General features: G+C 45.5%; 2 protein-coding genes, 1 long non-coding RNA gene and 1 pseudogene across 6 annotated transcripts; 1 reads left to right on the top strand and 3 right to left on the bottom strand.

The window, feature by feature from the left end:
* Positions 1-5088: 5088 nt before the first annotated feature.
* On the top strand, positions 5089-7869 carry LOC122239368. 2 transcript variants are annotated; one of them, XR_006218367.1, is made up of 2 exons: positions 5089-5297; positions 6279-7869. It is a non-coding gene; the product is annotated as an uncharacterized LOC122239368 (long non-coding RNA). The 2 variants fall into 2 exon arrangements; XR_006218366.1 differs by having other exon boundaries at positions 5089-5453.
* AP3S2 (adaptor related protein complex 3 subunit sigma 2) lies at positions 7843-65975 on the bottom strand. Of its 3 annotated transcripts, XR_006218365.1 has the most exons (7): positions 65824-65967; positions 62542-62633; positions 62066-62177; positions 42551-42622; positions 13580-13687; positions 9533-11845; positions 7843-9234 (listed from the first exon to the last, which is right to left on the bottom strand). XR_006218365.1 is itself a non-coding variant. In XM_042988050.1 (6 exons), exons 1-6 carry the CDS (start codon positions 65890-65892, stop codon positions 11717-11719), a joined length of 582 nt encoding a protein of 193 aa, XP_042843984.1. In that variant the 5' UTR covers positions 65893-65975; the 3' UTR covers positions 7843-11716. The 3 variants fall into 3 exon arrangements, 2 of the variants coding, with proteins under 2 accessions (XP_042843984.1, XP_042843983.1); XM_042988050.1 differs by having other exon boundaries at positions 7843-11845; positions 65824-65975; XM_042988049.1 differs by lacking the exon at positions 42551-42622 and having other exon boundaries at positions 7843-11845.
* Positions 65976-69261: 3286 nt separating this feature from the next.
* On the bottom strand, positions 69262-81821 carry LOC107179253 (actin related protein 2/3 complex inhibitor). The gene is made up of 6 exons (XM_042988048.1): positions 81657-81821; positions 80324-80399; positions 76935-77067; positions 73729-73935; positions 73176-73339; positions 69262-72258 (listed from the first exon to the last, which is right to left on the bottom strand). The coding sequence occupies exons 1-6, from the start codon at positions 81746-81748 to the stop codon at positions 72250-72252; spliced, it is 681 nt and encodes a 226-aa protein (XP_042843982.1). The 5' UTR covers positions 81749-81821; the 3' UTR covers positions 69262-72249.
* A 38467-nt stretch (positions 81822-120288) lies between these two features.
* On the bottom strand, positions 120289-121533 carry LOC102962025 (annotated as a pseudogene).
* Positions 121534-121896: the final 363 nt, after the last annotated feature.

The following is a 121896-nucleotide window of genomic DNA, read 5'->3' as shown; positions in this document are numbered from 1 at the left end:
AGGCTCTAGGCAAGGATCCTCGGTGCTTCCGGCTTCTGGTGGCTCCGGGTGGACCTTGCCTGGTGGCTGTGTCCCTCTGACCTCCCCCTCTGTGGTCACAGGGATTTCTCCTCTGTGTGTGTCTTATGAGGACACTTGTCATTGGAATGGGGGCTTCCTTAAGTGATCCAAGATGACCTCATGTCCAGGATTTTCACTTAATTATATCAAACATCCTTTTCCCAAATAAGGTCACATTCACAGATTCTGGGGACTAAGACATAGACATCTTTTGGAGGGCCACCATTCAACCCACCCCTTAGCCTCTTCCAGGCCAGCCTTGGCCCAGTGCCATGTGGCTTCCCTAGAGCATAGCGACCCCTCCCTCCACACCCCACACCACAGCCTCCCTGCTTCCAGCATCTTCCCACGTGCCCTGGGGACCAGGGAGGCCTCCTCCTCTTGCTCTGGCAGCCTGAGACCTTTTCTAGAATTCTCTCTTTTGCAAACCCCAGATGTTGAACAGTTTAACCCCTTCTCAACCCAGGGACCTCTCCATTCACACCCTCCACTGACCTGCTGAGAGGCCCTCAGGCTGCACCATCCAGGCACTTGTCAGAGCCCCGGGCCGCCCAGCCTCACCCCGAGCGCTCCAGGGCTCCCAAGAATATCCTCAAGCTGCTTTGGGAAAGAGGACCCCCACCCTTGGCCTGGGTCTCCCTGGCACTCGGAGCTGATAAAATGTGGTCCCCAAGACTGTCTGTCCACAGGAGAGGTGAGGCCATGGGCCTGCTGGTCCCTGAAGCCCACTCGAGGCTTCCGGGGTGTCCGGGGTCTGCACCTCCCTGGGGGTTTCAGGAAAGAGACCAGACCCTGTGTCCGACACCGGGGACAGAGTATGGACAGTGATCATTAAGGGTCAGGCTTTGTATCCCGGTCGTGACAATTTATTAGCCGAGCGACTGGGCAGGTAGCTCCTCCGTGCCTCAGTTTCCTCATCTGCCAACAGTCATAGCACTTTGCCTCACAGGGTGTGGTGAGGGTTAAGTGGGAGAATACACAAAACACTCATCAGGCAGCAGGGCGCAGAGGCCCTAGCCATCTTATCATTGTTATGACAGGCAGCCCTGGGCCTCGGCCTCCGGCTTTCCTGCCCCACCCTTCACGTGCCGGTCAGGGGCCAGACAGTAGGGCTCGGTGACCTGTTGGTTAAATGTGTAACGACTGGCAGGTGGTGGGGGTGAGGGGTTAGCCCCGCTTTAGCGTCTTCCGATCTCTGGGGCATAAATAACCCCACCACTTCTGAGTTCCATCCCCCACGCGAGGCAGAGTTGGGCACAGACGCTGAGGGCACGGCCTTGCAGACTGCCCCACCGCAGGGACGCCGTCGGCGTGCTGGGCCTCACGTGACACCGCTCAGGCGTGGGGACGTAATGAAGAAGCCATGAGCTTTGCGTAGTGCCTTTGGTTTTCAATATACTTTATTTAGTTGTAAGCATACATAATTTAATTTTTTAAAAGATTTTATTTTTAAGTAATCTCTATGCCCAACGTGGGGCTCGAATTTATAACCCTGTGATCAAGGGTTGCATTCTCTACCAACTGAGCCAGTCGGGCACCCTTTTTTTTTTTTTTTTTAAGATTTTATATAATTTTATGTCTATCTATCTATCTATCTATCTATCGAGAGTGCACGTAAGCAGGGAAGGGCCAGAGAGAGAGAGAGAGGGAGAATCAGTGAGGACCCCGACGTAGGGCTCGATCCCACGAACCGCGAGATCACGACCGGAGCCGAAATCGGGAGTCAGACACTTCACCGACTGAGCCCCCCTTCACCGGCGCCCCCCCAAAGTTTCTTCTTAGAAGTGGCACGTCTCACTTACGGTCAGGCCACCAAAGCAGATCAGGTTGCCCAGCTTGATGGCGGAGTTACGCGGAGTGCCGTGTTCCCCCAGAGTGGAGAGAGGCGATAGGTCTTTCGAACGGTGATAATGTCCACCGCAGCTGCTTTCCCTGTTATTATCATTATCATTGTTTCTGCTCAACCCCTCCCGCGGGTTGGCGATGACGCGAAGGCTCCACAGACACACGGCCCGGCCTCCTGGCCCAGGCACCGTCGCCCCGGACTGGGCTCCCTCCTCTCCACCGACAGTCTTCCCATCCACCGGTGCCCGGTTCGCGGTTTGGGAAATGCAGAGATTAGGGAAGTCCACCAGGCCCCACATCTCTTATCCTTGGCCCCAGCCCACTCCGCACCCTTCCCGATTCCCACTGAGACCCAGAAACCCTCCTGCCACGGCCCCCGCTCTCCCAATGGCTCTCTGAGCACGCAGCTTCCCTTCCCTCCCGTGGCCCGGAACCTCCACAGGCTTTGCCCGCTGCGTCTTCTCTCTTCTTGCTCTGCTCCCCAAACCTAACTTACCCTCCACCCCGGTTCCTGCTCCTCCCGCGGGGCCCGACAAGAGAGGCCCGCACTGGCCGCACGGCCGCCCCGGGGCCCTGGTCACCACGCCCATCAGCGCTGCACGATGAGCCCCAAGACTTGTCAGCTCTAACCCCACGACGTCCCGCGCGTCGTCCGCATCTACCTCCACGGTCCCGCCCTGGCCCGGTCTGGGCCGCCACGGAAGGCCTCCTGGGATTCTTTCCCTCCCTCTTCACCCACTCTCTGTGCGAAAGCCAGACTGCAAAACTGGACCCGTAACCACCCTCCCCGTGCACAACACACACGCACAGCCGCTCGCCGGCTTCCTGCTTGTCTTCAGGACAGGCTCGCAAGGTCCCAGCGCTGGTCACCTCCCCGGCCTCGCTGTCTCCACACCTGCTCTGGCTGCTGGCCGACCCTTACGCTCCCTGGCCGCCTGGCCTCTGTGGGGAGCTGGCTAATTCCGAGATGAAGGAGCTGAGCCGTGTGGTCCCGGGGGTCTCTCCCACCTCCCGCAAACGAGCTCAGAGCCCCCTGGATGGTGGCGCCAGCTCTGTCTACTGAGGGCCGAGGACTCGTGGGTCTCTTCCCGGCTGGGAGGGTGGGGGAGGGGAGGGGTGGCGTGGGAGAGACCAGCCAGTGACAACACCGACCTCACATTTATTCAGCTCATACCGTGAGCCACTGGTCCCAAGTGCTTCCGATGCACTTTTTTTTTTCTTCCTTAAACCCATGTTATTTGCTGTCGAAGTGTAACAAAACCTGGAGGAACCCACGAAATCCTAAGTGAAGGGCCCGTGGAAGCTTCACAGAGTGAACACGTAAGGGGAAGCAGCGTCCGGATCAAGGGAGCGGACGTGCCCGACACCCCGGCAAACCCCCTCCTGCCCCGTCTGTCTCTGGCCTTCCGGGAGGACACCCGCTCTCCCGAACACTCACGTCGCCCGTGCCCGCAGGGCAGACACATGAAACCACACAACCTACGTTGTTCTCCTGGCTTCTCACGGCCGGGCGTTCTGTTGCTTGGGCTTATGCACGACGTCACGCGTAGGGGGAGTTGGCTCGCTCTCGGGCCGTGTGGCGTTCCAGGCTACTTATTCACTCCTGCCTTCCATTCAGATGGGCGTTTGGTTGTTCCTGCTTCTTGGCCATGACGCGCCAGGCCGCCAACATTCCTGTCCGTGTCTTCGGCTTGGACACGTGCACTCATTTGGCACCGCCGAGTCAAAGGATGAGCGTGCGTTCACTCCCGCGGGTTCCACAGACGGTTTCCCACCGGCTGCAGAGGAGAGTTCTGCACGAATTCTGCATCCGCACGACTGCCCTCTGCACGCAGTGTGGTGGACAGCTGTCTCTGGGACCAGTCCCCTCCGCGTCTGTCCAGGCCCTGGGCCTGGGCGTCACCAATCAGAGGTACCTGCCTAGGACTCTGTGTCTTCAAGGAAGGCCGGCAGGGTCTGTGGCCTCGGGGTCCAGTGTTGACGCTGGAGGTGACACGTTCCAGAGGATTTGTTTCTCCCTGTGTCCCGGCCAGCTTGGTTTGGGGCCTGCCAGAACTTCCCCGTGCTGGGTTGTTTCTATTGTTTGCAACCGAGAACCCCGGGCGATTCAAGGGAGCTATTTTATTCCCATTTCACAGATGAGGAAACAATCACAGGGAGGTCACGGGTGTTGCCCAAGGTCACACAGCTGACCTGGTGGAGCCGGGACTCACACCAAGTTTATACCCCATTTAGGGTTTTCTGTCTAAGCTGATGGGTACTCTCTCGTACACTATGCCTACAACTTGGGAGTAGGCGGCTAAATGACTCACTCAAGGTCACACAGAGTCAAGGAGTCAGGCCGCATGACTCCCACCCACAGAGCTTCCTGCCCTAAAGCTTGAGCGAGTGTGGAGCGTCAGCACACAGGGAGGGCGACGGGAACGTGCCTTCATGCATCCGACGATCATTTATTTCCTGACGGCTCACAGGGATCAGGCACTGTGCTAGGTACCAGCACAACAGCACCAAGAAGTAATGAAGACAGCAGAGGAGACATTACGCTGTCGTGTCAGGGGACAAGCCCATGGAGGATAAAGCCGGGCGAGGGATGGGGACAGGGAGTGATCGGGAAGGCAGGCGGGACAGGGAGGTCCACTGAAGGCATTTGAACAGAGGACCCCCCCTGGAGTGACGAAGGGCGGAAGACAGGCAGCGGGGAGGTGGGGGCAAAGGCCCCCCGTGTTCAGGGACCCACCAAGGCCCGTGTGGTTGGAGAGGGGGAAGCAGGGAGCTGGGCGGGGCAGCAGGAACCGAGGACAAAAGATGGATAGCAGCCAGCTAAGCAGGGCCCCGAGTTTTGTTCCGAGACTAGTGGGAAGCCTTTGGGAGGGTTTAAGGCCTGCAGGCCGGTGTTGTGGTCTGATTAATACTTCGGAAGGTTCAGTCTGCCTGTTGGGTGATAAAACAGGGCCATGAGGAGGCGGGGGGGGGGGGGGGGGCGACAGTTTAGGGGCTGTGGTGGCGTCCAGGCAGGGGATGAGGGACGTTGGGTGGAGATGTGAGTTACTGGACAGTTGGTTGATTGTCAGACAGGATCTGAGACCGGTGGGCACTGGGGTCCCAGGGAGAGGGCTTAACCTGGGGGCTCCGACGGGGTGGGAACATTGGGGCTGCACCACCCGAGGCTCCAACCAGGGACATGGGTGGGGACTGCAGATCCCGAACAAAGGGGCCACCTCTGAGGTCACAAGAGAGGCCAGGAGAGCGTGGCCTGGCCTTGGGCCCATGGCCTTTCTGGGGACACCAGCACCCGGAGCTGAGCAGGGCTGGGCTGATGGGGAGCCTGAAGGGCCTGATGGGGAACGCCCGCCCCGGGCTGTCAACCTGTGCCAGGCATGGCTCCACGCCAGGTAGCATCGCTGTGGCGTTTGCCCGTTTGGCACAGACAGTTTGAACCCAAGGGTTTCCTTCCAATCCTGTCACGTCACCGTGCCCTTTAAAGCAGCTGACGGGTTGGTTGACATTTCTGAGGGCCCAGGAGGGCCTGGCTGCCGGAGAAGAGGCAGGTAGAGGCTGGGAAGTTGGGAAGGATTTCAGCAGAGAACGCCCCGAGGTGCCCAGCCCGGCATCTGAGCGGGAGCACCTTCCTCAGGGTCCCGGCGGGGGGGGGGGGGGGGGGGGGCAGGTCTCCGCACACCTCCCGGCCACACAAAGAAAGTTCCAGGAAAGCTGGCTTAGCAGCTGGCAGTGCAAATCCTAGCCTGCCTGTTTGCCAAGCACTCCCCAGCAAGGAGCAATGACTTCCCAGCCTGTGCGTGTCGACATCTTTGGCCCACAGCTTCCTCGGGCCGGGCAGCCAGGGTGAGATCCCCTCGGCCCGCGGCCAGCTGGGGAGCCACCCGCAGGCTCGGGGAGGAGTCAAAAGGGCGCTGGGTGCCAATCGCTCAGGACCAAGGGGCTGGAGGAAAGCTCCCCACCCACGCTGCCCAGGGTAGCAGGAGCGGTCTCCGGCCATGGGAAGTGCCCTGGGTTCGTGGCTGCCCGTCAGCCTCCGGCTTTGCTGCCAGCTGGGGAGGGTCCAGAGACGGGGCGTGGGAAGGCCCCCTCCCACCGCACTGCCCCTGCTGGAGGAGGCAGGCGAAGGAGTGGCTGCCTCCCGGGTTCTCGCCTCTGTCGCCTCCGGAGTGGCCGGGTCCTTCCTGGGGGCAGAACCAACACGGACACCACCGGTAACACCCTCACTCCCAGTCTGGTACCTTCACTCTGGCCAATGCCTGAACCATGCCAGTTGGTCGAGATTTTGAGAACCACCTCAATCTGGGGGAACAATGAGAAATGGGCCTGGTCTTCCCCTATCCCTGAGAATCTACCTTCCTTCCTTCCCGTTTCAGCTGTGCCTTTAGGTCCTGAGTTCGCACAGGGCATTCATTCTCAGCAATCCGGAAGACGACCCTCAAGCTGCCCTCCTGAAGCCACACCCACTCCCAGGAGGCAGGGGAGGGCACCCCTGTTCCCGAGTGTTCTCAGGAGGCCCGCTGATGGCAGAGTTGAAGAACAATGGGAGATTTGCCCTTGAGAAGGCCCAACGATCCCCTTTCTCAGGGAAGTGCTCCAGGACCCTGACTCTCAGGCAGGCCTGCCTCACCCCTACACGGACTCCCTCCACTGCGCCCCCTGCGTGTCTTTAATTCCCTGCTGACGGGGAAGGGAGTTCTGGCCGCACCTCCCACCCTTCAGGTTCCAGGATCTTCGCTTTCCAGACACTCTGCCACTTCCCCCGCTTTATCCAGTTTTGGCGGCCTCGGGATGTGGGCCTGGGGCTCGCTGGTGGGGCCAGGCCAGCAGCCAGGGCCCTGCGAGGCCCACCTGGGCTCCCCTCCCAGCTTCCTGGATCTACCCTACTCCCTCCGTAAAAAGCCGCACGACGACGGTGGCCAGGTTCAGGGAGCCTCTGCGGTCTACACCAGTCCTCTCGTTAAACCTCACAAGTCCCCAAGGCGGGAAGGAGTTCCTGGTCCCTCTTTCGATGGCAGAGGACAGGGACCTTCCGAGGGCTCTGCACGTCTCACACTCTCACGTGACCACCTTGCAGTTCAAAAGCTCCACTTGGCTAGAACCGCCGAGTTCTCTGGTGGTGCTGCCTCACTGGAGGACAACTGTGAGCTCAGAGGCCACGTCTTCAGTTCCCAGCCCCTTGGCCTCTCCCTGACCTGAGGTTGCCCTGCCGTCTCCCCTCCCTTCCCTCGCCCGCAGGCTGTATCCTCACCCCTCCTGCCACTTCTGGGCTCCGGGGCTCACCCCACAGCTTCGAGCCGTCTCCTCTCCTGCCCACGCCCAGGCTCCCAGCTGGCTGGCGGACCTCAGCCCCCCGCCCCCGCTCCCCTCCGACTCTCCCCATCAGGCCCGTCTCATCCACACTCTGGGCCCCTCTTCCTCCCAAACCACTTCCTCCTCTTGAGGAACCCCCTCACTGGTCCTGCAGTCACTTGGGTTCCACGGTCATCAGCTTCGCCTCTCTCCTCTCCCTCGGCCTCCACAGGCCATCACCGGTCGCTCCCCTCCTGCTGCTCCCAATACCATTGCCCTGGTTCTCCTTCCCAGAGGGCAGAGCGCGGGCCCGGGAAAGCCTCCACCGGCCGCTCATTCAACACTTCTTTATTGAGAGCACGCACCAGGCGTTGTCCCCACTGCGTGGAGCGAGACAACGCCCGCCCGTGGGGACACTCGTCCTAGCGGGGACAGATAGTAACTTCGATCCAAACGTACATCAGGTCGGAGTGCCCTGAAAACAGGAAAAGCAGAGCTGGGATAGGTATGCCCAAGCAGGGGGGCTCCTTGATGCGGGGTGGTCTGGGAGGCCCTCCTCCGTCCAGAGGGTGGCATGGCTGCAGAGGGCCGAGGCCAGTCACCGAGGTCAAAAGGAACGTAACTCTCTGAGGAAGAGCACACCGTCAGTTTGGTAATAAAAACCCAGGGACTTTATTTCTTAATCCTTTCAACTGGAAACACTTGTTGCCACGGGGTCGGGGGGTAACTTGGTGGTCTGTGGGAACACGGTGGGAATCTGGCTGAACAGGCTTCTGTTATCTTAAATTTTGAACTACATGAATGTACTTCCTTTTTAAAACATTAACTCATTGAATAGGAAAGAACGTACCCAGTCTTTTGGAAAAGATTAATTATTCTCGTGGAACTATTTCCCTAGAGAGGGCCTGTCTGCATCTCTGGCAGCCGCTGCCAGGGCAGAGCAGACGGGAGCCCTGCCGCACTCCCGAGAGGGCAAAGCGACGTGAGCAGGGTCCTCAGCGCAGCGAGACAGGTGCCCCTAGGAGACCAGGTAGAGGACAGGGAAGGCTGAAGAGCAGGGTCCTCGCTGGGAGCCGACAACGCCCCGGTCTCTCATTCGTAAGTGGCTCTCCATCTTGGCTGTCACGTTCACCCCGATTTTTATCATCAGGCGCCACTGATGCATCCTATTTGGAAAGCCACGGACGGACGGCTACACGAAGGAAACGCCCTACTAAAGACCGGTCCACCAGACAGGATTTAGCCGGCGCGCTCCGTGGTCTTGGGTGGAGCTGGGGCCAGAGAGCGCTTCGCTAGTGTGGCTCCGTGGAGGTGGCGGCGAGGAAGGGCCGGCTTTGTAAGGGGCGGAGGCCTGAATAACAGGGGCTTGAGAAGCCTCAAGAGATCCCGAATTAATCCTCATGTGACAAGCACACGGCCGTGTAGGCCAAGAGGACAGATAATAAGGTGACCTGTGGATGAATGTCTGCGTCCTTCAGATTCCTACGTTGAAATCTAATCCCCAGTGGGATGGTATCTGGGGCGGGGGGGGGGGGGCGCCTTTGGGAGGTGATTAGATTTGGATGGGGTCGTGGGGTGGAGCCCCCATGATGGGACTGGCACCCTTATAAGGGGATGAAGAGCAAAGAGCCTTCTCTCTCCGCCATGTGAGGACAGAGCAAGAAGATGGCAGCCTGTGAAACAGGAAGCAGGTTCTCAGAGACATCAAATCTGCTGGCACCTCGATCTTGATCAGACTGCAGAACTGTGAGAAATGTTAAGCCACCAGCCAGTCTTTTTGTTACAGCAGCTTGCACAAGGGCTGTTTGGAGCATGGCCCAGCGGGGCACGACGGAGGCTGCCGGGGGTGGCAAATGGGTTCTTGTCCTTTAACTATTCCACAGAACAGCCACCAACTCCGGTCACTACAGATTCAGGCTTCCAGTCGCTCAATCTGGGCACTCCGGGGTCCTCGGCGGAGACAACGGCGGGAGCTGAGCCTCAGATCTCTCCGTCTTCGGTGCCTAGGACTGAGCCTGGCACGCACCAGGCGCTTACAAACTGCGCAACAGAATTTTTGGTTTTAATTACGGGCCGTGAGCCCTGGAAACCCAGTATTCTGTTCCACTTCAGGAAACCCTCAGCATCAATCATCCAGGACCAAGGACTCTCAAATTTAGGCCCAGTCCCTATTTTCCTAACTGAATCTCTCAGCTGCAGTATCTGTATCTTTCTTCAAAAACAGCATACGATTTCCTCTTATTAAAACAACAACAAAAAAAGTTTATGGCTTTGCTCGAAGCACGTAAGAGAGCTAGCTGGATTTGCAGACAACCTCGAGTGGCTAACGAACGATTACCGTGGCTTGTCCAAGGGATGGACTTTTGCAAATAAAAAACCAGGCTGAAGTTTCAGGCCATTTTTTTAGAGGCAGCTTCAGGGGTGAGGATGGGATGCTCACTGGTTGGAGTCTCCGGGACCAGTCAGTGGTCTGTGGGAAGAGAGCTGAAACCAGAAAACATCGGTTTCTGACAGGTAGACATTCGAAGGCCGTCCTGGGAAATCCGGGCCAGACAGGTGCCCTGCACTGATGCATTAAACCACAACACAAATACGTAAACTCCAGAGAAATGACCAGGTTCTAGCTTCATGACCCTCAGCACAACACTTAATACTCTGGGCTGCTCATCAGCTCTCCGAAAGCCTCCAGCTTTCACCCTCTGAGGACGTCGTCACTGGCCCCCTTAGCAAACCAGGTTTGGTTTCATCAGGGTTTGTGAGAGGCTACTAATCTCTCTGGGACTCAGTTTCCTTATCTAGAACAAAGAGGATAAAATTGGAAGAAGCCGTCTTGAGCAGTGAAAGAAAACGGACTTTGGACTTAGGCAGGTCAGTCTCAATTCTCAGCCCTGTGCGACGCAAAGCAGGTTACTCGACCTGTCTCTTACTGTCCCTGCGGAATGGGGACGATGATGCCTGCTGTAAGGCTGTAAGGCCTGTGGGAAGGTCCTGCTCACACCGCCTCACATCCGTGCTCCTCCTTTCTTATTCCACACTTAGCAAACGTGAGAGAGGGACACGGACGTGCTGAAGCGACTGTTACAGAAATCCCAAACCCTTCAAAAGAATGCTATCAGACCTTCCTCTCCCTCTTTGGACACAGGGCCTCCTTCTGATCGCCCGCCCGTCCCGGAGGCTACCGGGGAGGGTCTGCCCGAGTGAGCACAGGAGGCTGTGGGGAGCAGAGGGCACCAAGCACGGGAGCACCGCGGTCCTGGGGGCGGGGGGGGGGGCACCATCTCAGACGGGCTCTGCAGCGGCAGCAGGACATTGGAGCGGTCCGGGGGGCCCCCCCGCCGGCAGGCACGGGAAGCCCCCTGGCTGGGAGACGTCGCCGTGGTGACGCAGCGAGCTCCCTAACCCCGGGGCAGCGCGGCAAGAGGCACTACTAGGAGGAGCAGTTTTAGCTCCACGTTAACCACAGAAAGACACTCATCACACGTAAACATTTACAAGTTTCCGAAGCCAACCGTGGGAGGATGTCACCTGGGGGGAACAGGGAGGGGCTCCTCCCACAGTGGGGACAAGACACCGCAGAGCCACGGGTCTCAGTCAGCACACTTCCCGTGTCCCCAGTCTTCCCAGTGCCCGTTCTAGAACCAGTGATCCCAGCTCTCGTGCTCCACAGGCTGGTGCAGGCAGCAGTGGCTTTCCCGTATGGAGAAAACCCGTCACTTCTAACACAGCAACTGACCGTCTGCTCATCAGAAGAATGTATTTTAAACCTGGAAAGAGTCATAATTCTGAGACGTTTCACACGTTGTCAGCTTTACCTTCCACAGACACGGGCCTCTCCCCTTTGCTGAGGGACCCTCGGGCTGTGCCGGAGACATGGCCGTGGGGAAGGGGGCGTTCTCCCTATCAGCATGCACCAGGTTCGTGGTTTGGATGGCGCCCTGTGCAAGGACTGTGGCGGTGGGGGACGTGTTCTGGGGGCGGGGTAACCAGCAAGCTTGCCTACACAGTACAGCCAGAAGGCAACTCTGGGTTCTCATAAAACTCTGCCCTTCTCTGCCACTCACCGCATCCCCTAAGGGTCGGCCCTTCACTACCTATGGCATCTCACCAGCAAAAGTGAACGCTATAGGACCGCGGAAGCCTCGTGGTACTAAGGAGAAAGACTCTCGTCAGACAATATCCTGGTGGCGGGTTCTAGGAAGCAGGAGGGCCCCAGTACAGCGCCCAGTCCCTGGAAGCGGCTACATGCAGGAGGTAAAGGTACGAGTGGCTGGGGCACGCTGACCCCACGGAGGCCAGGGGCCCCCCTCACGTTTGCGGTGGCTACACGTATCAGAGGCCAGCAAGTCGGCACAGGTGAGAACCGAGCACATGCTTAGCGGTGAACCCAGGGCTCCCCCCACCCCCGACTCCACGGCAGCCAGGGTCAGGGCCCGGGGCTCGACCCTTCTAAGGCTCAGAGTGCGTTCTGTAGCAGGACTGGCTTGGCTGGTTTCAAGGGCTCCAGTTCGGTAGTCGTGGACCCTCAGACAAACTGGGACAGGTTGGGGACTTTGATGTTGAGATCACCAATGTTGATGTTCCGAGGAATCTCCGGCAGATTGATGTTTTTCACAGCGGACACGGCCCGGGCAGGGGCTGCTGACAGGCCACCCTGAGGAGACACGAGAGGGGGCATGAGACAAACGCTCGGTGTCATCTGCTTAACGCTTAAAAACACAAGTGACGGAGACCGGAAAGTGTCCACACCGAGCACACACAACACACGTTTTGATTTTTCCTCCTTATTCCTCAAAGGTATAGCCAACGCAGCAATCCTGAGGTGGGACAGGGGCTCTGGGGCAGGGGCTCCACAGCGTGCGCTCCCGAAGGGGTGGTGGCTCAGGCGGGGTGCTAGCCCCCGCACCTAACAGTGCCTGGCACGCAGCAGGCGCTCAGTCCACGCTTGCCGGAATAACCGGAGACGGTTTGACCACGTCATACTCTGTGTCAGGGGCACTTTTCAGACTACAAAACAAAGCCCTTCCCCGAAGAGCCTGAACACTCTTAGAAGCGGGTGCAGTCACAGGGAAACGTGTACGAGAAAAAGGAAAGTCCGTTTAGGGCAGCTGCCTGCCAACTATCAACGTGAGACGGGAAAGAGCTGGCTTTGGAAATGTCATGTGGCAGCAAGATGGGCGGAAGGACCCGTGGAAGGTGTGACACACCCGCAGCCACGGAAGGACTGTGACAAACACAGAGATGAGGGGCGCTCCCTGCTGGCTCGCCCCCAGTGGGCAGAGAAGGGGAGAAGCCGACGAGACTCCCAGAACCCCGTCCTCTTTACTGACTGTCGGGACACCGACTCCAGTCCCGCTCTCGCCCAGCACGTCTCCATTCTTCCTGTTTCCAAACCCCTTGCCTGTGACTCACTCACTATTCCTGGAAGCTCCCTGGCCTGTGTCACTAAAGGACCGTGGTGCCGCTCCAGTGGTAGTCTGGCGGAGCTTCGTCAGCAGGGCCACCAGTCCTCACATACAGGAATTCTTGGCTCTTTGCAAGGTCAAGTTCCATCACAAGAAGGAATGAAGCTCTCGAAGACGCTCAGATAATTAAAATTCTCTTCCTGCCGCGTATGAAGGTGTAGGCCTGTAGCCTCTACGCTGCTCTCCGGCTAGGCTGACGGAGGTGATAGAGAAACCTCAGGGGGGTAGGACAGAATCTACCGTGAGCGGTTTTTGTTTAAGTTTTAAGTAATCTCTACCCCCAGCGTGGGGCTCAAACTCACGACCCTGAGGCCGAGAGTCGCATGCTCCAACTGAGCCAGCCAGGTGCCCCTAGTGGGAGCGTTTGTATCAAGCCCAGCACTGTGTGGGGGTGGGCTGGGGTATGTTGTTTGTAAACCCAGCCCAAATTCTGTTCAAGCTGAGTACAGGGCTAACTGGAAATAAGGGAACTGGCAAGTCGGAGGTCTGAAAGACACCACGAGAAATGGCCGCTGGGAGAGCAGACTCCTGGAGCACTGGAAAACCACAATGGGACCAGAGACAGGGATTCTGGGTCCCTCCAAGGAATGTGTAGCTTTGAAAGGAGGAATTACAAACTACAAGCACCGGCCAGAGTCCCCCCAAGCCAGGAGGTGTCTGTCTTTGTGGGCCATGTGGCTTTTCCGTTCACACTTTTAGCCTATTCTTACACGTTTTAATTTTCAGGGCTGGCCTTCCAATCAGCGGGCCTTCCAATCAGTTTCGATGGACTCAAGGAAGAAAGAAGAGACGTATACACATTCCTAAAGTTCCCCAGCAACACAAACCAACACATGCATCCCTTTCTCCTTCTGCCCCGGTCTTCTCGAACCGGGTCTTCTCGAGCCGAACTGGCTGGGGCAGAAGTACAGCGGTGTACTCACCTCGGATTTCTCCAGCCTGTTTTGAGCTTCGATCTGAGCCACGATTTCATTCATGTTGGTTTCCAACACCATCCCACCCATCACCACCTCCTGAAGGATGTAGTGCACCTGAAGGGGAAGCGGGAACGAGAAGGGTTGGAGCACCCTGCGGTAGTCGGGGTCTGGCCCAAACAGAAACCCCGCAGGCTCTCCTGCACCAGCAGAGCGGCTGGACCCGACACCAGCTCCTGATTCCCAAGACACCTAAGCCCGAGTCCTCCACCCCTCACGTGAGACCACAGGGGTGGCCCCCGCGTCTCGGCACACCGTCACGCGAACCTCTTCTGTGAGCAGCTCATTCCGTAGCTCTTTCCTACCTGCTGGCCACACTCTGGGCGGGAAGGTGGTAGCTGAGAGCACAGGCTCTGAAGTCACACAGGTTAAGCGGGGTGACTTTGGGCGAACTATCCTTTCTGTTCCCCAGCCTCCTTCCAGAACTCTGGTGAGGACTGAGATAACCTCTACCAAACACCCAGCCTGCCCCACACCGGGTTCTAAATGAATCAGGATGGCGCTCATTGCTGCTCTCGGCAGCAGCACCGCTGACGGACGCACACTCGGTCACTGCAGGGGCAGAGGGACAATCCCTGCCCAAGCACATCCCACGTGAAATGCGACGTCTCCCGGGCTTCCTAAGATAGGCCCTCCAGCCCGTGTTACGCTGGTGGCAAAACAGGCCCGCGCCTTCATACCTGTCCTTATCCCTTTCTTACAGCTGGGATGAGAAACTGGGTTCTTTAGGCCCTGACCACCTTGTCGGCATTTTGGCTCCGGCCTCTCGCATAAATCTGCCTTTCCAGGCAGATCCAGGGGCTCTGCAGACCCACCACCGGCAGAATTGCTTCCTCCGGTGCCTTTCACCTGAAGTCCTTCTTCCCACTTCTCTGATGTCAGAGACCAGCTCGGTCCTCCCACCGTCTCAGTGAATCTCTCTGGTCTCTCTAGCTGCCCTCTTCCTTCCCGGGCTGTTGATCTGGTGCCTAATTAACAACAGAAGGTGGCACCTCGAAGGCCATGTTGACAGGATCTGATTTGAAAGAAGTGCCACCCCTTACACACCCCAGCAGACACCTCTGACCGACCCTCTGGGGGTTTCTATGGCAGCTCGCTCGCTACCGTGGGGTGCAGTGTTTGAGTCAGCACAGAGGCTCAGTCAGCGCAACGGTCAAGTACACGGAGATTCAGTTTTGCTGAGGAGGGCTGGCTGGATGGAACCCGAGCGCACACGTGAGCCTGGTGCCCAGAGGAGTATTCACACTGAACCTAGTGACGAGGTCGTCTGGGTCTAAAGTTTGAGCACTATTGCCACTTGGGGCCGGATAATTTTCTGTGTGTGTGTGTGGGGGGGGGGGGGGTGTCCTGTGCACGGGAGCCTGTTTAACAGTACCCCTGGGCTGTGCTCATTCGATCCCAGGAGCACCCCACCAGCTGTGACCACCAAAAATGTCTCCTGGTGAAACTGCCCCCAGTTGAGACCCACTGGTCTAGCGTCTAGACTGGAGCATGGAGGAGGTGAGGCCAATTTACTCTGTGGGCAATGAAGAGTCAAGATAAAAGACGTGTGTGTCTGTGTGCTTGTGCACATGCATGTCGGACGCGTGAAGTTCTCGGGCATATTAGTTCTTCATATTTTGCCCATGGAGGGAGAGAGCATAAGAACGTGTGTTTTACGTACAAATAAAGTATATTCACTTACACTGAGTTTTATTAACCACTTTCCTGTCTATACATACACACTCATGTGGCATTCTTAAATTTTATACCAGAGGAATCATTTCATTATTTAAATGCAAATGGGGATTTAATGGTAAAATTCTCATATTTAGATAATTTACAAAATGTTAAATGCTACTGGTCTTAAAATTATTCATTGTTATACTTCCCCATCAAGAAATTAGCTTCTGGGGGCTCCTGGGTGGCTCAGGCAGTTAAGCATCTGAGTCCTGATTTTGGCTCAGGTCATGTATTCACAGTTGTGAGACTGAGCCCCACATTGGACTCTGTGCTGAGCATGGAGCTTGGGATTCTCTCTCTCTCTCTCTCTCTCTCTCTCTCTCTCTCTCTCTCTCTCTCTCCACGCCCCCCCCCGTCCCTCCCCAGCTTCCCAGCTTGCACTCGAGCGCTCCCTCTCAAAAGGAAAAAAAAAAAGAAGAAGAAATCAACCTCTGAAAACATTCTCATGGCTCCTCAAAATATTTTAAGCAACAGAATAACCATATAATCAAACAATTCCGCACCTGCGTTTATACTTAAGAGATATAAACCAAGGATTCAAAAAGACATTTCTATACCTATCTTCATAGCAGCATTATTCACAGAATAACCAACAGGTAGAAGCAGCCCACGTGCCCATCGATGGATGGATGGATGGATAAATGTGATACAGACATACAAAGGAATATTATTCAGCCTTAAAAAGGCAGGACACTCAGACACATGCTGCGACACGGATAAACCTCGAAGCCATTACGCTAAGTGAAATGAGCCAGAAACAAAAGGACGAATACGGTACGATTTCTTTCTGTGAAGTACCCGTGGCCAAAATCAGAGGTAGAAGTGGAAAGCTGGTGGCTGGGGTTGAGGGAGGACGGGACGCCTGTTGTTTAATGCGAAACCAGTTTCAGTTTTGCGAGATGAAGAGAGTTCCCGAGAAGGGCTGCACGATCGTGTGGATGCGCTCAGCACGACTCAAGCGTACACTTAGAGATGAAGATGAAAGCTTTACGTTACGTAAAATTCACAACTGAAAAAACAAAATACAAGTGTCCACACCAGGACTCCTAGTGTTTTATTCTGTTGTTTAATGAGCTCCTTCATGGCAGGAAGTAGTATTTGTTGAGCGTCTCCACTATGATAAGCACTTTACATGGTTCTTACTTTAAGTTTATGTATCGGTGTGTAACATCGTAATATCTGGGGCGCCTGGGTGGCTCAGTCATGATCTCATGGTTCGTGAGTTTGAGCCCCATGTTGGGCTTTGTGCTGACAGGTCAGAGCCTGGGGCCTGCTTCCGATTCTGTGTGTGTGTCTCTCTCTCTGCCCCTCCCCTGCTCGCACTCTGTCTCTTTCTTTCTCTCTCTAAAATGAACAAACGTTAAAAAAAAAATGTAGTAATATCCATCTGAGGTAGGTAATATAATCTTCATTTTAATCTCCATCTGAGGTAGGTAATATAATCTTCATTTTATATATGAGGGAACTGACACATGGAAAAGGCAATGAACTATTCCAATGTCACATGTCTGAGTAGCAGAGCAGAGCACCGAGTCCGGGCCCGTCTGACTCCAGAGTTCATGTTCGGCACCCTTTCCGCCACGGTTCCTCTGAGTCCCAAGCTGTGTCTTCTACCTGCTCATCCCTCACTCCTGGTCCATATGGAATCATTTTCAGACTTGCCTTTGGTGCGTCAAAGATCTTGCATGAATTCTTCTGTGCTTCGTCCTCAAGGCCTAGTGAGCCGCAGGCATGCTGACTGAATGAAAAGGCTTTTCCTAAGCCTGAGCAGCATATTCCTGGGGCTTTAGGTGCTTAGAAGATGGATGGCAGTGTGGTGATGGAGGCCTGATGGAGAAGGTAGTAAAAGGCCACTAGCAGCTGGATAGCATATGTTAAGACTTCTGATGCGAATATGGTATCACGAAGTCATAATTCTGAGATGCTATTCAAGATGTGTTCCAAGTGCAAAAAAGGAGAAATAAATAAAAACGCAAACTCCATTTTTAACAAAACTGGAAGACAACCCAAATCCCAGACCCTAAAACAGCTAGAAAAGCTGTCAAAAGCAAGGAGTTCGAGCAAGGCTCCTTTCCTTAGAGAAAGAAAAGAAAGGATACTACAGAGAGGGAACAAGGGAGCTGGAGAGAAAGATCTGCCAAAATATACTGCCTGTGGGTAAAGGACACTCGCTCTGGGACCAAACAGATTCCTTGCTGGGGAGGCAGCTGTGGACCTGGAGCGGGAAGCAGAGGAGAAACCACCACAAACGAGCCGTATTCGCCTCACAAGTTCAGCTTCATGGTGGCGTCCGCGTCGTGGAAAAGTCTGCAGAAGCCTCGCTCTACTGGCTGGACGGAGATACAGGGTAAATGAACTCACCCCAAACCCTAGATCAGGAGAATGACTGCAGTCAGCCTGGAATTCAGACTTGGGACCTTCTCTAAACAAGCATCCTGCAAATAGCTAGTCCCTGAGAAACTCACCTGCTCGAAGAGGACTTGTAAGAATGAAATCTACACCGGATGTATACAAAGATACAACAAGAACAAAATTTGGAAAGAAACGGGAAAACCAAAAAGCAGACTAGGACTGTGCACTGGGAAACCGCCGCCACGGAGGAAACGAATGACAGTAAAATCTTTTTGCCAAACTGAAAAAAAGCAAACAGTGAAGCGAGAGCTCAGGGCAGAAGAGCAGGCACTTGTGGGAGGGGTGGGGAGGCGGCAACAAGAGAAGACCTCACGGGCACCGCTGGGGGAGAAGTGGAAGGAAACAGTACGGATATGAAGGTAAAGCTGGAAAGAAGCAAAGGGAGAAGAGACACTGCCGAAAGCATGGTAAGGAACAGAAAGGAGGGAGATGGAAAAAAGCAGGTACAATGAAACAGAAAAGGAGTTAAAAGGAATAGAGAAAAAGGAGAGTTAGAGAAGCCAGCAAAGGACATGCAGCGGATGTATCAAGGGAAACCAGGACGCGGAGCAAACACATAGGAAAAGAGGTGTTCATAAAGATTATGTGAAAGTATGATTCAAGAGGTTTCTGAAACGAAAGAGGGTCCACATACTGCAAGGCCACACTGTATCCTGGGGAAAACTGACCCACTACAGTCAACGCCAAGACAGACCCTGAGGGTAACATTTCCAGATTTTTGCAACGAGGCAAAAAGATCAAATTATTTAAGAGAGGGGCAAAATCTTGAAAATTTCCACAGTAAAATCCAACGCTAGCAGAAAAAGATGTAATACCTACAAAATTCCCAAAGAGAGAAAGTGTAATCCAAGAATTTATACCAGTCAAGAGTAACAGAATAGGAAAAACCCTGTTCCTATGAGTCTGTCTTGAGAAACTGCCAGCCAAGGGGTGATGGCAGAGAGACCGGCGTTGAGCACCGAGTCCGCTTACAGGGAGGACTGAGGTTAAAGTGGGATTAGAGCGACAACAGAGGCCAATGCTATGTGCCTGACAATGAAGGAAAGTTACAGCCAGCAGAAAGTCAGGAAGACAAAGTTGGGGGAAGGAAGGAGGTACAAGAACCCTGACTTCCTCACTCTCAATAACTGAGAGTCAATGGGTATCCTTGAAAACCAACAACTCATGTAATGAAGATCTAGTTATTATGACTTTTATTGTGATCCCCCCCAACCCCTGCCGTATCCAAGCCCAGAGTCACTTGCTATAAACAATACTTTGAGAGCCACCAAACTAATGATTTGGGGCCAGTAAGATCTTTGCTGCTGACCAGAGTTCTGTGCCACTCTTCTTGCATAAAATTCACCCATAATGCATCACCTACAATTTCCAGTTTCTCTGAAGTACAGGGAGAACTCAGACTCCTGTGAAACAGTAAGTACAGATTGCTTCTAGATTTTTCGGAGCCTCCATCTCTACCTTCTATATTTATCTTTGCCCAAACCTGATTCAACTTCATTTTCTTTTTGAAGTAACTTACCTTTCCAAAGCATTCACCTTGGTTTTCAGAGAACAATTCTCTTTTCTCATTACGGTTTATCTGTATATGATTCAGTTATATAATTACAATATCAGTTTGACTGGCATCAACAGGTCTAAAAATATCACAGCTGACCTTTGGTCAGCACAGTGACTCATGTGCTGTAGATGAGCAGAGAGTGAGCAACGAAGGGTCAGCCTGCCAGCTGCCCTCGTTCATCTGACAAGTCCATGAAGATCCCTTGCACTGAACGTGAAGTGCGCCATGAAAGACGAGTAACGTTTCTGCCAGAGGAAACACAGGGGATGTGAGAAAGTTTGAGGTTGCTAAGCCCGGGTGTATAGAGAACGCAGCCAGGAGTCAATACTACACACACCAAGAAGTATGACTCAGCAATAAAAATGAATGAGCGCCTGCCATTGCAACAACATGGATGGGCCCGGAGGGTATAATGCCAAGTGAAGTAAGTCAGAGAAAGAGAAAAACCATGTGATTTCAATCATATGTGCAATTTAAGAAACAAAACAAGCGAACAAGGGAAAAAAGAGACAGACAAAAAACCAGACTCTTAAAAACAGGGAATAAACTGGTGGTTGCCAGAGGGGAGGCTGGTAGCGGGAGGGGTGGAAGAGATAAAGGGGACCAAGAGTACACTTATCGTGGTGAGCACTAAGAAATGTACACAATCGCTGAATCAATATATTGTACAACCGGAACTAATATAACGCCGTATTGTTAATTATACTTGAACAAAAAAAGGAAGAAGAATCAATACCAAACTCATGTACCTAAAAAAACTACATACAGTCAGATCACAAAGAATTAAATGACAAGAGTTAACTGATGGACTGACCTCAAGGATGCCAGCAGAAGTGGAGGTGAGGTCCTCAGAGAACACTGTGAGTTAAAAGTACCAAACCAACAAAGTGGAGGTGGGGGGGAAAGGAAGTCTGAAATCGAAGTCACATAGGGGCGGTAAGAACCACAACAGAAGAAAGCAAAGAAGTAAAGGTCCTCAAGAGTCCTGACCCAGCCTAACATCATGTGCACTGAACAAACATGAATTATCAAGTAATTACATACTTGATATAATTAGAATTCCTTGATAATTCATAGCTTTCTATTTCGGCAACCATCTAAAACGACGACAATAGCAAGACTCATTCAGAAGGACCAGTAAGAGAATCGAAACAAAAACACTACTGACTTCTTAGTTCTCGGCAAATCCAACGGTAAGCTGATCTAAGAATAATCACATCAAGGAAGAGTTTCATCTGACCATAAAGATTAAGATAACCCCAATAAACCAATAGGTCAACTTGATGTAACGGGGAGGCAACAGAGAAAATACTTTGGGTGACGAATCTGAAATCTTAACAGGTAAAATGCTGGGTAGAAACATATATTACAAGATCAAAGAGACATAAACTTATGGCCACACTTTAGTGAGCCAAAGGTTGGTGTTTATATTTGTCTTATTTAAAATTTTCTCTTAAAATCCCTCAAAACAATCAAAAAATAAAATACAGTTGACCCTTCAACACCACGGGTTTGAGCTACGTGGGTCCACTTATATACAGATTTTTTTTGATAAATACAGTCCAGCACTACAAATGTATTTTCTCTTCCTTATGATTTTTTGAATTATTTTTAGTTTTAAAAATGTTTAGGGGCGCCTGGGTGGCGCAGTCGGTTAAGCGTCCGACTTCAGCCAGGTCACGATCTCGCGGTCCGTGAGTTCGAGCCCCGCGTCAGGCTCTGGGCTGATGGCTCGGAGCCTGGAGCCTGTTTCCGATTCTGTGTCTCCCTCTCTCTCTGCCCCTCCCCCGTTCATGCTCTGTCTCTCTCTGTCCCCAAAAAAATAAACAAAAAACGTTGAAAAAAAAATTTAAAAAAAAAAATGTTTATTTATTTTTGAGAGACAGCATATGTGTGAGTGAGCAGGGAAGGGGCAGAGAGAGAGGGGGACAGAGGATCTGAAGCGGGCTGTTCAGATGCTCAACCGAGTGAGCTACCCAGATGCCCCTTCCCTTATGATTTTAAGAGCACTTTCTCTCCTGTGGCTTGTTTTATTTGAATAATACAGTATAGAATACACATAACATACAAAATATGCTTTAATCAGCTGTTTATGTTACTGGTAAGGCTTCTGTCAACAGAAGGCTATTAGTAGTTAAGTTACTGGGGGGAATCAAAAGTTGTATGTGGACTCTGACGCTGGGGGTCAGTGCCCCCAACCCTGTGTTGTTCAAGAATAAACGGTAAACACCAGAATAACGTCTGTTCCTCTGAAGGCAATCTAACCTGCTATCAAGCTTCCATACTATGCTCCCGACACATCTGGGCAGCTGTCTTCCTTTCATTTTTCTCTTCTAGGAAGCTGGCACATTGTCCCCCCTCCCCTGAAGATACCTGCTTCTATAACTGGATCCTCTGGGCATGTAACTGGGCCTAACTGTTCTTTTCTATCAATATAAGTTAACTGAGACCTTCCCCATCTCATCCCCATCTCACTCCCTAGAGGTAATAATGAGTATGTTGGGGCGCCTGGGTGGCTCAGTCCACTTGAGTGTCCAACTTCGGCTCAGGCCATGAGTTCGAGTGCCACATTGGGCTTGTTGTTGTCAGCCTGTCAGTGCAGAGCCTGCTTCGGATCCTCTGTCCCCCTCTCTCTACCCCTCCCCCACTTGCGTCCTCCCATAAATAAAGTAATAAAATAAAATAAAATAAATAAAAAGTAATGAGTGTCCTGATCAGGATGGGGACCTACAAGTTTGCGGCTCGTAAGGCTCCCCCGGAAGCTTTTCCGCGACCCAGGTTAATAGATGAAACAGGAAGAACAAATCTGGTGCATGCTGAGGACTCAACAGTGCTTAGGTAAAGCCTGGGGACTCCTAGAAAGCGTGACTCTCCTGTTCTGAAGAGCCGGAGTCAGAGGTTCTGGGCCAACAAAGGCCTGGCCAGCAGTTCCACTGTGAAGATGCACAGAAAGGGGAAAATGACACCGGGAGGCATCAGAGGAGAGTTTAATGACTGTCGAACCTGCTGGGATTCCCTGAAGGAAAAGAAAGCCTTTCTCAAACTGGAACAAGGGCTTGCACCGCCACCGATGCTGCTGAGATCTAATCCTAACCCTGATTACCTTCTACCATTCTTTACGCTGATCCTGTTAAGTTCTGTAAAAATCAGAGACATTCTTCCAGAATTGGAGGTGAATACCCACAGCCAAGGGCAAGTAAGCTCAAGAAAAGCTAAGACAATCCCCCTCTTCTGAGACAGAGTACTGCGGCCTGCAGGCACTTCTCCTGAGGTCCTTCATGTGGTGTGCTGTCATATGTTTTACTTGTCCGACCGTGATTTTCCTTGAGGACAGATCTATGTCACACTCACCTCTGGGTCTCCAGTGCCAAGCACGGTGCTTGGTAACAGCTCAACCTTCCTAAGGCCAGCTGAATGGATGAGAGCAGCTCGTCTAGTTCAAAAGCTCTGATCCCGAGGACACACACACAGGTCTGGCTTCCCATCCTGGCACCGAGAAACTAGTGCTACGCCCAGGACACAGAGTTAACCTCTACGGATAAGGGTGGGTTACAATAAACTTGCTAGTTTCGTGTCAGGATCGGGAGTCGAAGAGGGAACGTAAAAGTGTCACTTCAAGGACAGAGATGCTCCTTAGGACACAGCTCTGGAATTGCTGGGGAGGGAGGCAAATCGGTTTCGACAACCCTATCCAAGGACAGAGGATTCCAGGATCTTCAAGAGTACTAGTCTTGGTTATGTTTCTCACTGAGGTTGACAAAGTTCTGAATCCAAGCCCAGGTCAACGGAGACTATCGCTAAAACCAAACTGATCTGGAGCCCGAAGATAACAAACAAGACATTACTTTTTCCTCTAGTAAAAACACACAGTCGCTAGACCTTAAACTGGCCGTATTCCATAAATTTAAGTATGAAACTTACGATTATTTTTCCATAGATACAATAAGTAAGGTTCTCATGCTAGCAGCCCACAGCTAAAGCTGACTTTAATCCATAATGCTACCGGGCTGCCTGGGTGGCTCAGTCAGTTAAGCGTCCGACTTCAGCTCAGGTCATGATCTCATGGCTCGTAGGTTCGAGCCCCGCATCAGGCTCTGTGCTGACAGCTCAGAGCCTGGAGCCTGCTTTGGAATCTGTGTCTCCCTCTCTCTGCCCCTCCCCCACTCACGCTCTCTGTCTCTCTCAAAAATAAATAAACGTTAAAAAAAAATCTTAAAAAAAAATCCATAATGGTACCTAGAATGTGGTACCACTGAGCACCCTTGCATCTGTATCTACCATGAATAATACTGCTTCTTCTTTTTTTTTTAATATACTACTCTTCTTTTTTTTTTTTTAAGTTTATTTATCTATTTCAAGAGACAGAAAGAGAGCCAGCGCAAGCGGGAGAGGGCAGAGAAAGAGGGAGAGAGAGAATCCCAAGCAGGTTCTGTGGCACCATCAGCACCGAGCCCGACTCAGGGCTCGAATCCATGAACCGCGAGATCATGACCTGAGCCAAAACCGAGAGTTGGACACTCAACAGACTGAGCGACCCAGGTACCCCAATACTGCCTCTTTAGTAAAATTCAGTTCCATCTTGGGATGGCAGGAACCTATCTAGCAGAACTCCTCGGGCAGACGGTAGGTAAAGATCTTCTGAGACACTAGTGGCACATGAAGGTACACCAGACTCCAAGCTGATCACATCCATAGAAGCCTCTAGACTAGATCAATCCCTCCCAGATTTTTGCACTGGACGACAAAAGCGTGTTGTATCACAAAAGGCAAGGGATCCATCCCCACTACCTATCCGTATTTTCTCATCTTTCTAAAAACGACAGTGTTACCACAGAAGACAGTAAAACACGAATTAAATACAAAATAACACGGTCACGGTGCTTGTACTACTGGTACAGGAGGATACCAATATTGCAACACTCAAGTTTTAAGAAAGAATCACTGATAAGATACACACTTTACTATATTGAAAGCTAAGTGCCGGGGTGCCTGGCTGGCTCAGTCAAAAGAGCATGTGGCTCTTGATCTCGGGGTTGCGAGTTTGAGCCCCACATTGAGTGTAGAGATTACTTTAAAAAAAAAAAAGACAAGAAAAGGAAAAAGAAAAAAGCTAAGTGCTGATAACTTTTTCAACCTCTTCTTGGCTTGGCTGGTTTCCTTAATTGCTAGGAAAGACCTCCAGAGGGAAGGGAGGGAAGAAATTCTTGGTAGGATGAGGTCTGCATTCCCTCATCGCCCATGCTGGAGGGCAGTGGCGCTTGACAGGCCAAAGGAAGGAGATTCTAAGTGGACTCAGCACTGACAGGGGAAAGGATCATCCTGGCCGAGAGTCAGTCTCTAGTTCTCACATGGCCAATTTTAGAAAGGAACGTGAAGAGGAAGAGCATATAAAAACACCTCCCAGAAACCTGGTACATACGCCTTCTTCTCCCTTATCCCTACTTTCATTCCAAAGTCCAATGTTCTATCAGTGTTTTGAGACCTGCCAGGAGTGCCTGTCCTCATCTCCGTGGTTTGCCTTTCACCCTCCCTGCCTACGAACGAACCCATGGTAATCAGACTCAACAGCTGTCAGGTGAGTACCTGTGTAGGTGTACCTGCAATGAATACTACGGACCACACAGAGTACCGGGCCTACCTGGATCCATCGGGAAGCTGGCTTTCCGGTGAGAGAGACAAAACAATGCAAGAAACAGTCAAACATTAAATCACCATTAAACTATCTTAATGGAAACCTTCACAAGTACATTAGATCTGAATAGACATTTTCCCAAAGACATACAAATGGCCAACACACACGCAAAAAGATGCTCAGGGAATTGCAAATCAAAACCACGATGGGATATCATCTCACACCTGTCAGAACGGCAAGAATCAAAAAGACAAGAACGAACGAGTGCTGATGAGGATGTGGGCAGAAATGAACCCTTGGGCCCTGTTGGTGGGAATGCAAATGGGAATGCAGCCACTATGGAAAACTGTATGGAGGTTCCTCAAAAAATTAAAAACAAAACTACGACCCAGTAATTCCACTTCTGGATATTTATTGGAAGAAAATGAAAACATGAACTCAAAAAGATATACGTACTCTCTGTTCACTGCAGCATTATTTACAATAGCCAAGACATGGAAACAATGTGTCGATCAATGTATGAATGGATAAAGAAATGTGGAATATAGATACATAGTGGAATATTACTCAACAGCACAGAAGGAAATCTTGGCATTTGTAAAAACATGGATGGATCCTGAGGGCCTTATACTAAATGAAATAAGTCAGAAAGAGAAAGACAAGTGCTATATGATCTCTCTTATACATGGAAGCACCAAATAAACAAACAAACTCATAAATAGAAGAGAGAGTGTTTGTCAGAGGCAGGGGGAGGGGGGATGACGGAGTAGGGGGTGGGAGAAATGTGTGACAGGGGATCAAAATAGTAAAAAAATAAAAAGAGAGCAATACAACACATGCATAAACTGGTATGCCAGAAACAGAAATGGAGAAAATATACTCAACGATTAAAAGAAAACACATGTAACTTGATGTTACATGGTGAAGAGATACTGAACAGATCAGATGATTTCCCAGAAAAACTGACTCAGAATGAGTAACACAAGACTAGGAGCTCTAGGTTTTATATTGTTTCCAGGGATGAGAAAACTAACTTCCAAATTTGGAATTTGTAGATTGATGTATCTGGCTAGAATAAAAAGATAAGGGCAAGGCAAAAAACAAAAAAAAGCAACATGTGGTTCATGATGTATGCTTGTGTGTATGTATGTGCTCGTGTGTAAGTGAGATAAATGACAGCCATCATACAAGGGATAGTACGGAGGAATGAGGATTGTTTGGTTATTCCAAAGTATTTGCACTGCCAAAGAAATTATGATGTAGAGGAATATTACGTTACAAAAATGCTGATGCCGTATGAGGTTAAAAATAAACTGGCTACAGAACGGTAAGAAGAGGAAAAAGTGTGTACTACTCATTTCTATGATTTCTAAAACAGAACATCGTGAACATAATTTAGCTTTTTCTGTGCTGCTTGTTAACATCCATATTGAATGCACTATGACGCTGAGATGCCCTTGGGGACAGGGTTGTCTGGTCCCAAGCAGCTCTGCCAAAGTAAAAGAAAGCAGGCGGGGACACGTGGGTGGCTCAGTCAGTTGAGTGACCAACTCTTGATTTTGGCTCAGATCATGACTCCAGAGTTGTGGGATCTAGCCCTACGTCAAGCTCCATACCGAGCAGGGAACCTGCTTAGGATTCTCTCTCTCTTCCTCTGCCCCCGCCCCCGCTCACACGCTCTCTCTTAAAAAAACAAAGAAAAGAAGAAAGCAGAGGCACCTGGGTGGCTCAGTTGGTTGAGTGTCCGACTTCTGCTCAAGTCACGATCTCACAGTTCTGTTTGTGAGTTCAAACCCCGAATTGGGCTCTGTGCTGACAGCTCAGAGCCTGGAGCCTACTTAGGATTCCGTGTCTCCCTCTCTCTCTCTCTGCCCCTCTCTGGTTCCTGCTCTGCCTCTCTCTCTCAAAAATAAACAAACATAAAAAATAAAAAAAATAAAAAAAAAAAGAAAGCAGGCAAAGAAACAACCTGCTTTGTAAAGTTGTTTTTCTCTTTTCCTTGCTATTAGTGTCTCCTGAACTACTTTTATGACCTTCCTTAAACTTCAGACAGAGGCAGGACATTTGCACGATTTTCTCCAGATGTCATGTCATGTAACCCCACAAACCTCAATCCCCTGCCCTTGATTTTCTTTCTTTTTTACACTCACATGACCATACATTCTTTCCATGAAAAATGAATGAATCTAGTGGAATCTCATCTTACAGAAGTTTAAGTTCTAAAGTCACCAGAAGAGACAGGAAATATACATAGCCCCAAGTTCCTATACAGTCCTCCTCCGCCAATGGAGCTGCTGCCTTTTTTTTTTTTTTTTTTAAACCAGTTAGCACGGTTAGCACTAGCTGAAGTGGCTGGCTTGTTTAGGAACCACACGGACGGAAACTCTGTAATGTATCTTTAAGCATTAAATCACTCCGAGCACCATAAGATGGTGAGAGGCACATGACAGGTACATAGGAACAGAGGCAAAGAGCGGATTCAAGTCTCCCAACTCACACTCATGCCAGCCATAAACAGACGGAGTCGAATTGTGGGTGGAATCATTCTGTACGTAGAATCTTCAGGGGCGCCTGGGTGGCTCAGTCAGGTGAGCGTCCGACTCTTGATTTCGGCTCAGGTCACGATCCCAGGGTTGTGGGATCGAGTCCCATATTGGGCTCTGTGCTGAGCACGGAGCCTGCTTAAGAGTCTCTCTCTCCCTCTGACCCTCTCCCCCATTTGTTCTCTCTTAAAAAAATAACAACAAAAATACAAAATAAAAATAAAAGAGAATTTTCATCCTCTTTTTTCCATATGGTTAGAGTTGAATCCATATAAGCTAAATATGTGTGTGTGAGCCCACCGTATCCACTATATACAAGATGCTGCTTTAGGTTCAAGGCAGTCGCTCATTTTCACCAGAAGAATGTGACCTGTGACAACATCTGTTTTCAAATATGCTTAACATCACAGAATGGTAAGAGCTGGAAGAAGGAAGTGAAGATAAGATGTGAACCCTGTCCTCAAAGGGCTTAGAACCCAATAAGGAAGATAAAACATTATGTACAAAATTAACTATTGATTAAAGGAAGACTGTGAAAGTACTATGACCCAAGTACAAAATGCTGTGGCAGTTGGGAGGAGGTTGGGTCTTGAACGAGTAAACGGAGGAGAAGGCATCTGGGCAGAGGGAATGTGGCACAAAGCCAACAACTCACGAACTACCCTCCGAGCCCTGCCGACAGCTCTTGAAGAAAAGGATTCTGCGCACGCTGGCTGCATGTTTCACACTCTGCAGCAAAGCAGACTCGTTGCATGTTATTCCTTCTTCCCCTTTTTTTAATTTCCAAAGAATTCCTATTATGAGTCAGAGTGCTCTGTGACATAGATTTTAAAAAGATGTCCCAGTAGGACTTTTTCTTACTCGTCTGTTTCACTCTCCTTCATTTCCTGCCTATTTCCCGTATTCTGCAATACTGGTCCCATATGCGAAGCACGGTACTGGGTAAAGAAAACGGTCCGGGCCTTGTCCGCTTGAATTTTATCCTCTCTCTGACTGGTTATCTGCTAACAAAACATGACCCAGATACATCTCTTTCCACACTGAGGGCACGAGCTCAGCAGAGGACACTGAGGGCAGTGTGGGGGGAGTGTGTGCTCTGCAGTCAGCAAATCCAGGGTCCGAATTCTGTCTCTGCTTACTAGGACCGTGTGACCTTAGAGAAACAGAGCTTTTCTACCTCGAAACTCAGTTTGTTCATCTGCAAAATGGGGAGAACTAGAGTTCTCACTTGACAGGCCTATTCTAAGGACAAAATAAGGTAATGCAGGAAATGAGACATTATATTTAAAGCACCTGGCTACTGTGTGCCTGAAATGTAAGTAAGCACTTGATGAATACTAGTTAATGGAGTAATTATACTCAAAGTCACCTTGTCCAACCTCCTTCCTGATGCAAGAATTTATTCTTCAGCTCTTGAGACAGAACAGACCCTTCACCTAAGTGGAGAGAGCTCGCTGCTGTTCCTAAGCCGCCCAGTCTACTGTGGAGCAGAAGGAACCGTCAGAACCTTCTTAGTTTTTTTGAGCTGCAGTGTGCTTGGCACCATTTCCATCACCTGGTCCTACCTATGCCCGCTGAAGGAACAAAGAAAAAAATCCCTGCCCTCTACCTGGGATTCTATCACTCTTCCTGATCTGACCAATTGGCAGGCAGTCAGGTAAGGGAAGCACGATTTATCTGACCATCAAGAAAAAAAAAAATCCCAATGCCCTGCTTGGATCCACAAACCTGTTTCTAAGGAGATGAGGTACATCTGCAAGTTCCCGTCCCTTCTACAGCACTGGTCGTGAGAGGGCCATGGACCCCGCTCCACCCTCTCCGGCTCTTTACATGCTGGCTCAAAAACGGATGAAGCCATAATACCCCATAAATAAATAGCTCAGTATTGCTTCAGCACAAAGTTCAAGGCAGAAAATGGCAAGAGGTGAGGCTAGTAACGCAGGGTGGAACAGATGTCAGAGGTCCTTGTAAACAACATGAAGGGGCCTCGGCGCCAGCCATTTGGCAGTGGTCCCCAGCTCCTTCTACACTCTCGAGAATTCATTTGTATGACACGCTTCCTCAATCACGCATTTTAGCATTCATGCGGGCTCTGAGCACAGCAGGGGAGTGAGGCGTGTCCTCCTTTTCTTTAAGAATCACTGCTGTGTAGGATATAGAGCCACTGAATAATTCAGACAAGGGAAGCAAACAGTCAAAACACATTTTTAATGTCATCAGGGAGGTGTGTAAAGGATGGATTTAAGGGAGTAATGCTGGAGGCAGAGAGAACAGTGGGGAAAAAGAAAATAAAGACAAGGTCACCATTTATTGAGCTAGGCAATTACTAACTCCAGTCCTCAAAATAACCACGAATGGCGGATGTTACTTTACTTCATCAAGGCCAAGACTCCACTGATTATAAAACACACCGTTATTTTATGTACCACTAGAAGAGAAAAATGTTGCCAATTAAACTATGAAATGCCAGTGATGTAAGACAACTCTTGACCTGAGATGTTAAAATCACAAATATTACCCCAAATGGGAGTCTAAGAATCAATGAAATATGGGATCACCCCCGTTTTACAACCGAAGACAGTGAGGCACAAGAGTCTTGGAGATTTGAAGAGTCTTCGAGAGGGTGGCCTAAGCCACACAACTGGAATCCAGAAGTCTACAAAGCCACTTTAGGCAGAACCGCACTCAAGGAACACAAGGCTTCTCGTGCGCCCGTGAAAAGGTTACCCATCTGCCAAGGGAGCAACGGCAAAGTTGAGTGAGTCTCACTTTGAAACTCGCGAGCATGCACAGGTCATACACCTTAAAAGTCAAGGTCTAGAGGAGGGCACCTTTTGGGATGAGCACTGGGTGTTGTATGGAAACCAATTTGACAGTAAATTTCATATATTAAAATAAATAAATAAATAAATAAAATAAATAAATAAACTGTCTCCTTGCAATGAAAAAAAAAAAAAAAGTCAAGGTCTAATTAAAATCTCATTTATAAGAAGAGGTCTCTGTGTGTGCTAATAATCAGATATTATATCTGAAAAGTACTTTGGAAATTTTTAAAAAACCACACGTGCAGAATTAGGATACACATTTATTACATGTCAACCAGTCAGCTATATTTGAGTGCCCTGTGCTGCTCAGAAAACCAACAAAACATTACAAACTGACACTATTCCAACAGTTTTCAATATAGTGGAAACAATTAGGACTAAAAACTTTAGAGCAAGAGCAAGACAAATAACTTGGAGAACCACAACACTGGAGTTCAGAGAAAATTTCACCGAATGTAAGACTTGGGCTGGGCCTGGAGGTCTGGGAACCTTGACAGGGGGACGGGGGCGGGGGTGCTGGGGGTGAAGGGGAGTGGTGTGGGCCCAGGCACAGTATGTCTGGAGGATGCATCTGATGGGCCTGTGGGGTTGGTATCCCAAAGCAGAGAAAGCCTAAGGGCCATGAAGGTCCACGATCCAGAGATCTTTGGAAGCAAAAGGGAAGAATGTTGACTAAAGGGCAAATGGGAGAAATGTTTTCTATGGAAGATGGGACCAGTGAGGGAGGCTGGGAAAAGGCAAAATACAGCTGCTGTAGCCACCTAGCGCCGATATGTTAGTTACCTGGATTCAGGGGAGGGGAGGGGAGGGGCGGGGCGGGGAAGGGAGGGGAGGGAAGGGAGAAGCAGACCTGAAGAAAATACTCGAAGAAGAGCTGACACCAGCTGGTGAACCCTTAGGGCTCAAAGGTAAAGCCCACATCCCTGAGACTGCAGGCCTTGAAGAAAGTCGATGTCGATGGCAGGTTGGGGAAGTTGAGAAGACATCAGGTGCAGAGGTTAGCGGGTGAAGGGCAGGTGGGAAAGGGGTGGACCCAAGGGGAGAAAATGAGTGGACTGGTGTGGTGGCAGGTCACCCAGGTGAAGTGGGGTCACACATTCCAGGAAACAGCCTTGAGCTAGGTCAGAATGAAACGCAGATGTGTCGCCCACCTAGATCAGAGCATACGCGTGCTCAAGGGGGCACGCATACAGGAAAAGGCAGCGGGGCGCCCGGGGGCTGAGATGTGGGGGGTAGACCCATCATTCTCACTCGGTAGGCAGGAAAAGCAACAGCAGTCTTAAGGCCCAAGGGGTCAGGCCGTCAGCAGAGAACCTTCAAGAGGCTTCCATAACCAGCATTACACATGATATGTACAGGGCGAATTCAGGTATGTGGATTCTGAAAATCTAAATGGCCGCACCTGTGTCATGACTGGGCCAACAAAAGGCAAGGGCTCAGCTCCTGGCTTTGACAGGATGACTGTGTTCTTCAGTGGTCTCGGTACTTAAACCAGCAGGGGTGGGCCCAGGTATGCCTCTGCCATAGCTGCTGAAAATGTCTCAGGGTACCAGGGTACAGACCTGGCTGACGTCACAAACAGGTTCAACATTTGTTCTCCCATCTGCTTTCAGACTCATAAATGTACCCTAAGGCACACTCTGGGCCATTACCCTAACTCTGCACACCACTCCCTTGGCCCTCCCCACGTGTGCTCTGGCCATTAATCATAGTTCCCAGGTTAGAGTGAAGGGGCTAATTTGCAGACCATCTATCAATTTATCTGGCTTTAAGCTCAGACTTTGCCTTAGAACGGCAGAGAGCACTTAATGTTTACCGTGCTAGGCAATAAAGCTGTGTAGAGAGAGAACTGCCTGTACCCTTCGGTGCAGTGGACCTAAAGACCCAGGATGACAGGCAGGCAATGTATGTACATGGTATGTAACATTTCTTTTCTTGTTTATTATTATTATTTTTTAAAAATTTCATTTAAATCGGTTAGTTAACATGTAGTGTAATAATGGTTTCAGGAACAGAATTTAGCGATTCATTACTTACATATAACATCCAGTGCTCATCCCAACAAGTGCCCTCCTTAATGTCCATCAACCATTTAGCCCATCCCCCCCACCCAGCATCCCTCCAGCAACCCTCAGTTTGTTCTCTGATTTAAGAATCTCTTATGGTTTGTCTACCTCCCTCTTTTTATTTTCTCCCCTTCCCCTATGTTCATCTGGTTTGTTTCTTAAATTCCACATATGAGTGAAATCACATATTCATCTTTTTCTGTATAACATTTCTCAAAAGTTAGTCCCTACACTTACCTAGTTCCCCTCCCCAGAGGCAGTAACTCTTACTAATTTCTTCTGTAACAGTGATCTATAAGGACCTATCTGAACCTCTTCCCCACCCCATCTCAACTTCTATTACAGGTGACCCTTCAATGATTTGGGACTTAGGGCACTGACCACCCTGCCCTGTACCCCTGCACAGTTGAAAATCTGCATGGACTTTTGACTTTCCTCAAACTCAACTCCTACTGTTCACTGGAAGCTTCATCGATAACATAAATGGTCGAGTAAAACACATTTTGTATGTTACATGTACTCTATACTGTATTCTTATGAAAAGTAAGCTAGAAAAAGAAAGCATTAAGAAAATCGTAAGGAGAGATGCCTGGGTGGTTCAACTGGTTAAGCGTCCAACTCCCGACTTCAGCTCAGGTCATCATCTCACCTCATGATCTCATGGCTCATGAGATCAAGCCCTATGTCAGGCTCAGTGCTGGTAGCGCAAAGCATGCAGGACTCTCTCTCTCCCTATCTCTCTCTCTCTCTCTCTCTCTCTGCCCCTCCCCTACTTGCTACTTTCTCTCAAAATAAATAAATAAACTTAAAAAAAAAAAGAAAAAGAAAATCATAAGGGAAATACATTTATAGTATGGTACTGTATTTATTAAAAAACAAAACACCTTGCATATAAGTGGACTCACACAGTTCAAAACTGTGCTGTTGGAGGATCAACTGTACCTCCCACGTTCCATGCTTCCATCCAGCCATATTGGCCTCCAGGTCTTTGTACTTGCTATCCTATCTACCTAGAATGTTCTTATCCAGAAAGCCCCATCTTTCTCACTTCCCTCTCCTCTTTCAGGTTTTTGCTCACACGCCATCTTATCAGAGATGCCTTCTTCCCTAACCACCCTACATAAAGTATCAAGCCATATCTCCCCAACCCTTAGCCAGCTTTATTTTCTTGCCTGCATTCATCATCACCTGACGTACATTTTGTTTCCCCTTACTAGATACAAGGTTCGTGAGGACAGAACTTTTTTGTTTCCCAAGCACCTAGAAGAGTGGATGAATAAACGAATTCAAAAATAACTGAGTAGTCAGTCGGTGCCAAGTATTGCGTTACAACCAGATCCACAGTGGTCAACCAGAAAGTCTGATCCCTACCTTAATAATATTATTGGGTGTGCAAGTGGCAAACAAACCAAAGAATGAAATACTTACTATGTACAGGCCCTATTCCAAGCATTTCCCAGGTATTTAATGCTCACAACCACCATATGAGCTAGGTGCTGTCACGATTCCCTGTCCACATGTAAGTTCCTGAGGCACAAGTCATACAATTCCTATGTGGCAGAACCAGGATTCAAGCCCAACTACACAGGCCGTAGAGTCTGTGCTCTTAACCAGGTACATAAGCAAACAAACAAACAAACAAAAAAACAAAAACAGAAACAAAAAACACCAAAAAAACTCCAAAAACCCACAACACACTGTGTTAAGGGCAGTGGCAAAAGTAGCGGAGGGGCACTGGGGGGCACAAGACAAATATACCTATTTCAGTCTACGGGTGGAGAAAGGAATGTCAGAAAGGTTTCAAAGACTAACTTCTTTGAAGGGTGAGTCAGAATTGTCAGTTTGGAGAGGCAGCGTTTTGGATACAAATGAGATTCGGTTTCGGATACAACTGAGTTCAAACTGAAGTGTGTTTGGTTGGTAATTCAGAAATTACGAGCAGACAGATGACTGTGTGGGACTACCTTTTTTTTCTTCTTTTAAAATTTATTTATTTTAGGAAAGAGAGTGCGAGCAGGGGAGGGGCAGAGAGAGAGGGAGTGAGAGAGTCAAGCAGGCTCCGCACTGTCAGCACAGAGCCCAACGGAGGGCTCGAACTCGCAAACCGTGAGATCATGACCTGAGCCGAAACCAAGAGCCAGACGCCTCATCGACTGAGTCACTCAGGCGCCCCGACTGTGGGAGACTTCCTAAGAAGAGAGCGTCTAAAAGAAAAGAGAAGGGGGGCTTAAACAAGAGGTAAGAAGCCCAAAAGGCCAGACGGAATGGCCAGAAAGGTGGATAAAAGACCAGGTGAAGGGGTGCCATGGGAACGAGGAACAAAGAGTACTTTAAGAATGAAGAGGTATGGAAACTGCTTGGGGAGAAGGGCACCGGGAAATGCTCACTGGACCCAGCACCAAAGAGGACAGGGCTCTCCACAGCCTGGGTGCCATTTATTCCTGTGAACTTTGCTCCCACCCTGCAGGGCGTTTGCACACGCACCAGGCAGGGGCCCCGCTGGCATGTGGTAGAGGGTAGTCAGGGATGCTAAATACCAGCAATTCAATGAAAAACTGCACTACCCAAAATGTCAATAATGCCTCCAATGGCAGACCCTCTCTGGCTCAAGATGAGTTTACGCATGGTTCCAAGTCCCCCCTAATGTTCACATGTTCCTCCCCACCCTTCACCTTACCTTCACTACCTACACTGCTCTGTCTCCTAGAAGTCTGGTTCTGGAAAACAGAAATGGACAAATTCTATACATTTCTACCTATCTTATCTATCATATTATTCATGCTTTAAAATTCTCAAAGTCTGAGATTCAGTGCAAAGAATGTGGGTTTTTAACGTTTCAGGCATTTCAGCCTGAGCCTCGGCTTGCTGATCTGTCATACGGGGCTATTACCACCTCCTTTAGGAAAGGTTACTGGGCGTGAGGTACCCACCACAGTGCCCGGCACTTGGCAGCTGCCAATCGACATTAATTTCCCTTCCCCTGATGGCTGTTCTTGACTTTATACAGCCTTCACTGCTCCTCTCCGCTAGCCATGATTTTCTACCGCAAATTGCTGGTGTCTTCCCCCAATTATTTGACTCTGGGCCATCACACCTGTGCTACTCGCCCAGCCTCATTCATGTCATTACAAGTCAGCACAGGTCACAGGTCACTTGCACTCAGTGGGCTGCGTAACCTGTTCCCACACCGAGAACCCCGGACGCTCAGCCTAAAGCACCGATGGGCTACCATCTATCCCGCCCACCTCCGTTTCAGAGCCGAGCCTCAGAAACAGCCATTTCTTCAAAGTCTCACTCTTCTTTCTCCACCTCTGATCACATATCATTAAATAAAAGAAGTCGCGATTCGGTACTACATTATTCCAGACCAATAATTTATATACACCTTAGTTTTAAGATGTACAATATGCAGATGTACTATATATGTGTGACTAAACGCAGTGCCTATGACCACTTCTATGAATAGGGCAAGATGAGAGCTCCCTTATATAATACCATGCCTACTGAGAAATTAGACTCAACTTATGGCATCTTTTCCAAAAATGTGGCTTACTCCAAGGCCAAGGAATGTTGGTATGTGACCCATCCTTCTAGCTGGGCCTATGAGCTTCTTGAAGGTAGGGCTTTTGTCTTTTCCGTCTTTGTATCTCCATATCTAGTACAGTGTCCTTCTTATTAATAAACGTTTATTATTTGTCTGATAACCATTGGAGGGAAAAAAAGACCAAAAAAAATCTCAACAGACATTAGTACTTTTGGTCCCAGAGCCCAGGTAAGGAGAGATGATTTGTGGAAAGTCTCTGTAAGGAAGAACGTACCTGTCTCCCAGATAATGGAAACAATTTATTCTGTTAAGGAATTTTAACTTCTTAGTCACCTTGACTTCATGTGAGAAGTATGGGATATAAATGTCTGCCTTTCTTTTTCTTTCTTTCTTTCTTTCTTTCTTTCTTTCTTTCTTTCTTTCTTTCTTTCTTTCTTTCTTTCTCTCTCTGTTTCTTTCTTTGTTTCTGTTTCTTTCTTTCTCCCTCTCTCTCTTTCTTTCTTTTCTTTTGAGAACAAGCAGGGGAGGGGCAGAGAGAGAGGAGTACAGAGGATCTGAAAAGGGCTCCATGCCAACAGCACAGAGTCCCATGTGGGGCTCAAACTCACGAACCGTGAGGTCATGACCTGAGCCGAAGTCAGTCCCTTCACCGACTGAGCCACTCAGGTACCCCCAAATGTCATAAATTCTAGTAGAAACTGAAAGGCTGCTACACGAGAGGTCTTTTTCCGAGATTCAACCATGCTTCCTTCTTACGCAAGCATTCCTCTATTTTTCTGACACTGAAATTTCTAAGTTCCTGCCTGTAAAGCGAACCTGAAGCAAATGTCAGCTTTTCCTCTTAAAGATAAATGAAAAGGGGTGTCTGTCTGGCTCAGTCGGGAGAGCGTGTGACTCATGATCTCAGGGTTATGAGCTGGAGTCCCATGCTGGGTGTAGAGATTATGTAAAAATAAAATCTTAAAATAAATAAATAACCAAATAAAGAAATAAATGAAAAAAATGTGGTAGTCATTAGTAATTCTGAAAACAATTTCAGGCTCCCCCTAATCCCGAGCACATGGTAGGAATGCACTCCCCTAGCCACTTAGGTGTAGGCATGTGACTTGCTGTGACCAATGAAGTGGGAGCACAGTGGGGTGTGGCGCTTTAAGAGCCAAGACACAAATGCCCAGGTGGAAGTACATGTTGAGGAGGGTTTCATCAGCCTGAACACCCAAGTGACTACAGTGAACAGAGACACCACAATGATCACACGGCATGAATGAGAAATAAACCCTGTTGCTACGGAAGCTACTAGAATTTGGGGGTTCTATATTACCTCCTCTACCTAGATTGATATAAACGTCAAGCCTGGCAAAGGGCTCTCAACTAGGGATCAAGAAATTCTGGGTTTTATCTTAAGAGCAGTCCAATCCTCTCCTGCATCATAAAGGATAACAGCAAGAACAGTAGGATGGAGCCTCAATTCTAACCTTTCAGGGCACCTACAAATCAACAATCAAAGTGATACACAATTTGTTTTATCCGTAACATATCCAAGTAATATAATTAGTCATAAGCTTTGCTACTGACTACAATCTTGACAAACACTAGGTTTTATTGAAAAGGCAGGATAACAAACAGATACTTCTAAAGGTCAGATTTTGCTGTTTTGTGTACACTGGCCTCCTAAATGCCCTTAACCATTAATAAGGAATGACTAAACAGAGGAAGAAGGCTCTCTGTAATTTCAAGCGGCAGACAGTGAGACCACGCACCGAGGCAGTGCAAGTTCGGGTAAAGAAAGTGAGAATGTGCACTGCAGCAGACGTTTTAAACAAAGTATAGTGAAGTTAAAGATTTTAAAAATCATTACTGCTAGTCTGTCCGTTGTTCTGAAAGGGTAAGATATTGCGCTTCTGAAAAATATTCTGCCACAAAATTCTCATCAAGCATCAGCAGAGAAGGGCTCAGGATACGATGACACAAAAGGCTGGCCTAGGCTCCCCCCTCTTCTCTCTTGGGCATATCCGGAAAGAAACAGGTAGCCAGGCATGGTCAGCACGCCAACTGGCATGTTCTCAAGCACTAAAACTCAAACAGAATGTCTTCTTCTTCTGTGCCCAAACCGCAACTCCTTCATCACTAAAAACACACAAAATATGTGTCCCTTACTCTTTCTTGCGTTCCTGGGAACTAGCAATCAGGATACCAGCTTCAGTGTCACTAGGGTGTGGAGGGCCTTAACGTCATTAGGGTGTGGAGGGCCTTAATGAGCTGTTATCACAGCTCTGTCCTCAGGAGGGCCATTTAATAAGCACTGTCCATTATTACATTTATGATCCTTTCATGTTGGGCTCACCAGTTCATTCCAATTTTCAGCCCTCAGCATTTTCCCATGTCAGCAGCCTATATACTTAGCAGAGAGTTTTAAATTCCATACTATGAGGTTTCTTGGCCTCAGACCCGCCCCAAAGCATATGTTGCAACTGTGCTGAGACTGCCCGTTACAAACTGAAATCTATAAAAAGGACGGATAATTCCCTCGATACAGCCACTGAATTGTGACTGATGACCGAACGCTGAGCGCCCCAACTGAGAGCCCAATCCAGCTTCGGTGGTGAGGCACTGGTAGATCAAAACGTTAGGCTGCCCACATGGTTTTCTTTGAGCAAAACTCAATTCACCGCAATGAACATCGATACCTAACTCAATCGTGACACCGAGCTGGGGCTGGGGGTCTCCGAATGCCACAGGGAACCAATAGCCCCTGGCAAGATAAGCTCCATATGGCACGGTCTGGATTGAAGACTACCCCCAGAGACTGTGAAATCAGACTTCACCCAGCCTGCGGCAGTTTAAAGCATGAGCGGCCTCACGAGTCTAGTTACCTAGGAACTCTTTGGTGATGCTCACGTGAAGACCACCTCACTCAGCAACAGGTACCACGCTGGGTTCAGTGAGGGAGACAAGGACAAACACAAAGATAAGGACGGTCTAATCAAGTAGGGAACACGCACAAACTTACATAAACCAAGGCACATAATGCCATAAACAACACTATAAATGGCCCACAGAGATCATGATGGGCCAAGGTGACGAGGTCAAGTTTACTAGGGTGGTAGGATTCGAGCTGAGCCTGAATGACAGGCTGGATTCAGTTACAAAAAGATGTGAAAGGCAATTCGGGCCGAGGCTCTGAGCAGGAATTACAGCGTGACTGAGACTGGTCCAGTCCGCTGCAGCAGGGGTATCCCGCAAGAAGTACTGGTAAGGAAGACTAAGATAGAAAAGGGACAACTGTGGACAGCCGTGAATGCCTGGTTAGGAGGTCAAGGTGACCAAAAATGGTCTATGCTCAAGGGAGCAGTTAGTCTAAAGGGTGGTTTAGGAAAAAATATATAATTCCAGTGTGCAGGATCAATAAGAAAGAAGAGGAAACAAGGTTAGAAAACTTGTCAGGCGTAACTGACATCAAGAGGCACTATAACTTAAAGATAGCACTTGACCTACAGTCAGAATCTGACTGAAAAATATAAAGGATGTTAAGTGGGACAAGTGGAGAATTTAAATATGAACTGTATACCGAGTAATAGTATTTATTAGTGTTAAATTTTAAATATGTTAATTACATTGTAGTTAATTGTTTTTTTTAATGTGTATTTATTTTGAGGGGGGAGCACGAGCAGGACAGGGGCAGAGAGAGAACAGGGAGAGAAAGAATCCCAAGCAGGCTCCGTGCTGACAGCGCAAAGCCCGACACGGGGTTTGAACTCACGAACCGCGAGATTGTGACCTGAGCCGAAATCAAGAGTTGGACACTCAACCAACTGAGCCACCCAGGCGGCCCAATTAATTATGTTAATTAGAGAACTATGCACAACGGGTTACATAAGACGATTTCCTTGTTCTGAGGAGACACCTGCTGAAGTACTTAGGGATGAGAAGTCAGGATGGGTCAAGAAGAAAAGTATGTACGTCTAGAGAGAGACATAAAGACAAGTGGGCCAAATGTGAGTAACTGGTGAGAACAGATATAAGAAGCCTACAGGAAGAAGCAACAGGTTTTAGTGACCGACTGGCTACTGGTGGCAAAGAAGAGGGAGGAGAGGTTTTGAGTGTATTTGACAGAGGATGGAGGCAGCACTGGGAAAGGGAGGCCGGAGGAGGAAACGGCTTTCGGGAGACACGTGCCGCATCTGGCTCTGGGGAAGAAGCGGCTGGAATGAATTGAGGAAGAGGTGCCATCTGGTAGCGGGAAAGACAGGGACGGGACTCAGGCCACACTGGATTAGAAATGACAAGTTTGGGAATTACCCAGACAGATGATAATTTACACTGAAAAGTGGATACAATCTGGGATCCGAACAGGAGAGTGAGAAGAGCGAGGGAAGAGATGACAAACCTAAGTTAGTGACAGGAGGTGGGAAGAGAGTAAGAGAGAAGCCAGAAAGGTTCTGTGTAACAGAAACAAAGGTGGAAAAGGATTAAGACAGCAGTGCGCCACGGAAGGATCCACAGCCTCAAATGCTGCACGAACACGACAGAAGGTGACATTGGCAAATGAGAGCAGGAAATCGCCAGTGAATTTTGGGTAAGAGTGAAAAGCAGGCCCCAGGGCTCCAGAAAGGGAAAAGATGAAGTAGAAATGGGAGGCTGGCGTAAGTCACGCACTCAAGATGTTTACCTTTAGTGCAAGTGTGTGGAGATGAGACTACAGTTAAAACGCGGGAAGAGCCGTGCTCTGAGACTGGGGTTACAGGGGAAGGAACAAATCAAGGCCCCTCAAAGAGGAGGTGACACTGAGATCACGGTGTATGCTGGGTAGAGACAGGAAGCGGCTGTGGCTCTACATATGGAATGAAACACACTTTCCTTTAAGGCAGGAAGAAGGGGTGAAGAGGTGAAGAGACTTAAGGCAGAGAGAAACTTCTTCGGTTCCGAAGGATGGAGTTCAAGGTCCTTTGCCTACTTGAGTAAAAAGACCATTTCCACCTATATGCAGAAGATAAACTTGAATTAGCAGCTGCTCTACCTGAGGGCAAAGACAAGCCTGAAACCTCACTACAAGAAAGTCACCTGCTGGAAGACACCTTCAGACACTCTTCAAGGGAGGAGGGGGAGATGCTGACGCCTTGCATCAGCACTTTCCAAAATCTCAGGAAACAGGGATAGCAATTTCCCGATGTCAGGTGAACAACTAAAAATAGACAGTTTTATCAACTATAAAAGAAATCTGCAGTAGCAGCAAATTACTTTATGGAACCTATCTGAAGATAAGACATAGGAGAAAGAACAACATTTTTATGACTTTTTATTTCCTTTGAAAGCCACACCCACTGGTATAGATGGGAGGTGGATTTGAACTGTGGTTCTCCTTAAGAGAAATTACAACATAGCGGCACCTTTAACAACTGACAAGCCTAAAGCAACTCTAAATGCTTGCAAAGAGGGGGCTAAGAGGTCTCTGAAATTTCTAAGATTCTTTCACATGAAAAGGGAGAGTGACCACATCCAAAGCACCAATGAGCTCCGGGGGCCTCGTGAGCCTATCGGGGAGCACCGAGTCAAGTATCTACAGCAAGAGTGGGGTTCTGTGCCTCTCTTGTACCAGGCTTCCCCTGGAGCTGTGGAGCCAAGCCAGATGTTGAGAGAGAAAACTTCACTCCATTCCAGCATCCAACCTTAAGAATGCACTCACCACATCTGTCTGGAAAGTGTCGTCCGACAGTCTCGGGAGAGTGAACAGAGACTGAAGATCCTACTGGAAAATGACGCGAAAGGCCTCCAGATGGCGATGCCAGCGATGAGGGATGTGAAAACAACTACTTCGTTGTGATAAAAATAAATTCATAAAGGATCACGGCTTAGCACTGAGTAGCTGTCTTATAAAAAATCATTCCCTCTCTCCAAGGGCCATGAATCACAGTGACAACAACCCGCTGAAGGAAACCAGGATCAAGCACGACTAAGACACGCCAGGTGAACGGCACTGGGTACGGCATGAGCCCCGCTGGATAAAACAAATGTGGCAGTTCCCATCCCCTTGCTGGCTATCTCTCGCCTTGAATTTGGCACATGAGGACACAGACCACGTCAAAATTATGCCGGCAGCACAAGTCTGAGAACATGTACTTTGTCCTTCAATTCTGCCTGACAGTCAGCTTCCCTACTGAGTATCACCTGACCTCAAACTGTGTTACTGATGTCTGAGTCACTCTATTACTCTTGGGGAAAATTATAAACTCTGCTAGCCAGGTCAAAGACCCTGTGTCATGATTCTTCCAAAGCTTCCCTGTGTCACTGGATTATGCCTAGGGAACTCGTTTCACAAGCCACACAAAGCAATTTCTCTCACCTTCGGTGTGGCCGTCAGCCAGTCATCACCGTGACATCACTGCCCTATACCAAGAAGGCTGTCCAGGTCAAGATGGACAATGACATGGGCCCGGTAATAATCACCTGTGTGTTAAAACTAATAGCAGATCTTAGCAAAATACCCCCAAAATTATGAAACTCAAGTTATTAAATGAAACATGTTCTGGGACTACTCCCAGAGTAAAAAGCCACGAGAAAGAACAGGAAGGTGTAGAGATGGATAGTTTTCTAGCAACCCTGCTCAGGGAGAGAAGGTACCTTATCCATATGGAAGATCAAATCCAACTCACAAACATTTTCAAAACACTTATCCAGGGTCTCCACAAAAACCTAGGAAACAAGGAGAAACAGAAAAAGAAAAGAAATCAGAACATATTCACATCTTCGTCACTGTCACATTTGAAAGTAAAGGGGAGCAGTCGTGATACCATTTACCTTATGATGAATTTCAGAATAAACAAAACAACTACCAGCATTAGGCAATCATCCTACTATCCCAATTTAGAGGGCACAGTCTAGACCAGGTCAATCTTGTTTTCAGTACAGCAATACAACCAGCAGACACGTGGGGCTTTCTTTCCCCCTTTAGAAGATGCTACTTTACATAGAAAAATAACAAACTGAAATACCAACTACTTGCAGCACTGTGTCCTTTCCCCAAGCCTCCACCTGTACCCACAACAAAATTTCCTTATTTCGGTGTTGCTATAGGTCTGTCCCGCTCATTTCAGTGAACATTAAAACTTCAAAATGCCTTTCCACGAATTGTTAACAAGCTCACAACTTTAGGTTTTTAACTTCTTTTTTTTTTAATTTTTTTTTTTTAACGTTTATTCATTTTCGAGACAGACAGAGCATGAACAGGGGAGGAGCAGAGAGAGAGGGAGACACAGAATCTGAAACAGGCTCCAGGCTCTGAGCTGTCAGCACAGAGCCCGACGCGGGGCTCGAACTCACGGACCGTGAGATCATGACCTGAGCCGAAGTCGGATGCTTAACCGACCAAGCCACCCAGGCGCCCCGGTTTTTAACTTCTTAATATAACAGGAAAGGGTACTGATGAGAAGAGTACGGCTTAGTGAATTTTCAGAATGAACATATCACGTAACTGACCACCATCCGGATACCGCGTGGACTATCACCAGCTCTAGCCGCGCCCTTCACGCCCCTCCAAAGGTAGCCGCCATCCTGACTCTTGTCTTTGAACTTACACAGATGGCGTCACACAACAAGTACTCTGTCTGACTTCTCTCATTCAACAGTGCTGGGGAGCCCCTCCATGTTGCTGTGTGTCATAAAATTCGTTGTTCATATTCGCTGCCATAGAGTACCGCATAGAAATATTCATCCATCTCCTACAGGTGGGACATTTGAGTGATTTTCCGCTTCTGACGGGGCATAGAGTGACATAAATGGAAATCCTGTTTCTAACCACTTTGGACAATTACTTGACATCATTATCTATTACAGCAGCAATTCTACCCTAGGTACGTCCCCAACAGAAATGCACACATGTGTGCCAAAAAACACGTATGCTAATTTCGTAACGGCACTACGTTTTTGTCAGAGGCTGAATATTTCCCAGCAAGGATAACATTCTTGAATTAGGGCGTTTTCTATCCAGGTGCTAGGCACTCAGTGAGCCCTTACAATCCAGCAACTCAAGACCTTCAGGTTGGGAAAATTGTATCAAGTAATTTGGCTGAGAATTTCCCCGCTTCCATGTTCCTAATCTTCCTTTTTGGGGCTGCTTCTCCTGAGGTGCTGGACCTCCTTATGCTCTTATCTTTTCTCTTCCAGTTTTCGCTCAGATCTTTAATTTCTAAGAGATCATTTTGTTCTGTGTTTCTTGTTGATTTTGCAGCCTGTTTTTATTTGTTTGATTTCCCTGTGGCTTCAAGACAGGGGTTTGCTCATTTTACTGTTTTCCTTTCTTTGTATGGGCTCTATTTACTTTACGTTGCCTTTTAGAGTTTGTCGGTTTTAGTCTCTATCTTCCATGTTAGAGGCTTTCCTCAGATCACCGATTACCTTTGTTTTTTTCTTCCTAAGAGTAAAAGGCCGATTGGCAGTTCTGCAATCATAGCTACTTGTTGGGGATCCTCCCCTTCATCCACTTAGGCTTTCTTATTCCGTCCCCTTAGATTGATCAGATTTCCCAGAGAAATGTGACAATCTCCAGCCTAAAGGCTGTAAGACTGGCTACCTGAAACTCGGGAGCTGAGTGGCGGGAAAGGGCTAGGAAGTTAGCATACAACATTCACAAGGCACACATTCATTTCACCACCCTGACTTGCGCCAGCAACTCTCTGGTGGCCCCCAAACCGGAAAACTGGAGCTGGGAAAGGAAGGACTCAGGGATCTGACTGTTCTCAGACAGCTTTTCCTGCCCCCTCCACACTACACCCAGCACGATGCTGCCCGCTCTGGGCCGGGTGAGGCGCCCGCAGCGTGTAGCAGTTTGCCCATCAGCTCCTACTGCTGGCCAGGATGTGGCGTCCTTGGACTTGCCAAGTCAATTACCAAACATCCATATTCTTTGCTCCTTTCGAGAAGTTTCTTGCTAGTGTTTCCTCTCCTGTCCCTGTGTGTGTGTGTGTGTATATATATATATATATATATATATATATATATATATATATATAGCCTTAGTTTTCAAGGAAAAAAATGAACTTGGAAGCATGGAAGGTCTCAGGAGGACTTTAAAAAAAAAATGAAACAAAATCTCAAGTTCTTAACGGAAAATAAAATGTGAAAATGCTCTGCCAAGATGTTTAGAAAAACAAGGATGATAAGGAATGACTAGTCTTACTAGGTATCAAAATTCACTGCAGGGGCACCTGGGTGGCACAGTCAGTTAATCTTACTCTTGATCTTGACTCAGGTCATAATCTCACAGTTCATGAGTTCAAGCCCCTCGTCGGGCTCTGCACTAATAGTGTGGAGCCTCCTTGGGATTCTGTCTCTCCTTCTCTCTGACCCTCCCCCACTTGTTCTCATTCTCTCTCTCTCTCAAAATAAATAAAATTTAAAAAATTCACTGCAAAACTTTGGTCATTAAAATAGTATAAAACTAAGGTAGAAACAAAAGTATGGATCAATGGGACAGAATATAGGGGCATCTGGGTGGCTCAGTTGGCTAAGTCCCTAACTTTGGCTCAGGTCATGATCTCAGGATTGGAGGGTTCGAGCCCCATATTGGGCTCTGTGTAGACAGCATGGGGCTGGCTTCAGATCTTCGGTCTCCCTCTCTCTCTGTCCCTCACCTGCTCATGCTCGCTCTCTCTCAAAAATAAACATTTAAAAAATGGGACAGAATATAAAATACTGAAACATATACCAGTGTATAAGAAAATACATCCTTCTCCCCAAGAAGTGGTAAATAATTTTCACTATTGTCAAAGGCATAATCTAGTTTTGGAAATTTGTTAAGAAGCTAAAATTCATACAAAATCTGCTATAAACTAAGATAAAGGTAGATTAAAATGCATCGTATCTATCTCTTAAATAAAGTAACACCTTCTAGAAAAAGCAAAGGTGGGCTTTTGACTTAATGCTGAACAATGCTGGCTCTAGAATTCTATCCAATTCTGAACAAAAATGAATTCTCTAACAACAGTTTTCCACTTTCTGTGAACTTCAACAGACCAAGTTCAAAAGCAAATCATGATAAAATCTACCATGGTCTTGAATTCTAAACTCCAAGAATTTCAGACAAGCTGTGCTGTAAAGCCACCGTTGAGAAATCCAGTGAAGCACGGGGACACATCCTGGGCACTCTGGGTTTTGAAGTTGGAGAAAATTAGAGTGAAAAGTTGATTTTGTGTGTAATATTTTTAGATGCTCTAGGAAGACCAAAACCATGAAAGCCACGGCAGTCTGTGAGTGTCCCTGCCTCCTGCTGTGGCCAGCCTGCCTCCAAGACGAGCTCCCACAACCTGCACCGTGTTCACGCGGCCTCTAGGGGTTGGCGCCACCGAACCCTCTCCCTCTCCCTCTGCCTCTATTACCCATGCGCGCTCCTCTTCCCTGCCCTGCAAGGTGTGGGGACCCTTCATCGTGCATGGGGCCTGTCATGTCAAGAATACACAATTTTTGACAAACGCGGTATTTTAAATTGGTGGGGAAAACACGCACTAGTTAACAGTGCCAGGAGACACGGCTGTCCTTCGGGGGAAAATTAAAGGTAGTGACCTGTCTCAGTACAGACATAAGAGTACCTTACAGGTTTTACAGAACTAAATGTAAAAAGCAAACTAAAAAAAGCAATGGCAGGTTCCTTTTGTGCCACTCACGTCTCTCACGGGAGCGGATTTAGTCAGTCTACGGGAAGCTTCTAGGTGGTTGGTATTGTCATAAGTGCTGCCCCAGCAGCCGGGACTCTGGAGTAGGATGCCCAGAACAAAGACAGACCATATTTCTCGGCCGCCGTTTTTATTAAAGAGGGTTAATGACATGAAGATTGGCATATTAGTCGCCTGGGGCTGCCATAACAAAACACCACGGGCTGTGTGGCTTAAAGAGAAATTTATTTTCTCAGCGTTAGAGGCCAGAGTCCCAGATCAAGGTCTGGCAGGACTGGTTCCCGATGAGGGCTCCCCTCCTGGCTCACAAAGAGCCACCGTCTCACTGTGTCTCTGAAGGGACTTTCCTTGGTGCACATGGAAGGTGTCTCTTCCTCTTCTTATAAGAACAATGCCAACTGTTTGGGGTGAGAGCCTCACCCTTATGATCTCATCTAACCATAATGTCTGTAAAAGCACCATTTCTAAATATAGTCACACGGAGGGTTAGGGCCTCAACATATAAACCTGGGGGGGGGGGCACAACTTAGTCCATAACAATGGGGTTCTCACATAGGCTAGTAACATGGAATGAGATCGAATAGTTCCAGGAAAGATATCCCCAGATAAACATCAAAAAAGAGGAGTCAGATGTATCTGTTTCTCCTAGAACCTCAAAATATCATCATTCAAGATCATGATCAAGAGGGAAAGAAAATAAAAGTCAGATAACGTAAGAAGAAAGCGCAGGAGCCAGAGCCGAAGCAAAGGGTAGGCTAACGCATGAAGAAACCGAAGATGCGGCAGACTCGGACAGCAAAATAGTAAGACGTGAAACTAAAAAAAAAAAAAAAAATCCTCATAGATTTGAGGAACATAATGACAAAGACCATTCTTCTTAAAGAGGAAGGGAGTGACTAAATTCATATGAAAATGGTGAGGACAGATACAAATGCAAAGAAAGAAGAAGGTCATCAAGAGGCAGAAGTCACTCAAGATCTAAGGTCATTAAAGGCATCATCATAGAAGTGGGGAGTGGAAATATCTTGATCCAGGAACAGAAAGAGAAGTCAGAGAGGAAGAACCATGATCCGGAAGCAGGGAAGAACACTGCAGATCAGATCTAGCTCCTGCTGAGGACCAAGACACGGGTAGAAGCCGGAGCAGCATAGGAGGAGACATCAAGACAGAAAGAAGAAAACAGAAAAAACCAAGAAAAGTCAGCAAAAGTTTAAGCCAGACTCCTAGTGTACGTCTCCTGAGGCAGAAATAGCAGTGGATGCACAAAAAGCTTTAGCCAGAGGACGGAAAAGGCAGAGGTTGGAAATGACAACAGCAGCGAGAAGAGGAAATAGCTAAAAAAACAAAAACAGGAAGTAGCCGCAGTTGCTCAAGATTCTGTTCTCAGTGTTGCTGCCCTGTTGGCAAGGACAGTAAAGCTCCCCTTCATCCACGGCAGGTACGTTCCATGAGCCTGTGGATGCCTGAAACCATGGACAGTAACCAACTCTACATACGCTACGCTTTTTCCCATACACACCTATTTATGATAGTTTGTTGATTAGCCCCTCTAAGAGATTAATAATAATACAGTAGAACAATCAGAATATATTGTAATAAAAGTTATATAAATGTGGTCCCTCTCTCTCTCTCTCTCTCTTATTGTCCTGTATTCACCCTTCTGAGGATGCGAGATGACACAGTGCCTACACAACGTAGGCACCGGGACCAGCGTTCAGCTGCTACTGACCTGACGGTAAGTCAGAAGAAGGATCATCTGCTTCTGGACTGCGGCTGACCCAGGTAAGCGAGACCAGGGAAACGAAGCCGTGCATAAAAGGGGGGCTACCCTGAGTCCTCACACAGCTGTGGCTCAAGTATGAGCCCCAACTAACACTCTGGCAGAGATCAGAATGGCCTTCTCTAGCTATTACAACCTAGCAGTTGTGAATCCAGTGAAACCGACTGAACAAGAGAAAGGAAGACACCTCAGCAAGACAAAAAAGAAGGGACAAATCCCAGCCTACTTAAATATGGAATAAACTGAATTTTGAAAACGAGGACCAAAATGTCAAGCTTAGCAAATTAAGCAATATTAGGAGTAAAGATGAAGCTGGATACAGCTCAGCTGATGAAGAAAACTCCCAAGACTTTAAGCAATGGGAAGGACGGGAGACTCTAGAACACAAGGCTTAGGGGTGCTGCCCACCCCTCACCACTTCCTGCACACTCAAAAATCCATCTATAACGTGACTCCCCCAAAATGTAACTACTAATAGCTACTACCAGGAGCGCCTGGGTGGCTCAGTCGGTTAAGCGTCTGACTTCGGCTCAGTTCGTGATCTCATGGTTCATGGGTTCGAGCCCCGCGTCGGGCTCTGTGCTCTCAGCTCAGAGACTGGAGCCTGCTTCGGATTCTGTGTCTCCTTCTCTCTCTGCCCCATCCCCACCTGCGCTCTGTCTCCCTCTGTCTCAAAAATAAATAAACATTAAAAAAATTTTTTTTTCTAATAGCTACTACTAGTAGCTGGAAGACTTACCAATAGACAGTCAGCTGACACATGCTTTGTCTGTTATATGAATTATACGCTGCATTGTTATAACAAAGAAAGCTAGAGAAAAAAATGTCATTAAGAAAATCATAAGGGGAGGGGCGCTTGGGTGGCTCAGTCGGTTGGGCATCCGACTTGGGCTCAGGTCACGGACTCACGGTCCGTGAGTTCGAGCCCCACATCAGGCTCTGTGCTGACAGCTCAGAGCCTGAAGCCTGCTTAGGATTCTGTGTCTCCCTCTCGCTCTGTCCCTCCCCCATTTGCACTCTGCCTCTCTCTCTCCCAAAAATAAATGAACATTAAAAAATTTTCTTAAGAAAAAAAAAAGAAAATCATAAGGGGGCACCTGGGTGGCCCAGCTGGATGAGCATCAGACTCTTGATTTTGGCTCAGGTCATGATCTCACAGTTCATAGGATCGAGCCCTGTGTTGGGCTCCACGCTGAGCGTGGAACCTCCTTGGGATTCTCTCTCTGCTCCTCCTCTGCTCTCACTCTCTCTCTCAAAAAAAAAAAAAAAAAAAAAATCGTAAGGAAAATACATTTACGGTACTGTACTATATTTATTGAAAAAAAACCCATGTATAAGCAGACCGGCACAGTTTAAGGGTCAAATGTATTTGGAAATCTAGATGTTCAGTATGAAATGGCAAGATCATAAACCCACTCATAAAGAGGAATGGGGCTGAGTTTCACATCTTCAATGCAAGGAATGGATTCAGTTTGAAAAAGATCACACTTTTACAGTGTGGGACTTAACAGGCTTCTTGTTTGGATGTCAGGTCCTTGTTCACCAAAGAGCATTCTAGCTTGCATGGGTATCACATTGATTTTAATTTATTGAAAAATACGATTCTCACTAATAAAAGAATGGCAATTATGTGATGCAATAAGAGGTGATTACAGTGGTAATCATTTTGCAATATGTAAGTGTATCAAATGAATAGACTGTACACCTTAAACTTAATGCTACATGTCAATTATACCTCAATAAAGCTGGGAGGAAGAGAAAAAAACATCAATTTTGGTAAATATCAAATCAGTGATACTGGTGTTAATCTTGTAATCAGGCTAAATCTTCCATTAAACTCAACAGGACAGTAATTTTTAGTTCGTGAATTCTACTTTTCAAATATATAAATGCCGCAGGTGGAATAAAATATCAGACAAGGATTTTCTGTGTCATTTTGTGTATCTTTGTAGCTAACTTTTTACAGTTATTTTCACCTCTTGAAACATGAAAGAAATGTTATGCAGATGTTCTTTAGACAATCTGGCCATTTGCTACAAAATCCAGCACAAATAAGCTGGGTGGTAATAATGATAAAAATGGTTTTCTCAGGAGAATAAATGTTGTTAAAGTGGCCATACTACCCAAAGTAATCTACACATTTAATGCAATCCCTATCAAACACCAATAGCATTTTTCACAGAAGTAGAACAAATAATCCTAAAATTCATATGGAACCACAAAAGATCCCAAATGGCACAGCAATCTTGAGAAAGAAGAAATCCAGAGGTATCACATACAATCTCAGATTTCAAGAAATACTTCAAAGCTATAGCAATCAAACTCTATCATACTGGCACAAAAACAGACACACAGGTCAAGAGAAAATAGAATAGAGAGCCCAGAAATAAACCCATGATTATATGATCACTCAATCTTCAGCAAAGAAGGCAAGAATACACGACGGGAGAAAGTCTCTTCAAGAAATGGCACTGGGAAAAGCATTAGAGACTGTTAAAAACTGAGAACAAACTGAGGGTTGATGGGGGGTGGGAGGGAGGGCAGGGTGGGTGATGGGTATTGAGGAGGGCACCTTTTGGGATGAGCACTGGGTGTTGTATGGAAACCAATTTGACAGTAAATTTCATATATTAAAAAATAAAAATAAAAAAAAAAAAAAAAAAGAAATGGCACTGGGAAAACTGGAAGCCACATGCAAAAGAATGAACCTGGACCACTTTCTTACATCATACACAAAAATAAACTCAAAATGGATTAAAGACCTAAATGTGAGACTTGAAACCATAAAAATCTTAGGAGAGCGCACAGGCATTAATTTCTCTGACATCAGTCATAGCAACGTTTTTCTAGAGATGTCTCCTGAGGCAAGGGAAACAAAGGCAAGTTGAACCACTGGCACGACATCACAGTAAAAAGCTCCTGCACAGCACAAGAAATAATCAACAAAATCCAAAGATAACCTACTGAATGGGAGAAGATATTTGCAAACGACATTCAATAAAGGGTTAGTATCCAAAATATATAAGGAATTTACACAACACCAAAAAAACCACAAATAATTCCATTTAAAAATGGGCAGAAGACATGAACAGACAGTTCTCCAATGAAGACACACAGATGACCAACAGACACATGAAAAGATGCTCAACATCACTCACCATCAAGGAAATGCAAATCAAAACCACACTGAGATATCACCTCACACCTGTGAGAAGAGCTAAAATCAAAACCACAAGAAACAAGTGTTGGTGAGGATGCGGAGAAAAAGGAATCCTTGTGCCCCACTGGTGGGAATGCGAAATGGTGCACCCACTGTGGAAGACAGTACGGAGGTTCCTCAAAAAATTGAGAACAGAATTACCATATGACCCAGTAATTCCACTACTATTTACCCAAATAATATTTAAAAAACCTAATTCAGGGGCGCCTGGGTGGCTCAGTCGGTTGAGCATCCGACCTCGGCTCAGGTCATGATCTCACAGCCTGTGAGTTTGAGCCCCGCGTCGGGCTCTGTGCTGACAGCTCAGAGCTTGGAACCTGCTTCAGATTCTGTGTCTCCCTCTCTCTGACCCTCCCCCGTTGATGCCCTGTCCCTCTCTGTCTCAAAAATAAACATTAAAAAAAAAAAAACCTAATTCAAAAAGATACACGTACCTCTCTGTGTTTACTGCAGCATTATTTACAATAACCAAAGTGTGGAAGGAACCAAAGTGTCCACTGATAGATGAATGGATACAATACAGAAGATGTGGTACGTATATACAATGGAATATTATTCAGCCACAAAAAAGAATGAAATCTTGCCATTTGCAACAACACGGACAGATCTAGAGGGTATAATGTGATGTGACATAAGTCAGTTGGAGAAAGACAAATACCGTATGATTTCACTCACTCATGTGGAATTTAAGAAACTAAACAAATGAACAAACAAAAAAAGAAAACAAAAAAGACTCATAAGTACAGAGAACAAACAGGTGGGTCCCAGAGGGAAGGGGATGGGTGAAATAGGTAAAAGGGACTGAGAGTACACTTAGAGTGACAAGCACTGAGTATGTATAGAATTGTTGAATCACTCTATTGTACACCTGAAACTAATATAACATTGTATGTTAATTATACTGTACAGTCTTTAAAAATGGTTTTAAAAAAAAAGAATGGCTAAAGAATAAGAAGAGTTATCTTTATGTGTCATCAATCAAGGGTTTACTGAGTAAAAATACATACACATATATATATATATGTATATATATAGAGAGAGTGTGTGTGTGTATGTATATATCTATGAAGAGAAAATTTAAAAAATGGTTTTCTCAAAAGAAAAAAAAGGAACTGCAATATTGGATAACATTTTTATACCTCGGAGCTATAAGGAAAAACATCAACAAACATAACTAAAGTTAAAAGAACAAAAAGAAAAAAAAGAACAATGGACTAGGAGAAAATATTTGCAATAAATACAATAGAAAAAGGATTTAATACCCATGAAGCTAGGAAAAAAATGCAACACTTACCAATGAATAAAACAAATGGCCATTAGAAAAGCGGACAAGTGATGTGGTCAGATATTTTCAAGTATAAACGATTGGTAAACACTAAAAGACATGCAGCTTCAGCAATACTCAAGAAAGCTTGGGAAGACAATGAATTTCTAGGTTCTCACCTATCAGACTGGCAAACATTTGAGAACATTCTTAACATTGAAAGTTGGTGACATGATGGTGAAACAGGCCTTCTGGGAGAAACCTATCACACTAAAAAGTGCACACCCTTTAATCAAAGCAACAATTCAAATGTTAAGAGCCTACCAAAGAAACTAACACATGGGCATACAGATGAATGTACAAGGGTATGTGCTATTTAAAACAGTGAGAAACTGGGTACTGAATAAAATATTATGACATACCTGTATTACGGAAAGATCCTGCACTACTAAAAAGAATATATGAAATGGACAGAGCTGCAAGACTTATCATGAAGTGATAGAAATGCAAGTTACAGAAGCATGTAGTGTGACTATTCTTTATTTTTAAAAGTAAACGTGTATGACGTGTATATATATGCATGCATTATTACCATTTAAAATTTATTTAGTGCTAGCAGGGGAGGGGCAGAGAGAGAAGGAGAGAGAGAATCCCAAGCAGGCTCTGCATTGTTAGCGCGGAGCCCAAACTAATGAACTGTGACATCACGACCTAAGCCGAAATCGAGACTCTGTCGCGTATCTGCCTGAGACACCCACAGGGGCCCCTGTATATCCATGCATTTAAAGACTTTATAGCGGCTGCCTCTAGGAAGGGGAGTGGTGTCTGAGCGAGGGGGTATGAATGCTAAGGGAAGGACTTCTCCGTTCTCCGTTAATAACCTTGCTGTTTGAATCTTTTATAAAAGAAAGAATATGTTCACGTACTACTTGTATAATTTTAAAAACCCAAAACGAAGTAATATATTTGAAATTCCGGAAATAGGCCTAAATGTATATAGACAGTTAAGTTTAAACAATGGGAGGCCGTATAATTTGGAGAAACTAGATAACGATATGGAAAAAAAGTAACTCGGTTCCGTACCTCAACATATACTGAAATAAATCTTTGTTCTAAAAGGCTTAAAAATGCATATATTTTTTTAATTGAAAACAACTGAGATAGGAAGATAAACTCATAACTAGTGAAAAAGTAGAGGAGATAAGCACAGTTTTAGTGGAGAGTGAACAATGTCAATCACAAATTGAGAATTAAAGGGAATGTTGTGTAAGAAATATCTGTGAACATAATGACGTATAAAAGCTTGATATCTTAAAATTTCAGAATAAACCATAAGATATTAGGACTTTCTTTGAAAAAAAAAACTTTAAGATCTGAAAGAATGAAGAAATGGAAAGAAATGCTATTTTTTTTAAAGGTTTTTTTTTAAATTTTTTTTAATGTTTATTTATTTTTGAGACAGAGAGAGACAGAGCATGAATGGGGGAGGGTCAGAGAGAGAGGGAGACACAGAATCTGAAGCAGGCTCCAGGCTCTGAGCCATCAGCCCAGAGCCCGACGCGGGGCTCGAACTCACGGACCGCGAGATGGTGACCTGAGCCGAAGTCGGACGCTCAACCGGCTGAGCCACCCAGGCGCCCCAAGAAATGCTATTTTTAATACATTTCTAAGTACAAACCCAACAGAGACTTATGGGACCTTTACAAATTATTCAAGAATGTATCCAGATGAACAAATGGTCATAAGTATCAGTGAATATATTGAAAGAGAACTGCACCCAAGGGGGATATTGTCTTATTAAGTATATGAACTTATATTAACGACAATAAATAAAACAGGGTGAAACTCATGCAGAAAGAGAAACACAACTTAGTCGAACAAACAATGAGTAAAAACTAAATCTCACTATGTATTATAAAGTTTATTCAACCAATGTTTAGTGAGTGACTACTATGTGCTAGACACCTACCACTCTACTCCGGGGCTACCTTGGTCAATAAGTCACATTCTCGGCTGGCTTACGTTCCGAGTGTGGGAAGAACGAGGCACATGAGCATGATCTTTTCCACCATCATAAGCTCTCTGAAGGAAATGAGCAGGATGGTGTGATGGGGGTTACTTCAGATAGGCCGTCATGAAGGTCTCAGGATCTTGGACCGAGTCACGAACGCTAAAGAAGCGAGTCAATGAAGAGCTATAGAGGGAAGGGATTTGGGCAAGAGTGTTCTAGTGGACAGAGCAAGTGCAAAGGCCCTGAAGCAAAACTGCACTTGTGTCTGAGGAACAGAAAGAAGACTGAAATGGCTGGAGTGGTGTGAAGGTGAAAGTGAGTATGATGAGGTCAGACGGAGAAGGACAAAGGAGCCAGATCACGTCAGGCCTTGTAGGCTGACAGGGAGTTTGAATTTTACTCTAAACACATTATACATTAAGGTTTCTTCAACAAAGGGAGGTAAAATGGATAGTTTACATCGAATAATTCAGAAAAAGAATGTTAGTTTTAACATAAACTAAAAAATATACAGAGAATTACTTTTGAGAAGAGAAATCATTTGTGGGCTAGGATGAAAGTGATGTCAATTATAATCGTGAGAGGTCATCTAATATAATATGCGTCCTGATGCTGGAGTCATTAAAGTGTGAAAAAAATGTGCATCTTAGAACATATGTAATATAATACCATGAACCAGGTTCTAGACTTTACTGGACAAGTGGTTCAATTATGTTATAATAGGTGTATATGAAAAGAACAATGGAAATCTACACATGGAAAAAGTAGGCAGGACGATTAAAAATAAAAATTCAGACATCTGTGAGGCAGCACTCTACCCCAGAGTAGAAATTAAAAATGACACATTTCAATGTTAGAGGTAGGAAGACACATGAACTCAAATACTCCTGGAGACATTATAAATTAATATAGCTTTTCTGTATATCTACCTAGCAACCTGCATTATAATTAGAAATATTAGTATCTTTGACTCAGGAATTCTGTTTTCTGTCTGTTCTGTAAATTGGCCCAACGGTCCGCATAAAGACACGCAGTAGTTTTGTCTGTGTTAATTTAAAAAAAAAAAACAAATGGAGACAATCTAATTTCTCTCCTACTCCCCTACGGCCGGATGGGCTAAGGACACTCAAACTGCCCCCACTGAAACGTTCTGCTTTGACTCACTCCTGGAAAAGCGAGGTAGGTCGGGACACGCTGAGAAACAGAAAACGTGGCCTGGTCGAGTCCTCCTCACCACGTTTCCGCTGGAATGCCAAAGCCAGGTGCCCCGCCCACGGCGAGCTCTGTTTCTCCAGATGCCCTCACGCGCCTTGCCCTCGGGTGTCCCCAGAAGGAGCTCATGGACATTCTCAGGGATACCGAAGCCAGACCGTGACCCAGACACTCTGCTCAGCTGACCTTCTCTCGGAGGCCTGCACGGAGAAGCGGCAAGCGACACCAGCCTCCCTCAGCCGTCTGTGCTTTTGCCACTCAGATTTTCCAAACTAAGACAAACGGCAGTCAGGGAATACACATCACATGGTAAAGCCGTGAAGAGAAGCAAAGGGGTGAGCAACTCAAATGTCGGAGGAAGGATGCCACGGATGAGGGGATGGAAGCGAGGAATGCACGCACAAGCCTGAGGGCACTAGGAGTGTACTGTTTCTTAATCTGGGTGAGTTTCATCTTACTGGCATTTTTTAGACTTATCAGCACGGTTAGCGTTATTTTTTTGTATATACATGTTTCACAATAAAAATAATTTTAGGGTCACCTGAGTGGCTCAGTCGGTTGAGCCTCCAACTTTGGCTCAGGTCATGATCTCACGGTTCGCGGGCTGGAGCCCCGCGTCGGGCTCTGTGCGGACAGCTCAGAGCCTGGAGCCTGCTTCTGATTCTGGGTCTCCCTCTCTCCCTGCCCCTCCCCTGCTTGTGCTCTGTCTCTCTCTCTCTCAAAAATAAACATTAAAAAAAAATTTTTTTTTAAATAATTTTAAAAACAATAATCTTACAGGGATTCTGATTGGGTTTTCAGTAAATGGATAATCTGGAAGTAAGGGACATCGTAGTGAGTTTTCTCAACAGGCAAAGGGTGTGTTTAATTCATTTATTTTGCTCTTTTTTCAGATTTTTGGTAGATTTTGAGAGTTTTCTTCATATACATCTTACACATGTTTTACGTTTATTTCTTGATATCTTATGGACCTTTTTGCTTTTGTTGAGTGGGCCCCTTGAAAGATTTCCTTATTATTGCTAAGGAAAAGCTATTGGTTTTTATATGTTAAACTTGTCCCCATAATGAACTCTATTAATAGCTCTAATGGTTTACCAGTTGATTGTTTCAGATTTCCTAGGTAGGTAATAATTTCATCTGTAATCATTATATATTCTGAAGCCCAGTAAAGCCAATCCCCAATTGCTGATCTTTTTCCCTCAAAACGTACTTTCACATTGCTTGGCCATTCATTTTTCCTGATAAATTTTCCCTTCACCAAAAGTTCTGTAAGATTTTCTGATGCAATTACACTTGGTTTCCCATTTAATTTATTGATTACTATTATTACCTTTGCTTGACTTTTCCCAACAAGCAGAGGACTTGTAGCTCCATTTATTTTAAGTATTCTTTTATGTCTTTCCTTTAATATTTTATAATTTTATTTGAATTAATGTTAAGTATTCCACACTAAATTAATTTCTAAACACTCAATATCCTTTATCACTATTGTGAGGGTTTTTTTTTTTTTGAAATTAAGGTTTTTTCTACCTGTTTTCACAGAAAAAAACTTCAATTTTGATGAATTTATCTCATATTCTGCCATTTTGCCCATATCATTCATTACTTGGTATAATTTTTGCTGGTTTTTTTTTTTTTTAAAGGTTTTCTAGGTATATAATCGGGCCATGTTATAGTGACAACTCATCTCTCTTTCTTCCTTTACCATGTTACTTGTTCATTTCCTTTTTTATAACTCATTAAAAATGTTTGTTCAAATTAGAGTAAATAGTAAGAGATATCCTTGTTTTCATGAATGCCTATAGATTTCTCTCCTGAGAAAACACTGGTCCTTGGTTTTAAAACTAAAATTTGCTGGGGTGCTTGGCTGCCTCAGTTGGTACAGCGCATGACTCTTGATCTTGAGATAAGTTCAAGCCCTACACTGAGTGCAGAGTTTACTTTATTAAATGAATGAATGAATAAATAAATAATAAACAAATAAACAAACAAATAAATAAATAAATAAAATCTTGGGGCGCCTGGGTGGCTCAGTTGGTTAAGCGTCCGACGTCGGCTCAGGTCATGATCTCAGTTTGTGAGTTCAAGCCCCACATCAGGCTCTGTGCTGACAGCTCAGAGCCTGGAGCCTGCTTTGGATTCTGTCTCCTGCTCTCTCTGCCCTTCCCCACTTGTGCTCTGTCTCTCAAAAATAAACGTAAACAATAAAATAAAAACAAATTAATTAATAAAATAAAATAAATTAATAAAACCTTGGAAAAAAACCCTAAAATTTGCTTCTTCTAGAAAAATAAACTAGGTACTGGAGAAAAGAAGAAAAATACTTTTCACTATATATTCTTGGTTCACCTTTTGAATCCTGAACCATCTAAATGTGGTTTATTTCCCCAACAACAAATAGTTTATGGTAAATAAATAAACATGCACTACATAATCAAATAAAAATGTTTCTTATTTCAATTCAAGAGCATTCTGGTGGGGCGCCTGGGTGGCTCAGTCGGTTGAGCGTCCGACTTCGGCTCAGGTCATGATCTCACGGTCCGTGAGTTTGAGCCCCGGCTGAGTCGGGCTCCATGCTGACAGCTCGGAGCCCGGAGCCTGTTTCAGATTCTGTGTCTCCCTCTCTCTCTGACCCTCCCCTGCTCATGCTCTGTCTCTTTCTGTCTCAAAAATAAATAAACCTTAAAAAAAAAATTTTTTTTTTAAATAAAAAAAAGAGCATTTCGGGAATATAATTTGGATAATCATTTCTCTCGGCATCTACTGATGCAACTCTACCAGTCTCCACTATTTTTCTTACTGCTGTAACAGACCCTAAGAACTAGTATACTGTAAATCAACACACACACACACACAAGCCAAAACATAAAACAAGAACCCTAGAGCCAACCAAGATTTAAGGCCACAATGCTTTTTTTTTTTAATGTTTATTTATTTTTGAGAGACAGAATGTGAGTGGGGAGGGGCAGAGAGAGAGCGAGACACAGAATTGGAGGCAGGCTCCAGGCTCCGAGCTGTCAGAACATAGCCCCAAGTGGGGCTCAAACTCACAAGCTGTGAGATCATGACCTTAGCTCAAGTTGGACGCTCAACTGAGCCACCCAGGCACCCCAAGGCCACAATGCTTGTTAATGGGACAGAAAGAAACAAAAACCAGGTCTGGTGACTCCTTGCTACAAGTGATTATTGGCTAAGATTTTCTTTAGTAATTTTGTACCAAAACTAATATGCAATATTACTCAAAATATTTTTTTGCAAGGCTTTTGGATTACAAACCATTTACACTGTAAAATCGCTTAAGTAGTATGTTTTTATTCTCGGTTTAAGAAATACCTTTTACAAGATAGAGGTTTTATTATACTTCAACATTTAAAAAGAATTCTACCGAATCTATTAGGGAGACAGTTTTGTTTTTGTTTTACTTTTAAATGTTTACTTATTGAGAGAGAGACAGAAGCAGAGCATGAGCAGGGGAGGGGCAGACAGAGAGGAAGACAAACACTCTGAAGCAGGCTCCAGACTCTGAGCTGTCCACACACAGCCTAATGCGGGCCTCGAACCCACGAACCATGAGATCATGACCTGAGCTGAAGCTGGATGCTTAACCAACTGAGCCACCCAGGTGCCCCATACTTTTTAAAGTTTATTTATTTTGAGAGAGTAAGTGATTGCACGCGCACGCGAGCGGGTAGGGGCAGAGAGACGGAGAGAGACAGAATCCCAAGCAGGCTTTGCACTGTCAGTGCGGAGCTCGACTCAGGGCTCGAATCCACAAACCACAAGACCATGACCTGAGCTGAAACCAAGAGTCGGCCACTTAACTGACTGAGCCACCCAGCCGTCCCAGGAGTCAGTTCTTTTTTACACCTTTCTTATTTCATCCTGATGCTGGATTAAGAGCCTTGTTGTTGATCTCATTTGGTATTCATGTTCTGACGTCAGCTATTTCAAATACATTAGTAATACAACTATGCAGGTCATCCTCTAAAAACGTTGTTTTCTGACTTTTATCCTCAATATATTAGGCCAACTATTTGTTGATTTTATTGTCTTTTCAAAGATCAAACCTATCATTTTCCTTTAGTTCCTATTATTTTCACCCTTTTACTTATCTTCCCAAATCCAGTGCACACTATTTAATAAATGTCCATTACCTTATAAAGTTAATTTCTTTTTCTTGCTAATATAGATATTGAAGTACATCTCAATTTTTAAAATATATTATCACATATTTCCTTTTTATTCTAACACACTTATATGTACATTTCTATCGCATTCTACAGTTTAAAACACTATAAAATACATCGTCATAATTGAATCCTACAACCTGGTATTTCTACATTCAGATGGTAGGTCTGTGACTCAAATGCAGGTTCTATGATTCTAGATCTGGAGTTCTTTCTATTATACCACACTGACTCAATGTCCAATCTGACTCAGGTATTTTAAGAAAGGTTTTAAAATTATCTGAGGGATTAGTCTTTTTTAGGTTATTTATACTGTTATGTACGACAAGTGAATAAAATGTATGCACTCTTAAATTAATCACCTTAAATCATTTTCTGAATGTAAAGTTTGTATTTTTATAGCTAGAGAGTTTACTTTTCTGTTAGTTAGGTTTTAATGCAAGCTTCTACTTCAGTGCCTTCTACTTAAGTAACTTATTCGAGTCACTTAAAGGAAGCCTGCCTAAAATTTCACCTATAAAATGATGGAATTAGGGGCGCCTGGCTGGCTCAGTCAGTAGAGCATAAGACTCTTAATCTCAGGGCTGTGAATTCGAGCCCCACATTGGGTGCAGGATTACTTTAAAAAAAAAAAAAAATCTAAAATGATGAAATTATACTAAATTAATGGTTCTCAAGCTAGGGTCCCTAGGCATCTCAGTTTCCATGAAGATAATGAAAAAGGATCTGTAAGCCATTTCTAACTTTTAAAAAGCCTAAAAAAATCATGTTGATCTATGTTAAGATTGCACAGACTAACTAAAACATCAAGCCTCTTTGTCTTAGGCTACAATTACAAGTGAAAATAAAATGTATGAATTCTTAAATATCATTTGGTTTGATAGCTGAAGAAAATTTCTAAACATAGTGTGCTACTATAATTTATAATAAGAAAATATTTGGTATTCATGCCTATTTCTGGCCCAGGGCTCCTAAGTGATAAAGGAATTTGGAATTTCCTAAGTGATAAAGGTGTCTTGTTTATGTTAATAAGGTAACTTCTGGAAAGCACCTAAAGATGGGGGCCGGTTGCCAGGAAAAACAACCATTCAATCAGAGGATCAGAACTTTCAGTCCCACCCCAGATCTTCAGAAAAACCCAACAGGACAGGGTTTGGGAGCTTCCAGGTTAATGGAGATGGGAGAAAGTGGCCTGACTGGAAAGGGCATAAAAGCTCCATGCCCTTTCCCCTTTCCTTGCCCTGTGCATCCTTTTACAGTACGCTGGTAATCTAGTAAGTACAATGTTCTTCTAGAGAGTTCTATAAGCCCTTCTAGCAAATTAATCAAACCGAAGGAGGATGTCATGGGAACCTCTGATCTACAGCCAGCCAGTCAGAAGCACAGGTGACAGACAACCTGGACTTGTGAGTGGTGTCGTGTCTATCTATCTCCAGGTAGATGGCGTCAGAACGGAGTTAAATTTGTGGGACACCTGCTCGTTTGTGGGACACCACAGAGAACTGAGCTAACTGCTAGGTGGTGTCGGGGAAAGAAAACAGACAAATTGGAGTTGGGTGTCAGAATCGTACCTGAAAACCAAGGGCAGGGAGAGAGCTGGGTAGAAACCAAGGAGTCCAAAAGTTCTAAGAGTTTTCACGGGTTGCTAGGAGCTTTCTCACAGTACCGTATGGTGGACACCCGGCAACTCTTACCAGTGTCAATAAAGAGACTGACAACAAGACCTACAGGATGGTTACGCAAAAATCCAGTGCGAATTCTTTACTGGCTGCCATCATTAGCTGACTACACATACCTGGATGAGGTCCAAGATTCCAAGTTCACTCTCGGATGAATCCACACAAAACACAAAGTACAGTGTAGCATAGTGCCGATAGATGAGTTTGTAGTCGGAGCCACCAATCAAACTGTGGAAAATGGGAAACATTTAAATGGCTGTATCCAAACTAAACACATGTCCAAGAAACCCTGTGCCAAAGAATGAGAACGGGCTCAACAGAAAGGGGAGGATGGGCCAAACAATAGGCCATTTCTCCCAGGGGACCAGCAACCAAGTTTGGCCGAGATGCCTAAAGCCCCTTGACCTCACCTTTTCTTCTGCCATCTTCCCAGGAACCAAACCTCTAGATGAAGCACAACCAAGCAACAGCTTCCAAAGGGAAGTGGGACTCTTCCTGGGCAGCTCAGGCACCCACCCGACACTTGAGGAAACAGCGACGAAGGCCACCCAATAGTAGACGTGTGGGTAGAAAACTGAAACCCATCGTTTACCTTCCACCTTCCAAGAAGTTACAGATGTTGTCATCTCGCTTGAGAACTAGGTGGAAGGTCTCTCGGACAATCTGCTGTTGAATTTCTTCTGGCTGTGGAATAAAATGAATAAAGTGACTCAGTGGGGAGGCTGAAAAACTACATTCCATGGATGGAGATACACAGGGAGAGAAATGCTTCCAAGCAGGGAATTATCGGAACATTTGGTACCAGTTTTCAGAAAAAAAAAAAAAAATAAGGAGTAAAGAAAAAATAAAAGGGAAATCTATGGAAAAATAGATTAAGACTCAGTTACAGGAATTAAGATAGGGTATATTTACCTAGATATCTAGTCACTAACCATTATTGTCCTGATAGGTAAAGTGATACTTCCTTATAGTTAACAACCAAGGAAAGGAGAACTGATCAACTCTCCTAAAAGATCAAAGAATAACTAGAAGAGCAGTCCTGGAATATTTTGTCTTCCCCTAGAAAACATCTATGCCAACGTCAATAGGTCTAACCCTTCAAGGAGGTCAGGATGTAATCATGTAACTTTGTTTTTAAAAACCGAATTTTCCATCTTTTGCACTGGTAATATGGTATAATGGGGTGTTACCAACAAAGTATTACTGAGGAAGACAGAAAAAATTCTATTTACAGATTAGAATTTGGAATAGAGTTATACTTTTTTTTTTAACTACTATATACAAGAAAGCTCAACTGTAATAACATCTCTTGATAACTTACACTGATTTCTATTTATACAGAGGAGGTTCACAGTAAGTATGGTTTTAAAAAAGGATGATGGCAGGAAGAAACTAATCATTAAGACAAAAGTAATAAAAAGCTCTAGACCAGTGACCTGGGAATGATATCAAAATACAGGTTCCAATTTAGTAGGTTTGGGGTAAGTCCTGAGACTGTATCGCATTCCAGGGGATACCAAAGCTGCTGGTTTGGAGATCACACTTTGAGTAGCAAAGCTTAAGAAAATCTTCAGACCGGACTTGCCCTTAGAGTCAGAAACTAGACTGAAGTAACGCTAATGCCTTCTTTCTACAGCACTGAATCTGTTTGAAATCACCAGTTATTTAAAAGAAAGAGAACCAAACAAGAAGATGTCATTGTGAAATTACTTTTCAGAACTTTGACTCAACATGGACATACAGTGGCCCTCTGTTATTTACTGAATGAATGAAGACTAGTCACTATAAGTCTGAGTACGCCAGGATGCTGTAAAGGATTAACTCTGCGTACTTGGAAACAGAAAACGTGCTAAGCATCAGCACTTTTTTAAGTTGACCAAAACAGCTTTCAAACCAAACAAAGCCTTTTACCTGGCCCTAGGTGGAAATGGCCACAGAGGGAAAGTGGTATGAAACAGTAAAGCTAACTAATTTCTGATTTCAACAAAAAGACGGACTACCACTTGCTTCCAAGCCTCAAGTACTTTAACAGTCCCGCATATCTTTTAGTACTCTGCAGTTTTCAAGGTCAATTTTCACTCACGGGCTAACGTGGTTCTCATGAAACTCCTATGTTCTCTAAAGGTTTACAAAAGGCGAATAAGAACACGCAAAGATGTTCATTAGAGGAATGGAAAATTAAAACCACAGTGAGAACCCACTTTATACCCATTATAGTATTTTTATTCAAAAAGATAATAACAAATGTTGATAGAGAGGTGGACAAATTGGAACTCCTATACACTGCTGATGGGAACGTAAATTGGTGCAGCCACTGTGGAAAACAGTTTGCCAATTCCTCCAAAGGTTCACCATAAAGTTACCTTATGGCCCAGCAATTCTACTCCTAGATTTATAACCAGGAGAAATGAAAACATGTGCACAGAAACACTTGTACATGAATGTTGATGGCAGCATTCTTCACAAGAGCCACAGGTAGAAACATCAGCTGATGGACAATCAAAATGTGGTATATCCATACAATGGAATTTAACTTGGCAATGAAGAAGAATGAAGCATGAATACATGCCACAAGTGGGATTAATTTTAAAAACATACTAAGTGAAAGAGGCCACATATTGAATACCATTTATATCAAATGTCCAGAATAGGCAAATTGAGAGAAGCAGAAAGTAGACTAGTGGTTGCCTAGGGCTAAAGGAGCTAAAGAAGAAATTGGGAATGACTGCTAATGGGTAGTGGTTTCTTTTTGCGGAAATGGAAATGTTCTAAAACTGACCGTGGGGATGGTTCCCCAACTTTGCAAATGTACTAAAATCCACTGAACTGTATGCTTTAAACGTGAACGTTTTATGCTTTAAAGGTGAACGACATGTACGTGATTTATTTCTCAATAAAAACCTAAAAAAAGAAAAAAAAAAAAAGAAAAATTCACACACACACACACAAATGCAAATACAAACTAAATGGTTGTAGTGAATGATCGTATTTTTATCTGGAAATAATTATTAAATGTAATCCAGCTTAAAAATTCTATGAAAAAGTAAAATTATTTTGTTCATCCCTATTTGACACACACATACACACACACACACACACACACACACACACACACACACAAAGGGAAGTAACACAGGGTCAATAGACACAGGGGTTAAAAAAAAAAAAAAAAAAGGTGAGCTGAGGCCCGAACAGGAGTTTTCTGACTTTTAACCCTCTTGCGTTTCACCGATAATGTATGGAACATTTCTGAAACCTCGCCGCGAAGAAATACAACGCTGGGGGTCAGGAGACAAAGAATGTTTGTTTTCCCAGAGGAGTTTTTGGGGAAACTCAAATTTCCGTGATCGTTTATGGAGCCCTCACGCGGCAGCCTTTATAATTTCTCACCGTTTCCCACTTGGAAGCTGACTTTCTTCAACTCTACAGAAGGAAGGGTATCCAGTCCCTGGGCAGTCCCACCCAGCACTGAAGCAAAATAATCCCAAGAAAGCACGTTTCCAGATCTTTGGGCTAAAGCAAAAACTTTAATAAGCTGCATATTTCTTCCTACTCGTACGACCAACAAGATTAAAGGAGCTTAGATGGGTGAAGTTTTCAATGGGGCACACCCCCCCCCCAGCCGTCCTTTAGAGAGCCCCGAGACGCAAGGAGAAATGTCACTAAACGGCAGAGAGATGCAGGGGTCCAGGAAGGGTTGAGCGGGGGTAGGACGTGAGGCCCGACGCCGACCCCGGTCCCGCAAGGAGGGTGACGGGTGAGAGGGTCACGCTCGGTGCGGGAGCCCGAGGTGGGGATACGGCAGGTGGGGCCGGAGGGAGGGAGGGGGGCGCGGACGCTCTGCAGGGACGTGACGAGGCTGGGCCGCACTCACGAAACGCTGGTAGAAGCGGACCAGCCGCGGCTTCCCGTGGTTGTTGAAAACCAGAATCGCTTGAATCATCTTTGCCGGCCACGTTCCTTTCAGCGCCGGCGGCCCCCACAAAGCATCTACTTCCGCCACAACACGGCCACTTCCGCTTGGTGGGCTGCTGAGCGCGGCCGGCGGAAACGTGCCCCGGCGCCCAAGGGGCCCGGCCGCGAAGAGTCCGGCTTCCCGGCACCGCAAGGAGAAAGCGCCAGGGTGGGCTAGCGGGGAGGGGGCGGGGGTCGGGCCGCTGCGGACCCCGAGGCTGGGCAGCGTCGTCACCTCGGCTGGCACCGGTTTGCCAGTCAGGGGCTGGCCAGGGCGCGAACCCGGATCTCTTGCCGTTCGGCCGGCCGGACCGCTTGCTGCAGAATCTCGGGCGGAGCACGTCGGGAAAGCAGATCCCGAAGCCGAAGTCCCTGACAGCAGCCGCCCTCCCGGGCGACTGGGCGGCGGGGGGCACCCTGTTTCCCCGTCTCCCCTTCTCCCCGTCCACGCGAAACGTGCAGTCCTGCCTCTCCCCTTAACACTTGCAGAACGGTTCGCAGCGTGGAGATACCAGCCTATTTAGCCGTTGCCCGCTTAGGGAACGTGAAGTTCATTTTTGATTTTCAGCACTATATACATAACAACGCTGCAGGCAATATTAATGCCTGCTGGTGCAAAAGGGCCGTTTCTCCACGGTAGGTAGCGAGAGGTGGAATTAAGGAATCTTCAGCGCAAATCCATGTGACGATCCCAAATTTGTAGATTTCCTTTCTTCTTTTAATGACTTGGGGTGAGGTGGAGCACGGTCCCTTGTTGCAGCTATAGAGCTGCGAATAGGAATCACCTGTCCAGAGGACTGTTCTGCAGTGGGGAGCAAAAACCTTTACGATATGTAGAACATGAGGCCCAGCATCTACGGTTTTGGAATTTATAATAAAAGGATTGTGGGATGTGTGAAAAGCCTCAAGAATGTACATCTCAGCAATGTTAACTGCAGGGAAAAACGGGACACACACTAATCATTCCGAAACGAGATGATCCTTAAATGCATTGTTCTATCTGCACATGAGGAATATTAAATGGTCATTAAAAACAATGTGAGGGGCGCCTGGGTGGCCGAGTCATTTAAACCTCTGACTCTTGGTGTCTGCTTGGGTCATGATCTCAGTTTGTGGGTTCGAGCCCCGTGTCCGGCTCCCCGCTGAGTGTGGAGCCTGCTTGGGATTCTCGCTCTCCCTCTGGCTGCCCCACCCCTGCTCATGCTGTCTCCCTCTCTCTCAAAATAAATAAACTTAAAAAATAATAATGTTGTGAAAGGTTTATGGGATAGATAAATGTTCATGACATATCTAAGTGAAAAGATCAAAGTATGTACATGGATACCCCACTTTGTAAAAGACTGTAAGTAGATACACTAAAATATAAATAATAATTGTGTCTCATGGAACGGCAGCATCACAAAGGGTTCTGCACGGGCCACGGTAACAACACTGCCCTGGTTAGAACCCTAGCTCTGTTGACCACCTGGGCCCCTCGGGCAAGTGTCCTCATCCGTAGAACAGGTGTGGTATCAGTTTCGTTTACTGTAATACTAGACTTTTTTCTACTTGAAAAAAAAAACTATTCTCCTTAGACGGTTATAAACACAAAATTAGTTACTGTTTGTCACCACGTGGAGCATGGCATGTAACTGAGTTCCTACACAAGCGATTTCAAAAACGGTGGTGAAATTGTATGTTTTTCATTTTTTGAATTTTCTAAAATACAAGAGTCTTACTCTTGTAGCCAGATTTTTTTTTAAACTTAAACCCAAAGGCAGTCAATGCACACTGAAACTTGACGAAATGTTTCAAATGTTGAGGCAGAATATCAAAATTCTAAGACAAGAGTAATGAGGGGTACCTAGCTCTACAAAACCTTAAAGCCGCCTATGATAGTTCAAATTGTCACTACAGGGAGACTTATTGAAATGTAATAACTTAGGTATAAAATAACTTTAGGGGCGCCTGGGTGGCTCAGTCAGTTGAGTGTTGAGCTTCCGACTTCGGCTCAGGTCATGATCTCATGGTTCATGGGTTCGAGCCCCATCAGGCTCTGTGCTGACAGCTCAGAACCTGGAGCCTGCTTCAGATTCTGTGTCTCCCTCTCTCTCTGCCCCTCCCCTGCTTGTGCTCTCTTTCTCTCTCAAGATAAATAAACATTTAAAAAAATTGTTTTAAATAACTTTAGTATATGATATAGGAGACATCCTAACTTCAGAGGGGGAAGGAATCCAATAACTATGTTGAGATTACTGGTTAGCCATTTGAAAATAATTATCTTGCTTATCTTACTTCCTACCCTTTCACAATTAAAGGCAGAGTGGATTAAGGAGTTAAATGTAAAACCATATAATAACCAAAATGGAAGAAACAGAAATTGACAATATCTAACATCTGAAAGGAGAATATAAGCTTAGAAGCGATACAAATCACAAAAAGTCAACAGATAGCTCTATACAAAGATTTTTATGTTTGTAAAAAATCCCCTTTTTTAAAAACAAAAGAGGTTGTTAAAATACGGTAAATGGTTATATTTAAAATATAAATAACCGAAAGCCCCCCCCCAAGTATATAAACAGGCAAAGAAATTGAGGAAGCAAAGAGGAAATATATCTAGGAAATGAACATGAAAAAAAAGTTTAAGTTCACTATTAACGGGGGAAAAAGCTAATCAAAATTTAAGATTTAAATTAAGTTTGGGGCTCAGTCGGTTAAGCTGCTGACTTTGGCTCAGGTCATGATCTCACGGTCTGTGAGTTAGAGCCCCGCATCAGGCTCTGTGCTGACAGATCAGAGCTTGGAGCCTGCTTTGGATTCTGTGTCTCCCTCTCTCTCTGCCCCTCCCCAGCCCGCACTCTCTCTCTCTCAAAAATAAATAAACGTTAAAAAAATTTTTTTAATAAAAAAACTTGTTTTATTTTTACCTGATCAAATATCATTTTTTAAAATGTTATCACACTCAATTCTGGCAGGGGAAGCATGAAAATGGGTCTCTCCTACATTGCTGGTGAAATTATAATTTAGAACAACCCTTTGGGAAAGCAAATTTGATGATCTAAAAAGACCTTCACAAAAAAACTCCTAAATTCCCAGGAATCTGACTTGCGGGAATCTGTCCCTAAAGAAATAACCCCAAGATACAAAAATATGGCATGGTGGGGGTGGGGAAGAGAGGGCAGGAGGTGGGGTGGGGTGGGGGAAGCTGTATGGGTGAGACTGAGGGAACTATATAATCTAAAACAGTTGTATATAATTATATAACAGTATATAACCTAAAACATTAATTATTTTAGCTCCAAATAGGAATCAATTACCCCCAAATTGGGCAATGACAGAGCTATGAGAAGGCAGTCAATCTTAAAAAACAATGGTTATGAAGACTGTGTAGCAACATGGGAAGCGATCATACAACACTAATGGAAAAAGGATTATGGAATTTTATGTGTAGGTATGGTATGACAGCAACCATGTCCAGAACTTGCATATTCCATGGGCGGGCCACTCCCCCACCTCCGCTCTGCAGGTGTTCTTCTGTTGCTGGGAAGTCCCTTTCCTCCTCCACCTGAATTTCTGTCCTGTCCGCTCCCGCCGTTATACACCAAACCACTCTAGCCCCGTCACTGTGAAACTGTAGCAGCCCCAGTTGGATTCGTTACTCTCAGGTTCTCTGCAGTCAAGTGATCTTGGATATAAACAAATCAAACCTTATCACTCTCCCCAGAATCCCTGGCTTCCAGGAAATTAAGGATAAAGTCCCAAAGTACTTAATGTGATAAAGATGCCAAGGCTGACCTCCAGCCTCATCTCAAACAACTTCTACTCATTCTCTGAGCTCCAGCCACAAGGACCCTTCCCTTCCTCCCTTCCTCTCCTCCTTCCTTCCTTTCCACCCCTCCCCCCACCCCCCCAAGACACCAAAGCCATTTGTTGTCCAGGTCTTCCCCTATTGACACACTGGCCCTCCTTTTTTGGAATGGTGACCTGCCTATATGACCTTGCCATACCCTTTGGCCACGGTGCTTTGGGCAGCAGGATCCCTTCACAGGGTGCCTCTAGTCAATATCCCCAGTCCTCTTGCTGCTTAACCACTTCCCTGGCCATCCCCATGGTGGAGGTCCCAGCCAGCCCCATTCAGACACAGGATACCAGGGAGGCACCTTCTATAATGGTTGAGGTCAAAGGTCACAAGGATCTGAACTAAGAAAAGGGCAACAAGAACAGAAGAGATCTATGAGCAGCCCAGTGACCCATGACTTCAGGTGGCCCCAATGGAGCGCTAATCCCAAACCTCACAGCCATATCACCGAGCACTGGCTCAAATATGCAAGAAGGTAAATGGAAACTGGAATCAAGATAATAACTGCTGGAAGCATAATATTACCTGCTCAACTGCTAATCAGTAGGACTGACTTCAGCCTGGGCAGGTCAGCAGTCAAGGATTTAGACAAGTTCCCTCAAGTCTAGGAATATAACCCTACTTCACAGGGCCAGGACTCCTCGGGCCCCTGAATTCAAGGTCCTTCTATAGGCCAAGGAAGCAAAGGACAGGGGAAGGAACATAAGCTTTGCTTTGGACATCTCTGGATTTGAATTCTGGCTGTTTCACTTATTAGCTGTGACTCTGGGCCAGTTGCTTCAACCTCTCTGAAGCCCCCTTTCTTCCCTGTTACATACACGTGGAAGCAGAATAAGCCAGTAAAGAATACAGAGTTTGAAATCTGAGTGCCTGGGTTTAAAGTCCTCTCTCCTCTATATACTACGGATGGAGCCTGTAAGTTTCAAAATCATACAAAAAAAAAATGGGAATAATAATCACATGCACCTTAAAAAATAATCACAGGTACCTCATGGGATTGCTGTGAAAAGTAAGATTTTGCCAGCGCTGAGCAAATATAAGTTTCCCCCACTATGCAAAAAGTACAGCAATCCTATGAAACTTTTTATAAACTGAAATGGTAGAAAGTGAAGAAACAATGGGAAATTTTTTGAGCATTCACTTAGGCTTTCCTGAAACCTTAGGGCACATCTTGCTAACGCATGCCCATAATCGACTGAGGTGAAGCAGGTGCTCATAGACAGTTCAAAGCTATGGGGGCTGGATGCCGAGTGTCATTCCCAGGGAAGGAGACTCATGGGGCCACTCTCGCTGCTTGGGGTGTGCCCAGCCTCTGTAACGGCTCGCAGCAAAACAAATGCTGAACACAATTTTCAGTTTTTGCCTTTTCTCATAAAAATGAAAACCCCCTTCAGATTGCTTTCGGTTAGCAAAAACAGGTACTAAGGTAGGTCTGTCATAAAAGCCAAGGGTCATAACACGAACTTTCTTAAAGCGGGGGACATCTGTACTAGCATCAGGAAGCGGGCTGTAATTATTATCACGGAAAGCATCTAGTGCTGTGTTTGATACATCAGGGGACTCGTCACCGCCCCCTCTTGTCCCCGAGGCAAGCAGGACCCACATGCCACCACGTCTGTGCCCATTCTTGGGACGTGTAGAAGTCAATTCCACATCTCGTCACAGATCTGGGTGTGGGCCCACTACCCAGCAAGGAAATGTTCATGATCAAAAAGACACGGCTTCCTTCTTACAGGATCACCGCTCAGGTGGAAGACTGTTCACACCTTACGTAACCCAGTCAGCGTAAAGGAATCCTTTTCTGAAAATTTACTCATTCGAAAAAAGTTCTCAAAGTACAAAAAATGAAGACAAAGATGTTATCAAAATGTGGCCTGGTAGAGTGAGTCTGAAAGGTAGGGATCAGCCAGCCATACCTGTGAATACGCTAGGCCTCCCAGAGAGCAGCCCCAGGAAAGCAGCCAGGGAGGTCAGGAGACAGGAGCCCCCCGTGTGGCAGAGAACCAGAGGGGGGATAAAGAATTGGCAGCTGTAGGGGAAGAAAAGGGCACATGGGGGAAAGGGAGGTGTAAACGGGAGAGCAGAGGCTACACCACTGGGCACTGGGGAAAAGCGACAGGTGTGCAGGGAAGGCAAGAAATACAACAAGGACAGAAGAAGGAACACCTGAGGCACTCTGCATGCAGATGAGGGACATTCCCCAAGTCTACGCCAAGACCAAGTTCAATTCCTCTGACTGCCCAGGGGGGGACCCATCCACTGCCTGCCTCTAGAAACAAGGCTGCCACTCAGGGCAAGGGCCACCATGAAAATATCTAGAGACGGGCCCTCCATGAGCCACAGCATGGGGCCCCCACTGCTCATGTCACGGTCTGGGATTTGGTTTTAGCAACGCTTATTCAAAGGGTATTCCATGGCGGCTGTAGGGAAGAACCAGGTAAGCCGAGCTCCAGAGTAGACGTTGATGGAAGAAATTCTCAGCAGCGCTGGTGGGACCCAGAGGCGACCTCAGTCATCCTGCGAGTTAAGTAAAGAGGTGTGAAGAGAGCACATTTCATGAAAGTCTTCTACAAGGCATCAGACAAACAAGGGTTCAACCGAGTGGTACCAATGGGGCCCTCGGCCATCCTCCTTGGCTATCCCTCATTAGAGCTGGCCCAAGGAGCTGGCCTGGCAGCCCTGATTATTTTTCATTCCGAGACTCCCTTTAGTAAGACAAAGGGGAATCCAGACCCTCTACTCTTCCTGCCCTGCTTTCTCTGGCAAATGTCATCATTTGCCATGGGTGAATAACCCATTTTTCAGTGACTTTGTTGTAAATGTTCAATTTGGGGCCTTTTGACATCAAACTTTCAGGTGAAATATGCTTCAGGAAAACACATCAACTGCAGATAGGCTAAGGATGGACTGGGGGGGATGATCCTTGGCAGAAAAAAAAAAAAAAAACAACCTAGTAAGGACCAAGCCAGCCATTTTCCAGCCACTTTGGGCAGAGAGCCCAGAACGAAGGAGAGAAAAAAAAAAAAAAAAAAAAAAAAAAAGCTCACTCAGCTCAGCTGCCACAACATGGCTAATGTGTTCACTTGAAGTGATAATGTTTGGAGATGTAATGGCATCAGGTTTCCCTGGTTTCCCTGTGAATTCCATTCTTTCCAGCCCTTGCTTTTATCCATCTTTGGAACTTTCTTGTAGATTGGCACGGTTCAGACCTACCGAAAAGAAAGGTCTCTCAGGTTGTCACCCTTCTTGCCTCGAAAGGAGTTTTCCCGAGGCTAACACATTCTCAGAAATTCCATGAACACCAAAGCTGGGGGGAGTAAAATTGATGCTGCCGTGTCCTTGTCCTACACCCAACCACAACCTACATGTACGAAGCTCCCGCCAAAAGATAAACCGTACCAATGCCAGACCCATAGACATCTCTCTCGACCTACCCACTCCTCGTCCTCTGCCCCGTCCCCCTGCTCTCGGATCTCTGCCGTGGCCTCCTCCGAAGACTTTTGGGCCATGATGTTGTCCGTCCAGGATGCTCCTGTCTTTCCATCACCAGCGAAATTACACTTGGTCACTGTTCCAGCCTCAAGTTTGGCTAATGACTCTGAAAGAAGGGAAGAAGTTGAACGGCTTGTCTTTCTATAGCGGTAAAATAGTGGGGGGCCGGCCTGCTCTGCTGGGTACCCTAGGCCCGGGTTAAACCACTGCTCTCTTCAGTGCCCTCTGGAAGGCCCTGAGTGTGACCCCCAAGGCACTAAATAGGAGAGATCACCCTAGGGAACCACGGGATTGGGCGGCACCCCAGGATCCAGAGTGTCTAGGCTGCTGGCCCCAGAGCACTTGTCCGGAGACTTAGGAAGAAGTCTCGGGAATAAGCAGACCTGGCCCACTCACGTGGGTTCTCAGCAGGTGGGGTGGAGAGCCCTAAACAGGAGGCCGGGAACCGCTATGGGCCATGGGGACATGAGACCATGTGAGGGCTGCACTGCTCACCCAGGAAGGGGCCGTCGCCTCGGGTTTTCAGCCGTACCCCGATCCCCAGCTCGAGCTCCATCGCCCCCATCTCTGACTCGGGCATCCAGAACGCCACTGTCTGGTCGGGGGTGAGGCTCTCCGTCAGCGCAAGCAGTTCTGGCTTTTGTACCAGGCTCTTCAGTGCCTCGGGCGTGAGTCTGTCCGTGTCCCCCGCAGCTTCCACCTCTGTAGGCACACAGCACAGGAGGGTCACAGCAAGCACTCAGGGAGGGTCTTTTGGGAGCCAGGGGAGACCTGAGTGTCTGACGTGCCCACAACCACCTGAAGGCAGGGCCGTGCGGGCCCGCGGTGCCAGGAGTCATCGAGGCTGTCCTGGCAGGTGACTTCCGGCCCTGGGCTCTGGAGCCAGGCTGCCTGCTGCACATCTGCTCACAAGCCACGTGAGCCCGTGCAAAGGTGACTCAACCTCTCTGTGCCTGACAACGAGGGATAAAAAGGGTACCTAATGACAGGGCGGACATGAGGTGTAAACGAAATGACACCCGTGAAGCACTTAGCACAGAGTCTGGCACGTGGTAAACCCCCAATGAGCGTAAATGTTTTCATTATCCCTTTTTTTTCACGCGGGAGAAAACGACGGCTTAGAGAGGTTAGGTGATCTGCCCAAGGTCACACAGCTGGTCAGCGGAGGAGGCAGGATTCAAACCCTCTACAAAATTCTGCCTCCGCACGGATTCCCCCCTGCCTAGACAGGGTTCTTCTCCCCAGGCTCTCAGGATCTCCTGGCTGGGCTGGGGTCTGTGGAAGGAACAGCGAACTACGGGGTCTACATACTCTCCCCTGGCCGGCTCACCCCAGCCCCGGCAGAGCTCGGAGGCTCAGGGGGGGGATCCCAACAGCCTCACCTACCTGCCCTGAGTGTCCCAAATCTGCAGATCCCGGGTCGGGTCCGGCGGGGGGCGGGGGGTGGGATGAGGTGATGGTCTGAGACTGAGAAGTGAGGCCTCACAGGGCTGGGAGGACTCACAGGCCCCAAGAGCCCAGGAAGGTGTGCACAGCCACCCCAGCTCAGCAACTCGGCTCGGGCCGGCAGGCTGGCCTCTCCACGCTGAGAGCCAGGGGCAGCGAGAGTAGCGCACCAGCCGTGGAGGCCGGACCCTGTTCCATTCAGGGTGTAAAACCTTGCCAGGTTCTGTCGGGGACGCCCTCTCGGGTTCCCCAGACGCCGCGCTCCCACCAAGGCCTTTCAAACTGCTCCTGGTTCCTCAGCCCTCACCCCGCCCAACGTCCCTCAGACAAACCACCTCTCACCTCCACTCCCCAAGGTCACGGAAGCCCGAGGTGGGGTGCCTTCCCGAATTCTGGCTTTGACACCCACTACTCCAGACCCCCCTCTCCCCGAGTCACTGGGAGCACTTCACTGTGAGCCCACTGGATGCTCCACAGTCCTGGCCTTGCTGGGCCTCAGGCAGCACCTGACCCCACTGCTACCCCCCCTCAGAGAGACACATGCTCCCACTTCCCTCAGACCTCTGCAGGGGTCCCTCCTCTGGTTCCTAGTGGGCTCCTGCCCGGCCTCCCGGGTGACTCCATATCCACTCTCACAGCTTCCGTACTTGCAATGTGTGATGGGCCCTAAACGTGTGCCACCAGCCCCGCCTCCTTCCTGGGTTCCAGAATTGTGCCTCCAAGGCCCCAGCGGGCATCATCCTCTACCTAGAGGTGCAACCACGTGTCCCAGACAGAACTCTTCTCCTCACACCTGCACCTGAGCCCAAACCCCAGGGCTGTCCCTGACCCCTCTCTCACTCTCCCCGTCTCCAAACACTGAGGCCGCTGTGCCTCCTCTGTCCCGAGTCTCTCCAGTCTCTGTATCCTCACTGACAGGCCCTTAATCTGGCCACCACAGCCTCCTAACAGGCGTGCTGGTCCCCCCTGGGATTTTTGTTAAGTTTACTTATTTTATTTATTTATTTTTTTAGGAATCTCTACACCCAACATGGGGCTTGAACTCACAATCCTGAGATCAAGAGTCACATGCTCTTCTGACTGAGCCAGCCAGGCACCCCTCCCCCTGGGAGGGGCTTTATTTATTTTTTTAAGTTTATTTATTTATTTTGAGAGAGGGAAAGAGCATACTTGAGCAGGGAAGGGGCAGAGAGAGAGGGGGAGAGAGACAATCCCAAGCAAGCTCTGCACTGTCAGTGCAGAGCCCAATGTGGGGCTCAAACTCACGAACTGTGACATCATGGCCTAAGCTGAAGTTGGATGCTTAACCCACTGAGCCACCCAGATGCTCCCCGCTCCACCCCGGGATTTTTTAAAACCGTTCTAATCACATCCCTGCCCTACTTAAAACCACTCACAACAGGACTCCCTTGCATTCTCGATCAGGCGTCCTTCCGGGGCCCTTCTCCACCTGGCCCCTGCCTCCCTAAAGGCTTCTCCTCACCTGCATCAGGAGCCCCCAGTTCCCAGCATGCTTTGGCCTGCAACCCCCTCCTGCAACACCTTTCCAAACCCCAGCACCCTGCTGATTCCTGCTTTCCTTTCAGCTTTTTGCACTGGTGTTCCCCCCTCCAGGCCCGCCCCCGACCGTGCCTGCCTGGGCCCAGAGCCCCTCCTCTGTCCTGTCCATCTCCTCTAAGGGACTGAGGACATCTCGAATGCAGGTCCAAATCTTGTTTGTCCCTGTGGTCCCTGGACCCTGGCATGTGGCTCAGGGCCTGGCAGAGGGTAGATGCTCATTAAATATTCAGAGAATGAACGGACAACTGAAACTATGAATGAATAAACTGATAGAGGGATGGAAGGATTCTCACTCAACCTCCAAACCTTCTTCCACAGACAGCAAAGCGGTCCCTGTAGAGCCACAGCTGGAAAGAGGAAGGAGGTCCAAGGGCCTAAGAATCGTATGGAATTTGGGCAGGAAGATGAAGGCTGCCAGGGGCCTGGCCTGGGCTCTGCACAAAGGCAGTGAGAGCCCAGAGCCAGGTTCTTGGACGCCTCTGCCAGGCTGCAGGAGTCAGGCCAGCCAGGCCCCTGGGACTGAGGTGGGGCACTGGGGATCCTCTGAGTGAATGAGGGGCAGGAGGAGTCCGGCCAGCAGGCCCCCAGGCCAGACACGGACTCCAAGGCTGAGCGGACACTCATTAGGGACCAAGAGACACAGCAAGGCCACAGGGTGGGAGGGCCCTGAGGGAGGAAGGACGGAAGATACCTACTGTAGGACGACATGAGGAAGCCCGTGTTCACCTTCTTGGTGGCACTGAAGTTGGGCTCGATTTCGTTTCCCTTGGGGTCGAACTTCCGGCGATGGATGCGACTGGGCCGGATGTAGAGCACGTAGTAGCGCTCCTGGGGCCGGAGACAGGGAGGGCACTGTTTCACTCCCCCCACCCTCCAACACACACTCCCCACAGGGCTCCGCTGCGAGCCCCCCAGCCGCCCCCTCCACCCCACCTCAGCTCCCAAAGATATTCCAGTTGGGCAGATGCCCCGCCCCCCCATATTCGCTCATTTATCCAATCACGTGCTCAGTACGCACCTGCCTCACATACCGAAGCATGTGTGCTCCTTGCGGCCGTGAGACGGCAGGCCCCCCGCCTGACCCCAAAGTCCCCACACGGCCAGAGACACAAAGCACATACAGAAAACCATAACCCAAGCACCGAGGACCCCAAATACCATGATGCAGGAGTGGAGGAGGGCAAGGGTCATAGAAAGGGCACTGAGGGGCGCCTGGGTTGCGCAGTCGGTTAAGCGTCCGACTTCAGCCAGGTCACGATCTCACGGTCCATGAGTTCGAGCCCCGTGTCAGGCTCTGGGCTGATGGCTCAGAGCCTGGAGCCTGTTTCGGATTCTGTGTCTCCCTCTCTCTCTGCCCGTCCCCCGTTCATGCTCTGTCTCTCTCTGTCCCAAAAATAAATTAAAAACATTAAAAAAAAAAAAAATTTAAAAAAAAAAAAAAAAGAAAGGGCACTGAAAGCTCCGAGGGAGGGCGGCCATTATGCCGCTTCCGACACGTGTTGGACCTGGGGCTAATCCCTCCTAGCCTCAGTTTCCCCTGTTGCGTCGGGACAACGTGCTGTCTACTTTCAGAAATGCGGCAAGGGCTCGATGAGATACTAGACGCAAGCACAGTGTAAAACGTAAAGGATGCTGCAAATGCTGTTTGCCAGCTACTCTGGCCAAAGCGGGTGGGTCACATGCTCCTGGACACTGGAGAAGAGGAATCCACCTCCTGGCAAGGTCTCAAAGCATGGAGAAACCTGCAGCTTCCGGGGAAAAGGGAGTAGGGAGAATATTAAAAGCCTGGGACAGGTACGAAATAAAAGTCAAGGTCTGGTGCGCATGTCTGAGCAACAGAGGATAGTCAGAGGCCTCCTGGGAGCCCAGGCTGGGAAAGCAAGTAGCACTGGTTTGAAATGGGCCTTGAGTTGGTATTTGGAGTTTGGACTATACCTGATAGACAAGAAGGAATCCCAAAAGGTTTGTGTGTGCGTGTGTGTGTGTGTGTTTTAAATATTCTTCAACATTTATTTTTTGAGAGCGAGAGAGAGAGAGAGAGACAGAGTGTGAGTGGGGGAGGGGCAGAGAAAGAGAGGGAAACACAGAATCCGAAGCAGGCTCCAGGCTCCGAGCTGTCAGCACAGAGCCCGACATGGAGCTCGAACTCACAAACTGTGAGATCATGACCTGAGCCGAAGTCAGACACTTAACCGACTGAGCCACCCAGGCACCCCATGAGGGAATTCCGAAAGGTTTTTGAACAGCAGTGAGACCCTCCAATATGTCTTTCAGGAAACAAGTGACCGGCAGGACAAGAATGAGCGTTGGGGGCAGCTGGAAGGTTTGATGAGGACAGGCTAATTTTCTGAGGCCCCATCAGCCTAAGGCCAGTAGAAAGAGAAAGGGGAGGGGTGGGAAGGGATGGCCAAGGTAGAAGGACCAACAGGACCAGGCACTGCTTCCCGGGGGGAGGCTGGAGGAAGAGACAGTAGAGGTTTGCAGGGGTCTAGTGCATTATCATCAGAAGGGAGAACTCAGAGAAGGCAAGTGTGGGCAGGGCTGACAGAACGCTCTGCCCCAAGGGCAGCGGAGGGAGGCCCGTCCCACATCAGCCTGGAGCTACTGCTGGCCCTGCCAGGCAGGCTGGCTGGGGGCTCCGGACTGCTGTGTCCACCCTGCTGGCTGGCACCCTAAGGAGGGGGGTGGATGCAGCAAAACACCTCTTGGGCGAAACTGGTGCCAAGCTGGGAGCGGAGGCTTTTCCCGGGGCTGCAAGGCAGCAGCGGGCTCTGAGCCCCTGGGACGAGCTCAGCTTTAGAGAACAAGGAGTAAGGTGGTCAGCACACCGAGTGGGGCTGTTAGAAAGGGGGTGGAAATTCAAAACTAGGGCTCAGGAAAGACACGGGCAAGTATCGGAGGGTGAGCAGTGGGTGTGTCTGTGGAGACCTGAGATGGCGTGGTGATGGAGGGCACGACCCCAAGGGTGTGAGGGGGCAAGCGGACAAGGGCACGGACATGGGAACTGAAGCCCCAGGCGGGGTCAGCAATGCAGACTTAATGTGGAGGCTGGACAAAGGCCCAGAACACAGCTACCCTCCTCCCACCCCATTGTCCCTGCCTGTATCCACGAGGAGGCCCAGGTCCACAGCAGTGACCTGCTTTCTAAAAACCCCACATTCCAAAGTGCCCAGCCACACACAGTGCTGCTCAAAGACGAGCGAGCCCAGGCCAAGAGAGCCACCACTTTGCAAATGGAGAACTTTAGGTCTCCTTCCAACAACAAACTCCACCAGTACATTTTCAATGATTCAGGGGTGCCTGGGTGGCTCAGTTAAGTGTCCGACGTCAGTTCAGGTCATGAACTCACGGTTTATGAGTTCGAGCCCCGCGTCGGGCTCTGTGCTGACAGCTCAGAGCCTAGAGCCTGCTTTGGATTCTGTTCCTTCCTCTCTCTCTGCCCCTCCCCCACCTCTCTGTCACAAAAATAAACATTAAAAAAAAATTAAAATGAATCAATTCCAAAAAATTCAAAGGTGACATGACCTCCCAGGAACAAACCTGGTCCCCAAAAGGGGAAGGTCACTGCTGACCCATCAGGCCCCAGGGCAGTGGGAGCTACCAGACCACTTCCAGAAGCCAGGAATCTGGGCCCTTGACCCTCCCAGAAAACAGAACCCCTCATCCTGCCCACCCAGCGAGGCTCCCAGCCCTTTAAACAGAAGCAATGGGACCTCTTTGGAGCACCTTCCAGCCCACACAGCACCCACAGCCTCAGTCCTGAACCGGTCACCTCACCCCTTCCTGCTCTCAAACCTCCCAATCCGAGCCCCACTCACCACTGGGGTTAGTGCTGATCTGTGTCCTCAGCAGGAACCCAGGCCCCGTCATCTGTCCTCTGCCCAACGCCAAAGTCACCTTTCCACTCAGTGGTCCCTTTCGGCTGCTATCGCCCCACCCACTCCCCACCTGCCCTGTGAGCCCCTCCCGGGAGGAACTGGACCCCAAATCTCAGCACTGATGTAGTCAAGCACCGGGAGATCTGCCGGTGGGTGAGGACCATGAAGGCAGCACCCTGTTAGTGTCCCCAGGAAAGCGTCCTCACCTTCCTACCACGGGCATCCAAGATGCTGTGCCGAGACACGTCCACCAGTTCTCCCTCCAGCAGGACGCCATTTCCCCTGGGGATGGAAAGAAGGGATCAGCTGGTTGTGTCAGTCCTCAGGGAAGAGGCGTAAGTTCAATGGCCCAGGGCAGAGTGTGCACTGGGATAGAAGCAAGGCCCCCAAGTGTCTCCTATTCACCTGACTCCCAAACGCTGAGGCACTGCCCAGAGAGTGGAAGGGACCTCCTCAAGGCTGCAAGACCAAGCTGTGGCCCCTCCTGCAAGGGGTTACTGTAACCAGAGCCTCAGTCTTCCTATCTACAAAATGGGAGAATAGCCACCTCACTCTGAGTCTTGTGATGATGATGACAGTGCTAAACTATTAAGTGCTTACCAAATAGAAAGGATTTTACTTCTTTATTTAATCAAACTTGAGGGAGGGGTCTAAGCTGCTGTAAAGGATCTTCCCTTTTCACCTGTTTTAAAACACTTTCTATTCCTCTTGTCATCCATACGCACTTAGAGGTGGCGAAATCCCAAACCAGAAGTTTTATGAGTAGCCCAAGATCGTGGGGTCCCTCGCAGAGAGTTCCTAGCTCCCCGCTTCCCGCTTCTAGTTTTCACAAAACCTGGGGTTTCCCTTTTAGAGCCACAGAAATGGGAGAGGGCGGGGACACGGGACGGGATGGGGGAAACTCTATTACCTGCCCCTACCGACCCCTCACCTCCAGATTCCTTAGTGTTTGTACCTGCAGCTGGCATGGCCCACGTGTTCTCAAAACCTCTGCGTGGGCGACCGCAGGGCCTCCCCTCCACCCCATCCGGATCCGGATCCGGATCCGGATCCCACACGCGCCTCCAGGCAGGCATTGCCCTCCCGCGGCCGCGCCACGCCAGCTCCCCCGCGCCGTTGGGATCGCTCCACGCCTTCGTCCCCTCCGGGGCGGGAAGTGCGGCGGGCGGCCTGAACCAAGGCCCGCGGGCAGGGCGGCGAGGCAAGTGGCTGGGAGTTTTACAGTCGCGACAGGCAGGGGTAGAGACAAAGGTCGGTGCTTTCGAGCTCCGTTTGGGAGTCGGATCGAGACCCTCTCCCGACGCTACGGGGCGGGGGGCAGTGGGGAATTTTAAGCCGATCTGTGTTCTAAGGGTGCGCTCTGCTTGCAGGGCGGAGGGGAGCGCTGGGGGCGGGGGGCGGTGGCGGGTGGCTTTGGCCAGGTCTGCCTCCCCTCCCACCCGCACCCGGACCGCGGTCCCCTCCCCAATCCCGAAGCCCGGGTTCTAAACCGGGGCCGGAGGCGGCCCGAGAGGCAGGGGCAGAGCGCGGCGGGCCTACCCCTGGTGGGCGGCGGGGTCCCAGGCCCCCGGCAGCCGCGCGCTCCGCACCGCCTTGTTCCGGAGGGCGCTGTCGTGGTAGATGCGGCTCATGATGCGCACGGCCCCTGCGTCCGCAGGCCCGGCGCTCGGAGGCGGCGCGCGGGGTCGCGGGCTCGGCGCCGGGAGCGCGGAGAGCGCGCGCCGGGCCGCAATTCCCAGTCGCCGAGCCGGGAAGGGCGCGGCCCCGGGCGGGATTTAAAGGGGCCGAGCCCATTCCTGCCGCGGGACGGCGCGCGCGGGGAGGTGGGCTTCCGGGAAGACCCTCGGCTGGGGCCTTAGCGTGGACAGGGTGAAAGCCACGTCCTCCTCTTTCCCTCCCTCTTTCGCGTTGCTAGAGGGAGACCCCCCCCCCCGCCCCAACACACGCACAAAGGGGGAAACTGAGGCCCAGAGATCCTATAGGATCAGCTCCGGAAGCAGCAGGAATGGGGAAAAGAGAACAGCTCTCAGGGATGGCGGGCTGGTCGGCACAGAAGCTACTCTTGATGCTCCCACAGTGGCTGCGGAAGGGGTTCCAGGGATCTGTGCTTAGGCTTAGGTCAGAGCAAGGGCACATGGAGGTTTGTGCCCCAACTGTGTAAGGTTGGCCAAGTTAACCTCTCGGAGCTCATGCGTCCTCCTTTATGGGGTCAGGATGAGAGGAGTAGTCAAGATTAATTATCTCACTCTACAACATAGCATTTCCCCTCTCTGCCTTCCCACACAGCTCTTGAACCCCTCCCCAGCTCCCCACTGTCCACTGCCCAAGTACGTAACAGTCTAGAGAGGCGTTTTTCCAGTGCAGGGCTCTGTTCTGACCCTGGGATTGTTGAAAAGTCTTGGTACTCTTGTTTGAGAATGGGCACTTGAACCCATTCATGGAGTTCATCTGTGGCCTCTGAGGGGGAGCATTCAAGAAGGGAGATACCTGGTTGCCCAAAATGAGCTGTTAGTGGTAGAAGCAGCCCCTCTCCCCCCACACACATAAAGACTTGGGTGGGTCCTAGCGTTTTTGTTTTCAAGGACTCCTTCCTCCATTAAAAAAAAAATTGGGGTGGGGGGCGCCTGGGTGGCTCAGTTCATTGGGCGTCCGTCTTTGACTCAGGTCATGATCTCACGGTTTGTGAGTTCAAGCCCCGCATGGGGCTCTGTGCCGACAGCTCAGAGCCTGGAGCCTGCCTTGGATTCTGTTTCCTTCTCTCTCTGCCCTTCCTCAACTTGTGCTCTGTGTCTCTATGTCTATCAACAAATAAATAAATGTAAAAAAAATTTTTTTTTCAATTAAATAAAATAAAAAAATTTTTTAGGGGCACCTGGGTGGCTCAGTCAATTAAGCGTGGACTTCAGCTCAGGTCATGATTGCGTAGCCCCATCAGGCTTTGCGTAGCCCCATCAGCTGTGCTGACAGCTCAGAGCCTGGAGCCTGCTTGGGAGTCTGGGTCCCCCTCTCTCTCCGCCCCTCCCCTGCTTGCACTCTGTCTCTCTCTCTCTCTCAAAAGTAATAAAGCATAAAAATAAATAAATAAAAATTTTAATTATATTTTATGGGTGGGTTGACCTAACAATGAATGTATTAATATTATATATTAAAACATTTTCTTCAGCCTAAAAATTCTTTTTTGTTTTCTTCTAATTTTAAAGAAATTAAAACATTTCCATGGGCCCCAGGCTTTGTGTCTAATGGATCCGTTAGCCCCACCCCCAGCCTGGCCTACCAGACTGTTCTGGAAATGTCTGAGAAAGAAGGACAAGACCCTTAGTGGGAAGTCCCTCTGGCCAAACTGTCTTTTGGTTCTCTCTCTTCAAAACTCCCCAGCCTGATATAAGGAACTCCTACAACTCAATAGCAAAAACAACAACAACAACAACAAATAACCCGATTTAAAAATGGGCAAAGGAACTGAATAGACATTTCTCTAAAGAAGACATACAAATGATCCACAGGTACATGAAAAGCTGCTCAACATCCCTCATCATCGGGGAAATGCAAACCGAAACCACAATGAGATAACACCTCATACCTGTTAGAATGGCGAGTATCAGAAAAAACAAAAGAGAAATGTTAGGGAGGATGTGGAGAAAAGGGAGCATTTGATACACTGTTGGTGGGTGTGTAAACTGGTCTAGCCACTGAGGAAAACGGTGTGGAAGGTTCTTAAATGAAACCTAGAACTGCCATATGATCCAGCAATCTCACTTCTGAGTACCTATCCAAAGGAACAGAGATCAGGATCTCAAAGGGGTGTCTGCACTCCCGTGTTCCGTACAACATTGTCCACAATAGCCAGGACATGGAAGCAATCTAAATGGTCATCAGTGGGTAAATTGGGGGGAAATGCGGTATATACCTACAACGGAATATTATTCAACTTTTTAAAAAGGCAGGAAACCCTGCTATTTGCAACAACTGGATGAACCTGGAAGTGAAAGAAACCAGACGCGGTAAGACAAATACTGCACGATCTCATTTTTACACGGGAAATCGAAAAGAGTCAAACTCGTGGAAGCAGAGAATAGAGTGGTGGTTGCCAGGGGCTGGGGGGAGGGGGAAATGGGGAGATGGAAGTCAAAGGCTACAAAGTTTCAGGGCTACAAGATGAAAAAGACCTAGAGATCTGTACAGCGAGGTGCCTCTAGTTAATATTGTAGTACATACTTGAAGATTTACTAAGAGGGTGGGGTGCCTGGATGGCTCCCTCAGTTAAGAGTCTGACTTCGGCTCAGGTCATGTGCTCTTGGTTGATGAGTGTGGGGCTCCGTGCTGACAGTTTAGAGCCTGGAGCCTGCCTCGGATTCTGTGTCTTCCTCTCTCTCTGCCCCACCCCTGCTCGCACTCTGTCTCTCTCTCTAAAAAATAAACATTAACAAATTTTTTTAAATTTTTTTAATTTACTAAGAGGGTAAATCTTATGTTAAGTGTTCTTTTCATACACACAGGATAATAGTAACAAATAAACAAGGGCAGGAGGAAACTTTTGGAGGCGATAGGTGTGATTTATGGCATAGATTATGGTGATAGTTTTTTGGGTGTGTACTTACCTCCAAATTCATCAAGTTGTATACATTAGATATTTACAGCTGTTTTTATGCCAATCATGCCTCAATAAAATGGTGTAAAAAACAAACAAAAAGCCGCAGGCTGGTCACAGCCCCTTGACTGGCATGGCCCCCTTCCTTTGTCATCTTCCCACTCAAATGGCTTCAAATCTCCTCTGTCTTCTATGGCAGCCACTAGCCACATGTGGCTATTTTAATTTTTGCTTTAATTAATTAAATCTATGTAAAATCCAATTCGTCAGTCTCACTAGCCACATTTCAAGGGCTTAATAGCTAGCAACATGTGGCAAATGGCTACCATTTTGGATAGCACAGACACAGAACAGTTCCATCATTGAAGAAAGTTCTATGGGACAACGCTGCTGTAAATCCTTTCTTGGAAAGAATAATCTCTTTCTTGCTGGGCTCTGTGACTTCACCCCGTCAGTACAATTGGGAGAACAGGCACCAGCGAGACACGAAGCTAAGAGAATAAGAAAACTTCTTTTTCAAAAGGTTCCGATATTTATTTCCTAAAGAGTAGCAGTCATCATTGGCAAAAGACCAAAACTTTGTTGGACTTTCTTATACCTTTTTGTAGATTATTGCTGTGTCTACATTAAATTGTAAACCATGAGGTACAACACAGAGATAGCTTAAGCTCTGGGCCCCTCAGTACGATGGCCCTTTTTAAGGACAGGGTTGAAGAACCCTAACAACGTGTTCACATGGGCATATGCTTTTATAAAATGTTCACAGGTAAGGCAGTTTTTGGGTTTTGTTTTTAAATTTACATATATATATATATATATATATTTTTTTTTTTTTTTTTGAGAGAGAGAGAGAGAGAGCGAGCAAGCTGGGGAGGTGCAACAAGAGTGGGAGAGACAGAATCCCAAGTGGTCCACACACTGTCAGCACAGAGCCCGATGCAGGGCTTGAATTCACTAACCGTGCGATCATGACCTGAGCCAAAACCAAAGGTCAGGCTTTCAACTGACTGAGCCACCCAGGCACCCCAATAAGGCAATTTTGGATGTGGTTAGTTAAGACCGCTATCTCTCTCTCTTTTTTTTTTTTTTTTTTTTGGCCCGAATTTTCCTTTACCTCATGTCGGATATTGGAATGACTCGAATGAGAGTCAAGTTGACATGAGATACGTTTAGTTTGGGTTTTATGGAACAGATTTATGGGGTCTATAGTCTTTCCACCTATCATTCGGTTTTTGCAAGCTGTGCTGGTGTGGGTGTGCCCTACCAGCCTCTGGGCCGACTCACCTACTGTAGGGCACCAAGGTGCAGGGCCAGGGATCACATCCCAGCAGAAATGTGTCCTGTAGAGCCTGGCACTGAGACTGCATGGGGACAGGAGAAGCAACAAAGCATGGATCATAAGGAACCAGAAGCCGCTGTATAGAAAATTCTTCTACTCGCCAGACCAGGCAAAATCGTAAGCCGAGGATTGGTTCTTAATCCTCATCAAAATGCAAGTTTTCTCAGGAATGTTCTCGCTAAAGATGTAATTATAAACCCACCAACATTTTTTTTTCTCTCTTTTGGTGGGCACTGGGCACAATTGAACGTATCAGGATTTCTGTTGAGCAGAAATAGACAACAGTGAAACAAACAAGGAACGCCTGCCTGTGTGTGTAGTCTCGGGTTTTATGCATCGCATCACATCTTAGCATATCTGACACATCTTGTCTTGACAAAGTCTGCTGGTTCCGGAAGAGAGAGAGCACCAAATTGCCACAAATGCGGTGAAATAATCTGAAGAAAACACGCACACACACCACACAGCAAAAGATGCAAAACAAAGGAAGCACTGAAGAGAGAAAGCATAATACAAAATAAGATGCCAGAATGAGAACGAAGCCTATCCATCACATTACATCAATAAATGCAAATAGGACAGGCCTTGTTTGGAAAGAAAATCTATGATACGCCTTTGTTATCAGACATCTCTTCGTGCCACATCACAGCCTCTGACCCGTCCTGTCCTAGCCTCTCCAGGGTGACCAATTCTGCCCGCGTTCCAGCTGACTTCTGACACACAGAAACAGTCCTCCACACTTCACCTCACGGCCACATGCTTGCCCCCCGAGACAATTGGTCCCAAGGGCGCTTAAAAGAAGACTCCCGGGATAGGACTGTGACATTGAATTGCCTCCTTACTGGTCTGATGGCAATAAGGGCACTTGCTAGAGTAAAGCAGGTGGTGGTAACCCTTGGCATGAACTGGGCATCAAAATTACTGAGGTTTTCACCTGTGGTTACATGGGGGTGAGGGGCAGGTAGAAGGTGGAATTCAGCTGGGAACTGGAATGTCTGTAGCCTTTCATTGGTTATGGGGACAGTGATGATTATGAGAAATGCAGAGTAGGCCGGCTTTTATGAACATGAGACACCTTGCAAAAAAGAAAATGGTAGGCTCGGGGTAGCTGACAGCCAGCTTAAGGATTTGTAAAAGCCGTGGGGAGCTTTATGGCAGTTTTTGAGGAGCCTCAACTCCTGCAGCTCGGGGGCAACCCGATAAAGCCAGGCTCCGCCGCTGATCGTCAGGGTGACAGGGCTGCTTGCTCCGTGCCAGCTGCTGCTGAGATGACAGACCTTGTGCGCTTCAACTCACTTCGTGTGGGTACAACCCACCAGTGCCCCAAGCCCTCCTGTGTAGCACGTCTCCCCCTCTTGCCCTGAGGCGCCCACATTGGTGCCGAGGTGCGAGACACTGGGGGCCCTCTGGGCGCCAAGCTTGGACGACCCTGAAGTGAAGGGCAGTTAACACTTGTGGAGAGAATGTTTGACCCATGGGGGACGGAAGCTGCCAGATAAAATTCTCCCTTCTTTCTCTCCCTGTATAGACAATGATGAAATACAGTTAAAGAGGAAGATGGCCTCTTGGAAGATGGTCCCATGAGATCAGACACACACTCCCTCTTCATTCCAAGCCTTGACCTGCTGAGTGATGCAGCCTCAGATTTGCTCTTCCCGCCTCCCCGCCCCTCAGCGATGTTCCCTGTTCCCTTCCTCTGGCTTTCCTGGGATTGCATTCCCCAATAAAGTCGTAGCAAGGGAGATTGGGTCTCGGGCTGTGCGTTTTGAAAAACCCAATCTATACAATCATGTGTAAGAATTTTCCAGGAGCACCCGGGTGGCTCAGTCCGTTGAGCGTCTGACTTCAGCTCAGATCATGATCTCACGGCTCGTGAGTTTGAGCCCCACGTCGGGCTCTGTGCTGACAGCGTGGAGCCTGGAGCCTGCTTCACATTCTGTCTCCGTCTCTCTCTGCCCCTCCCCTGCTCATGCTCTCTCTCTCTCTCCTTCCCTCTCTCTCTCAAAAATAAACATTTAAAAAAAATTTTTTTTAAGAATTTTCCAAAGCAAAATGACCCAGAAAGATAAATATAAAAGGACTTGGCAAACAGGAGACACATACAAACCAAAATGGCAGACACTTTTAATAACAGACAAAATGACACTTTTAATAACAGACAAGGGTGAACTTAACACATAATGCATAAAATCCGACTTTTTTAAATGGGATTTTATAGTGATAAAAATTACAGTCCACAAAGAAGCTGTATGAGGATGATACTGATGTGTCAAATCAGGCAGTATTAAAATTCAAAAGTAAAACACCATAGAAGAAAAGACAACTCAAAAGAGATCACAATGAGATCCCACCTCACACTCATTAAAATGACTAGTGTACAAAAACAAAAACAGAAATAACAATTTAAAAAAAAAATTTTTTTAACGTTTATTTATTTTTGAGACAGAGAGAGACAGAGCATGAACGGGGGAGGGTCAGAGAGAGGGAGACACAGAATCTGAAACGGGCTCCAGGCTCTGAGCTGTCAGCACAGAGCCCGACGCGGGGCTCGAACTCATGGACCACGAGATCATGACCCAAGCTGAAGTCGGCCGCTTAACCAACTGAGCCACCCAGGCGCCCCAGAAATAACAATTTTTTAAAAAATTTTTAATGTTTTCTTAATTTTGAGAGAGTTAGAGTGTGAGCAGGGGAGGGACAGAGAAAGAGGGAGACACAGAATGTGAAGCAGGCTCCAGGCTCCAGGCTCAGCACCAAGCCCGACGCGGGGCCTGAACTCACAAACGGTGAGATCCTGACCTGAGCCGAAGTCGGACGCTTACCCGACTGGGCCACCCACGTGCCCCCAGAAATAACAAATTTTGATGAGAACGTAGAGAAACTGGAACCCTCACGCACTGTTAGCGGGAATGTAAAATGATACAGCCGGGGCGCCTGGGTGGCGCAGTCGGTTAAGCGTCCGACTTCAGCCAGGTCACGATCTCGCGGTCCGTGAGTTCGAGCCCCGCGTCAGGCTCTGGGCTGATGGCTCGGAGCCTGGAGCCTGTTTCCGATTCTGTGTCTCCCTCTCTCTCTGCCCCTCCCCCGTTCATGCTCTGTCTCTCTCTGTCCAAAAATAAATAAAAAACGTTGAAAAAAAATTAAAAAAAAAAAATGATACAGCCATTATGGAAAGCAGTAGGGAGGTTCCTCAAAAAGTAAACATAAAACTACCATATGATCCAACAAGTCGACCTCTGGGTATACACCCAAAAAGAATCGAAAGCAGGGACTCAAACATATACTTACATACCCATGTTCACGACAGCGTTATTCACAAGAGCCGAGAGGTGGAAACAACCCAATGTCCAGCCGTGGATGAATGGCCCCCAAAAACGTGGTAGAAAGCACAGTAGGATATTATTCTGCCTTAAAAAGGAAGGAAATCTTGACAGATGCCACAACATGGATGAACCTTGAAGACATGATGCTAAGTGAAATAGAAGGCCACAAAAGGATGATATTGTAGGATTCCACCTATAGGAGGAGGTACGTAGAGTAGTTCTAGTAGTACTTAGTAGTACTTAGTACTACTCTAAGTAGTACTTAGAGTAGAGTAGTAGAAAATAGAGTGGTGGTTGCCAGGGGCTGAGGGGAGAGAGGAATGGGGAATTGTTTTTAATGAGTGTAGGGCTTCAGTTTGGGAAGACGAGAAACTTCTGGAGGTAGCTACGTCGCAGGAGAGTGACTGCACTCCACAACACGGAGCTGTATGTTAGAAAATGGCCAAGATGGTAAATGTTATGTTAAACGTATTTTACCACAATAAAACAAATCGATGTACACATGCGCTGTAGAAAATAGGATAAGCATGGGGCACCTGGGTGGCTCAGTCGGTTAAGCGGCCGACTTCGGCTCAGGTCATGATCTCGCGGTCCGTGAGTTCGAGCCCCGCGTCGGGCTCTGTGCTGACAGCTCGGAGCCTGGAGCCTGTTTCGGATTCTGTGTCTCCCCTCTCTGACCCTCCCCCGTTCATGCTCTGTCTCTCTCTGTCTCAAAAATAAATAAACATTAAAAAAAAAAATTAAAAAAAAAAAAAAGGAAATAGGATAAGCAAAAAGAAAACATTTTTAGACGTTGCACTAAGGGGGGAAAAAAAGAAACAGACTGAGTCTATATCTGAGATGATATATGTAAATTCAAAAACAAACACATGCATACACCAGCACTGGATGTCTTAGTTTACTAGGCCACCACAATAAAGTCCAATACGCGGGGAGCTCAGACAGTGGACATTATTTCCTCATGCTTCTGGAGGCTAGAAGTCTGAGATCAAGGTGTCAGCAGCATTGGTTCCTTCTGAGGCCTCTCTCCTTCGCTTGTAGTTGGCCATCTCCCTCCATCTTCACACGGTCTTGTCTTTGAGCACATGCGTGTCTGTGCCCAAATATCCTCTTTTTTTTTCCTTAATGTTTGTTTATTTCGAGAGATAAAGTGAACAAGCAGGGGAAGGGGCAGAGAGAGAGAATCCCAGGCAGGCTCCGTGCTGTCAGCACAGAGCCCGACGTGGGGCTCAATCTCATGAACCACGAGATCGTGGCCTGAGCCGAAATCAAGAATCGGATGCTTAACCGACTGAGCTACCCAGGCACCCCCAAATTTCCTCTTCTCATAAGTTCACCAGTCATACTGGATTAGGGCCAATCCTAAAGACCTCATTTTAACTTAATTATCTCTCTAAACACCTTATCTCCAAATACTATTTCATTCTGAGGTTCTAAGGGTTAGGACTTCAACATAAGAACTTTGGTGGAGACAAAATTCAGACCGTAACACTGATGTCATTCAACGATACATACCCAATCAAGGATACATAGTTAAATGCATAAAAGTGGGTGCTAGGGGATGACAGAAGAACACAGTTGGAATGGGAGTAAAAGTAGGGAACGGAGGGGAAATGCTATTTGAAAATGTACATGTCTGTGTATGTGTGTGCATTAGAAATACAGTAGAATGAGAAGACAGAGGAATTTATCCCAGATGGGAGAACAAGATAAGGCCATGGCTGGAGATCTAAGAAAAACAGATATAAGTAACATGCCTGACAGAGAATTTAAAGCAACAATCATAAGGCTACTCACTGGACTTGAGAGAAGAGTGAAAGGCATTAGTGAGACCCTTACCACAGAGGCAAAAGAGTTAAAAAAAAATCAATTAGAGATGAAGAATGTAATACATGAGATTAGAAACATGCTTGATGCAATGAACAGTATGCTGGAAGAAGCAGAGAAATGAATTAATGACCTAGAAGACAAAGTAATGCAAAGCAATGAAGCTAAAAGAAAAAAGAGAGAAAGAAGAATTATGCAAAACAAGAAAAGAGGGAACTCAGTGACTCCATCAAATGTAATGCATTCATATTATTGGAGTCCTAGAAGAAGAAGAGCAAAGGGGGCAGAAAATTTATTTGAAGAAATAATAGCTGAAACTTCCCTAATATGGGGAAGGAAAAAGACATCCAGATCCGGGAGGTACAGAGAACTCCCATTGAAATCAATGAAATTAGCCCAACACCAAGATATATTGTAATTAAATTTGCAAAATATAATGATACAGAAAATCCTAAAAACATCAAGACAAAGGAAGTCATTAATTTACAAGGGAAAACCCATAATGATAGTTGGAGATTTTTCAACAGAAATGTTCCAGTTCAGTTATGCAACATAGTATTGGAAGTCATAGCCTCAGCAATCAGACAACACAAAAAATAAAAGGCATCCAAATCAGCAAGGAGGAAGTCAAACTTTCACTCTTTGCAGATGACACAATACTCTATATGGAAAACCCAAAAGATTCCACAAAAACACTGCTAGAACTAATCCATGAATTCAGCAAAGTCTCAGAGTATAAAATCAATGCGCAGAAATCGGTTGCATTTCTATACACCAATGAAGCAGCAGAAAGAAAAATCAAGGAGTCGATCCCATTTACAATTGCACCAAAAACCATAAAATACCTAGGAATACACCTAACCAAACAGGTGAAAAATCTATACAATGAAAACTATAGAAAGCTTATAAAAGAAATCGAAGAAAACACACAAAAAAATGGGAAAATATTCCATGCCCATGCATTGGAAGAACAAATATTGTTAAAATGCTGATACTACCCAAAGCAGTCTACATATTCAATGCAATCCCTATCAAAATAACACCAGCATTCTTCACAGAGCTAGAACAAACAATCCTAAAATGTGTATGGAACCAGAAAAGACCCTGGAAAGCCAAAGCAATCCTGAAAAAGAAAATCAAGGCTGGAGGCATCACTATTCTGGACTTCAAGATGTACTCCAAAGCTGTAATCATCAAGACAGTATGGTACTGGCACAAAGAGACACTTAGACCAATGGAACAGAATAGAGAACCCAGAAATGGACCCACAAATGTATGGACAACTAACCTTTGACAAAGCAGGGAAGAATAGCCAATGGAATAAAGACAGTCTCTTCAGCAAATGGTGCTGGGAAAACTGGACAGCGACATGCAGAAAACAACCCGGACCACTTTGTTACACCATACACAAAAATAAACTCAACATGGATGAAAGACCTCAATGTAAGACAGGAAGCCATCAAAATCCTCGAGGAGAGAGTAAGCAAAGACCTCTTTGACCTCGGCTGCAGCAACTTCTTTCTCAACACGTCTCTGGAGGCAAGGGAAACAGAAGCAAAAATGAACTATTGGGACCTCATCAAGAGAAAAAGCTTCTGCATGGCAAAGAAAACAACCAGCAAAACTAAAAGGCAATCAACAGAATGAGAGAAGATATTTGTAAATGACATATCAGATAAAGGGTTAGTATCCAAAATCTATAAGAACTTATCAAACTCAACAGCCGAAAAACAAACAATCCAGTGCAGAAATGGGCAAAAGACATGAATAGACACTTTTCCAAAGAAGACATCCAGATGGCTAACCGACACATGAAAAAATGCTCAACATCACTCATTTTATCAGAGAAATACAAATCAAAACCACAATGAGATACCACCTCAGTCAGAATGGCTAACATGAACAACTCAGGCAATGACAGATGTTGGGAAAGATGCAGAGAAAGAGGAACCCTTTTGCACTGCTGGTGGGAATGCAAACTGGTGCAGCCACTCTGGAAAACAGCATGGAGGTTCCTCAAAAACTTAAAAATGGAACTTCCCCATGACCCAGCAATTACACTACTGGGTACTTATCCAAACGATATAGGAGTACTGTTTTGAAGGGGCACATACACCCCAGTGTTTATAGCATCACTATCAACAATAGCCAAAGTATGGAAAGAGCCCAAATGTCCATTGACAGATGAATGGATAAAAAAGATATGGTATAGGGGCGCCTGGGTGGCTCAGTTGGTTACGTGTCCAACTTTGGCTCAGGTCATGATCTCACCATTGTGAGTTTGAGCCCCACATCAGGCTCTGTGCTGACAGCTCGGAGCCTGGAACCTGCTTCAGATTCTGTGTCTCCCTCTCTTTCTGCTCCTCCCCTGCTCACACTCTGTCTCTCTGTTTCTCTCTCTCCCAAAAATAAATAAACATAAATAATTTTTTTAAAAAGAAGATGTGGTATATATATACAGTGGAGTATTACTCAGCAATCAAAAAGAATGAAATCTTGCCATTTGCAACAACATGGATGGAACTGGAGGGTATTATGCTAAGCAAAATTAGTTATAGAAAGACAAATATCATATGACCTCACTCATGTGTGGAATATAAGATACAAAACTGATGAACATAAGTGAAAGGAAGCAAAAATAATATAAAAACAAGGAGGGGGACAAAACATAAGTCACTCTTAAACACAGAGAACAAACTGAGGGTTGCTGGAGGGTTTTGGATGGGGGGATGGGCTAAATGGGGAAGGGGCATTGAGGAGGACACTTGTTGGGATGAGCACTGGGTGTTATACGTAATAATAATAATAAAAGAAATTTTGCAGGCCAGAACAGAGTAGCATGATATATTCAACGTGCTACACAGGAAGAATCTGTAGCCAAGAATACTCTATCCAGCAAGGTTATCATTCAGAACAGAAGGAGAGATAAAAAGTTTCCCAGACAAACAAAAACTAAAGGAGTTCATGACCACTAAACACATTCCTGCAAGAAATATTAAAAGGGACTCTTTGAGTGGAAAGGAGAGAACAAACATGACAGTATGAAGGTAGGAAACAGAAATATTTCTGTAAAAAAAATCAGTCAAGGATCTCACAAAAAAGGTTATAAAATATAATCACGTATTCCTAAAATGTGGGGAGGAGAGGAGAGAAGAATGGGTTCAAACTTAAGCAACCTCAACTTAATATAGACTGCTACATGCAGAAGAGGTTATATATAAACCTAATGGTAACCATATAGCAAAAACCTAATAAATTTATTATTTGCACTAATAAATACACAAACAATAAAGACAGAGAAATCCAAATATCACTAAAGCAAATCAGTAAACCACAAGAGACAAACAAGAAAGGATCAGAGAAAATCTACATAAACAACCAACAGCAAGTAATAAAATGGCAATAAATACATATCTTCAGTAGTTACTTTGAATGTAGATGGACTAAACCCTCTAATCAAAAGACATAAGGTGACAGAATGAATAAAAGAATAACACCCATCTATATGCTGCATACAAGACACTCACTTCAGATTGAAAGACACCTGAAGATTGAAAGTGAGGCAGTGGAGGGGTACCTGGGTGGTTCAGTCAGTTGAGCATCTGACTTCGGCTCAGGTCATGATCTCACAATTTGTGAGTTCGAGCCCTGCATCAGGGTCTGTGCTGACAGCTCAGAGCTTGGAGCTGCTTCGGATTCTGTGTCTTCCTCTCTCTCTGTCTCTCCCCAACTTACACTCTGTTTCTCTTTCTCTCAAAAACAAAGAAACATTAAAAAAAATGAAAGTGAGGCAATAGAGAAACATCTATCACGCAAATGGATGTCAAAAAAAAGGTGGGTTAGTGATACTTATATAGAACAAAATAGACTTTCAAACAAAGTCTGTAACAAGAGACAAAGAGGGGCATCTGGGTGGCTCTGTGTCGGTTAAGCATCCACTTCAGCTCAGGTCACGATCTCATAGCTTGTGGGTTCGAGCCCTGCATCAGACTCTGTCCTGACAGCTCAGAGCCTGGAGCCTGCTTCGGCTACTGTATCTCCCTCTCTCTCTGTGCCTCCCCACTCACGCTCTGTCTCTCTCTCAAAAATAAATAAACATTAAAAAAAATTTTTTTAAAAAGAGACAAAGAAGGACACTATATAATCATAAAGAGGACAATTCAACAAAAAGATCTAACAACTGTAAATATTTATGCACCCAACATGAAAGCACCCAAATGCATAAAACAGTTAATAACAAACATAAAGGAACTAATCAATACTAATACAATAATAGTAGGGGACTTTAACACCCCACTCTCAACAATGGACAGTTCATCTAAACAGTATCAACAAGGAAACAGTGACTTTGAATGACACATTGGACCAGATAGACTTAACAGATATATTCAGAACATTCCATCCTAAAGCAATAGAATGCACATTCTTTTCAAGTACACATGGAACATTCTCCAGGACAGATCACATGTTAGGCCACAAAACGGGCCTCAACAGATTCAAGAAGATCAAAGTCATACCATGTACATTTTCTGACCACAACAGTATGAAACTAGAAGCCAATCACAAGAAAAAATCCGTACATGAAGGTTAAATAACATGCTATTAACAATGAATGAATCAAGCAAGAAATCAAAGACGAGGAGAGCCTGGGTGGCGCACTCAGTTAAGCAGTCTTGATTTTGGCTCCGGTCATGATCTTACGGTTCATGAGATTGAGCCCTGCATCATGCTCTGTGCTGACAGTGCAGAGCCTGCTTGGGATTTTCACTCTGCCCCTCCCGTGCTCTCTCTCTCTCTCTCAAAATAAATAAATAAACTTGAAAAAAAAAAAAGAAATCAAAGAAGAATTTAAAAATACATGAAGACAAATAAAAATGAAAACACAATGGTCCAAAACCTTTGGGATGCAGCAAAAACTATTCTAAGAGGAAAGTTTATAGCAATACAAGTCTGCTTCAAGAAGCAAGAAAAATCTCAAATAAATAATGTAACCTTACACTTAAGGGAGCTAGAGAAAGAACAACAAACAAAGCCTAAAGCCACTAGAAGGAAGGAAATAATAAAGATTAGAGCAGAAATAAATGATAAAGAAACTAAAAGAATGATAAAACCAATCGATGAAACCAGGAGCTAGTTCTTTGAAAAAATTAACAAAATTGATAAACCTCTAGACAGATTTATCAAAAAGAAAAAAGAAAGGACCCAAGTAAATAAAATCACAAATGAGAGAGGAGAAATAACAACTAATATCACAGAAATACATACAATTATAAGAGAATTTTATGAAAAACTATATGCCAAAAAATTGGACAACCTAGAAGAAGTTGATAAATTCCTAGAAACATATAAATTACCAAAAGTGAAACAGGAAGAAATAGAAATTTTGAACAGATCAATAACCAGCAAAGAAACTGAATTGGTAATTAAAAACTCCCAACAAAGAGAATTCGGGACCAGATGGCTTCACAGGCGAATTCTACCAAACATTTAAAGAAGTAATATCTATTCTTCTCAAACTGTTCCAAAAAACACAAGAGGAAGGAAAACTTCCAAATTCATTCTATGAGGCCAGTGTTACCCTGATACCCAAACCAAGTAAAGACACCACAAAAAAAGAGAATTATAGGCCTATATCTCTCATGAATATAGGTGCAAAAATATTCAACAAAATACTAGCACACCCAATCCCACAATATGTTTAAAAAAAATTATTTACCATAATCAGGTGGTACTTATTCCTGGCTTGTAAGAGTGGTTCAAGAGTCACAAATCCACCAACATGATATTATCACATCAACAAGGGAAAGGATAAAAACCATATGGTCATTTCAGTAGATTCAGAAAAAGCCTTTGACAAAGTACAACATCCAATCGTGATAAAAACCCTCAACAAAGTAGGCTTAGAGGGAACATACCTCAACATAATAAAGGCCACATATGAAAACCCACAGCTAATATAATCCTCATGGGGGAACACTAAGAGCTTTTCCCTCTATGGTGAGGAACAAGACAGGGATGTCCACTCTCTTCACCACTTTTATTCAATATAGTGCTGGCAATCCTAGCCTCAGCAATCAGACAACGAAAAGAAATGAAAGGCACCCAAATTGGCAAGGAAGAAGTAAAACTTTCACCATTTGCAGATGACATGAGAAAACCCAAAAGGCTCCACCAGAAAACTGCTAGAACTGATCAGTGAATTCAGTAAAGTTGCAGGATACAAAGTCAACATACAGAAACCGATTGCATTTCTATGTACCAATAATGAAGCGGCCGAAAGAGAAATTAAGGAATCAACCCCATTTACAATCAGCCCCACTTACAACCCCATTTATAACCCCAGTTACAGCAAAAATAATAAGCTACTTAGGAATAAACCTAACCAACGAGGTGAAAGGCCTGTACTCTGAAAACTATAAAACACTGAGGAACGAAACTGAAGATAACACAAAGAACTGGAAAGACATTCCGTGCTCATGGATTAGAAGAATAAATGTTAAAACGTCTATTCCCAAAGCAATCTACACATTTAATACAAACCTTATCAAAACACCAACAGCATTTTTCACAGAGCTAGAACTAACAATCCTAAAATGTGTGTGGAACCACAAAAGAACCCGAATAACCAAAGCAACCTTGAAGAAGAAAAGCAAAATGGAGGCATCACAATTCTGGACTAAAAGTTATGTCACAAAGCTGTAGGAATCGAAACAGTCTGATACTGGCACAAAAATAGGCACAGAGATCAATGGAACAGACTAGAAAACCAAGAAATGAACCCACAGTCATATGGCCAAGTAATGTTCGATAAAGCAGGAAAGAATATCCAACGAGAAAAAGACAGTCTCTTCAACAAATGGTGTCGAGAAAACTGAACAGCTACAGGCAGAAGAATGAACCTGGACCACTTTCTTACACCACACCCAAAAATAAATTCAAAATGGATTAAAGACCTACATGTGAGACCTGAAACCATAAAAATCCTAGAAGAGAGCATGGGCAATAACTTCTTTGACATCAGCCTTAGCAACTACTTTCTAGATATGTCTTCCGAGGCAAGGGAAACAAAAGCAAAACAAACTGGGGCACCTGGCTGGCTCAGTCAGTAGAGCACGCGACTCTTGATCTTGGGGTTGTAAGTTCAAGCCCCACATTCGGTGTAGACATAGTTTAAAAAGAAAACCTTAAAAAGTAAAAATAAACTTTTGGGACTACATCAAAATGAAAAGCCTCTGCACGGCAAAGGAAACAATCAACAAAACTAAAAAGCAACCTATTGAATGGGAGAAGATATTTGCATATGGCGTATCCAATCAAGGGTTAACATCCAAAATACATAAAGAACTTATACAACTCAACACCCGAAAAATGAATAATCCAATTAAAAATGGGCAGATGACAAGAAGACATTTTCCCAAAGAAGACATGCATGTGGCCAACAGACACATGAAAAGATGCTCAACATGACTCATCATCAGGGAAAGGCAAGTCAAAACCACAGTGAAATTATCACCTCACACCTGTCAGAATGGCTACAGTCAACAACTCAAGAGGCAACAGGGTTCACCAAGTATGTGGAGACGGGGAAGCCCTCGTGCACTGTTGGTGGGAATGCAAACTGGTGCAGCCGCTCTGGAAATGAGTATGGAGGTCCTTCAAAAAGTTACACATAGAACTACCCTTCGGTCCAGCAATCGCACTACCGGGTATTTACCCAAAGAATACAAAAACACTAAATCAAAGGGATACAGGCACCCTGATGTTTATAGCAGCACTATCTACGATAGCCAAATTATGGAAACAGCTCAAATGTCCATCCACTGATGCATGGATAAAAAAGACACGGTACATTGAGCCAAAAAAAAAAAAAAGAGAATGGAATCGTTTCATCTACAATGACATGGATGGAGCCAGAGAGTATTATGCTAAGCGAAACAAGTCAGTCAGAGAAAGTCAAACACCACATGATTTCGCCCATATGTGGAATTTCAGAAACAAAACAAATGAGCAAAGGGAAAACAAAAGAGAGAGAGAGGTGGACCACGAAACAGACTCTTCACTACAGAGAAAAAACTGATATTTACCAGAGGGGAGGTGGGTGAAACAGGTGTTGGGGACGAAGGAAGCCACTTGTCATGATGAGCACTGGGTGATGTATGGAAGTGTGGAATCACTATACTGGACATCTGAAATTAATATTACACTTTACGTTAACTAACTGGAATTTAAATTAAAACTTCAAAAAAAAAATACAATAGAAATGACGGACTAATTTACTTGTCTCAGCCTAGAACAGATGAAATAGACCAAAATTATTTGTTAATATCTTAGTACAGCATCTTGCTGTGAGTATGCTTTACCGTTTTCTCTTCATTGTTATTCACCGGTTTTTAGTTTTTCCTCTCCAAAAATCATTCCTATTTATCAGTTCCAGCACTTGTCTGTTTTCAAATTTATTATTTTCTCCTTTCAGCTTCATGATTTCCTTCCATTTGCTTTCCTTACGTTTATTTTGTTGTTCTTTTTAAAGCGTCCTGCATTGAATACTAAATGCGTTTGTTTTCATTCTATCTGGTTTAGTAATCTCAGCTTATAAGGTTGTAAATTTCCCCTTGAGCCACCTGCCTCCAAAGTTCTCACACCCTCAGGCCTTCCCAACGATGCCCTTGAGAGAGAGGGCCAGGAGTGCCTCCAACCCAGAGCCCAGATTTGTGTTGTCTTCATGGTTTTGGAAGGTATTCCTTTTTGCTACTCTCAAAGGCGCTTGCTTTTTTCCCCTCCCCATAGCACGATACATCAAGATTCTCAGACTTCCCCAAAGTGAAATCTCTAGGAAGGCAACTTCACACATTCATAAGTGACTTTACATTCCCATAGCGACGGCATGGCAGGCAAATGGAACACCAGTATAAGATAAAGGTGCCATTGCAAATTAGCAGGGAAGAGATGGACAGATCAATAAATGATATCGGGGCAATTGAATCCCTATCGATTAAAGATGAACATTCTAAAATACTATAAAAATACCGGGAAAAAATATGCAAAAAAGCTTAATAATTTCAGTGGTAGGGATTTTCCAAACAAAACTAAACTCTCAGCCAAAAATAATAATAATAATAATAATAATAATAATAATAAGGTATGGACCCAAAGTGCATGTAATTAGAATTTCTGCATTGACGTGGCAATGGCATAAAAACAGGACGGGGGATCACTGCTCTAGATTTAAAATTCATTGCCTTGTACGCAAGGTAAAAGGTGCCTCACCTCATTCATAGTTAAAGCCATGCAATAGTCTTATTGTGTTGAGTAGGGTTGAGCATCTTTTAACATGTTTTGTGAACCGTTTATATTTATGTTTTCTGTGAGAGCCAATTTTTGCTTGTGTCCACATTTCCCCCCAGTTCGATAAAAATAAGAACATGTGGCAATACATATCTGGTTACAACATGGATAAGCAGACACATACATCTCTGGGGAAAACATACGTGTGAGTTGGTGTGACTTTTGTGAAAGGGCACTTGATCTATTAAAACTACAAACACACAGGTCTTAAAAGTGCTCATCACAAGAAAAAAAATTTTTAACTATGTATGGTGGAGGATGTGTTTTGTTTGGTTGGTTTATTTTATTTATTTATGTATTTTTGAGAGAGAGAGAGAGAGAGAGAGAGAGAGAGAGAGAAAGAGAATCTCAAGCAGGATCTATGCTCAGCACAGGGTCCAACTCGGGGCTTGATCCCACCACCCTGGGATCACGACCTGAGCCAAAATCAAGAGAAGGAGGCTTAACTGACTGAGCCACGCAGGCGCCCCTGGTGGAGGATGTTAACTAGACTGTGGTAATTATTTCACAATATACAGGAATCATTACACTATACCCCTGAAACCAGCATAATGGTATGTCTCAATTACACCTCAATGAAATATAAAAACCTGCAAACACAACACCGTTTTATCCAGCAATTCTCTTTCTAGGAATATATTCCTATGTAAGTGAAATAACACACAGGTGAGCATGTTTGAAATCTCAAAATACGGGCGATGGGTATTGAGGAGGGAACCTTTTGGGATGAGCACTGGGTGTCGTATGGAAACCAATTTGACAATAAATTTCAAAAAATAAATAAATAAAATAAAAATGAAATAAAAATAAAATAGAAAAAAGAAATGTCAAAATACTAGAAACAATCAAATTGTCCGTCAATGGGGAACGGGCTAATTGGATTATAACATATTTGTGCAGCAGTAAAAAAGAACGAAACACATACATATGCAACATACGTACGCGTGTGCGCGCAGTGCTGAACTATGTCACTCAATGTTAAGTAAAAACTGCGAAATACAGCGCAGCGTGCCCAAGAATCACTCATTCAACAAATGTGAGTCGAGGACTTACTTTATGCCATGAACTGTCCTAGGAACTGGAGAAATGGAGGAAAACAGAATGGCTCAAATCTAAGCTTACATTCTGCCAGAGGAGAGATGCAAGGAACAAACTAAATATCCAGAAATGAGATCACTTCAGATAGTGGTAAATACCGTAAAGGAAATCGTGAACCAAGAGATGTGACCGTGACAGATTGAGTGCAGTGGGGCTGCTTTACAACAGGTGGTCAGAGGGACTTCTCTAGAGATGCCATTTGAGCTGAGGCAGCAGGGTGCAAGAAAAAAAAGACTCCGAAGCAGGAAGGAGCTCACAGTGAGGGCCACAAAGATGGCCAGTCCAGTGGGTGTGGTGACTGGCAGGGAGGGCACCCCCGATGGGGTCTGAGCAGTAGGCAGGGTTCGGGATTTGTATTTCACTTTTTGTTTTTTAATGTTTATTCATTTTTGAGAGAGAGAGAGAGCATGAGCATGGGAGGGGCAGAGAGGGGCGGACAGAGGATCTGAAGCAGGCTCCAGGCTCCGAGCTGTCAGCACAGAGCCCCACGCAGGGCTTGAACTCACGAACTGCGAGATCATGACCTGAGCTGAAGTCAGACGCTTAACCGACTGCCACCCAGGAGCCCCATGTTTTACTCTTAAAAACATGTTCTCGTTGTGTACAAAAAGGATATAAATCTACATAGATGCATTTCTTCTTGTGTGTGCGTGTTTGTATACGTACATATTTTAGGAAGGAGAAGCAAGAAACTGATCATGGTGGCTGCCTCAGGAGGACTAGGGCTCTAGGACAGGAAGGAGACTTGTTTCACAGTGTATGTTTTTATGCTGTTTGATATTTATACTATGTATATGAATTAGTTTTTTCAATTAAAAACTAGTTAATATTTTAAACTCTAGAAACATAATATTCCATCTCAGTTGTAATCAGAGACATGCAAATTAAAACATCAGGGAAATAAGATTTTTTAGAAAGGATTCAAAAGCTCATAAAGCTCCTAGTTGATGAGGAGATGAGAAAATGGACTCATGTACTGTTTGCATATTTTATTTGCGGACAGGAGCATTGGTAAAACTTTCCTGAGGATCACTGGACTTTTTTGATATCAAAGGCTCTAACTTTTTAGTGTATCTTTGCCTCAACAATTCCACATCCCTGAGTTTACCCAGAGGAAAGGATCAGGAGTGGGTGCAAAGAGTGAATGAGGAGGTTCAATCCAGCATGTTAATAATAAGGAAATTAAAGAAGTTAAAATCTAACAATAGTTACCTATGTAAATGAACTGTAGTATATCCATACAATGGAATTGTATGACTATATTTAAAATACTGTTGGGGCGCCTGGGTGGCTCAGTCGGTTGAGCGTCCGACTTCGGCTCACGTCATGATCTCGCGGTCCGTGAGTTCGAGCCCCGCGTCGGGCTCCGTGCTGACAGCTCGGAGCCCAGAGCCTGTTTCGGATTCTGTGTCTCCCTCTCTCTCTGACCCTCCCCTGCTCATGCTCTGTCTCTTTCTGTCTCAAAAATAAATAAACCTTAAAAAAATTTTTTTTAAATACTGTTAAGGAATATTTACTGATATGCAAAAATGTTATGGATTTATTGTTAGGTGAAAAATAAAGTTACAAAAGAGAGTGTTCCATATTCTAATTTTAGCACAAATATATATATGTATATGTATATATATTTTTATGTATAAATATACATATACATACACATATATGTATATGTATATATATTTTATGTATAAATATACATATACATACACATATATGTATGTATGTATATATATATTTTTTTTTAATGTGTGTATATATATATATACATAAAACTGAAGACTGCAAAAATATTAACAGTAGTTAACAAGTCATGAGTTAGAGTCTCTTTTCTTTAAATGTTTATTAATTTTGAGACAGAGAGAATCAAAGCAGTTTCCATGCCCAGTGCAGAGCTTGATTTCACAACCTAGAGGTCACGACCCAAGCTGATATCAAGAGTAGGACGCTCAATTGATTGAGCCACCCAGGTGCCCTGAGAGACAGAATCTTAATCTTGCTGCATGCTCAGGAGGAAACCCTAGGCAGGGCTCGATCCCATGCCCCTGAAATCATGGCATGAGCCAAAATCAAGTTTCTAATGCTCAACAGACTGAGCCACTTAGGAGCCCCAACCTAGAAACCATTTTTAAGTGTATGGTTCAGGCATTAAAAACACTCATAATGGTCTGAAAATATGCACGGCATGATGTCAATCCTTTTGTACTTGTTAAGGGCTGATTTGTGTCCCAGTATGTGATCTATTCTGGAGAATGTTCCATTTGCACTTGAGAAGAATGTGTATTCTTCTGCTTTAGGATGAAATGTTCTGAATATATCTGTTAAGTCCATCCGGTCCAGTGTGTCATTCAAAGCCATTGTTTCCTTGTTGATTTTCTGTTTAGATGATCTGTCCATTGCTGCAAGTGGAGTGTTGAAATCACCTACTATTGTGGTATTATTATCAATGAGTTTCTTTATGTTTGTGATTAATTGATTTATATATTTGGGTGCTTTCACATTGGGTGCATAAATGTTTACAATTCTTCTTGGTGGATAGAAGATTGATTATGGATTAATTATGATATAATTTCCTTCTTCATCTTTTGTGACAGCCATTATTTTAAAATCTAGTTTGTCTGGGGCACCTGGGTGGCTCAGTCAGTTAGGCGTCTGACTTCGGCTCAGGTCATGATCTCACAGCTCGTGGGTTCGAGCCCTGCATCGGGCTCTGTGCTGACGGCTCAAAACCTGGAGCCTGCTTCAAATTCTATGTCTCCCTCTCTCCCTGCTCCTCCCCCACTCATGCTCTGTCTCTCTCTCTCAAAGATAAATAAACATTAAAAAAATTAAAAAATAAAATAAAATCTAGTTTGTCTAAGTACGGCTACTCCAGCTTTCTTTTGGTGGCCATTAGAAAGATAGATGGTTCACCATCCCCTTACTTTCAATCTGAAGGTGTCTTTAGGTCGAAAATGGTCTCTTGTAAACAGCATGTAGATGGATCTTCTTTTCTTATACATTTTGATATCTATGTCTTTTGATTGGGAAGTTTGGTTCATTGACATTTAGAGTGAGTACTGAAAGATATGAATTTCCTGTAGAGTTGGAGTTTCTGGTGATGTTCTCTGGTCATTTCTAGTCTTTGCTGCTTTTGGTCCTTTTTGTTTTGTTTTGTCTTTTCTCCCCTCAGAGAGTCCCCCTTAAAATTTCTTGCAGGGCTAATTTAGTGGTCACTAACTTCTTTAGTTTTTGTTTGTCTGGGAAACTCTTTATCTCTCCTTCTATTTTGAATGCCAGTCTTGCTGGATAAAGAATTCTTGGCTGCATATTTTTCTGATTCACCACATTGAATATATCATGCCATTCCTTTCTGGCCTGGCAAGTTTCTGTGTATAGGTCTGCTGTGAACCTGATCTGTCTTCCCTTCCAGTAGGGAAGGGAACAACACTTGAGTAAGGACAACACTTGTAGTAAGGACAACATTTGAAACTTGAAATCGACCACAAGAAAAAATTCAGAAAGACCATGAATACTTGGAGATTAAAGAACATCCTACTAGGGGCTCCTGGGTGGCTCAGCCAGTTAAGCATCTGACTTTGGCTCAGTTCATGATTTCATGGTCCATGAGTTCAAGCCCCACATCAGACTCTGTGCTGACAGCTCAGAGCCTGGAGCCTGCTTCAGATTCTGTGTCTCCCTCTCCTTCTACCCTGCCTCTGCTTGCACCCTCTCTCTCTCTTAAACAAACACACAAACAAACATTAAAAAAACCATTCTACTAAAGAATGAATGCGTTAACCAAGAAATTAGACAGGAAATTTAAAAGTACATGGAAGTCAATGAAAATGATAACACAACAATCCAAAACCTCTGGGACGCAGCAAAGGAAGTCATGAGAGGGAAGTATATAGCAATCCAGGCCTTCCTAAAGAAGAAATAAAGGTCTCAGATACACAACTTAACTTTACACCTTAAAGAGCTGGAAAAAAAACAGCAAATAGAGCCCCAAACCAGCAGACGATGGGAAATAATAAAGATTAGAGCAGAAATCAATGATGTCGAGATTAAAAAAAAAAAAAAAAATAGAAGAACAGATCAATGAAACCAGGAGCTGGTGGTTCTTTGAAAGAATTAACAAAATTGATAAACCCCTAGCCAGATTGATCAAAAAGAAAAAGGAAAGGACCCAAATAAATAAAATCAAGAATGAAAGAGGAGAGATCACAACCAACAGTGCAGAAATACAAACAATAATAATAGAATATTGTGAGCAATTATACACCAATAATGAGCAATCTGGAAGAAATGGACAAATTCCTAGAAACATATAAACTACCAAAGCTGAAACAGGAAGAAATGGAAAATTTGGACAGACCCATAACCAGCAAAGAAATTGGATCAGTAACCAAAAATCTCCCAAAAAACAAGAGTCCAGGACCAGATGGCTTTCCAGGGGAATTCTACCAAACATTTAAGAAGAGTTAACACCTATTCTTTTGAAGCAGTTCCAAAGAATAGAGATGGAAGGAAAGTTTCCAGACTCATTCTACAGACCAGAATTACCTTGATCTCAAAATCAGACAAAGACCTCACTAAAAAGGGGAACTACAGACCAATTTCCCTGATGAACATGGATGCAAAAATTCTCAACAAGATCCTAGGCAACTGGATCCAACAATACAGTAAAAGAATTATTCACCATGATCAAGTGGGATTTATTCCTGGGAGGCAGGGCTGGTTCAATATCCACAAATCAATCAATGTGATACATCACATTAATAAAAAAAAGAGTAAGAACCACATGATCCTCTCAATAGATTCGGAGAAAGCATTCGATAAAATACAGCATCCCTTCTTTTTTTTAATTTTTTAAAAAATGTTTATTCATTTTTGAGAGAGAGAGAGACAGAGTGTGAACAGAGAAAGGGCAGAGAGAGAGGGAGACACAGAATCCAAAGCTGTCAGCTGTCAGCACAGAGCCAGATGCAGGGCTTGAACTCACAAACTACGAGATCATGATCTGAGCTGAAGTCGGATGCTTACCCCACTGAGCCACCCAGGCACCCCTACAGCATCCTTTCTTGATAAAAATCCTGAAGAAAGTAGGGATAGAAGGATCATACCTCAAGATCGTAAAAGTCATATACAAAACACCCACCACTAATATCATCCTCAATGGGGAAAATCTGCGACTTTCCCCCTAAGGTCAGGAACACACCAAGGATGTCCACTCTCACCACTGTTACTCAACATAGTGTTGGAAGTCTTAGCCTCAGCAATCAGACAACACAAAGAAATAAAAGGCATCTAAATCAGCAAGGAGGAAGTCAAACTTTCACTCTTTGCAGATGACATGATAATCTATGTGGAAAACCCAAAAGATTCCACAAAAAAACTGCTAGAACTAATCCATGAATTCAGCAAAGTCTCAGAGTATAAAATCAATGCACAGAAATCGGTTGCATTTCTATACACCAATAATGAAGCAGCAGAAAGAAAAATCAAGGAGTCGATCCCATTTACAATTGCACCGAAAACCATAAAATACCTAGGAATACACCTAACCAAACAGGTGAAAAATCTATACAATGAAAACTATAGAAAGCTTATAAAAGAAATCGAAGAAGACACACAAAAAAATGGGAAAATATTCCATGCCCATGCATTGGAAGAACAAATATTGTTAAAATGCTGATACTACCCAAAGCAATCTACATAGTCAATGCAATCCCTATCAAAATAACACCAGCATTCTTCACAGAGCTAGAACAAACAATCCTAAAATGTGTATGGAACCAGAAAAGACCCTGGAAAGCCAAAGCAATCCTGAAAAACAAAATCAAGGCTGGAGGCATCACTATTCTGGACTTCAAGATGTATTCCAAAGCTGTAATCATCAAGACAGTATGATACTGGCACAAAAAGAGATGCTTAGACCAATGGAACAGAATAGAGAACCCAGAAATGGACCCACAAACGTATGGCCAACTAATCTTTGACAAAGCAGGAAAGAATAGCCAATGGAATAAAGACAGTCTCTTCAGCAAACGGTGCTGGGAAAACTGGACAGCGACATGCAGAAGAATGAACCCGGAGCACTTTGTTACACCATACACAAAAATAAACTCAACATGGATGAAAGACCTCAATGTAAGACAGGAAGCCATCAAAATCCTCGAGGAGAGAGTAAGCAAAGACCTCTATGACCTCGGCTGCAGCAACTTCTTTCTCAACACGTCTCTGGAGGCAAGGGAAACAGAAGCAAAAATGAACTATTGGGACCTCATCAAGATAAAAAGCTTCTGCACGGCAAAGAAAACAACCAGCAAAACTAAAAGGCAATCAACAGAATGAGAGAAGATATTTGTAAATGACATATCAGATAAAGGGTTAGTATCCAAAATCTGTAAGAACTTATCAAACTCAACAGCCGAAAAACAAACAATCCAGTGCAGAAATGGGCAAAAGACATGAATAGGCACTTTTCCAAAGAAGACATCCAGATGGCTAACCGACACATGAAAAAATGCTCCACATCACTCATTTTATCAGAGAAATACAAATCAAAACCACAATGAGATACCACCTCACACCAGTCAGGATGGCTTACATGAACAACTCAGGCAATGACATGTTGGCAAAGATGCAGAGAAAGAGGAACCCTTTTTCACTGCTGGTGAAACTGAGGCAGTCATTTTGGAAAACAGTACGGAGTTTCCTCAAAAACTTAAAATTAGAACTACCTTACAACCCAGCAATTGCACTACTATTTATCCAAAGGATACGGGTGTGCTGTTTCAAAGGGGCACATACACCCCTATGTTTATAACAGCCCTATTGACAATAGTCAAAGTATGGAAAGAGCCCAAATGTCCATCAACAGATGAATGGATAAAGAAGATGTGGTATATACATACAATGAAGTATTACTCAGCAATCAAAAAGGATGAAACCTTGCCATTTGCAACTACGTGGATGGAACTAGAGGGTATTATGCTAAGCGAAATTAGTCAGTCACAGAAAGACAAATATCATATGACTTCGCTCATATGAGGACTTTAAGAAACAAAACAGATGAACATAAGGGAAGGGAAGCAAAACGTATATAAAAACAGGGAGGGGGACAGAACATAAGAGACTTTTAAATACAGAGAACAAACTGAGGATTGCTCGAGGGGTGGTGGGTGGGTGGCGGGGAATGGGCTAAATGGGCAAGGCACATTGAGGAGGACACTTGTTGAAATGAGCACTGGGTATTATATGTATGGGATGAATCACTGGATTCTACTCCCGAAATCATTATTGCACTATATTCTAACTTGGATGTATATTTAAATAAATAAATAAATAAATAGGAAAAAAACGTTCAAAATGTTACACAACCATCACCACCCTCCATCTCCGGAACTTTTTCATCTTCCCAAACTGAAACTCTGTATCTATTAAAGAAAACAATTTCTCCCTTCCCCCAGCCCCTGTTAACCACCATCCTACTTTCTGTCTCTAGGAATTTGACTCCTCTACATACTTCATATAACAGAACGGTACAATATTTTGTCATTTTGTGACCGGCAAATTTCACCTAGCATAATGACTTCAGCTACCTACCGCCTTTCTCTATCCATTCAAACACAATGGACACTTGGGTTGCTTCTGTCACAATTTTCTCTATTGTAATGTATATAAGTTTCAACTTCTCATCTCTTTTTTAAAAGTTTATTTATTTATTTTGAGAGAAAGAGAGTGAGTGTGGGAAGGGCATAGAGAGAGAGGGAGAGAGACAGAATCCCAAGCAGGCTCTGCACTGTCAGCACGGAGCCCGATGTGGGGCTCGAACACACGAAATGTAAGATCAAGACCTGAGCCACAGTCAAGAGTCCGATGGTTAACCAACTGAGCCATCCAGGCGCCCCTCAACTTTTCATCTTTATGAATTCTTGTTATTTTGTTTGGTTTTTTTTTTGATCCCCATCCTAATGTGTGTGAGGAGGCATCTGTGGATATTGTTTGCATTTCCTAATGATTAGTGATGTTGAACACCTTTCATCTTGTTGGCCCTTAGCATATCTTCCTCGGAGAAATGTCTATTTAAGACCTTTGCCCATTTTTTAATCAGGTGGGGGGGGGTTGTAGTCATTGTTTTGGGGTTGTAGGAGTTCTTTATATATTCTGGATATTAATCCCTTATCGGATATATGCTTTGCGAATTTTTCTCCCATTCTGTGGGTTGCCTTTTCACTCTGTTGATTGTGCCCTTTGACGCACAGAAGTTTAAAATTTTTATGCGGTCCAATGTATCTATTTTTTTCTTGTGTTGCCTCTAGTTTTGGTCTCACATCCATATAGCCCTTAAAAATGGTTTTGTCACATATGAGTGCCTACACAATGTATTGTTTTGTTTTCCTTGTTTTAGAGAGTCTTATAAAAAGTGTACCGTAGGGGCACCTTTGGCTCAGGTCATGATCTCATGGCTTGTGGGTTCAAGTTCTGCGTCAGGCTCTGTGCTGACAGCTCACAGCCTGGAGCTTGCTTCAGATTCTGGGTCTCCCTTTCTCCCTGCTCTTACCCCCGCTTGCACTGTCTCTCCCTCTCTCTCTCATAATAAATAAACTTAATAATAATAATTTAAGGGGTGCCTGGGTGGCTCAGCTGGCTAAGCATCCGACTTCGGCTCAGGTCATGATCTCACGGTTTGTGGGTTCAAGCCCCGTGTCAGGCTCTGTGCTGACAACTGAGAGCCTGTAGCCCACTTTGGATTCTGTGTCCCCCCTCTCTCTGCCCCTCCCCTGCTCGTGCTCTATCTCTGTCTCTCAAAACTAAATAAAAGTTAAAAATATTTTTAAATAATTAAAACAATTTTAAGTGTATTAGCCTCCATGTGGTCATTTAAGAAGTCCTTTTTTTTCACTCATCATTATATACCCAGATTCATACCTATTGTTATTATATATTATTTTCATTGTGTGAAATTTCAGAGCTGTATATTATTCCCCTGTGTGAATATACCAAAGTTTATTGATTCATTTTCCTACCAATGGGTATTACATCCGTCCCAGGGTTTTGTCACTCTGCACAATAATCAGTGAACGCCTTCATAGTGTCTCTTGTTCATGTATATAAGCGTCTTCTCATTGGACCATAGGGTATAGAGATGTTCAAATGTACAAAATAATGCCAAATTACTTCAAAGTAGTTGAATCAATTTACATACTCACCGGCAATGTTTATGAGTTCTCATCAATCTATATCTTCTCTAACACTCAAGTACAGTGAGTGAGATTTCTTAATTTTGGTCAATCTCATGGATGTCAAATGGTATCTGCTTGTGGTCTTGATTTGCATTTCCCTGATTATGATGGAGATTGAGCATCTTTTCAGGTACTTATCAGCCATATGTATTTTCTCTTTTGTGAAATGCCTATTCATGCCTTTTGCATATGTTCTGATAGGTCGATCTTTTTCTTGATAGATTTGAAGACATCCTTTATGCATTCTTGATAGCAATCCTTTGTTTAGGTGCATAAGTTATAAATATTTTCTCCCTTTTTCCCTCATTTTTTTTACAATGTCTATTGTTGAATAAGTGTTCTTAGTTTAAATGCAACGTATAAATCTTTTCTTTTATAATTAGAGCTTCTTGGCATCTGGTTTAAGAACTCTTTCCCTACTCTAAAATTAGAAAGATGTTCCCTACATTGTTTTCTAAAAGTTTTCAAGTTTTACTTCTGGCATTTACATCTGTAATAGACCCAGAGTTGATTTTCATATTGATCTGAAGAAGAGAGGCAGTTTATTACATTTTGTCCCATATGGATAATCGATTTGTCCAAGTCCAATTATCGGCAAGTATCAGAGGGAGCATAGCAGAATGTGAAGAACAGATGAAGCACTAAACGGGGCTGGAAAAGGAAACAAGGCCTTGGGCCTGAGGGAAGACTGCAGTGGATCCTGAAGCTTCCTTAATGTTAACTGCCAGGTGAGAGGAGACTGCTTTCTCACACATTGTCATATGAGGATTTGGTACTAGGAGCTGTTACACACATGGTGTCCCAGCAGGAAATGTTGTTGGACACACAGAATATCAACAATTAGCAATCTATAAAGGACGAAAGTCTTGGATCGTGTAATTGAGCTGCCGAGCCAACTCTAGAAGCCAGTATCTGGCACATAGTAAATCCTCAACAAATGTTTTGGAATAAGGGAATGAATGAACACATACTCCACCCAGGACCACTCCCTGTGCTTCCCAACACCTACTTCTTTTCTGCCTCCACATCTTCGTATTTTCGGTTCCCTCTACCTAGAATGCCATTCCCTCCCCATAGACTCACCTAGAATGCCACCGTATCCCTAATGCTTATCCCAACCCCCAAAGGCAAATGTGATTTCTCACTCCCTTGAATACACATAGTTCTTTGTACTCACCATAACTACCTTTTTAAATTTGGGGCTTTTAATTATTTATGCCTAGTCTTGCTCTCCAAAAGATTTAGAGGCGCTTGTAAGAACACAAAAACAGAGGGCCTCAGTTCCGGCAGTGGGGGGGGGGCAAGTCTCGTTTTGCAGTCAGACCGCGGCACACCTTGCTGCCCGAATGGGCAAAAAGAGCCTCAGCAGACAACTGGACTGAAGGAAAAAGAGGCCAAGACTCGACAGCAGAGCACATGCAACACACATAGGGAACATTCCCTGAAAGGCCAGGTCCCGGGGAACAGGGGACATTGCACCGCACGGCACTACAGGACCTCTTCCTCATAAGGCAATTATTGTTAAGGGCAGGAGAAGGAGTTAACTTTCCTAACACCCAGAAACAGGCACAGAGAGTCAGACAAAATGAGGAGACAGAGGAATATGCCTGCCCCAGATGAAAGAACAGGAACAAACCACAGCAAGAGGCCAAAGCAAAATGAATATAGGTAATATGCCCGATAGAGAATTTAAAGTATCAGGTGGCTCAGTCAGTTGAGAGTCTGACTCCTGATTTCAGCTCAGGTCATGATCCCAGGGTTGTGGAATCGAGCCCCTCATGGTGCTCCACGCTCAGTATGGAGCCTGCTTAAGTTTCTCTCTCAATAAATAAATAAATAAAAATAAAATAAGTTAAAAAAAATTCTCTCTCGGGGCGCCCTGGGTGGCTCAGTTGGTTCAGCGGCCGACTTCGGCTCAGGTCATGATCTCGCGGTCCGTGAGTTCGAGCCCCGCATTGGGCTCTGTGCTGACAGCTCAGAGCCTGGAGCCTGTTTCAGATTCTGTGTCTCCCTCTCTCTGACCCTCCCCGTTCATGCTTTGTCTCTCTCTGTCTCAAAAATAAATAAACGTTTAAAAAAAATCATTTAAAAAAAAAATTCTCTCTGTCTCCTTTTGCCCCTCTCCCTGCTATCTCTCAATTTCTAAAATAAAAAATAATAATAAAAATAAAGAAATGATCATAAAAAGACCCACTGAACTTGAGAAAAGAGTGGAAAACATCAGTGAAACCCTTAACACGGAGATAAAAGGAACCAATCAGAGATTGAGAATACAATAAATGAAATTAAAAATACACTTGATAGAATAAAATACACTTGACAGGTTAGTTGAAGCACAAGAATGAATTAAAGACCTGGGAGACTGAATAATGGAAAGGAACCAAGGTGAGGAAAGGAGAGGAAAGAAAATTATACAAATTGAGAATAGTCTTCAGGAACTCAGGAACTCCATCAAGTGTAATAACATTCCCTATTATAAGGATCTCAGAAGAAGAGAGAGATAGGGGGCAGAAAACTTATTTGAAGAAAAAATAGCTGAAAATTTCCCTAATCTGGGGAAAGAAACAGATCTCCAGGAGGCACAGAAATACCCCAAAAGATACCTCCAAAAATTCAACCCAAGGAGGTCCACACCAAGACACAGAGTAATTAAAATGGCAAGAAGTAGGGTGCCGGGGGGCACCTGGGTGGCTCAGTCGGCTAAGCATCTGACTCTTGGTTTTGGCTCAGGTCATGATCTCACAGCTTGTGGTTTTGAGCCCCATGTCAGGTTCTGCACTGACAGTACAGAGCCTGCTTGGGTTCTCTCTCTCTCTCTCTCTGCCCCTTCTCTCTCTCTCTCTCTCTCTCTGAAATAAATAAGAAAAAAAAAGAGTGGGGTGTCTGGCTGTCTCAGTTGGTAAAATATGTGACTCTTTCCTTTTTTAAAGTTTATTTATTTATTGTGAGAGGTGGGGAGAGGCAGAGAGAGAGGAAGAGAGAAAATCCCAAGCAGGCCCTGCACTGTCAGCACAGAGCCTAATGTGGGGCTCTATCCCTGGAACCATGAGATCATGGCCTCAGCCGAAATCAAGAGTCAGACGTGTAACCAACTGAGCCACCCAGCCACCCTGAGAACATGTGACTCTTAATCTCCGGGTCATGAGTTCGAGCGCACTTTTCACATAGAGCTTACTTAAAAATAAATAAAATGGCAAAAAGTAACAAGAAAGAAAAAATCTTAATCAGCAAGCGAAGAGAAAACAGTTACAAACAAGGGAAACGCCATGAGGCTATCATTGGATTTTCCAGCAAAAACTTTGCAGGCCGGAAGGGAGTGGCATGGTATATTCAAAGTGCTGAAAGGGAAAAATCTACGGCTAAGAATACTCTATGCAGAAAGGCAATCATTCAGAATAGAAAGAGAGAGAAGGAGTTTTGCAGACAAACAAAAACTAAAGTTCATAACCACTAAGCCAGTCCTACAAGAATGTTAAAGGGGACTCTGAGTGGAAAGGAAGACCATAAGTGACAGTATGAAAGAGTAAAAGTATGCAAAAGCAGTAAAAATAAACATTTCTGTAAAAATCAGTCAAGGGATTCACAAAATATAAGGATATGACGCCTTATATCAAAAATGTGGGAGGAGGAGGAGTAAAGAATGGGCTTTAAACTAAGTGCATCAACTTAATACAGACCGCTACATGCAGACGAGGTTACATACAAACCTAATGGTGACCACAAATCAAAAACCAGTAATAGATATGCAAAGAATAAAGAGGAAGGAACCCAAGTGTATCGCTAAAGAAAGTCAACAGACCATGAAAGGATCAGAGAAAGTGAACAGAAACAACCACAAAACAAGGCGCAAGATGGCAATAAATACATATCTATCAATAATTACTTTGAATAAATGGACTAAATGCCCCAATCAAGAGACATAGGGTGAGAGAGTGTCTAAAGAAAAAAGACCCATCTATATGCTGTCTACAAGAGGTTTGTTAGACTGAAAGACACCTGCAGATTGAAAGTGAGGAGACAGAAAACGTTTATCATGCAAATGGATGTCAAAAGAAGGATGGGTTAGCGATAGTTCTGTAGAACAAAATAGACTTGGGGCACCTGGGTGGCTCAGTGGGTAATCATCTGACTCTTGATTTCGACTCAGGTCCTGACCTCACAGTTTGTGACAACGAGCCTCACGGTAGTCAGCATGGAGCCTGGTTGGGATTCTGTCTCCCCGCCCCCCTCTCTCTGCCCCTTCCCCATCCGTGCTTGCTCTCTCAAAATAAATACATAAACTTAAAAAAAAAAAAAAAGAACAAAACAGACTTTAAACAAAGACTGTAACAAGAGACAAAGAAGGACACTATATAATCATAAAAGGGACAAGTCAACAAGGAGATATAACGATTGTAAATATTTACGCCCCCAACATGAGAGCACCCAAACACATAAAACAGTTAACAACAAACATAAAGAAAATAATTGATAGTATTACAATAATAGTAGGGGACTTTAACACCCCACTTACATTGATGGACGGATCATCCAAACAGAAAATCAACAACAAAACAATGGCTTTGAATAACACACTGGACCAGACGGATTTCATAGATCTGTTCAGACCATTCCATCATAAAACAACAGAACACACATTCTTATCAAGTGTATGTGGAATATTCTCCAGAACAGATCACATAGTGGGTCACAAAACAAGTCTCAACAAATTCAAAAAGACTGAAGTCATGTTATGCATCCTTTCTAACCACAACACTATGAAACTAGAAATCGGCCACTAGAGGGGCACCTGGGTGGTTCAGTCGGTTAAGCAGCCAACTTCAGCTCGGGTCACGATCTCTCGGTTTGTGAGTTCAAGTCCTGTGTCTGGCTCTGTGCTGACAGCTCAGAGCCTGGAAACTGCTTCAGATTCCGGGTCTCCCTCGCTCTCTGCCCCTCCCCCACTCATACTCTGTCTCTCTCGAAAATAAATAAACATTTTTTACAAGTTGAGAAATCAGCTTTTTTCCAGAAAAAATCTGGAAAGAGCCCAAATACATGGAGGTTAAATACATGCTACCCAGCAATGAATTAATCAAGAAAGAAATCAAAGAAGAAATAAAAAAATACGTAGAAACAAATGAACAAATGAAAGTGAGAACACAGGTCCGAAACCTTTCCAATGCAGCAAAAGTGGCTCCAAGAGAGAAGCTTATAGCAATCCAGGCCTACCTCAAAAAAGCAAGAAAAATCTTAAATAAACAACCTAACATTACATGTAAAGGAGCTAGAAAAAGAACAAAAAAAAAAAACCCAACACCAACAGAAGGATGAGGCAAAAGATTAGAGCGGAAATAAGTGATATGGAAACTAAAAAAACAGTAGGATAGATCAATGAAACCAGACGCTTGTTCCTGGAAAAGAAATGATAAAATTGTACTCCTGAAACGAATATTACACTATATATTAACTAACTAGAATTTTTTAAAGTGTAGTTATTTATTTTGAGAGAGGGGGCAGGGAGGCACAGAGAGAGAGAGAGGGAGAGGGAGAGAGAGAATCCCAAGCAGGCTCTGTGCTGTTAGGACAGGCTTGAACTCACGAACGTGAGAGACCATGACCTAAGCTGAAATCAAGAGTCGGATGCTTAACCGACTGAGCCACCCAGGGGCTCCTAACTAGAATTTAAATTAAGAAAAGAAAAAAAGTTAATAAAATTGATATACCTCTAGCAAGATACATTAAAAAAAGAGAGTAAGGACCCAAATAAATAAAATTATTAATGAAAGAGGAGAGAGAACAGCCAACATCACAGAAATACAAACAATTGTAGCAGAATATCATGAAAACCTATATGCCAATAAATTGGACAACTTAGAGAAAATGAATAAATTCCTCAAAACAAAGAAACATAGAAACCATCAAAATTAGGGGCACCTGGGTGACTCAGTCGGTCCAGCGTCTGAGTTTGGCTCAGGTCATGATCTCATGGTTCGTGAGTTCGAGCCCCACATCTGCCTGATTGCTGTCAGTGCAGAGCCTGCTTCAGATCTTCTGTGCCCCTCTCTCTGCCCCTCCCCTGCCTGCACTCTCTCAAAAATAAACACTAAAAAAAAAAAAAAAAAACATCAAAACTAAAGCAGGAAGAAAGAAGATTTGAACACGCTGATCTCCATCAATGAAATTGAATCAGTAATCCAAAAACTCCCAACCAACAAAAGTCCAGGACCAGATGGCTTCATAGGAGAATTCTACAAAACATTTTTTTTTAAAAACATTTTTTTTTTAATGTTTGTTATTGAGGGAGAGAGACAGAGAGAGAGAGCGCGCAAGCAGGGAAAGGGCAGAGCCAGAGGGAGACACAGAATCTGAAGCAGGCTCCAGGCTCTGAGCTGTCAGCCCAGAGCCTGATGAGGGTCTCAAGCCCACGAACCGTGAGATCATGACCCCAGCCAAAGTCAGACGCTCAACCCACTGAGCCACCCAGGTGCCCCTGCCAGACATTTAAAGAAGAGTGAATATCTATTCTTCTCAAACTATTCCAAAAAATACAAGAGGAAAGAAAACTTCTAATTCATTCTATGAAGCCAGCATTACCCTGATACCCAAACCAGACAAAGACACTGCAAAAAAAGGGAACTACCGGCCAATATCTCTCACGAATAGGATGCAAAAATCCTCAAAAAAATATTAGCAAACTGAATCCAAGAATGTATTTAAAAATCATACACCATGATCAAGTGGGACTTACTCCCAGGATGCAAAGATGATTTCATATCCACCTAACAATCAACGTGATACGTCACATCAATAAGAGAAATGATAAAAACCATATGATCATTTCAACAGCAGAAAAAGCACCGGACAAAGTATAACAATGGTTCATGATAAAAACCCTCTGCAAAGTAGGTTTACAGGGAACATACCTCAACATAATAAAGGCCATGTATGAAAAACCCACAGCTAACCTCATGCTGAATGGTGAAAAACTGAGAGCTTTTCCCCTAAGATCAGGAACGAGACGGGGGTGTCCACTCTCACCACTGTTGCTCACCATAGTTCTGGAAGTCCTGGCCACAACACTTAGATAACAAAAAGAAATAAAAGACATCCAAATTGGTAAGGAAGAAGTAAAACTCTATTTGCCGATGACATGATAGTCTACACAGAAAAACCCTAAAGACTCCACCAAATAACGACTAGAACTGATAAATGAATTCAGTAAAGTCACAGGATATAAAATCAATGTACAGAAATCCAGCGCACTCCTGTACATGAATAATGAAGCAGCAGAAAGCAAAATTAAGAAAACAATCCCATTTACAATTGCACCAAAAGCAACAAAATATCTAGGAATAAACTTAACTAAAGATGTGAAAGGCCTGTACTACGTACGGAAACTATAAAATACAGATGAAAGGAATTCAAGATGACCCAAAGAAATGGAAAGACATTCCGTGTTCATGGGTGGGAAGGACAAAACAAGTTTTTAAAGATTTTACTTATTTATTTTGCTTTAGAATCAGTATATTTTCTAGAAAGTTTTTTTTAATGTTTATTTATTTTGAGATTGAGAGAGAGACAGATTGTAAGTGGGGAGGGACAGAGAGAGTGGGAGACACAGAATCCGAAGCAGGCTCCAGGCTCTGAGCTGTCAGCACAGGCCACGCAGGCCTCAAACTCACAAACTGTGAAATCGTGACCTTGAGCGGAAGTCAGATGCTTAACCCACTGAGCCACCCAGGCGCCCCTGTAATCAGTATATTAAGGAGACATTCAAACGTTTCAAGAATTGCTTAATTCTGATATCCAGATTTAAGCTTATGAACATAACTGTTGAACATACAATTAAAGCTATTCACCATAATTTGCTATACTACCAACATTAAATTGCAAGTTACTTCAGAGCGTAAGTTAAATGGTTTAAAGGAAGCCTGTAACATAGCTAAAAAACACCTTCCTATCTCATACATGCAAATTAACTTCTCCATGTCAATGCCTCTTCACTCTCAGTGACCCTGCTCCCGAAGTCACCACTCTGAAGCTTATCATGGTCCACAGAGAAGGAAAAAAAAGTGTAAACAGGACTGATTACACACACACACACACACACACACACACACACATATATATATATGTATGTTGAAAATGGCATAGCAGAAGGGAATGGAATTCTATAATTGCAAGCCCTCAAACAGCAGCATATTATAAACTCCTTCTTAAAAAGGTATCCTTTCTGGGACACCTGGGTGTGTCAGTTACTTGAGTGTCTGACTTTTGCTCAGGTCATGATCTCATGGTTCATGGGTTCAAGCCCCGCGTCGGGCTCTGTGCTGACAGCTTGGGGTCTGGAGCCTGCTTGGGATCCTGGGTCTCCCTCTCTCTCTGCCCCTCCCCAGCTCACACACACACACACACACTCTCTCTCTCTCTCAAAAATAAATAAACATTAAAAAAAAAACCAAAAAAGCAAAGTATCCTTTCTATCACTAATACCACAGGCCAAATTACACGGCATGCCATCTTCAACGAACAGACAGTTGAGGCAACAGAAGAAATGCAGAAACATCACAATGAATCCCACTTAAGAGAACTACAGACCAACACTTTTCTACAAATTAAGTTCTTTTTCTGATTGCCAATTAAACACAAGCTTTTTTTTTTTTTAAACGTTTTTATTTATTTTTGAGACAGAGAGAGAGACAGAGCATGAACGGGGGAGGGTCACAGAGAGAGGCAGACACAGAATCTGAAACAGGCTCCAGGCTTTGAGCTGTCAGCACAGAGCCCGACGCGGGGCTCGAACTCACGGACCGTGAGATCACGACCTGAGCCGAAGTTGGACACTCAACCGACCAAGCCACCCAGGCGCCCCTAAACACAAGTTTTAACTGTACAGCTTAACAATTAAGGGTCATACGCTGAAGTCCATACATACACCTAGCATTTCAGTCTAAGCTGTTTCATGTCCATAGAGCTGAGATCAATCACAAGGTATGACGTAATAAATGCTAGGGGAGATTTTTTTTTTAAGCAGTTTTTACAAGTATGAAACTTACCTTGCACACTGAAGTCATCACACACACAGGGCAGAGTCAGAGCTTTTTATTTAAGTTTACTCTTCATTTAACTTTTAAAACACTACTATAGCTGAATATCTTTTTAATGTTTTTAAATGTTTATTATACTTTTTTGAGAGAGAGAGAGAGACAGAGACAGAGTGCGAGTGGGGGAGGGGCAGAGAGAGGGAGACACAGAATCCAAATCAGGCTCCAGGCTCTGAGCTGTCAGCACAGAGCCCGACGCGGGGCTCGAACCCACAAACTGTGAGATCATGACCTGAGCTAGTCGGACGCTTAACTGACTGAGCCACCCAGGTGCCCCTATAGTTGAATATTTAAAGCAAAAGCAATAGCAAGTAGTGAGCTACAACTGTAGTCTTTCATTAACTCAATACCGCATATAAAATGCCAGCGGTGCTACTTACTGGCTCCAGTAAGAGGTCTGACTGCCAAACACCACCCCTAAGATGATGTTCATCGTCCTCATATGCTTCTCCATTGTAATGGCGCCGTCTTTCCTGACGTGGAGCAAAGTCCACCAGTCCTGCCTGGTCCATCATCAGTCTCTTCCACTTCCTTCCTCTCAGGTAGGAGTTTTTCCAGCAGAGAGAGTTTATCAGGAGAGAGAAAGTCATTGTCAGGAAAGTTTACCTCAAATTCGATGATCAGGTGACCCTTTTCACACGGTCTACGATAAATTGGCACGCCTTTGTCTAGCACACACTTAACATCGCCGTACGTGACAATCTCACCTGGAATGAGAGGTGATGACAATGGTTCTGTTGTCCAGAGCAGATGTTGGCTTTTGAAAGCCACACAAGGCTTCAACCCGCTGGATGTCCACACACATGGAAAGATCCTCTCCTCGCCGAGGAAAAACAGCCTGGTCCTTCTGATCTAAAACAGTGATGACATCTCCTGGTTCCAGAACCAGTTCTTGGTCTCCTTCACCATGGAATGTTTATCTTCTGGTCATCTTCCAGGCCTTTGTCAATATGAACTTCTAGAATCTTCTTTTCTCAAACTATCTCCCTTCCATTGCAGATTTTACATCGATCTTTAGGACCGATCCGTTCCCCATGGCCCTGGCACTCCATGCACACAGACTGAATTTGCTGAGTCATTCCAAGTCCTCCCCCCATGAGTTCTTATTTGCACTCCAGTGCCTCAGCAATTGGGACAACAGTCTTCCACTCCTTTCTTAACACCTGGGCCTTCACATTTGTCGCAAATCACATTCTTTTGAAAAGCTAGTTTTCCTGTTGCACCATTATGTAAATCTTCTAAGGTTACAGAGAGCTAATGCACGACATTTTAACCTCTCCTTTTCTCTGCATCCTTCGTCCTCCTCCAAAAAACCTATCAAAGATGTCCACAGGGGAGCCAAAACCACCACCAGCTCGGCCTTCTTTAATTGCCTGTTCTCCTCCTTTGTCATATAATTCCCTTTCCTTTGCATCAGAGAGCACTCCGTAAGCTTGAGAAATCTGTTTAAACTTCTCTCCTTCATTTGGATTCTTATCAAGGTGGTACTTCAAAGCCGGTTTCCCGTAAGCCTTTTCCATTTCTTCCTGGGTGGCATTGGGTTTGACCCCAAAACATAGTAAGTAGTTTCTATCTCTCACCATTTTCTATAGCTGGTGAGAGGGCCAAGGCCAGTGTGGGGGAGCAGAAAAGAGTGCACGGCTGGGCACAGCTTGGGCGCCCACCGTTCCTCCACTTCTCACCGAGCATTCTGGAAAGCTCCCTAAAGATTTTATTTTCAAGTAGTCTCTACACCCAATGTGAGGCTTTAACTCACAACCCTAAGATCAAGAGTTGAATGCTCCACCAACTGAGCCAGCTGGGTGCCCTTGAAGAATAAGCCTTGTTAAAATGTCTACACCACCCAAAGCAATCTATACATTTAATGTAATCCCTATCAAAATACCAATAGCATTTTTCACAGAACTAGAACAAACAATCCTAAACTTTGTATGGAAACACAAAAG

Source organism: Panthera tigris, chromosome B3 (assembly GCF_018350195.1).
Source record: "Panthera tigris isolate Pti1 chromosome B3, P.tigris_Pti1_mat1.1, whole genome shotgun sequence".
NCBI lineage: Eukaryota > Metazoa > Chordata > Mammalia > Carnivora > Felidae > Panthera > Panthera tigris.
Note: the sequence above shows the minus strand (reverse complement) of the source record. Positions and strands in the feature narration are given on the sequence as shown.

Excerpts from the sequence above, each read along its gene's own strand:
- LOC107179253 (XM_042988048.1), bottom strand. The coding sequence starts at position 81,748 with ATGAGCCGCATCTACCACGACAGCGCCCTCCGGAACAAGGCGGTGCGG. Across the intron at positions 77,068-80,323 it reads TGGATGCCCGTGGTAGGAAG|GAGCGCTACTACGTGCTCTA; the intron begins GTGAGGACGCTT and ends CTCCGGCCCCAG. Across the intron at positions 73,340-73,728 it reads AGGCGACGGCCCCTTCCTGG|AGTCATTAGCCAAACTTGAG; the intron begins GTGAGCAGTGCA and ends CCCTTCTTTCAG.
- AP3S2 (XM_042988050.1), bottom strand. The coding sequence starts at position 65,892 with ATGATTCAAGCGATTCTGGTTTTCAACAACCACGGGAAGCCGCGGCTG. Across the intron at positions 42,623-62,065 it reads GAATCTTGGACCTCATCCAG|GTTTTTGTGGAGACCCTGGA; the intron begins GTATGTGTAGTC and ends CTTGTTTCCTAG. Across the intron at positions 13,688-42,550 it reads TGATCTTCCATATGGATAAG|GTGCACTACATCCTTCAGGA; the intron begins GTACCTTCTCTC and ends CTTCCCCTTCAG.